This window comes from Esox lucius, chromosome 15 (genome assembly GCF_011004845.1).
Source record: "Esox lucius isolate fEsoLuc1 chromosome 15, fEsoLuc1.pri, whole genome shotgun sequence".
Lineage (NCBI taxonomy): Eukaryota > Metazoa > Chordata > Actinopteri > Esociformes > Esocidae > Esox > Esox lucius.
The window spans coordinates 29,232,084-29,344,225 of NC_047583.1; the positions used below are offsets into that span (position 1 = coordinate 29,232,084).

Genomic DNA, 112,142 nt, shown 5'->3' on the forward strand with positions numbered 1-112,142 from the left:
AGAAGACCTTCGCATCACTAACGAGTGCCGCGGTGCTGCTGAAGGAGCTGGGCGTCGATGTGCGCTGTGGGGAGAGGGAGCGCATCGAGGAGGAGCTGAAGGATGGATGGAGGAGCCAAGAGAGGAGAAAGAAGGGAAAGTTTCTGTCACCAGCTGATCTCAGGGCCCTCCAGCTGATCTCAGGGGACTAAAGGGAATCTACCACTAAGATGGATAAAAAGTTTGTTTCAACGAAACCACTGGTAAGGTTATATAAATAACAGACCTATAGGAATACCATAAGCCCCACTAACCTATATATAAATAACGTAAATTGTTGTCACATCATAAGGTTATGTGTTAGAGAGTCCAGAAGGAGGATATGCTGGAGTACATGAGTGGTATACACTCACCCAGACCTTTTTTACATATTAGTGTAATATTGGTCGCACTTGCACCGTGTCTGCTTTTTCCCACAGAGAAGGTAGGTCACACCTCTCTGCCCCAATACCACCGGGGACCTGGTGCAGCCACAGTTCACCCACTGCGTCAGGTTGATGAGGTGGAAGTTCAGTTCTGTGTTATATATAGTGTTTTTTGTTTTCTGTTTTTCCTGACACGTTACAGGCATTGTTTTGTTAATGATTAGATTCTCTTTGACATCCAAGTGTGAACAGGTAGGGAGAAATATCGTAAGATTATATGAAGTCCATGGCTGAGCTAAATTTTATAATTTATAATATAAGAGGTATTAATAATCCAATCAAAAGGAAAAAGATTTTGGGACAATTAAATAGGTTTCACTGCTCTGTTGCTTTAATTCAGGAAACACACCTGTCTGAGACTCCATCCATCTTCTTCCGCTTCATCCGGGGCCGGGTCGCGGGGGCAGCAGTCTAAGCAGATATGCCTAGACTTCCCTCTCCCCAGACACTTCCTCCAGCTCTTCCGGGGGGACACCGAGGTGTTCTCAGGCCAGCCGGGAGACATAGTCCCTCCAGCGTGTCCTAGGTCTTCCCCGGGGTCTCCTCCCGGTGGGACGGGACCGGAACACCTTCCCAGGAAGGCGTTCCGGAGGCATCCGAAACAGATGCCCAAGCCACCTCAGCTGACCCCTCTCGATGTGGAGGAGCAGCGGCTCTACTCTGAGCTCCTCCCGGGTGACCAAGCTTCTCACCCTATCTCTAAGGGATCGCCCAGCCACTCTGCGGAGAAAGCTCATTTCAGCCGCCTGGATCCGGGATCTTGTCCTTTCGGTCATGACCCAAAGCTCATGACCATAGGTGAGAGTAGGAACGTAGATTGACCTGTAAATCGAGAGCTTCGCCTTGCGGCTCAGCTCTTTCTTCACCACGACAGACCGATACATCGACCGCATTTCTGCAGAAGCTGCACCGATCCGTCTGTCAATCTCCTGTTCCATCCTTCCCTCACTCGTGAACAAGACCCCTAGATACTTAAACTCCTCCACTTGAGGCAGGCACTCTCCACCAACCTGAAGTGGGCACGCCACCCTTTTCCGACTGCGTACTGTCTGAGACTGAGCACTTAAAACTGAAGAGAGAGTGGGTGGATCATGTTTATAGTGCATCATAAGGGAGGAAAAAGAAGAGAGGGGTTGCTATACTATTTAATAAATCAGTGTACTACAACAATGAGCAAACCTTTCAAGACGATGAAGGCCGGTATGTTATGGTGATAGGCACAATTGGGGGAATAAGGATAACCATACTTAATGTACACTCACCTGAAGGATTATTAGGAACACCTGTTAAATTTCTCATGAATGCAATTATCTAATCAACCAATCACATGGCAGTTGCTTCAATGCATTTAGGGCTGTGGTCCTGGTCATGACAATCTCCTGAACTCCAAACTGAATGTCAGAATGGGAAAGAAAGGTGATTTAAGCAATTTTGAGCGTGACATGGTTGTTGGTGCCAGAACGGCCGGTCTGAGTATTTCACAATCTGCTCAGTTACTGGGACTTTCACACACAACCATTTCTAGGGTGTACAAAGAATGGTGTGAAAAGGGAAAAACATCCAGTATGCGGCAGTCCTGTGGGCGAAAATGCCTTGTTGATGCTAGAGGTCAGAGGAGAATGGGCCGACTGATTCAAGCTGATAGAAGAGCAACTTTGACTGAAATAACCACTTGTTACAACCGAGGAATGCAGCAAAGCATTTGTGAAGCCACAACACGCACAACCTTGAGGCAGATGGGCTACAACAGCAGAAGACCCCAGCGGGTACCACTCATCTCCACTACAAATAGGATTAAAAGGTTACAATTTGCACAAGCTCACCAAAATTGGACAGTTGAAGACTGGAAGAATGCTGCCTGGTCTGATGAGTCTCAATTTCTGTTGAGATTTTCAGATGGTAGAGTCAGAATTTGGTGTAAACAGAATGAGAACATGGATCCATCATGCCTTGTTACCACTGTGCAGGCTGGTGGTGGTGGTGTAATGGTGTGGAGGATGTTTTCTTGGCACACTTTAGGCCCCTTAGTGCCAATTGGGCATCGTTTAAATGCCACGGCCTACCTGATCATTGTTTCTGACCATGTCCATCCCTTTATGACCACCATGTACCCATCCTCTGATGGCTACTTCCAGCAGGATAATGCACCATGTCACAAAGCTTGAATAATTTCAAATTGGTTTCTTGAACATGACAATGAGTTCACTGTACTGAAATGGCCCCCACAGTCACCAGATTTCAATCCAATAGAGCATCTTTGGGATGTGGTGGAACGGGAGCTTCGTGCCCTGGATGTGCATCCCACAAATCTCCATCAACGGCAAGATGCTATCCTATCAATATGGGCCAACATTTCTAAAGAATGCTTTCAGCACCTTGTTGAATCAATGCCACATAGGATTAAGGCAGTTCTGAAGGCAAAAGGGGGTCAAACACAGTATTAGTATGGTGTTCCTAATAATCCTTTAGGTGAGTGTATATAAAAGGTTAACGGCTGGCACTTCGCAAAACACGGACTACATTAAGGAAAAATGTTAACTGGAATTGAATGTTATAATTGAAGATTCTCCATGGATGGACATATGGACAAATTGTCATATGGGAATTAGTAGCCAACTGTGGAAAGAATTTGACTGGTGTGACGTCCTCCGCCGGCGTAGACCCGCTTCCACGCTCCACCTCTCACGAACGCACCCCTAACTCCACGGCACACGAACGCACCCCAGTCATCAGATCCCAATCACCCTCATTCTGAGCACCTGTGAGTAGTTAGTGTAGGGTATATTGTGTCAGAATGGTGATTTATGGCCCTGGGGGGCGGGGCTTCCATATAGATGTGACAGGTGGGCGGGACATCCGGATTGCAGGGTGGGACTTCCGGTATGACGTATGTTAGGGTGGGACTTCCTGTATGACGTATGTTAGGGTGGGACTTCCGGTATGACGTATGTTAGGGTGGGACTTCCGGTATGACATATGTTAGGGTGGGACTTCCTGTATGATGTATGTTAGGGTGGGACTTCAGGTATGACGTATGTTAGGGTGGGACTTCAGGAGTGACGTATGCATGTCCGGTGACTTTGTTATTTATGATTACATTGATGTGTCAGTGTTTGATGTTTTACAACGCTTGATGAGCAAACCAGACTGGTGTTATAACAAGTGGGTTATGTTTGATGATTAACAAATGGGGCTTAGGGTTCCGGAATGTTAAATTCCCAGGCAGTAAATAAGTGTTGTGTAAGCGGCAAGTTGTTTGGTGTACAGGAAATGGTGTTCGACAAATATAAAACCCTGGTGTTTTATCTTCTGACAAGTGTTGCAACAGCTGGCATACAAACGGTGTTTGTTAACCTTTCATGTTTTATGGGTTGACTGGCGTGGTATATGTATTTAAACCACGCCGACATCGGGGTTGGTCATTCAGTCTTGCCTGAGCGAACTTACCTACACATTACATAACATGGAGGATTGTGCTGCTATCAATGTTTTGGGTGAAACACCGGTGAAAGCTAACAGCTTAAACGCAGCTCAGCGATTTGGTAAGAAATTGCAAATGGACCGCAGAGATGCAATCAACATGCCAGCCCCGAAGAAACCGATGCAGAGTTTACCCGAATCCATCAATTACACCCGGATATGGTGGCACAGGAGTGGAAATTGGACGATGGTCGGATCGGGGGATACATCTTCAACCCAGAGCAACCGGAGGTTGCATTTTATGAATTACCCGAAGGCCAAGTGTTTAAGGCTGGTGTGACTGATCAAATGGTTTTTAATGCCAGTTTATGGGGCACCTTTCGAAAAGTGTTTTATTTGGGGCCAAAACAAGGCCCACATAATACAGTAGATGTACTGTTTAAAGTTGTAGAGGGGCTGAAAGAGTATGACTCTGTCAGATTGGAGTTATTTCCGTAAAATATCAGCGTGTTAGTTTGTGACTGCGGACTGATCGACTGACCTAAGACCCCGAAGCCCCGCCTTAAGCCAACACCTTCATCAGCACAGCATAAAAACCGACAGACAGCCGGTGACATTCAAGCAGTCGGAAGAATTTACGAAACATGTCTCAAGATTACAACCAAGCGGTGATTGAAGGACCCAAGGCTGAGGACTGGCTGTGTGATGCCTGGGATGACAACGCTGAAGCCTTCTACGGAACCCCTGACCCAGACAGCTCGATTCCACCGGCATACCCAACAAGAAACTACCATTGGATTGACAGGGTTGGTGATCAACTAGGTCCTCTTAACCTGTCATACCTTTCAAATGCTAACAAGAGTTATCACAAAATGGACAAACAACTTGCACCAAAAATTTTAAAGATCATCAAAGCAACAATGGGTATGATTCTGGAAAACGTTGTTGGGGCTATTCTACACAAAGCATGCATCGGATGCGAAGTGGACCACCCGAGCCAGACAAGACATTCATGTCTCGAACCGCCTGAGTATTTTTTTGAGGCCCATTATGATGACATTGTGGCGACAGTTTTAACACCGCGACTGAAACATGTGTTGGTCAAGGCTTTGAACGCATCTGGTTTTCACACACCGATGACTGATGTTCACGAGGCCGCTGAGAACTTTCTGCACGAGCTCAAGTTGGAGCCGAACATCACACAGAGACTGAGTGAGAACAGGGATGAGTACATGGACAAATTTAATGAGGATGTTGTATGCGACGCAGCGGGGTCATGGTGTGATGAAAGCAAAGAGTCTGTTGTCTAAGGCCAGGGTAGCTTCAGTTCTCATGTTAACATGTATATAAACAAAGACTATGAGAAATCTGAATGTTTGTGTAACTTTTCTGAATATATTGGTTGTGTAATTTCGAAAACTCAAATAAAACATTGTTAAACATGTATTAATTCTCATTATTGCTTGAACAATCTACGATGTCTGAACAGGTTATGAAAAGTATTTACTATGACCCGGCAAACCCTGGTGCTTATGTGGGTAGAGAGGGTTTGAAAAGAGCATACTTGGAAAAAACCGGGGAGATCCTCAAAAATGGTGAGGCCGATGACTGGCTGCTCGCCCAGGATACATACACGCTACACAGGCCTGTAGCTATACATTTTAAAAGAAATAGAGTTATTGTTCATGATATAAATTCACAATTTCAGCTGGATTTGGTTGACATGAGTGCTTACAGTGTGGAAAATGATAACATGAAATTGATGTTAACATGTATAGATGTATTAAGCAAATACGCATGGATTCGCGTGCTGAGAAATAAAAGCGCTATAGAGGTAAAGCGAGCATTTGAAGACATATTAAAAGAAGGAAGAACACCACAAAAAGTCCAAACGGACAAGGGGAAGGAGTTTTTTAATTCACATTTTGAAATGTTGATGAAGAAGTACAACATAAAACATTTTGCTACAGGAAATGATGTCAAAGCGAGTATCGTTGAGAGGTTTAATAAAACAATTAAATCACGAATGTGGAGGTATCTGACAGCAGCCAACACTCACCGCTATGTTGAGGTTATTCAAGATTTAGTTCGTGGGTACAACCATAGCTACCATCGGTCTATTAAGATGAAGCCTGCTGACGTTTGTGAAGAAAATGTTAGATTAGTTCTCAAGAACCTGTATGGCACAACATTAACGAGAAATGGTAATCAAAGCTACAAGTTCCAGGTTGGGGATACTGTGAGACTCTCAAAGCTGAGAGGTGCGTTTACAAAAGGCTATGAAAAAGGGTACACAGATGAATATTTTACAATAACACAATGCATTCCTCGGGTACCTCCTGTATATAGAATAAAAGATTACGATGGCGATGTGATAGTTGGGACCTTTTATGAACAGGAATTGCTGAAAATAATCGTGGCTAAGGATAAAACTTTTAAAGTGGAAGCAGTTTTGAATGAGAATGTACAGAAAGGGAGGAAAATGTGTCTTGTGAAGTGGCTTGGTTGGCCTGAGAAATTCAACAGCTGGATACCATCGGAACAAGTGGTTGACCTAGAAACTGGATAAAACTCCAGGATTTACAGGATCACGTCATTTACATTGACTGCGATCAGCATGGGTGACGGTGGCTTCTACATAACGCTGCCCAGTAACTCATCGAGACATGTCTATCCAAGCAACACGAGTTCGTGCTATACCACTTTTGCCAAAGGTATAGATTTGAAAGGCGATTGGGAAGTATCTTTGATAGAGTTCCAATACCCGCATACGTGCAAAATTACACTTCAGACCCGTCAAACAATCTTTTAGAGTTTAAGATGCAGCCGCAGAAGCTCTATGATGATCCTCAAAGGTATGTTGAATACTACACAACACAGGCCGGTAACGGTTTACCAGGGTATCATGGTAGCTCAGCAATGTATGGGGCCGGTCCAGGGGGCCTTTTCCGAGGGCTTTTCCGGATGGCAATACCTTTGTTGAATCGCGGGTTCTCCATAGCAAAACCACATCTGAAGAGTGCGGCTAGGAATATAGTCGGCGATGTTGTCAACAGTGTTATGTCACGACAAACAAAACAGCAGGATGGTTCTGGATTAATGGTTATGTCTCGAGGTGTTAGAAAGAGACCACCTGGTAGGCGGAGCCTACCCAAGAGTAAAAAACGCAAGAATGAGACAAAAACAAGAGCCAAGGTTAAAGAGGACATACACCCCGGAGGACGCTCAAAGGGAACACGACAAATCTGATTAAGAATATATTTTAGAGAGATGGCACTCCTACACCGTATGTCTGGCGAATGTATGAAGACAGAGTTGGATTTATTCACAGTTCCATTCACACAGACATTTATTGAGAAAAATACATACATTGAAATACCGACCCTATCAGCAATATCAGACGCAGCCCCTCTGGAGTTCTTTATTGCCGGGAATGGCGAAGACTACGTTGATCTAAACAATACTTTGCTGTACCTACGTGTAAAAATCACTAAACCAGACGGAACTAATATTGATGCCGGAGCACGTGTTGGGGTTATCAACTATCCGATAGCCACCCTATTTTCACAAGTGGATGTCTCCTTGGGTGATCGTTTAATTAGCCAGAGTAGCAACACATACCCCTACAGAGCCGTTATGGAGAGCATTCTGAATTATGGATGTGATACATTAAAGATACAGTTTTCAGCTGGGTTGTTTTACAAGGATGCCGCAGGTCACATGGATGTTACGGACCCTGCAGGCGAGAACGATGGACTTACGAAAAGGGCAGCCTATTCGGCGGATAGCACAACATTTGAAATGATCGGCCCTGTTCATAGCGATATCTTCTTTCAAGAGAAACTTATGTTAAACGGCGTTGACATAAAGGTTAGGATGGTGCGCGGTAAAGATGAGTTCTGCCTTATGGGGGTCGGGGATGTGCGTTATCGTTTGCATATACTATCAGCATCACTATTTGTCAAGAAAGTGTCTGTTTCGCCAGCCGTGAAACTTGGACACGCTCAAGCGCTACTCTCAACCAATGCCAAGTACCCAATTGAAAGAGTGTGTATAAAGACATTTAGTTTACCGGCTGGGGGTCGTGTTTGTAACCAGGAAAACCTATTTTTAGGACCTCTGCCAAAATGTATTGTAATCGGATTGGTGGACAATGACAGTTTTACCGGAAGTTACACAAAGAATCCATTTAATTTCAAACATTATAATTTGGAGTTTATGGCTATGTATGTAGATGGTCAGCAATTTCCTAGCAAACCATTCCAACCAAATTACACAACAGGGTCAGCAGTACGTGAATTTTACCAATTGGCCTTAGCTTCAGGAAAACACCTAAAGGACCAAGCCTTGGCTATTGACAGGTCAGACTTCTTACACGGCTATGCCCTTTATGCATTCAACTGCGCGCCAGACGAGGAATGTGGTCAGCACATATCCTTGATCAAGTCAGGGAATGTACGACTTGAGATGAGGTTCAGACAACCACTACCCCACACAATTAATTTAGTTGTTTATTCAATCTTTGACTCCATTATCGAAGTGTCAAACCGGCGACAAGTCATGGTTGACTACTATTAGGAGAACGGTGTGGAAATGAATACCGCAGAGTTGACCAGTGTGGTGAACCAATTTTCATCTAGGACCCATTTCTATGGTGTGCTGGCAAGTGACCAACTACCTAGGGTGCCTGTCCGAGATGTTGCATCAATGATGATTGTTAATACACACCCAAGCAATCAACCTGGGGAGCACTGGCTGGCTGTTTACATAACGGATGATGGCATTGGAAGGTTTTATGACAGTTTTGGAAACCCCCCGGATTTTACATATTTTCCCAAGTCAATCAAGGCCTTTCTGAAAACCTGTGAGAATGTGGAATACAGTTCAAAACAAGTACAGGACCTGGTTTCAACCACGTGTGGACAGCATTGTTTGTTCTTTCTCTTTCTAATGACAAAAGGTCTGAGTTATAAAGATTTTGTCTTTTTATGCTGATGATTTACGAGAAAATGATGCCCTAGTCTCAAAGTTTGTAGCTAAGATGTACCAGAGTAAGCGTGATAAGCAAATGTTTAAATGCATACAACATGCTCAATCTTGTGAAACGTTTAATTTGTGCCATGGTTGTTGAAGAAATAGAAAAGCCAATCACGTGTATGTCAACTTTATTATTAAAAAATAAAAACATTTGTAAAACCACATCAATGTTTACATATTATTTTTCATACAACATTTATTCAAGATAAAACAAACATACAATGTATCACAAATCAAATAAAAACATTAAAATGGAAGCCATTTTGCGGGGTCCGTGGTATGAGGTTCAAAGAAAGCTTTGGTTGTTTGAAAACCAGTTGCTGGTGGTGTGGCTAAATCATCCATTGTGTCACCAGACTTTTGTTTATACAAATTGATTTTACGTCTTACATGCGCATTTGGAATAGTTGTAAAAAACACACCCCACCCCAACGGTCTTCCATCGTCAGCAATTGTATTGGTAGCTGTCACACTTTTAACAAGATCCAATAGGTGCGAGCCCTTGATTATCTCTCCTTTGAAAACAAATTCACCATTTGAATTCCATGAAGTCAAATCTTTAGACCTGTGCATTCTATTAAGAATATATTCAACATTCTTTCTACGCTTCTGTTGTGGAAATTTCTATGCACAATGTATTCTAACTGATTAAAGAACTAAGTCCCACTGTTAAGATAGGTACAGGAATGTGTGGGACCTGGTATTTGCATAGGGGACATCTATTGTCTGTCCAGATGGAGATCAATGGGTTTTAGGACAGGATAGGAGAAGATACAACAGGGGGCAGTAAGGTCAGTTGGCCCCTTTGGGTAAACACTACAGTAAACATTATGGCAGGAAGGATAAGTTGGGGGAAGATAGCATTTGATAGAACAAAGGGAAGGTGTTTGATTGACATGAAACAGATGGCAGCATCTTACCACACCCCTTTTTCCTATGTGATATATACGGTTGAATGAGCTATATTAGTTAGAGGCTCCTCAGACGATTATGTTTGCGTAAGCGGTTGACGCGTCTCTCATAATAGTCTCTGTGCATAATAATTAATAAAACGGTTATGATGTACAAAGAGAACTTTGTCTCTGTGTCCCTTACTCCGAGTGTCGATACATGGAATTACCATCACAATTTGGGGGCTCGTCCTCGGTTACTGATCCTGTGGTCTCCTACTTTTTGGGATTCCTCAGTACAGGTACCCGGACTTAAATTTCGAACTCGGGAGGTAAGGACACTTTCTTTTTGCGTTAGGGCGCGTGTATACTTGGGGTTAGGGCTCCTTTTTGCGTTAGGGCGCGAGTATACTTGGGGTTAGGGCTCCTTTTTGCGTTAGGCGCGTGTATACTTGGGGTTAGGGCTCCTTTTTGCGTTAGGGCGCGAGTATACTTGGGGTTAGGGCTCCTTTTTGCGTTAGGGCGCAAGTGTATGTGTTAGGGCACATTTGAATTCTGCAGACAAGGTTAGGGCCTTGAACATCTCACTTACGGGCCGACGGGTCTATCGACGATGTTAGGGCACGTTGATTGAGATGACAGCGTTAGGGCGCTGGTATTTGTGTTGGACACATTAGGTTTGGATGGTTATGGGATTTGTTAATAGAATAGAGTTTGTTTCGCTGCGTTTGTTTTTGTTTTTTTTTGCTGCTTTTGATGTTGGGTAAGCGTTGTGGTAAGTTTTCGGCGACGGTGTTTCTGTTTATGGTGTTTGGACATGTGGACAATTGTTCTTTGAGTGTTATTAGGTTTTTCGCAACTGGCTTTTTCGTTCGGTGATGGATGCGCGGCCTGTCGGGCTGCTTGGAGGTGGATGGACGTGGTAAAGTATGGGAGTTGCAGGTGGAAGGCGTAGGCTACGGTGTGTAGACAGTGTGGAGTGATGGAAAGCTTTGGGAAAGTTTGTGTGGAGTTTATTGATCTGTGTTGTAGTTTTTCTTTTGCTCAGGTTCGATGGCTCGATCCCCTCTGATCGCCCGTCACCCCCCCGCTAGGCCTCCTTGGAGGTTTGCGTAGTCCCGACGTTTCCCTGCAATCGTAGCCAACCCCGCTGGAGACTATGCTCTATGGCCCTTTTCGTTGTTTGAGTCCAGAAAAGTTCCAAAAGTGGGGAGTTGTACACACCAGGTGTACACACCCGTAATATCCGGTGTTTGCGGCTGAGACCAAAGAAGACTACAGACCCGGGGTTGAGGAAGAAACTTTGCTAACCGCTACGTTTAAAGTTATGAAGCTACCACTGGACATTCGACTGGACATTGGATTTGGGAAGATGAATGTGCGAATCAAGACAACGGCTCTACAGACGTATTGTTCCCTCAAGAATTGAGACAGTTTCGGTTTCTCTTTGGCCTTGCCATGAGCGATCCAACGGGAACGCTGAACCGCCTGAGGGAGGGGTGCGGACGGTCAGACAGGGGACCAGAGGGAGCATCAACCGGTGAGATTGTTCCTTAATACAGTTTTCATATGCTTTAGTAAATGTGGTTGTTTTTGTAAGTCAGATTTGATGGTTTTGTGGAAGTTGATAGATGGATTTGAGAAAGTATGGTGACTAGAAGTTATATTTTGGAGTATTGCAGTCAGGGCGGCTGTAGTTAGAAACATGTCGTTTTTGTTCCGTGTCCTGACACCCATTCCCGTGCAGCAGTTGGACTGCGTGATGGAGTATAGCGTGCTCCTGTATATAATGGTTTTGGATGTTGAAGTGTGGTGTTTTGGTTAATAGCGACTGTAGTTAGGCCTGACAACCATTCCTATGCAGCTAACCTATTGCGTTGCGATTAGTGCTGGATTATAAGCGGTTGGACTGCTTGAACATCTGCAATTTAGGTTGGACTTAAATATGCAATTGAGATTGGATCTCATACTTTCAGTGCCTGTAGAAGGCTCCTGTAAATTGCCGCAATTGTTGGTCAGCTTATGGTTTGGATCAGTATGCTACAGAAGTTGTATATGCACGCGCCACTTGTGTTTGTTGTGTATGTGGTTATGGCCCGAGTCAAGGTCATTTGTCATTATCTGTTTGTGGTCATCATTTAGTAAATGCATTTGTCCATTTTGGAAATCCCTGTGCACGGGGGTTCCGATTGGCTGCATTGTATGTTCCTTGGTGGGATATGTGTATTTGTTCAAGGTTGTTGTTACCTTGGAAGTTTTGAAATCGCAAGGTTTTGCTTTGTTTGGTGTCCACTGGGGTGTATGCGAAAGTACTGTCTTAAATTTAATAAATGGGATAGATTGGTAATTGGTATAATGCTGCTTCTCTAATATGGTCCACTATGGGAACGACAGTAGTCTCAAGATGGGGTCTCTGGAATCATGGACGATACTAGACACTGAGGTGTGCTTTCATAATCATTGATTTTCTTAAATGTTTATTTCCTAAAATGTATCGTGCCTAACCATTAAATGAAGCTGGAACTTATCAAGGAAACCTGATCACCTTCCTCGGTAATAGCCAAGCTTATTTAATATGTAGTTTGAGAAGCACTTGAATGTTATATAGCATGTTTTAATAGGCATTCGAAATAGCCTGGTTTGTTCTGTCATGCTTGACCATGTTTTAATAGGTATTCAGGAAATAACCTGTTTTGTTGTGCTTTGTCATGTGTACGTTTGTAATTTTGAGTCAAACGTATTTATTGCGTTGATGATAATGTTTAAAACCGTAAGGCCTCAAGGGGGGTCTGACCACGATGTAGGTAAGCCTTAAGGAAGGTGGTAGCCGACTGTTGTGTGCTGAGCTGTTCGCTAGCACGAGTGGGTAGTCTGAAACCTAGTGATGAATTAGAATTGGGTACAGTGATTTTCTAATCTGGTAAAATAGTTTCATGGTTGTCTTACGAAAGGTTATCATATTGTGTTTTCGCTCTCCTTATATATTGTATAAGTGGTAGAATGAAGAATCCACCTGGTGATAGACTTGAACGTTAAGGAGACACGCTGTGTTCCATGAGGGCCGCATATGAATCCAATATAGTCATGGCCTATGAAGGTACACAGCCAAAGCAAGTTTACTCCCCACAAAATTAGATGACCTATTTTTTTAAATGCTAAATTGAGTTTGGTTAAATAATGGAGTTCTCTTGAGTGTTTTCTAACGATAACTGGGATAATACTTGTGTTTTTAAAACCATTGCATGATACTCGTTCATGGAATTTGAATTCTGGAATGGTACATTAGTGAACAAATAGGGTATTGATGTAAAGGTGTTTAAGGCTACATTGAGTTTCCTTTGGATTACTTATTGTGCCTTGATTATAGTGACGTCATAAATCTGTATAGATAATGATAAGCACATTTTTACAAACTGCGAAAATATTAGATAGGTTGGACACTAAATCTAGAATCTTCAGTTAACGAACGATGTAGGCTAAATTGAGAGGATGGTCTGGGGACCATAAACGAACATTTGGCCTTGCTAATGGCTCACCATATATGTGTGGAGCTCAGAGCTTCAGGAAGGGTGGGCAGGTCCACTGGGATGGCTTCCGCCACCCTTAACATTATATCAAGGTAGCATATTACTAAGGGTTAAATTTGAGTGTTCAGCCTGTTCTCACACGTGGTAATTTTACCAACACATGTTCAGTTTTGGGATGATAAAACATTAAGTGAAAGCTGAATAAGTTTTCCTTTTGGTTGCTTTAATGTTTACATTTATGATTTCGAATCAAATTGTAGTAAGGGTGGAGACCTTGAGTCATCCAACATTGTTAATTGCTAGAACAAATTTGATGTCTTTGCATGAGATATGCATGGAAGTAGCGATTTTGGCTGACTGCCACTATTTTGAATGACGTAGACTTACATCTAAAATTGAGAAAATTCCCTAGAGTTTAGGAGGTAAATTGAGTCATGATGTTTGTTGGTCTCAAATTAGTTTGGCCGTTGCCTGTGTAAATGCAAATTTTGATATGCTAATTTGGGAGTTCCTTCACACGAGCGACCGTGTGTGTGGTACAGTTTTTATTTCCTTTGTTTTTCTTATTTTCGGTTGTTTGGTTGGATATTCAGTTTGCGACGTTTACTGAATGCATGTTAGAATTTTCTTTTTTTAATTTCGGTCCTATAATGGTTCTGCTTTCAAGCTTGAAGTCATTTTCTGTCTTGAAAGCAGGGGGGGATTGTATGAAATGATTATCTATAGTGGAAAAGAGTTGAACTTAGAGTTCAAATGAAAAAGAGTTGAACTTAGAGTTCAAAGCAAATTAAATAGGTACTTAAAGAAGTTACATGAATAATCTAGTTTGTCAAATTGGGTTTTTGAAATGTATGTTTTATGTGAAATCTAACATGGTTATGGTTGAGTGGAATACATCTTGCCATTTTGAAATGGTTTAGGTAAGCAATAACTAATTTGATGGGTGTGTTACTTTTCAGTTAGTTTAATATTTGATTAGAAGTAATCATATTAATCTCATGCATTATGGAATAAGTGGGTAAAAACATGCAGGGAGCACATTTTGTTATTCCTTACATGTTATTCCTTACATGTTTACAAAATTTTGCCATGGTTTAATTGATATTGAGAAAATAATTCTGCATGAAGTTATATTTCGGGAAAACCAAGTTGAGAAGTCTTACATAGTCAAAATTGTAAAGAGAGGTACAGACCCACTGGAGCACTCCACTCACTGACACAAAAAACAGTTTGAGATGGATTTTAACTTGTTTGGACTCTTTAGAAGAGAAACAGACATTATCAAAATTGGGTATTCTAATTCTAATTTAAGTTCTGTCCTAGTAGGCAATCATTGGAAAGTTAATGGTTAACAGAGGTTTCTTTGAGGTGAATGAAGAGAAAAAAGGTTGTTTTACTATTGTCAATGCCTGGGGTTTTTCAAGATAACAACAGTGTCTCTTAGTGATAAGGTGACAATCCTCCAAGACCAGGGTCTGTTATCCTTAGGTTAGTAAACCACCCCCCACTCCAGGGAGAGCCCTGTGGTGATAAAGGAGTAAAAAGGGGGGGGGGTCATGATTTATGACAGGATTTCAGAGTGTCTTTGATGTGCTAGGATAATAAGAAGAGACTTGGAGAAGTTCACACTAAGTTTCATCTTGTAGAGAAATTAGGCTAAATAACAGTTATGTTAGCTGATCTTCAAGATGGTGTGAAATGTTTGATTTGGAATAAGGTATTTGATCCTTTATGTGAAACAATGGTGGATTTGATTGTAGTTCCAATACAACACAATCAGATGTAAATTATATAGGTGAACTGAGAATTGTTCATGGACTGCTCTTAGAGAGTGGTACTTCAATGTAAGCAAACTATCTTAACTGATGAGTTTTTAGAACAGTAATGAGAAATGTGAAATTGTGTTCTTCTGTTCTTTGTGTTGGTTGTTACACCAACTATAGAAAAGAGTGGAATTGTTATTTTGCTACACTAGCAGAACAGAAGCACCAGAGATGTTAATGTTTTAACGATACTGTTATTGATTTCAACTGTTCTAATCTATTTGGAGAAAAGAAGTAGAGAAATATTGGAAATATAGGGTTTGAGTGTTTGATAGTATGTGGTTCTAATGTATCAGCGAGATGCAACAAGCTAACGTAATGGACATATGTGATGATGTACTGTGCAGTTGGAACTAATCTTCTCAAGGATAATTCACACATTCAGATACAGAACACTTGAAAGCGATTCAACAATAGAGGACTTGCTGGAGCCCAGAGAGAGACTGAGCTTGGCTTGAAAGGACAACTGTGAGGTGGCTGAGGACAGACAGACTGTCCTACTACTCTGGAGCGCTGCACGTCTAGGTGCCGCACGTCTACAGGATGCTGAGTTCCTGTGAGCTGAACTGATTTGAGTCCTGCTGGTTCTGCAATGTGATGGAGAAGGCAACCTCCGACCGAGAGGATGGAGGCGTAGGAAAGATCTACTGCACAACATCATGCTACGCTGATTGGGTCCATACCAGGTACATCTCATCTGCTGTCCAGGTAGCTGAGAGAGGAACCTGGGGTCGACGACACGCTACACGAGGATTGCAGTGTTTGAAGGTTAGACACAGTGAATTGAAGTCACTGAGGGAAAAGTGAATTTTCGGGTGCTAGTAACCAGTCACTTTCTACATGGCCTTTAGCTCTAGAACCTTTGGCTAAAACTGGTCATCTTGGAATTCACAAAGGAGAACACACAGATTCTCCTGGCCTGGCTGATAAAGCAGATAGAATGGAGACAACAAGAGCTGTGTCTGGATTTGAGCTGTGAAGGACAACACCTTGGAATATACGTCTGACTTTTTCGTTCTGTTACACCGACCTGTCAAAGAAATGGTTGGAACCATGGAGAGGACTTTTCAGTGAATCGAGCAGTTGGCATGAGAGGACTTTGTAACAGTGATGAATTGAAGGATGCATTCAGTGATAGGTGTTTATGATGATTTTAACAAAAGGTTTGCTGTACTATGTTATGATTCTGTATGATGACAATGTGTGATCTTGGATTTTGTACGGAAGGTAATGATCTAGAAGAATGTAAATGAGGATTCAGACATTTCAGATTTGTTCCGTTCTATAATCATTGAGGATAATAATATTGACTGGGTCATGTTGTTAAAGAGTACTGTTTTGTTGCAGTCTACATCCTAATGAGTGAACTGTTTAAGGTTTGATACCAAGGTTTGACATGGTATCAAGAGGATGGATTGTTGTGGAAATTTCTATGCACAATGTATTCTAACTGATTAAAGAACTAAGTCCCACTGTTAAGATAGGTACAGGAATGTGTGGGACCTGGTATTTGCATAGGGGACATCTATTGTCTGTCCAGATGGAGATCAATGGGTTTTAGGACAGGATAGGAGAAGATACAACAGGGGGCAGTAAGGTCAGTTGGCCCCTTTGGGTAAACACTACAGTAAACATTATGGCAGGAAGGATAAGTTGGGGGAAGATAGCATTTGATAGAACAAAGGGAAGGTGTTTGATTGACATGAAACAGATGGCAGCATCTTACCACACCCCTTTTTCCTATGTGATATATACGGTTGAATGAGCTATATTAGTTAGAGGCTCCTCAGACGATTATGTTTGCGTAAGCGGTTGACGCGTCTCTCATAATAGTCTCTGTGCATAATAATTAATAAAACGGTTATGATGTACAAAGAGAACTTTGTCTCTGTGTCCCTTACTCCGAGTGTCGATACATGGAATTACCATCACACTTCACAGGCACATTATCCAAAATTTCATCAACAAGGTCAACATTTCGGTCAACAGTTTGCTTATTCTCAGTCACGTTTACTACAGCAGACCCGGTCTCAGACCCAGGTAGACTTAAAGTCAGGGTGTTTGTATCAAGCTCCCCCTGGCGCACAACAGTCAAAAATCTTTGTAAAATGGCAGAGTATCTTTTAGCTTTCTCATGTAAATCCATATCAGGCTTCAACAGTATATTGCGAATCGATGAGTCCAAATCATTCTCAACAGATTGTCTTACATCGGTGCTAGTCGTTTTGGATTCTCGCAGTTTTTCCAACTGATGTTGTGGCACCAGAAACATTTTCTGAGCATGCTCCATGTTGTTTAACCCTGTCTCGATGCAATTAGACTGGTTAAGAATGGAACTGCAACGCTTAGTAACGGCAGTAGAAAACCTCCAGATTGGTTGATGGTTTTTCTTTTCTGTGCAACTGAAGTGTTCTTTCTAGACATGTATATAATTTTGGCTTTTTGTCTCTTTACTTTTCGGAGCTGCGACTCGGTTAAGGGTATATTACCGCGCCTTAGATTAAGCGCTATTTCACAGAGTGATAGAATGAGGTCGGTGGATGCTGATTCTAAAATAACTTCGTTGACTTGCTGGTGCCTTAAATATCATTTTCAAAAGTGGTAAATTTCTACGAATGCGTTTAGACATGATCAAACTTTCTTAGGAACGTACACGACAGGCCAATCCCCTGAAAATAACCCTGTTCTCAGACGGTAGTCTTCTGGTGTTGTAGCTTTAAAGTCAATAAGTAAATAACCAAAAGGCGGATGTGTTGCATCTTTAAAACTCTCCATGAAGAATCGAGAAAGACCGGGGTATATCTGTCTGCCTAAAATACTAATCTGCTGATTGTCGCGGGGGTTTTTAAAGATGAGGTAGTTTGTGTTCAAGTTAATAGTTCTACTAGATTTGCCTTTAACAAACATGTTTTGGACGAGGTAAATTGCACTCAGGTTACGGTGGTGTGAATATTGTGTGAAAACTCGCTCCATCTCCAAACTCTCTGATGCACTTTTCATTAAATCGTCAATAATTAAAAGGTTGTTTTTCTGAATCGGTAGCAGATTGTCATCACACAGCGATGTTGGTAGACCTTCTATGAAATGTATCTCCCTTACTTTCAACAGTTCGTCATACAGCGGTTGCCAACATGAATAAATCCAGACGATATTTTGAATTTCTTTGGAGAATACAACCTCTGCATTATCCAACAACATCTTCACAAAATATGTTTTACCAGAGTTACTGGGGCCACTAATGACACAGCTGAACGGGTGTTGTAGTCGCGGGTCAAAACCGCTATCCATCCTAGACTGTGGCTTAGTACCCATAAGGCCTTGTGCTGTAATCAGGGAGCAGTACACGCTTGTTGTACACAACTCTGAAACGCTTAGACACTACTCGGTTTTTCAACGTGAATGTTCTTTTATCTCTAGCAATTGTGTCTGCATTAGCAAGGACATGATCATCATCACCGCCCTCACCCCGTACAAAGTTGTCAACCAGTCGTGTCAGCGTCTCCAAATTAACAATGGTTGTGTTGTAGCTGTTGAGCGTAATGCCTTTTGCTTTGAGAGAGGTCAGATCTTTAACGGTTTTGTAACCATATGTCTTTGGCCCACCACTAACAAATTGTGCTATGCTGTCACCATCCGATAACTCATCGGTCAAGTCACCCAAGAACGGACCCAGTGGGGGGACCCAATCCCCATGGCGTGTGACAAAGATCACGGAATCAGTGTCTGTGTAGAGTACACGTCTATCCAACTTTTCCAAGAGTGAATACAACTCGAGTCTAGCATAAGCGGTTGTGAACGCGGCAATAAAAATGTTGCCGTTACGTGGTTTGATTGGTGTCTGTTTTGTGTAACGCCACTGTACCATCGCAACAGTGTCTGAGATGAACGAGAAATAACCAACATCTATTTCACTGGAAAAAAGGTAGTGGCTAAACTCCTCCGGATCTGTAATTAACACTGTGTTAATAAGGTTAGTCCGCTCACCCATCTTACCCCAAAGACTATTCATTGCCAATTTAGCTAAAGATCGCCTAGCACTGTTTACAACAATGTTTTCCTTGTCAAGCTGCACACCCTCCTTTTCATGATATTCACGGATATACCGGTCTTTAGCCTCATCGTCAACCACAGATGGTGGGAAGCCACTAGCTTCCTGCTTGTGCTTCAGGAATGTTCTCATGTAATATGCAAAAAGATCATCTGATGTCCTGGTGAAATCCCAGATTTCAAATATTTCCACAATGCGATAACCTTTCTCAACAGCTTTAACCAGCTCAATAGAAACCCAGGTACCGGTTAAAGATCTTTCTGAATCAGTATGTGAACAATCAGTTACCTGGTTTTCAGACTCTGCACATAATCTACACAATGGAAAGAACAGCTTACCACCAACCCTGTGTGGTAAAACGGGGTGATAAAGGCCTTTCGGTGGACACACTGTAGCCTTAACAATACCAAAGTAGGTGTCTAGGGGTTTGACATCTCGAAAGATTATGTCTGGATGCCCAATCGGATAAGTCTTTGTCTTGTTGCAGAATGGGTAAAGACTACAGACATCGTTATACTGAATAGTCTCCCCTTCTCGAGCCGTAAACTTCAGATGAATCACATTAGTACGACCACCAAAAAGAGCATCCCGAGGGTCAAGGCGCTCTGGAGAACCAAAGGTCTTCAAGAAAGCTTTGACATTTGCGGATGTGTTTTTAAGCCGGTTCCACTCACACTCCCATATGTATTGAACATGTACGTTGTGTTGTTCTTTCAAAGCCTCTAGCTTTGTCAACCATTGATGGTGCATCAACCCTTACTGAATCTTTGTCATTGGATTGATGCTGGTTGAACAATGACACTTTGGGTGACCGTGCCAGAAACAACCTAGAAATTCATAGACCGTGCTAAAACCATCACGTTCAGCATAACCATCAACGTAGTAGGGACCGATTTTCACTTCACCCCTGTTCAGGGCGTGCTGTATTGATATATTCTCATCGGAGGCCACATATTCAAGCCACTGGATTGAGCTGTTTGAGAATGTCTTCTGACAACGGTTGTAGTTGTCTGAGGGGACCAATGCAATGGTGTCCTTGGTGAGGAATCTGTTGCAAAAGACTTTCATGCAAGCCGAAGCAATCGTAATTGACCGGAATGGGTCAACACCACCACACTCCAGGAACTCGAGCCTGTAGCGCATACAACCCTCTCTCAAGATGACCACATCATTCACGCAGTAAGCCTTTATTTCATCCTGCATGACAAAGGGGTCTGCGGAAACAGTTACATACCATTGCAAAAACTCATCTTTTTCTTTAGCCATCATGGTATTCACGCCATAGTAATGCGGTTCCGGATGGGGGCCAACATAGTTCTCATTCTCCTTGATGTTAAATTTGTAAGGAAAGTAGCCTTTTTTCGAATCCTTAAAACCCATAGCACTTGGCAAGGCTGACAGCTTCATAGGTAGAAAGCAATGACTATCAATGTATCTCTGATTGAATGTGCTGTCTGTAAAAATCATGAGCTTGCTACCATTAGCAATAAGTGTCGTGCCAATACCATTGTTAGCAAGGTACTGCATCAAGATGTAACCATCGAAACCTTTAGAGTTGTGTGCTATAAATGTGTAGTCACTATATTTCGGTTGCCTAAACTTTTGAAAAAAAGCAGTGACACAACCATCTCCGGCTGAACACCACATCTTGTTATCAAAGCTTATTGCACACACAAAATTTGCAGTGTGTACACCATTCACCGGATTGGCAATTGTCTCAAAATCATAAAATATGTAGCGTTCACTGGGGTCATCGGGCTTGGAGGGTTTTATAAAACACTGATGATTAATTTCAAAAGCCAGATCCACATTACAATTGGGGCACATGTTAGCAATGCACCTGTGTGCTTTAGAGTTGGTAATACTGACATTGTAATAGCGACCACAATCGACACAGTATTTCTTCTGGTCACACCTGCTAACCCAACGATCCACACTTTTGTGGTGCTTCAAACGTTTATGCTGGCTATAACAAAAATCTGAATAACATATCCGTTTACAGTCAAGGCACTGCTTTGTGTTACGGGGTTGGGTATGACAATCTTCATGAAGACAGACACTACAGCTATGTTTACAACCATGATCACCACGTGTGTTGAAACCGGTATAGCACCAGTCACAAACATAAGACACACCCAGAAAACCCTTCAGATTCATGATACCGTAGAAATGGTTATCGTGTAAGTACATAAAGACAGTTCTAGGGTGGGTTTCCTCGCTGTTTTGAAACTTGGTAAAGTGACCATCCCGTGTTCGGTGAAAGACAACAATTTTACACCCTGTAATTTCTTCAAACCGAACAATATCTGTGAATGACACACATTCATCTAACGCTAAACCAGCCCCCTTATGTAGCTCACGACCACTAACCAGGGCCTCAGGATATGTGTACTGCGGGTTCAACATACCCATCAAACAAACAGAAAAACACGTAGAATCATTATTCACAGCCACATATAAATGTCTTCTTTTTTTATTGATAATCTGATCTATCAACAATGTTTGAGCTTTACGTCGCGGGGCACCACCCTCACGGTTTTTGACAATTTGTACCACCAGTTCTAGTGATTCATCAATCATAATCTCGGCATTACTCTGCATAACACTTTCAAGTAAATTACCAAACGTGCGTTCATTATATTCATCCGCTCTCATGGTCACATGTACAGGATCTATCAGAGATTCACCAATCAACTCAATCTGCAGACGATCACCAGGCCCTTGTACAAAGTCTGAGGCTCTAACAATCAAAGTATCCAAGCCTGCCATAATACTTGCGTAGAATGTGCCAAAATCACCAACTTCACCAGTATTTTGTAAATTTATCAACTGTCGTAATTCAACATTGTCAAATGCATTACGCTGTATAACTCTAACATCGCCATCACTGCACTGAGTTTGCATCAGAGAGCTCGAAGGCAAGGCAAGGCAGGCAAGGCAATTTTATTTATATAGCACATTTCATACACAATGGTCATTCAAAGTGCTTTACATAAAAACAATTTAAATATCCATTTGACAGAGGTACTGTTACAGAAATAAGAAAAAATAAAAACCATTAAGAATATAAAATCAAATACAGAACAGTGAAGAAATAAGAAAAATTAAAACCGTTAAGAATATAAAGTCAAATACAGTTTAGAATAAAAAATATAATAAAATAAAGGACAGTGAAAACAGTCGGACGGACAGTGGCACAGTGCTCATTCATTAAATGCAAAGTAAAATAGATGTGTTTTGAGTCTGGATTTGAATGTGACTACTGTAGGAGCACATCTGATCTCTTCTGGAAGCTGGTTCCAGCTGCGACTGGCATAATAGCTAAAAGCAGACTCTCCTTGCTTCGAGTGAACCATTGGTATTTCTAGCTGATGTGACGATTTATATACCAGTAATAATACTTTAAAATCGATCCTATATGTAACTGGCAGCCAGTGTAAAGACCTGAGGACTGGTGTGATATGATGATATTTTCTGGTTCTGCTGAGAATCCTGGCCGCGGCGTTCTGTACGAGCTGCAACTGTCTTATGGTCTTTTTGGGAAGGCCAGTGAGGAGTCCATTACAATAATCCACCCTGCTGGTGATGAAAGCATGCACTATTTAGATTTCTGTTTATAATATTTGAGAAAAAAATCTGTCTAGCTTTGCCTAATTCCATGTTGAAAGCATGGATGGTGTCTTTGTAGATGTTGTAATGGACTACAAGTTTTGTCTTTCGCCACATGCGCTCTGCTTTTCTGCATTGTCTTTTCATATTTTGCACTGCTGTCGAGTTTCTCCAAGGTGCTTTTTGTCTACCATTCTTCCTGACTTTCACAGGAGCAATATCATCAATTACACTTTTAACCTTTGAGTTAAAAGAATCAAGGAGAAAATCAACAGAGTCAGCAGATATGCTTGGTGTTTAAGATATGGCCTTCATAAATAGTACACTAGTGTTCTCATTTAAGCATCTCTTCTTGACAGACACAGATCTAACTTCAATGGCAGGAGAGATCAATATATCAAAGAAAATACAGAAATGATCAGACAGTGCTACATCCTTAATAATAATTGATGAAATATTTATACCCTTGCTGATAAGTAAATCTAGAGTGTGTCCACGATAGTGTGTGGGTCCATGTACATGCTGAGTCAGATCAAAAGTTATTAAAACTGTTTTGATTTCTTTTGCCATATTGTTTTCTGCATTATCTATGTGAATGTTAAAATCTCCAGCAATAGCAAAACAGTCAAACTCTGAGGAAAGTATTGATAACAGTTCTGTAAAGTCCTCAGCAAAGGCTGGAGAGTATTTAGGAGGTCGGTAAATAGTGATAAGTAAAATGCGAGGAGCACCTTTTAACACAATACCCAGATATTCAAAAGACTGGTAGTTCCCAAATGATATTTGCTTACATTGATAGACATCTTTAAAAAGAGCAGCTACTCCCCCACCTCTCCTCATTGATCTGCAGACACTCATAAAATTAAAATTAGGAGGGGATGCTTCATTGAGAATTGTTGCCCTGCAGTTGTCTTCTAGCCAAGTTTCATTTAGAAACATAAAATCCAGGTTGTATCTAGTTATTAATTCGTTGACTAGAAGTGATTTATTTTTAAGTGAGCGGATGTTTAAAAGTGCTAACTTAACAGTCTTACTTTTTGTCCCCACAGTAATTTTAGTTTGACGTGCAATAGGCACTAGATTAGATGGGTTTGCTGTGCGGCTTTTGAAGGCCTTAGACTTTCTATCATGTAATAGAACAGCAATAGAGAAAGATACAGGCACACTGGGTTCCCGCTTGTTCTGTAAACATTTGATAAAGTTGCTGTTGTCACAGCGGGGACCCGACACATATCACTGAGAGCTGGTATCAGTTGTTTTTGGTACACCTCGAACAGAAGGAAGAGGGTGTGGGCCCTGCCGTTGTGATCGAAGAGATCTCACAGGAGGGGGAGCTGGGCCCGCCGGCTTTGGTGGTTGAGGAGCCAGCCGTTTTTTGACCGGTATCTGGGGGCTTGCAAAAGAGTGGGATAATATGGTTCCAGCACACACCAGTTTCTCCATTTTCTCTGGGAAGCATAGATGAGGAGATGCTGGAGAAAGAGATAAAGTATGTGGTGAGAGGGTCTTTTTCTCAGGTGTAATCTGAGGCTGTGCCTTTGGTGCTGAATCTTGTAGCACTTCTATTATGTCTGTGACATCTAGTAAGTTGGCAAACCTTGGTGGGCAGGGCTCAGCTGAGATTGTGTCCATGAGCAAGGGTTGTTGTGGCTGAGTGGTGTTATCATTGTCCTTGTATAATCCGTTGACCGCATGTCCATTTAGGTGCTGAAGTGAAGTCCTGTGGTCATTCATACTGTGTCCAGATGTGTGTGTGCCATTCTGGTTGTGTGGATTGGCAGAAGGATGACGGAGGAAGAAGTAGATATTGTCCTTAAGCACTCTTGACCCCAGTTTGTTTGGCTGGTGGCCATTTTGTTGAAACAGTTGCCTCTGACTCCAGAAAAGATTGAAGTTGTCAATGAAGTTCACTCCTTTTATATTGCAGGTTTTTTTCAGCCATGTATTAAGCCCAAGCAAGCGTGAAAACCCGTTTGTTCCTCTTGCTGGGAGTGGTCCACTAATGAAAGTTTGAACTGTCAGTCTTTTAAGTGTTTCAAAAAGTTCATTGAAATCCTTCTTTAGGAGTTCTGACTGCTCTTTATGAATGTCATTCTTCCCCACATGAATGACGAGTCTATTTGCAGTCTTATGTTTCATCAGAATGTTCTGAAGTTCCCTGTTTACATCAGAAGTTGTTGCTTGTGGAAGGCAGCATGTAGTTGTATCCCTGCTACTAATGTTTTTGATTATGGAGTCACCCACTATCAGAGTCCTGGGCTCAGCTGTGCTCTGAGCTGAATGCCGCTGTCTGCTCAACCTTGAGCGCCTGTTGGCTTTAGAGTTAGCTACTGGCTGATTCAGTCTATGTTCAAACACATTCTTCAAGTTTGGGGATTCCTCGTTCAATAATACATCAAATCTGTTCTCAAGATGTATAGGCGGTGATAGGAGACCAGTGTTTGCAATCCTTGTCAGAGCCGTATTTGGGGTAGAGGATGCTACTGCAGCAATATGTGACACTCGTGACAGTCTGATGTCTCGAGTGCCTTTAGGTTTCGCTCCCTGTTTATGCCATCGATGTGTAAGTCGATCGGCTTGTTTCTCTACACTCAGTATGGTCTGTTGAGGAGCATTAGATTCATGGGACTCACCGGCTGTGTGCTGAGGGTGTCCATGATGGAGCTCTGTTGTGTGTTCCGTCTGGCTCGGTGATCCCACAAATAACTTTGTTTCAAGAACTGCAATCCTTTGTAAAAGTTTGTGGCAGTTAGTACAGCAAGTCGATTCCAGAAGAGGCATTTTCTCTTATCCTTAAGAGTGTTGGCAGTTTTTTTATTATTATTTTTTTTTTCCGGAATGTAAGCTTTCTGTGGGAGACCGGTTGTATAAAAAAAATAATTCTGCTTTTTTGTAGTCACAATCCAAGCGTTTGAGCACTGTGCTGATTTGCTGAGTTTAAAATTAGGTGGTAAAAGGAAATAAAGTATAAGAATATAAAAGCGATAGAGCAAAGCACGGAGCAGTAAGCAAGAGCGTCCGAACAGTTAGGAGGTCATAGCCTAGTCGGAGTGTCAACTAGAATGTGTGAAAAATGGGGGCTACTAAGCTCGGTTAACAAGCCTTGTATCTGAGGATTATTGTGCGCATCGCTGTGTAACAAAGTAGCGGTTGGTTCATTTGTATTTTGGGGTATGGTCGATTGATTATTTGTAGAGGTTGTTGGCTGTTCCGTGTCTGGACTGTCGTTAGCATTATCTTTCGCCATTTCTCTGGTTTAACGTGTAACTAACAATCCACTTTTCAGATTTGAATATTCTAACTCAAACATACATTTACATACAGCACAGTTTTGAAGAGTTGGCTGTATTACCTTCAGCTTTCAAGCCTGAAAGAAAACAAAAACCCCCTCACGCTGTGCAGTCACAAGGAAGGGTGTCCGTAACTGACCCCATTGTGGTAATGTACTTTGTCTCATCACCCGGCTGTCCTCAATCTGTTGGAATATAGAATGTTGTACCAAGGGTCAGTATACATAGTCATAATTGTTAATAACACTTTAGAACATGACTAAAAATGTCTGTAAATAATTAAACTTACACAAAGTATCTGCTCAGGTTGTGTAAGATCACAGTCTGACCACCCAGTCCAACTGACGCAGATGCCGGTCACTTGAACTAAATACAAATAGGATTAACAAGCGTATACAGGTAATTAAAGCTGATTAACAATAATGTCAAAAGTCTACTTACCAAGATTTGGAGGTCCAAAAACGTGTTTACCAAACACGGTCGGTGTTCAAATCCGCTCAACCTAAACCGGAGATTTAAACAGGCAATATGAAAGACAGCTAAAAATGAATGGATTGCGCAATTGTAAAATTGATGTACAAATTCTTAAAAAGTTGCATCACAATTCAAATAAATTACTTCAAATAAAATAACTTGTACTTACATCAGAAACGATATACTCCACGCTTGAAACACCAGCTGTCTTTTGCGGATGCTGCGGGGTTTAATTACTGTCTTCACATCGCAGCCGGGGCTCCTCCAGCAAGTCACGCCTCTTAACTTTGTCATTGGTTACATGTCATCGTTCTTCACGTTAGATTCCAATTGTGTTAGAACTATACATGCTGCAATGATACAAATTCAGGATAAAACTTAACTATTTAGTTCTGATTTTTGTAGCCACTTGGCAACCAAATATATTGCTATATCACGTCTGGTAGAACAGCCGTTCTCGTTAATTTTCGCGGCTCAGCCGTAACACACGTCATAGAATTGTATATATTAACGATAAACTCATCTGCTTACATATAAACGCTTGCTATTGTCACCATATCGCCATTAATCAGTTCAACATTTAACAAACACAGGACCATAATACAGCAATACAAAATCAGATTTCACGAGTTGTTCATTAAGAGAATGCAGCACATCTTCACCCGGAAGTGACAGCATAACCCCATACTAACACAAATACTATAGTATTTTTTTTAACCAACGTTGCCTATTATTAAACATATCTACCAATGTGTAGAAAACAATCTTGCGTTGATCTCTGTTGTACAATTTCAAAAGACGCCTTTACGATTGTTTTAATTACCTGAAATAACCTATCCTTACCTGTCAACGATTCCCCGTTGTTCATGCAAATTTATACGCGACCTTGCTGGTAACTTTGTAACGTTTTGCCTTATAATGCAACTTAGAAGTTAATGCTGACTTAACCATTTTTATTACAAAACTCAACATTGCTCATACATACACTTGTTTTTATTTATAACAATATTTTAAAACCCCCCAACCACGACACAATCCACCTTTGCGAAATGTGTGGTTGGCCCTGGGCCAAGGATGCTCCTTTAAAATAAAAGCAGTGCTCACGCGATGTTAGCTTGCTGTAATGCTGTGTTGGACTACAAACCGTGAGACACGGGATGGTTTCTAACCTGCATATACTACAGTTTGTATTAGTGGTTATTTAGGTAACATTACTACTGGGCAGATATAACCTTGAAGCCCATCTCTTGTTAAAATGAATATTGGGCTGAAAACTATCCGAACTCGTAAGTCCCGCCCCATCCCCTTCTTTATATCTTACAGAAAAACATGTCTCTTACATGTAACTCCGTGTTTGTGGAAAAACACCACATTGCAAAACATGGAAGTTTACATCTGTACCACAAGGCATTGGAACCCTGGCCTCCTTTTGTTTAACACCAAACACCTTTACCGCTGACACAACACTTATTTACTGCCTGGGAATTTAACATTCCGGAACCCTAAGCCCCATTTGTTAATCATCAAACATAACCCACCTGTTATAACACCAGTCTGGTTTGCTCATCAAGCGTTGTAAAACATCAAACACTGACACATCAATGTAATCATAAATCACAAAGTCACCGGACATGCATACGTCACTCCTGAAGTCCCACCCTAACATACGTCATACCGGAAGTCCCACCCTAACATACGCCATACCTGAAGTCCCACCAATGCAAACCGGATGTCCCGCCCACCTGTCACATCAATATGGAAGTCCCGCCCCCCAGGGCCATAAATCACCATTCTGACACAATATACCCTACACTAACTACTCCTGTGCCTCCACCTGTGTCTAGTTTATGCCCCTATTTAGTTTGGTTCAGTTCTCCCTGCCCTTTGTGAGGTATTGTTTGTCACTCTGTCATTCATTACTGAGCCTTCTCTTTTCGTCATTGCCTAGTGTTATCCCGATATCGATTCTCGTGTTTTGGCATTCGCCTGATCTGCTCTTCAACTTTGTCTCTAGCCCTGTGATTTTGGATTGTTTCGTATCTCGTGATTCTGACCCTAGCCTGTACGACCGTCCTTCGCCTTGCCCTACTGGGAGTTCGTCTCCCTTATAAACCGCCTGCTCCGCGATTGGAACCAGCCTCTCTCCCTCTCCCTTTCCCCAGTCATTACAACTGGTACTGGTAAAGATCAGATATTTTAATACTCCCTTTATCATCCCTTCATTTGTAGAAAACCCCCAATGTGGCATTATGTTGGCAAAAATGTGGAGATATTGGAGACACCACACATGTTTTTTGGGATTGTCCGGCAATACGGGGATTTTGGGATAATGTTAAAAAGGAAATTGATACTATTTTAGAAGTAAATATCACTCCAGAACCAATGTTGTTTTTGCTGGGAGCCATACCCAAAGACCTATATAATGCAGGTCAGCGATATATACTGAGGATTCTTATATTAGTTGCAAAGAAACTGATTACAGTGCACTGGAGGGATGTAAAACCGCCAACAATAGGTCAATGGGTCCAGAGACTGAAAAATGTATACAGGATGGAGCGAATGACGGCAAGTCTGCATCTAACTATGGACATTTTTGTGCAAAGATGTTTCTGCCTGTTGTTGTTATTGTTACTACTATTATTATTATATTATTATTATTATTACTATTCTACTTTTATTTCATTTATCTTATTACTATATGTTTATTTTTATTTATTTTTATTTTATTTATTATGTAAATGTGTGTGTATGTATGTATGTGTGTGTGTGTGTATGTGTATATATATATGATTTTATTGATGTCAGGAAATGTTATGTAAAATGATTAAAATGTTTAAATAAAAAATGTGACCTGAGCACAGCTTCTTGAATCCATTAACAAAGCTTGATTATAGCATATAGCATCTTTACCTTAGCCTTACTTGTTATGATAAAGCTAAGGCTAGCTAGATTGTTAGCTCAAGCACAGGATTACCCAAAAGGGTCTGGCAGCATGAGGCACTCAATCAGGGCACTGTGGGCTCGTGGGCGGGGCTTGGGCACTGTGGACATAATTGAGTTAACGTGTCACAGACGTATTACAGTACTGGCTAGCTTTGCTTTACAGTACTAGATTTGGGAAACAATAACAACGTGAAATAAAACAGACGAAAGAATAAAGTATGTAAAAATACAAAGATACTTGAATTATGTTAGGTAAATAATTACATTGCGGAATTAATTACTATGTTAGCTAAAGAAAGATAAAAAATAAGAAATAGCGGTGGTATTATATGGTAGACTATATAGCGTAGCTCACAAGTTATTGGGTTGAGTCCATTCTATTTAAGACTGAGTTTACTACAAAAAACAGTATTTGTATAAGCTAGGCATTTTTTAAAATCTGCTGATGTAAATAGGGCTTATTCATAAACCTTAATAAAGTAAACATTTCTTTTAACACACACAAGTGATATAATATTTGGTCCCGTTCTTATTGAACAGATGCACCAGTCAATAAGAATCAGTTATCAAGATGTTCATCAATTGTAAGTTGTATCACTGCCCACTCTGTCAAACCCATCACATTTAGACTAACACAGATGTTCTACAACTACAAAAGTAATTACTAATTTGAAGATATTTTTTACAATGGTGCAACATATTTAGCAAATAAAAAAACGTATGTCGCTGTTTTACCTTCATAATTTTAATATATATTAGAATTTATCCTAACACTTTTAGCTTCCTTAAATGTGAAGAGTATGACTTGCTGTAATGTTTGGACCACTAGATTTTTACAGTTTGACTTGTACTGTTTTGACATTGTCAATTTTTTGTCTACTGTACTTTCACAGGCTTTGCCTATTTGGCTGAAAGAACTCTAGGCTGAAGAGAAGTTGCAGTTTGCTGGGGCAACTGAGGACATGATGTCTGATATGGAGACTGACCCCTGTGGATTTTTGGCTTCCTCTCCAAGCTGGTGCTCTGCTGAGTTTGAGTGAAGAAACCGAAAAATGTCTATTTACACACAATGCTTTTTCATAATTTATTACAGAAAAAGGGCAGAGTACAGTACAGACCATTTACCTTTCCTCCTGTCAGCATCTTCAAAGTCCGGAGTACTTTGTAAACTCTGGAGTACTTCAACATCTTTGATACTTGTACTGTAATAGTAATACTCTCTTTATACATTAAATCCATTGGTTACATTAATTCATTGACTATTTGGAATTAATCTAAAACGAGTCCAAATCCAATTCCACCATGAGTATCTGATCAAATCAGCTGACGAATGAAGGAGAGCCAATCGCTGTTATGGGGAGAAGAGGCGTCGCCAAAACGAAAACTGTTCCACTATTCCACGACCACCACAGCCCTACCCTTGACACCTGATTGCTCAGGATATTTAAAGAGAAGCTGTGGTTTACCTGGCAACTGAGGACATGATGTCTGGTGTGTATACTGGATTTTTGGTCTCCTGATCAAATTAGCTGACCTGCAAAGGTCATTTGAACTGGACTGATTTACACACACACACACACACACACACACACGTCTCAATTGCTGCTACCAGATACTCCACTTTATATCGTTTTTAATATTTTTGCTATTTGTTTTTAGCAGTTCTATTTGTGCATTGCTGTGAGGTTAGTTTTGCATAAAGGTTTTATTCACATTCACAGTTTATTTTCTAATGTAACTCTTCAAAATCTGTATATTATTACAAACATTTGGCCTCCAGGGTCCTTTGAGAACTTTCTATTGCTGTGTGGAAACCTGCAAGCAAGCATTTCCACTTTAAACTTAACTATTTGCATCTTTAAATACATTGTGGTTTTAGTAATATGTCCCTATATTTATTTGATTTGAATTAGTATACTTAACGTATTTTCTTGTTATCTTGTAACCCTGTTAAATTGTTTGTATCCAATTAAACAATAAAAACAAAAATATTGTTACCTTGTAACCCTGTCTAATTGTTTGTATACAACATTCTGTTGCTGCATCGCTGTGAGGGTACATACAAGCATTTCCTTGTCAAACTTGTTTACACTACTTTAACAATACATTGTTTATTTGTACACATTCATTGTGAAAAAACTGGGAAAAGATCGGGGGGATAATGGGGGGGTTGAAAAAGAAGAGGGGGATTACAGGGTTAAAGTCGCAAAATATCCTAATGCCTTTATAGATGGACACTCGTTAAAAATGAGGGCTGGAATCATTGCCAGTCACAATTCGATTGTGATTTTGATAAGAAATAAAAGACGTATCTTGCCCGCTCACTCATGTTTTCTTTACAAATGGTACATATCCTTCTGAGAACTGAGGACATTGTTTTCTTGCAGTTTCGTTTGTTGTGTAATTTTCTACATGTTTAGAGTAAAAAAAACTATTTCAAAATGTATTTTATTTTTTATTTTGGAGTATGTCCACTGAATAGACAACAGGACAATTTTAGAATGGAAAACGGCAAATCTAGATATTATAAAATATAAAGGATTCTCCAGTTTATAACTTATAGAATTTAGAATTGCTTGCCATTGTCCTAGTGACATCTCCAGCCAATCCCAAGTGTGAGCATCTGAGCCTGCATTATCCTTCAACTCCTTTCTTAGCTGTTTGAGTTTGTTCATAGCCTTAGTAAATAAAACATCCAGGGCAGTGTTGTTTGGGTTGAAAGTACTACACCGTTCACTGATCATCACACAAACTCCTTGTTTCTCTGCCATTCTTGCCTATTTTGACATGTGTGATGGCAAATTAATCTAAAATAACTCTTATTAAGGAAGGTAAGACAGAGATCAAACTGTTCTTAAACACAAATAACAGTTATTACATAATATTTGCAAATAGAGACAGAAAGATAACTCAAGATCAATGAGTCTGTCTAAAGAACACTTCCTTTTTGTATAGGTAAGAATGTGTTACAGCATCTCACATAATAATTTCATCAATACATGTTAATCTGGTCTAAACCAGTTAGGTTTATTCCTCTTATCAGTTTCTTTCTCCACCCAAGGTTTCACCCAAATGCAAGTTCCCCACCTGCATTTTACAAAGACCTCTTGACTTCAATTGTCCACCCATGGCTTTTCCCCCTCTTAATTACGCCACCATTAACATATCTTGCATTCTTCCTACTTGGCAAAATACAGGTTTTGACAAAATAACCTTTGATGTCAATTTATAAACAATTTACTACTATCAAAATTCGAAATATAGTCGACATCTATGATATCCTTATTCCAATAATTAGGGAATGAAAACAGGTCTGGAATACCTGGTTCTGTGTCATTGTTGGCATGTGTCTGGACCAGTACCTGCGCTGGAACCCAAGTAGCACACGTTTTTTACTAAACATTATAACATAACCAAAACATACAAGCAATATATTCATTCTTAATATGTTATTTAAAAAGAAAAATGAAATCACTCATCAGGTTTATTATTAATCAAAGTCAATATTATTGTTGTCTATTTCGTTGTTATGCTATGTTCTTGTTTACCTGGCAACAGTGGCGGCTGATGGTCTTTCAAAGAGGGGAAGCTCATTTTCGGCCTACATTATAACCCTCTGATGGTCTTCATTTGTAGTGACACTCGGGCTCTATGGGGTCTTTTGGACCCCAGACAATAACATTTAATTTTGTAACAGAACAATATGTTTTATATATTTTTTATTTTCACAAATATTATTTTACTGTTTATTAATGGCTTCTCTAAAATCAGGTCAACAATATTAGCACTGTCTGCCATCGTGCGCAGTTTCACGAGGCGTTACTGCAGAAGCTGCACCGATCCGTCTGTCAATCTCCCGTTCCATCCTTCTCTCACTCGTGAACAAGACCCCTAGATACTTAAACTCCACTTGAGCCAAGAACTCTCCACCAACCTGAAGTGGGCAAGCCACCCTTTTCCGACTGAGGACCATGGCCTCGGATTTGGAGGTACTGATTTTCATCCCAACCGCTTCACACTCGGCTGGAAACTGTCCCAGTGCATGCTGAAGGTCCTGGTTTGAAGGGGCCAACACGACAACATTATCTGCAAAGAGCAGAGACAAAATTGTGTGGTCCCCATACCTGACACCCTCCAGCCCCTGGCTGCGCCTAGAAATTCTGTCCATAAAAATTACGAACAGAACCGGCGACAAAGGTCCAACATGCACTGGGAACATGTCTGACTTACTGCCGGCAATGCAAACTGAGCTCCTGCTTCGGTCGTACAGGGACCTGACAGCCCTTAGCAAAGGACCCAGGACCCCATACTCCCGAAGCACCCTCCACAGGATGCCGCGAGGGACACAGTTGAATGCCTTCTCCAAATCCACAAAACACATGTGGATTGGTTGGGCAAACTCCCATGAACCCTCCATCACCCTCTAGAGGGTATAGAGCTGGTCTAGTGTTCCACGGCCCGGACGAAAACCACACTGTTCCTCCTGAATTCGAGGTTCTACTATCGGGCGTATTCTCCTCTCCAGTACCCTGGCATAGACTTTCCCGGGAGGCTGAGAAGTGTGATCCCGCTGTAGTTGGAACATACCCTCCGGTCCACCTTCTTAAAAAGAGGGACCACCACCCTGGTCTGCCACCCCAAAGGCACTGCCCCCGACCGCCATGCGATGCTGCAGAGGCGTGTCAACCAAGACAGCCCCATAACATCCAGAGACTTGAGGTACTCAGGGCGGATCTCATCCACCCCCGGTGCCTTGCCACCGAGGAGTTTCTTGACTACCTCAGTGACTTCAGCCCGGGTGATGGACGAGTCCACCTCTGAGCCCTCAGCCTCTGCTTCCTCAATGGAAGACGTGACGGCGGGATTGAGGAGATCTTTGAAGTGCTCCTTCCACCGCCCGACGACATCCCCAGTTGAGGTCAATAGCTGCCCACCTCTACTGTAAACAGCATTGGTAGGGCACTGTTTCCCTCTCCTGAGGCGCCGGACGGTTTGCCAGAATCTCTTCGAGGCCAGCCGATAGTCCTTCTCCATGGCCTCACCAGGCCCGAGTTTTTGCCTCCACAACCACCCGGGCTGCAGTCCGCTTGGATTGCCGGTACCCGTCAGCTGCCTCAGGAGTCCCACAAGCCAACCAGGCCTGATAGGACTCCTTCTTCAGCTTGACGGCATCCCTTACTTCCGGTGTCCACCACGGGGTTCGGAGATTGCCGCCTCGACAGGCACCGGAGACCTTACGGCCACAGCTCAGAGCGGCCGCTTCGACAATGGAGGTGGAGAACATGGTCCACTCGGACTCAATATCTCCAGCCATCCTCGGGATCCAGTCGAAGCTCTGCCAGAGGTGGGATTTAAAAATCTCTCTGACAGGAGACTCGGCCAGACGTTCCCAGCAGACCCCTTACAGTACGCTTGGGTCTGTCCAGCTTCCTCCCCCGCCATGGGATCCAACTCACCACCAGGTGGTGATCAGTTGACAGCTCTGCCCCTCCGTCCAAGACATACGGCCGCAGGTCAGATGAAACAACAACAAAGTCGATCATCGACCTACGGCCTAGGGTGTCCTGGTGCCACTTGCACTGATGGACACCCTTATGCTTGAACATGGTGTTCGTTATGGACAAACTGTGACTAGCACAGAAGTCCAATAACTGAACACCGCTCAAGTTCAGATCAGGAGGGCCGTGCCTCCAGGTGTCACTGTCGTTGCCCACGTGGGCGTTGAAGTCCCCCAGTAGAACGATGGAGTCCCCAGTCGGAGCACTTTCCAGCACCCCTCCCAGAGACTCCAAGATGGTTGGGTACTCTGCACTGCCGTTAGGCCTGTAGGCACAAACAACAGTGAGAGACCTATCCCCGACCCGTAGGCGCAGGGAAACGACCCTCTCGTTCACCGGGGTAAACTCCAACACATGGTGGCAGAGCTGGGGGGCTATAAGCAAATCCACACCAGCCCGCCGCCTCTCACAAGTTTCATGGCCATTTGATACAAAATCCAGTGATCTACTTAGTCATTTTGAAAGCAAGGCCAAAGTGTCCTTTACAGATTGGCCACTTTGTGCCAAATTGGACACTTTGGACACATTGTGAATTTTCAAGTTCATACCTACATAGAACATACACTCACCTAAAGGATTATTAGGAACACCATACTAATACTGTGTTTGACCATCTTTCGCCTTCAGAACTGCCTTAATTCTACGTGGCATTGTGCTGAAAGTATTCTTTAGAAATGTTGGCCCAAATTGATAGGATAGCATCTTGCAGTTGATGGAGATTTGTGGGATGCACATCCAGGGCACTAAGCTCCCATTCCACCACATCCCAAAGATGCTCTATTGGGTTGAGATCTGGTGACTGTGGGGGCCATTTCAGTACAGCGAACTCATTGTCATGTTCAAGAAACCCATTTGAAATGATTCAAGCTTTGTGACATGGTGCTTTATCCTGCTGAAAGTAGCCATCAGAGGATGGGTACATGGTGGTCATAAAGGGATGGACATGGTCAGAAACAATGCTCAGGTAGGCCGTGGCATTTAAACGATGCCCAATTGGCACTAAGGGGCCTAAAGTGTCCCAAGAAAACATCCCCCACACCATTACACCACCACCAGCCTGCACAGTGGGAACAAGGCATGATGGATCCATGTTCTCATTCTGTTTATGCCAAATTCTGACTCTACCATCTGAATATCTCAACAGAAATCGAGACTCATCAGACCAGGCAACATTCTTCCAGTCTTCAACTGTCCAATTTTGGTGAGCTTGTGCAAATTGTAGCCTCTTTTTCCTAGTTTGTATTGGAGATGAGTGGTACCCGGTGGGGTCTTCTGCTGTTGTAGCCCATCCGCCTCAAGGTTGTGTGTGTTGTGGCTTCACAAATGCTTTGCTGCATACCTTGGTTGTAACAAGTGGTTATTTCAGTCAAAGTTGCTCTTCTATCAGCTTGAATCAGTCGGCCCATTCTCCTCTGACCTCTAGCATCAACAAGGCATTTTCGCCCACAGGACTGCCGCATACTGGATGTTTTTCCCTTTTCACACCATTCTTTGTAAACCCTAGAAATGGTTGTGTGTGAAAATCCCAGTAACTGAGCAGATTGTGAAATACTCACCATGCCACGCTCAAAATTGCTTAAATCACCTTTCTTTCCCATTCTGACATTCAGTTTGGAGTTCAGGAGATTGTCTTGACTAGGACCACACCCCTAAATGCATTGAAGCAACTGCCATGTAATTGGTTGATTAGATAATTGCATTAATGACAAATTGAACAGGTGTTCCTAATAATCCTTTAGGTGAGTGTACAACAGTGCAAAAGTGATTAAAATATGGGTTACACACTCCCAGGAATGTTATACATGATGGAACATTTGCTTCCCTTCATAAAGGTACTAACAGGAGGCGCCACAAGGAGGCGGATCCTATGTAAGATCACAACATACAGTGAGGAGAACAAGTATTTGATACACTGCCGATTTTGCAGGTTTTCCTACTTACAAAGCATGTAGAGGGCTTTATATTTTTCTCATTGGTACACTTCTGTGTGAGACGGAATCTAAAACAAAAATCCAGAAAATCCCACTGTATAATTTTTAAATATTTAAATTTGCATTTTATTGCATGACGTAAATATTTGATCACCTACCAACCAGTAGGAATTCCGGCTCTCACAGACCCGTTAGTTCTTCTATAAGAAGCCCTCCTGTTCTCCACTCATTACCTGTATTAACTGGACCTGTTTGAACTCGTTACCTGTATAAAAGACACCTGTCCACACATTCAATCAAACAGACTCCAACCTCTCTAGAATGGCCAAGACCAGAGAGCTGTGTAAGGATATCAGGGATAAAATTGTGGACCTGCACAAGGCTGGGATGGGCCACAGAACAATAGGCAAGCAGCTTGGTGAGAAGGCAACAACTGTTGGCGCAATTATTAGAATATGGAAGAAGTTCAAGATGACGGTCAGACTCCCTCGGTCTGGGGCTCCATGCAAGATCTCACCTCGTGGGGCATCAGTGATCATGAGGAAGGGATGAGCCCAGAACTACACTGCAGGACCTGGTCTATGACCTGAAGAGAGCTGGGACCACAGTCTCAAAGAAAACCATTAGTAACACACTATGCCGTCATGGATTAAAATCCTGCAGGGTACGCAAGATCCCCCTGCTCAAGCCAGCGCATGTCCAGGCCCATCTGAAGTTTGCCAATGACCATCTGGATGAACCAGAAGAGGAATGGAAGAAGGTCATTTGGTCTGATGAGACAAAAATGTAGCTTTTTGGTATAAACTCCACTCGCCGTGTTTGGAGGAAGAAGAAGGATGAGTATAACCCCAAGAATCTTTGGAGGGAGTGTGACTGCAATTTCTAAAGTCCAAATTATTTACGAAAATGGTAGGTAAGACAGAGGAAAACTCAAATGCACAATAAACAGTTTATTCTTGCAAGGAGAGAATACACAGGTTACAAAGTAACAATGAATAATCTCTAAATTAGTACAGGAAAATCATCAGTATATAAGGAGGGAAAAAGGGGTGTGGTAAGATGCTATCCATTTGTCCCATATCAAGAAAACACATGCCCTTTGTTCTATCACATGTCCTGGGCTTGACACAAGGGACATGTTGTCTTCCCCCATCTGGTTAACTTTCTCAACCCTTAAGGGGGAATTAAAGCATCTAGGCAACCTACTGATAGGTAGATGATTAACCTTATAATCTACTGTGACCAATCAAGAATGCCCCCTAGGACAAAACCCAGATCCCCTCTCCCACACTCCTCTATGTATCTAAACATTGGGACTCAGTCCTTTACTCAGACAGAATTTATCAGGTTTCAGAAATTTCCCTGACAGGAGCTGAAAGTCCGTATTGCCCAGCGACAACCCCGAAACCTGAAGGATCTGGAGAAGGTCTGTATTGAGGAGTGGGCCAAATCCCTGCTGCAGTGTGTGCAAACCTGGTCAAGAACTACAGGAAACGTATGATCTCTGTAATTGCAAACAAAGGTTTCTGTACCAAATATTAAGTTCTGCTTTTCTGATTTATCAAATACTTATGTCATGCAATAAAATGCTAACTAATTACTTAAAAATCATACAATGTGATTTTCTGGATTTTTCTGGTTTTAGATTCCGTCACTCACAGTTGAAGAGTACCTATGATAAAAATTACAGACTTCTACATGCTTTGTATGTGGGAAAACCTGCAAAATCGTCATTGTATCAATTACTTTTTCTCCCCACTGTACATACATACATACATACAAGGGTTTTCCTGGCTCAAAATTAGGCAAAGATGGTACCCCACTCTACCGGACACCCCTCTGTGAAATACTTTATATAATGTGGCTACACACTTGAAAAAGACAACTATTATAGTGTTAAATCTGCCCTGTTTTCCATGTCCACTTGAGCAGCTAATGCACACTACAATGTCCTCCCTAATATCAACCAAAATATGCAAGCAATATATTTATTCTTAACATAACCTAGAACTATTAACATGTTATTTAAAAAAAGATATGAAATCACTCATCAGCTTTATAATTAATTGCAGTCAATATTATTGTTGTCTATTTTTGTTATACTATGTTCTTGTTAATATAAACTTGCATAAAAAAAACGAAACAGAGCTGTATATATTAAAGCTTTGTCAGGTAATTTTTTCCCCATCTTTGCATTAACGCCACATCGTTAATCTCCCTCGACTTCCTTCAGCTGTACTAGGCTCTGCTGCGGTTGCTGATCCAGCGTCTTCATGTTCATTTATTTATATTTGTTTGTGACTTAAATATGTTCATTATATATTTTTTTACTTTATATATTGCATATATAGCCAAATGTTTTTGGTGATAGCACATACCCTAATCTGATGGTCTTTTCACCAGTCATCTTCGTTTGTCTCGTGATCTCTCTTTAAAAACAAATCTGTAGTTCTAGGGCAGAGGTGTCAAACCGGTTCCACGGAGGGCCGAGTGTCTGCAGGTTTTTGCTTTCTCCTTGTACTTGATTGGTTAATTAGGTCACTGATTGGTTAGTTTCTACCCTCACCTGGTTGTGTAGGTATGAACTAGGAACCAATTTATAGGAAAAACCAAAGACCTGCAGACACTCGGCCCTTTGTGGAACCGGTTTGACACCTGTGTTCTAGGGTACTAGAAGTCCCCTGAAAAGTTTTAAAAAATGTAATGCAGAATAGATGTAGTTTGAGGTTATTATGTTCAAATTGAATATTTTGACATGCTTGGGTGTAAAAGAAAACTAGGATCTAGGATTTTTCTGACTTTACTCATCTCCGCGATGTCTGGACCCGTGTGGTCCGGTATGCAAGATTGCCAGATTTCATTGACCGTAAACTGTATTCTGCCACAGACTCGACCCGCAAAAGCCCATTAAAAATTGCCCAATTGAGCAGGAAACACACTCCACCTTGCAACACTCAGTGTGGAACAACTTTCCTCCTACCGTCATTTTAGCTGCAGTGTTTTGCTGGTATTTTATTTATGAGTGAAAAACCATGTTTTACCAACACACAGAGTAGATTTTGGGAAGGCTGTTGCCTTTGAGCATTGAATGCAGGAAAAACCCTGTGTATACATATATAGAATGCCACCCGCCAAAGTGGCTAGTAGGAGTGACTGCGTTTCACACCATAGACAAATTCTACCCGCATTTGGCGGGTGGGTGGGTTGCAGTTTCAAGCCCTGCATCTGAAGCTATATTATAAATTGCTTGATTTCATCATAGGCCAGATTAATCGCAGCTACTGTGTGGACAGGACGGGGACCCTGCCCAGCGACGTCCCAGCAGTGAAGGACTGGTTTCATTGAGCAGAGGAAGTGTAGTCTGCCACCCATTTCCGCCTGCAGAGGGCGGCAGCACGACAAAAGAATCATCGACGGCAGACTAATGCACCGGACTACTGCCTAGGGGACCGGGTGTGGCTGTGGACGCGGGTGGAGAGGGGTCCTGCATACATGGTGGAAGCCATTCTGAACTCCCGGCGGTGGTCCGAAACAGCTCCAGTACCTGGTGGACTGGCGACGTCAACAGCCTCGCTCTTGGATGTCTGAGTGTGGCAGTGCCAACTTCTGTGGCAGTGCCAACCTGTGCTCCTCCTCGCCAGTGTACTAACCACCAACATGGGAATGATGGCAGCAACACCCCTTCCCCACACCCGTGTCTCGTTGTGTTGATTGCCAGTGCTTTAAGTTGCCTTATTTTCCGTTCACCCCTTGTGGGTTATTGTGCTGTGTGTGTTGTGTTTAGTAGTGTGCTGTTTCTATAAACGGTCTTGTTGTTACTTTATTTCTGCGCCTGGTGCTTTGCCTCCTGTGTAATGCACATAACAGTATGTAGAGGGTTGGAAAAGCATAGCAATTTTATTACTGAACTAGACAGAAAAGACATGTACAATTCCATGTTGGTGGTACATTCCTTTGAAATGTACTTTACTTTACTCTACTCCTGAACACTGAATATGCTTTTAAATAACACTCCTGACAATATCCCAATGGTTTATGTTATTTAATTTATTGACTGTATGATTTAGGAACTTTGCGATTCTTGCAGTGTAATGGTTAGCAATTAGCTAGTTTCTGTTAGCTGCTGGTTAGCTTCTGTTAGCTGGCTTTGGTTGGTAATTAGCTGGCTCCAGTTAGCTGTACACTGACTTCAGTCAAGTGTTTGTTAGTAATAGAAGATGGTTAGCTTGCTCAGCCATGTCCTATTCATGTAAACATAGGTAATATGCAATCGTCTCATCCTTTTACAAAATTTTAGTACTGAACATGACAGTATTTTACACATAGGTACAAATAAGGAGGTAATGGCGTAATACAATATTTAAAGTTTTACATGCTGAACATGATTTATGATCTCCTATGTGCACTAGGATCAGTAATAAAGATAATTGCAAGAACTCTTTAAGAAAATGCCATGTTTTCTGCCTCATTATTTATCCTGTTTTCCAGGAACTATTATCTACTACACCAGTCCCAATACCTTAGACCTGTAGCCTAACATAGCCCAAACTCATAACAGCTGTATAAGCGCTGTGAAAACTTCCACAAAGGACATTAATCTTTTCCTTCATAATGTCCATGGGTCCAGAGTGGTTGTTTTACAAATTGTATTTATACACTTTTAGTTCATCTGGTCATCCGTGACATGAGGATTATCTGTTATCACAAGTATTCTAGTAATACAGCATTAATCCCACAACACCAAATCATTAGTATACTTTTTTTGGCCCGCTGAGTAACCACTGAGGTGGAATAACGCATAATAGCATAATATCATGTAATTCTTTTGAAAAGTGGGTTGTCCAATGCAATTAAAGTGATTAATTTTCCAACCTTCACAATGACAAACTAATGTCCCATTGGTACAGTAGTTATTAACCAATAATAACTGATACTTTACTATTAGTTTATTTTTAGTGTCCCACTATGTAAAGTGATGAATTATCCTATATTAACAATGTCTATCTAATGACCCATTGGTACAGTAGCTATTAACCATTTAGAACTGATACTTCACCATTAGTTCATATAAATTAATGATGTTAAACTATCATTATCTAGCCTACCTCATTAATAATGTATTCAAAAATGTGATTATCTTATGAATAGTTTATATTATGTAAACATAGGGTGAGAAGCTCGGTCACCCGGGAGGAGCTCGGAGTAGAGCCGCTGCTCCTCCACATCGAGAGGGGTCAGCTGAGGTGGCTTGGGCATCTTTTTCGGATGCCTCCGGAACGCCTTCCTGGGAAGGTGTTCCGGTCCCGTTCCACCGGGAGGAGTCCCCGGGGAAGACCTAGGACACGCTGGAGGGACTATGTCTCCCGGCTGGCCTGGGAACGCCTCTTTGTCCCCCCGGAAGAGCTAGAGGAAGTGTCTGGGGAGAGGGAAGTCTGGGCATCCCTGCTTAGACTGCTGCCCCCGCGACCCGGCCCCGGATAAGCGGAAGAAGATGGATGGATGGATAGTTTATATTACTTAGCCTTGATCAAACAAACAATCCATGAATGGATGTCCTTTATCAACATAAAAAGAATTACAGTACACATTGTTAGAAAATGCATTTGTAAATCATTAATTATGCTTATTATTTGTTTGTCCTTATTCACCAATCCTACTGTATTCGTATACACAAATGCAAGTTCATGAACACTTAACGGAAAGTGTTACCATGAATTTTAACAGGAACACCTTAATGCTACCTACAACACAAGTGGAGTGACAGATGCAAAGCTTTATTTCACCATGTCACCTGCAGTGTCCCACGATGTGGGTCCGCTTTGAGAGGGTAGATGCGATTAACAGCTTGAGCGCGGATCAGAGCTCATGTCAAAATTAGAGCCTTAAGAAAAAGCAGGACGAATTAAATTAACCCAAACCAAGAGGTCGAGTTAACTAATTCGTAGAGTTTACTTATTAATATTACATATACAGAACAGCACATGTGATAAAAACAAAAAATAGAAGAAAATATATTTGTCACTTTTTCCAGAATGTTTGTCCTAGTGATTAACGTACAAAGTACACGAGATTGAACTCTTATTCTGAACTATTACAAAAACCCGGAAGTATTTAATAAATCGTTATTCTTGTCTCCTCTTCGATCTGTTCCTATCCCGTGACTTCTATCTATCGCAACAGTTTAAGTGGGGTGGTCTGTTTGATTACAGCTGAAGGAATCAAGACTGGACAGCAATCTTAACACAATGTCAGAGGGACTTATTACGAGCAGGTAGGATTAAGTAAACGTCGTAGCTATTATACTTTTTTGTTTCAGTATTTCTGATTTTTATAAAAGACCATTTGTGAAACACCAATATCTTGTTACGTGCACAAGCAAAGCCCGTCTTTGCACTTCCCTTTTCCGGCCTAAAGGTCTCATTCAGCTGCTATTTATTATGTAGCATTCAGCCTTGTGTCTGCCTCTTATTCAACAATTGTTCACATTAATTTTCATTCATATGAATAATAAAGGAAAAAGCAGACCATTTTTGCCAGTTCTTTTTTTCTGTTTACATTGTGGATTTTTATGCATGATGCACACCACAGTTATTTTCCTGTAGAAATCATGCTCTAATCATACAATTATTTTTGGTCAGTGAATGTCAATGTTTTCCATCCCAGGCTGTTGCAGAATGAAGTGACGGGCATAGATATGCATGTTCCCCTTTACAAGGAGATCCGTGGGACCATGATGACAGGTCATGTGGAATATCAAATAATTGTGGTTACTTGTCTGGCAGCCTTCAAATCTACAAAACACAAACCTGAGGACATTGTACAGCTGGTGGTAAGTAATCCCCTATCCTATACATTTGGTGTGAACACAATACATCACATTGCATTCTGCTACTAATAATCTCAAAGTACAAAGTCTTTAAAATAAGATTTGCAGTATTTCTTTTGTATTTCTCTGGTGTATTCATAACCAAACAAGACCAGAACTAGTCACAAAAACAAGTAAACTAATTTCAGTTGATGGAAAATGGATTTGGATGTCTCAGTGGGCACCGGACATTACTGATGCTGTGCAATGAGCTCAATGCTAGAAACATACATTTCACTTGACTTTTCCAATTAATATGTGAAAGCATGAACAGTGGTCCTGGAAATGTAACATTCATGTAAATATTTTGCTTTGTAAATATGACATTAATAATAACATCACTGTCATCAAAATATAAATATGTCTTATACTCAGCTTGCCATTTTATCAAGATGTTTGCCCTTAGTCATGGTTCTTGTCTGAAAACCAAAATTAACTCCAGTGGCAGTTTTATAATTGCATTTAGGCATTAACATGTGCTTGATTTTAACATGTGTATGATATCCATAATCTAAAACACATGTCTCTCTCATTAAGCTAGGTATCTCTTCCCTGGCATCTCCCACATCTGATTGTAAGAGTAGGTGAGATGTCTCACTTAGTGGCTATTGCACCTAGTGATGACCTGAGACCTCTCAGAGGTGGAAGGGGTTGGAAAGAGATATTGAGTATTATTTATTAATCAGATGCCTACATCTCTTCCTTGCATGATGCTTGCGAGGTATTGTGGACAGGGATTGGGAATTGAAACTAAGTGTTTCAGGCAAGTGTTACTTTAATGATGAACCACTGCAGACAATTTAAAATGTCCTTCACAACTTTGATGGGAAACCAAGAAGTACTTTGGGGCTTTTACAAAAATTACTTTCTTTTTTCTTGACACAATTTTTTAATACAATGAGTAGCGACATCTGCTGGTCAGGAATACATATCATGTTAGTTGTTAATATCGACTATTTTCCACCTTGTTTAAAATGTTGTGGCTCAAAAGATTTAACATATTTGACCCCCCCCCACCAATTTTTTTTTAATAATATACATATATATATATATGAAGTCTTAAATGTTATTGGCAGGTTTCGAAGAAATACAGTGAAATTGATGAGTTCTACCACAGACTCGTTGCTCAATATCCGAAGATCATCTTACCAGCCATGCCTCGCAAGGCCCTGTTTGTTGGTGAGACAGACATCCGGGAGCGTAGGGTGGCCTTTGATGAACTGGTCAAGTTCATCTCAAAGAATTCTCAACTTGCTACTTGTCCAGAGGTGTTGGAGTTCTTAGGTAACATTATGCAATGCACTACAGTAAACAGTCTTTCCCTACATATTTCAGAATTTTTAATAAGTAAGGAATATTTCTTGACCCGTCCTTTCTACAAAATATGCCACTATGCAGTTTTGGTCAATAAATAACTTGTTTGATTTGCTTGTATCTAACCAAAACTTGCACTTACTAGGGTATTTTGTGAATTTTGCCTATTTTAATGACACCTGTTAATACAACATGGTTGATTCATGTCAGAAAACATTCACATTAGGAAAAAAACTTCTAAATCTACAGCACCAAATTATAAAACCACTTTCAAAGCCATTACTGTGGCTTTAGATACTGTTGACATGGGTCTCTGATGTCCTGTGAAATTATGAAAAATCTAGATGTTAAATCTAGACATTTAAACAGTAAATCAAGAGGTTTTTTTATCCAGATTCCATCTGCATGTTTACCATGGTAGTTCATTTTGAAAGGTATATATCATTTTGTTCGATTATTTACCTATATTACTACTGGTACTAATAATAACCAAATAATACTTTTCAAGACAATAAAATTAGTAAAACAAGAACATTTTGAAATTTTGTATGCAGACGTTGCTTTATTTTATCAATAATTAAATAAAAAGAATAAAAATGGGAAAATATCCATAATGTTATTTATCAGATATTTAATATTTTCGATTTGGACAATTTAGCAATATTTTATGATTTTGACAATCTTGCAATATTATTTGTTGTGTTGGTTTTCTTTAACTGCAGTAAAACAGAACAAAAAGATTGTATTATTATTACTTTGTTATCATGAGCTAATCTTTTTACACTTATTTCCATGACTGATCAAAACTCATTCCCTCAATTGCTGTCCCTTGTCCTTCTGCAGCAGACACAGGGTGAGCAATATGCTTGGAAAATCACTATCAAATCACAAAATAGAATTTTCAGAATCGCAATACAGAATTCTACAATTGTGTCAGCAACTAATAATTGTGATTATACTGTACCGTGAGGATAAATTAAATAATGTTTGGCTCAAAGTATTTATTTTTACAGGGGCAAAATCCAGAGTAGCAGATTTGAAAACCAGAAATGCTCCAGATTGGAAGGACCAGGACAACGAAGTCTTTAATTTCTTTGAAAGGGAAGAGGCCCCAGCTGCTTCTGGTAGAGTAACAAAGCATGTTTCACCAGCAAAGCTTAATGAAGAGGAGGATGGAGATGGCAACGCTGATGAGAATTACCTTGGACCTCTAGGCAATGTAAAGTAAGACAATTTCTTAGTTTGTGTTGTATTTTCCTTTTTATGTTGCACTGACTCTATGCACATTCATGGGACTATACACAGACACCCCAAGACAGATAAATGAGGCCTGAGATATCTAGCAACAACAAAGGAAAGTTATTAAGTACAGTGCTGATTGAAAGTATGTGAACCCAGATTATTTTTAATGTTCACCATGAAATCTTTATACAACCAGAAGCAGTCTTTTTTTATTTGACATAACAAGTTTATAATTACCAATTCCATATGTTGGTTTAAAGAAAATCATGCATGTAGTAGAAAAAAACTAAATGAAAAAGGAATTAGTGCAGTTGCAAAAATAAACGAATCCCAAACATGGGATTGGTTAAATTAAGTAGGTAAGTACAGTCAGGTGGGTGAATAGTTGAACCAATCAAAGGAGGGGTCTTTGGTAAAGAATTTGGGTGGAACTCTGATAAATGGAGACAAGATATCTGGTCAGTTACCCATACTAGTTAATGCATCTCAGGTAACTGTGCATGCTTCAACATTAAGAACAGTGAATCGAAATGGCATTAATGAGACTTTGGCTAGGAAGAAGCCTCTGCTGTCAAAAAAGAGCCAAAATGCTTATCTTAACTTTGCCAGAGACTACCTGGACAGAACCGAAAGTCCATTCTCTGGACAAATGAGTCCACAATTGACCTTTTTGGTCATAATTAAAAGAGCTTTGTTGTTCGAGAACCCAAAATTGACTACCACCAAAATAAGGTTATTCCAACAGTCAAACATGGTATTGGGAATTTCAAGATCTGGGGCTGTTTTTCATCCTCTGGACTAGGTCTACTGCATATCATCAAGGGAACTATGAATTCTGAGGTATACCGGGAGATTACTGAATAGAATTAGTCTAATGTGTCTTCCAAAAAGACAACAACCCAAAATATTCAAGCAAATCTACCAAAGAATGGCTCAGGGAAAAGTAGATGTGTTTTTTGAATTGGCCAAAGTCTTGACCTTCATCAAATCGAGATGCTGTGACAGAACCTGAAGCAGGCATTATATGCCAGAAACCCCTCAAACCTCACTCAATTGTCTGAGTACTGTAAGAACTGTGCAAATATTCCTCAGAATGATGCAAGAGACCGATTAGTGGCTATACTGTAGGAGACGTTTACTCCAAGTTATTGTTTGTGAGCTTTATTTGGGATGTCTTTATAACAAATAACAGTGTAGATATGGATTGTATGAGTATAATATTTAATTCAAAACAATCACCATACATATACAATGAAGCAGCACTGTATTTCCACTAATACATAAGATATATTCTGATTGTTTCTATGTAATCAAGGTTTTAAATGTGTATAATCAAAATGTTAAATTTGGCACGTTGCCCTGCTGTTTGCTCGCTGTAGTGTCTGTTGAGTGCTGCAGGATGCTGGCATTGCAGTTCAAGTTGAAATATGCTTAAACATAGTTTATCACATTGTGATATCGTCACTACCAATTGTGACTGTCAGTTATAGATTCGGTAGGTAGATAAGGTCCCCCCAAATGTTTAATTATTACTGTCCCATTTCCCTCAACTTACTAATAATGAAGGTCTTTGAATATATTGTCTAGGGTGTTATAATGGCAAAGGCCCAGGACCGTCATGGGTCTTACATCTGTTGGGGAGTAAGACCCAGACATTTTTCTTCAGCTTTTAACTGTATCCAACCATATGTCTTAGCAGAGAAGCTTATATCTGATTTTGATGTGGATTTAAACATTGTCAGCTGGCTTACTGACTTTTTAACCAATAGAACACAGAGAGTAAGAACTGATGGTTCTTTGTCAGAGGTTCTATCCTCCTCCACAGGTTCACCTCAAGGGTGCATTCTTTCTCCCTTGATGTTTGTTCTGTACACTAATAACTGCCCAAGCAACTACAATTCTAGATAATCATTACATTTGCAGATGAATGAGTTATTGTGAGCCTTCTACAGGATGAGGCGGTGAGCCATGGCCCAGTGGTGGAGGAGTGTGTTGAATGTTGTGAACACTCCTTCTTGAAACTTAATGTCAGCAAAACCAAGGACATGACTAATTATTTCCATAGAAGCTCCCTAACACTTATGCAGTCCCAGATAGATGGTGCACCAGTGTAGATTGTTGAACAATGCAAATACAATGGTACTTTAATAAATAGTAAGCTAAGTTTTGAAGCAAACGTGAATGCCAAATGTGCCAAGGGAAGTCTGTGTCTTTTCTTCTTAAGAAAACTCTTTTTCAGAGTGGATCAGATACTGATGACTTGTTTCTATAAATCATTCATTGAATTAGTTATAACATTTTATGTGATCTGCTGCTTTTGTAACCTCAATGGGAAGCATAAGAACAGATTAAACAACATTGCTAAACAGCATAGTAAGATCACTGGTACCAACTTATCCAAACACACCAACCTGTATCAGACGTGTGCCCTTCACAATCCATTCTGACAGACCCACACCACCCCTTATTTGATGAGGTTTGTGTACTGCTCATGTCCAATGTTTGTTGTTGTTTAGTTTTTTTGTTGTATATTTATTGGCAGGGCGATAGCATTTTTTGCATGCTGCAAAACAAATTGCCCCTCTGTAAGTGCTCTACCACCTACAGTTGATAGTCCGTTATATTGTAACATTGCCAACCCAAATGTACAGTACAGGCACTGAATGATATATAACGGTACCTGTCACTCCTTCTCCCAGGTGCAACAGGCAGAAGAAAATAACGCATACAGAGCCTAAAGTGGCTATCCAACCTCTGTTTAATGAGGCTGAGAATATAGATGACGACTTGTTTCAACCTGCAGCCAAAGACAGTAAGTATAAATATCGTTATGATTCTGTCTTCCTTTTTACTGCAATAGTAATGTCAGAAGCTGTCTACAAACAATCTGTTTCAAAAATTCCAGACTCGTATCCTCTTAAATCTGGTTTAAATCATAACATATATCTTTATTGTCCAAACAGGCAAAGTTAAGCTGTTTGAGGACTCAGACTTGGCAGGAAAAGTGAAGCTTGGGGACCCTTTACTGCTTCCTACAGCATACAAGGATGTGGCATCTGCAGATTTAGGACTTGAAGAGGATACAGATGAACTTTTCAGGTTTACCATCACAGCTCTTTGTGAGACAGCGATTATTACAACATTATATTAGGACTTCAAACTTATTGTCCTTGTTTCGCATTTCAGGATAGAAGACAACCTTGACAAGCTCTTGCAGGTGAAAAGTGTCAAAGCAAAGCCAGGTGCTGCCTCCAAACCCAAAATGGCCCCTAAATCAAAGCCAGCACTGCCTGTAAAGCCATCTCCAATCTCAGGTGTTGCGGGTGTTCCACCAGTTGCTGGTGAGGTGAAGGATCAAATGGACATTCTCAAGTATATCCAACAAAACGAGTCTACAGCAAATGATGTTTTGGATCTGTTCTAATTAACTACTAAATGATAAGGACTAGAGAACACTAAGTTGTTAGCAGGCTATACAGCAAAATAATATCATATTGATTATGCCTCTGATTGTATGTTGATGTTATCCAGCATTATTTCACGAATGAGGAATTGTGGCAGTCAGTGGTGGAAATATGGTGGATCAAATTAACACTTTTTTACTTTTTATACTGAATGCATGTCTTTACAATATATATACAAAAACTTAAAGTATAGACAGCTTTCTGTTTAAAACAGTGGATCAGATGTAAAGAGCATCAGTTAAACATAGTTTCCCTTTGCTCGTTGCATATGAATAGGTTTCACAAAATTGGATCATACTAAACAAAAATTCTAATTCAACATTTACCAATTTCAAAAGATATGTCAGGTCCATGGATTATCTTGGCAAATAAAAATGCTCATAACAAGGATGTAAACCATTTGTTCACAAAATTTGAGAGAAATACATTTGCAGTTTTTCTGGGACCAACCCTACATGTTGTGTTTATGTTTTTGTTCAGTATTATCTGATTTTAAAGCTCATATGTCCTGCCTAACAATGTTTTTCATCATCACAAATGAATTGCAATGAGTTGGACAATGGAATTTTACCATTTGTTAATGTTGATGGTGATGACATCATAAAGTCAAAAAATAATAATCTTATATTTTAACTAGGGCACATCCCAAATTGTTAATTTCCTTATTTCCCTATTTGCCATTGTGTATAGAAAGAGCGAGTGCACCAAGCTGCACAAATTCTCAAATTGATCATCAACCCTGCATGAATCTATGGGCCTAATGCGGTTCCATTTCAGGAAGGAATGTTTGCGAAGTATACTAATGATAGATTGAGATAAGAAAATTGCACAAAAGACTTTAAACTGTTGTCCAAAACTACACTGTGCAGAAAATAATTAAACCATAGACCAGGGCCCTTCTCAGCATTTTGGGGGGCATTAAGCAGATGTCAAGTCCTGGCTCTATGCGCCTGGGGGTCACACCCAGGGTGCCTCTAGGCATCTCTGTGCTCCACATGCGATTGTCCCCAATTAGAGGCTGCTGTCCTGCGTTGCCTCTAATTGGGGACTCTATATGAGTTGGCTGTTTGGGCTTTTGTTTTGTGATTCATTGTTTGTATTAGTTCACGGTGTACCTCCCCTTTTGTTGTTTTTGTCAGTAAATAATAAAAGGAATGTTCTGCTCTGCACCTCATGTCCTTACCCTCGACTGTTACAGCAGAATTGGATTTGGGTGCATAGTTCCCACTCCTTAAAGGTTTATGTTATACCTGTACAATAACAACAAATTATTGAGCAAACAAAAGTAATGAGTTAAGAGGGAACCTTGTTCGAGGCAATATGATCATTTATTATAACTAGAGACTTCAACAAGTATGGAACATTATTGGATCACCTATTCAAATATAAACACTGATACATTTTAATTGGATGCACCAGTAAGACCTACCAATGCTGATGTTTGGTCATTTCTGTAGCTGTGCCCTGTGGCATAAATTACATTAAAATGTTGCTTCTGTTTCTGGTTCAACAAATGTAAATTCAATGAAACACTTAAGTTATTGTTCTATACATTTCAATAACAAAATACTCCAAAATAAGTCTGATAATAAATGGAAAATGTATAAATTACATGACGATACATTTTACATTTCTGTAATTGTACATTATACAATGTCTAGTTATACATGTAGTAAATAAGGTAGGTATGTATTTAACTCTAAAGAACTGTTTTAAAACAGAAGAAACCTTATATAAACAAGATCCAGGAATCCTGCCACCTTCTCTGGGTCCGAGCTGGTTTTAGATGGCCCAAGGTGAAGTGGAAAACTGTCCTGTGGTTGGACGAATCAAAATTAAAAATTATTTTTGGGAATCATGGTCCTCTGGACTAAAGAGGAGTGGGACCATCCGGCTTGTTATCAGCGCACAGTTCAAAAGCCAGCATACATGATGGTATGGGGGTGCATTACTGCACATGGCATGGGTGACTTGCACATCTGTGAAGGTACCATTTATGTTGAACAATATATATAGGTTTTGGAGCAACATATGCTGCCATCCAGATGGCCAGGGAAGGCCTGGCTTATTTTAGCAAGACAATGCCAAACCACATTCTGCATGTATTACATTAGCATGGCTCAGAAGTAAAACAGTCACGACCTGTCACCCATTGAAAACATTTGGCGCATTATGAAATAAAAAATATGACAAAGGAGACCCAGACTGTTCAGTAGCAGAAATCCTATATCAAGCAAGATTAGGAAAACATTTCACTTTCAACACTTCTGCAATTGGTTTCCTAAACACTTACAGAGTATTGTTAAAAGAACAGGTGATGCAACATAGTGGTTACCATGCCCCTGTCCCAACTTATTTAAAACGTGTTTCTGGCTTCAAATATTTTTCCAAAAACAATAAAATTTCTCAGTTTCAACATTTGATATGTTTGTCTTTGTACTATTTTCAATTAAATATAGGGATAAATGATTTGCACATCATTGCATTCTGATTTTATTTGCATTTAACACAGGCTCCCAACTTTTTTGGAAACGGGTTGTAACATATGTAAGTTCATTCAGTTTGACCATAATGGCTACCTTGAGATCTCTTCATCCATATCATTATGTGTGATTACATTTGGCCACATAATAAGTGTTATGCATCTAGCTAAATCTAGTGAATCCAGTATGAGCTATGATTCAATTTCACCACATGGGAGCACAATTTGACAGGAAATGTAATTTAAGCTTTATTTGGAGAATCTGCTAATAAATAGTGCGCCACACATACACTCACCTAAAGGATTATTAGGAACACATGTTCAATATCTCATTAATGCAATTATCTAATCAACCAATCACATGGCAGTTGCTTCAATGCATTTAGGGGTGTGGTCCTGGTCAAGACAATCTCCTGAACTCCAAACTGAATGTCAGAATGGGAAAGAAAGGTGATTTAAGCAATTTTGAGCGTGGCATGGTTGTTGGTGCCAGACGGGCCGGTCTGAGTATTTCACAATCTGCTCAGTTACTGGGATTTTCACACACAAACATTTCTAGGGTTTACAAAGAATGGTGTGAAAAGGGAAAAACATCCAGTATGCGGCAGTCCTGTGGGCGAAAATGCCTTGTTGATGCTAGAGGTCAGAGGAGAATGGGCCGACTGTTTCAAGCTGATAGAAGAGCAACTTTGACTGAAATAACCACTTGTTACAACCAAGGTATGCAGCAAAGCATTTGTGAAGCCACAACACGCACAACCTTGAGGCGGATGGGCTACAACAGCAGAAGACCCCACCGGGTACCACTCATCTCCACTACAAATAGGAAAAAGAGGCTACAATTTGCACGAGCTCACCAAAATTGGACAGTTGAAGACTGGAAGAATGTTGCCTGGTCTGATGAGTCTCGATTTCTGTTGAGATATTCAGATGGTAGAGTCAGAATTTGGCATAAACAGAATGAGAACATGGATCCATCATGCCTTGTTCCCACTGTGCAGGCTGGTGGTGGTGGTGTAATGGTGTGGGGGATGTTTTCTTGGCACACTTTAGGCCCCTTAGTGCCAATTGGGCATCGTTTGAATGCCACGGCCTACCTGAGCATTGTTTCTGACCATGTCCATCCCTTTATGACCACCATGTATCCATCCTCTGACGGCTACTTCCAGCAGGATAATGCACCATGTCACAAAGCTCGAATCATTTCAAATTGGTTTCTTGAACATGACAATGAGTTCACTTTACTGAAATGGCCACCACAGTCACCAGATCTCAACCCAATAGAGCATCTTTGGGATGTTGTGGAACGGGAGCTTCGTGCCCTTGATGTGCATCCCACAAATCTCCATCAACTGCAAGATGCTATCCTATCAATATGGGCCAACATTTCTAAAGAATGCTTTCAGCACCTTGTTGAATCAATGCCACGTAGTATTAAGGCAGTTCTGAAGGCGAAAGGGGGGTCAAACACAGTATCAGTATGGTGTTCCTAATAATCCTTTAGGTGAGTGTATATCTATCGCCGTTTAAGTGGTGCAATAAGGTCAGTATTAGCTTTAGGCTGAATCTCGACCAAAACTGCTTGCAACTGTAATTATTGTTATAATTATTGAACTTTTGGCGTTTTTCAGTCCTTTATGTCAATTCTAGAGAGATAAAATGGCCCAAAAAGTCCCAACTTTGCATGGTACTACGGGCAATGTCCACATCTGGTGCAGTGCAATGCAAATCGGCATCATGGTGGTGCTGTCACAAGCCTCCAAAGTTGCATTTTGTGCAAGGTCATCCATGGGACAAATGAAGTCCACTATTAAGTGTTTTTCAGCCATTAGGGATTTTTTTGACACTTTCACACCAATATGAGTGCACCAAATAACTGATTTTTACGTACCTTCATATTTGGCATCAATGGACGAGTGTCTTCAAAAGTTATATATGCCAGGCCAGTACACCAAAAATGTGTCCGCTATGGACCAATGAACATGTGGTTAAAATGTTCCACTCAACCTCCTGTAAATACCTCTGAAGTAGAGTCTGATCCTGCTTGTATGTCTCCTCCAAACCCATTGGACTGTCATGGAGAGATTAGCACTAGGACATAACAGTTGTGTAAGTCGAATCAAGTACAATGAATCAATAAACCTCTCCCATATAAGGGACTCAACCAGGCCTATTCATCAACTGATTCCGATTCTCCGTAAATGAAAACTTGCTCTTCAAAAGTTGCAGCATGGATGAAGTACTGTTGTGAAACAAGTTTATTCTCACAATGGCGACATACAGCCAGGTTATTCTTCCTCTTTTGAGCCTGTTTCCTGGAACCAAGGAATGTCCTAAACGTTTGCCTCCTTTTCTTTTAATAGAAGCCTTTGAGGTAGTAAACTATAATCAATAACTTTTTGTCATCAAATTTATTGAGATAATCGATGAATCGTGACAACCCTATTCCCTTAAGGAGAGGATTAAAAACAAGTGTTTTAGACCTCCAGCACCAGAGTTGAATAGCCTTGGGCTAAAGTTACCTTAGCCACGTTTCCACCAAAAGTACCCAGAACTTTTAGACCCAGAAACTACTTTTCAAGTAACCAAAAAGTTATTTCAGCCATTGTTGTGTGCGTTTCCACCACAGTCTAAAGACCTGTGAAGATTAGGCAAATTAGTCCACTGACATATGTTCTTACTCGGACGTATGCATCATACGCCATACAAAGCGACACCTCAACAGCACAGGAACCATGGAGGAGATTCAAGTTGTGTTGCTGTTGATCGTGATTTTTTGGATTTTACAAGCTATTGTGGAGATTGACTGTGATATTACTGAGACGGATTCACGCTATCATGTATTAAAATGTTTTGTCCTTTATCTGTTGTGATTTAATAAATATTTCAGCAGTAAGCGAGACAGTGTGGGAGTTCTTCTGTTTTCAGATTTACACAAACAGCCACTATACATTTAGTTCCACAACTATTTATTTATCTCCAAAAATGTACGTGCAAAATACAAATGTGTTAAAGACAAGTATAAATACTGTTGTGCTCAAAAGTTTGCATACCCTTGGAGATTTGGTAATAGATGTACCATTTTTAAAGAAAACATGAGTGAACAGGCAAAACACGTATTTTTTAAGAGATTCCCATTCATTTGTAGGTCATAACAGAATGGCACAATCATAAAACAAAACGTGCCAACAAACAAAGTTACTTCCACCCCTGGGGCCTCATGTATCTATCTTTCTTATGGTTCTAACTAAATTCTGGTGTATGTGGAAATCCAACGATTTGCATGCGCACTAAATTATTGGGATTTAGCAAACTGGCGTACACAACGCATACGCATGCTTCTGTTGATAGATCAGACCCAGGCTCGATCCCAATGTCCCCCCTAAACCCTAAGCCCTGAACCCTCGAAGACTAAACTGTCACCTATTAAGTGATTGAGTGCAAGAGGCTGCAAGGGCTCTAAATGCTATAAATAGGCCCAATCCAATGTCCACACTAACAGATTCACAGACTTTGAAACGCGTTCTCCTTAAGTCTGTGACGGCTTTGGGCTGTCCCACTGTCAAACCGTCAAGTCCGCGAGGGCTCTCTTGCAGACATTTTGAGCCCTTTATGCACCCTTTTCAGAAGGCCGCATTTCTGCAGACTTGGCCTGAGGGAATTGCCCACAGTTTATAGTGTTGTGACGTGAAACACGGGGGTTACAAGGGGATGCCCAGAAGTGAGAGAAAAATCCCAGCAAACCCACCTTATAAGAGAAGAAAGAAGAACAGTGAACTACACAACTACACTAGGCCTACATTAACAAGGATTTGAGATGGCACATAGATCATTTGAAATCAGAGAAATGCAATCACCTTATTACACATCTAGTTTATTCAACTATTTATTTTAGTTTTTGCTTAAAAATGCTGTTTTGATCAAAAATAGTACATTGATTAATGACAAATATAGATTATTATTAACAATTGCACTTCCACTCTGTAGGGCAAGAACCTGCATGACATATAAATCAGACATTCTGTCTATTAAGTGCCTTGGCCGCGAAGAAAGTTAAAGAATATTAGGTAAAAAGTCACAAACCCACAATAGTGTGCAACATTTTTCAGTGTCATCAAGGTAACGTGATAATGTCCAAAGTGCTCTCTCATTACTATTTATAGCATTTTGAGCCTCTTGCACTCAATCACTTAAAAGGTGACATCACTTTATTCTGCGAGGGTTCAGGGCTTAGGGTTTAAGTGGGACATTGGGATTGGGCCATAGTAATGGGACAGCACTTTTTGACTTTATTATGTTACCTTGACAACGCTGAAACATGTTGCACACTATTGGGCCCCAATGTCCACACACAGACTCACAGACTTTGAAGCACGTTCTCGCTAAGTCTGTGAGGGCTTAGGGCCAGTGTCCAAACTACAGGAGGTGGACAAACTGTGACAGATATTTTCCCCATTGACTAGCAAATCGCTGGCATCAATGGGGAGATGTGAGTGGAAAAGTCCTAAATGGGGACACGACATGTCACTGTGGGATGGTTGCAGTAAATGATCATTTGCCATTAGGCTTGTGGAATCTGGGCTACATTTCAACTTCAGATTCAAGAAACATTTCTTATAAAAGTAAATTGGTCAAACCCAGTTTAAGTCATGTGGGCCTAGGGCTTAGTTGTTATTTTCGCTATAGAACAAGTATCTGCACTGGCATGTCAGAGTGGGGTTGCGGGGCTCTGCAGCAGCGTTCCGTATGGCTTTGCGTGAGGACTGTACCAGGTCAAGACAGCCAAGGCTGTCTTGCAAACGCATGATCTGTTAAAAGAAATAGCCTAGAGAATGTTGCCAAGAAAGTATACAGTGGGGAGAACAAGTATTTGATACACTGCCGATTTTGCATGTTTACATAATAAATAAGAGGTCTGTAATTTTTTATCATAGGTACACTTCAAATGTGAAAACCAGAAAATCACATTGTATGATTTTTTAATAATTAATTTGCATTTTATTGCATGACATAAGTATTTGATCACCTACCAAACAGTAAGAATTCCGTCTCTCACAGACCCGTTAGTTTTTCTTTAAGAAGCCCTCCTGTTCTCCACTCATTACCTGTATTAACTGCACCTGTTTAAACGTGTTACCTGTATAAAAGACACCTATCCACACACTCAAACAGACTCCAACCTCTCCACAATGGCCAAGACTAGAGAGCTGTGTAAGGACATCAGGGATAAAATTGTAGACCTGCACAAGGCTGGGATGGGCTACAGGACAATAGGCAAGCAGCTTGGTTAGAAGGCAACAACTGTTGGCACAATTATTAGAAAATGGAAGAAGTTCAAGATGACGTCAATCTCCATCGGTCTGGGGCTCCATGCAAGATCTCACCTCGTGGGGCATCAATGATCATGAGGAAGGTGAGGGATCAGCCCAGAACTACACGGCAGGACCTGGTCAATGACCTGAATATGTGAATACATATGAATACAGAAAAAAAAAAAAAATCTGTATTCATGTCTTTTTTTGGAATCAGTTATTTCCTTTTGTCAAGCTGTGTAATTTTTCTTGTTGCTTAACACATGAGCAAGAATGTTCATATAAAAATCATCCCATATTGAAAAATGAAATGCACTGTCCCTTACAGTAACAATACGGGACGTGATATGTCCTGTGTTTTTGTGCACCCCCTACTCTAAGATACACCACCAGCACTTTCTTAGCCACCCACTCCATTGGCTCCAGTGCAAGACTCTATACCTTAAATTGCCTTAAAACAAAAAAACTAGACTTTGTGATGTGGAACATAGCTTTGGGGAGCAGAAAAGAACTGTCAAATGACCTGCGTAACAAGCTAATGAAACTTTATAAAGATGGAAAAGGATACAAAACAATATCAAAAGCTTTGCAAATGCCAGTCAGTACTGTTCAAACACTTATTAAGAAATGGAAAATTCGGGGATCTCTTGAATTTCAGCCAAAACTACCAGAAGAATTGTTCTGGATATAAAGAAAAACCCACAGGTAACCTCAGGAGAAATACAGGCTGCTCTGGAAAAAGACGGTGTGGTTGTTTCAAGGAGCACAATGTGAAGATACTTGAACAAAAATGAGCTGCATGGTTGACTTGCCAGAAAGAAGACTTTATTCTGCCAAAGCCACAAAAAAGCCCGGTTACAATATGCCCAACAACACCTTGACACGCTTCACAGCTTCTGGCACACTGTAATTTGGAGTGACCAAAATAGAGCTTTATGGTCACAAACATAAGTTCTATGTTTGAAGAGGGGTCAACAAGGCCTATAGTGAACAGAATACCATCCCCACTGTGAAGCATGGTGGTAGCTCACTGATGTTTTTGGGGTGTGTGAGCTCTAAAGGCACAGGGAATCTTGTGAATATTGATGGCAAGTAGGGCTGAAGTGATTAGTCGACATTGTCGACAATAAAAAATTGTCGACAAATATCTTTGTTGTCGAGTAGTCGTTTAATCTCACGTGAACAATGTATGGGCCTGCAATATCGCGTTTTGACTGCTACAACGCTATGGCGCTAGAGTGTAATGCAGCCGTTACAAATGCTTTTGCCCCAGAAGAAAAAACAGCGCGTATTACATAGGGAGTAAATAAACGGCAAATTATGGTGGAGTGTAAACGGGTCCGGACCAGTAAGGTGTGGGAAAGTTTTACAAAACTGCCAACTAAGAATGCTGTCATGTGCAATACATACAAGGCTGAGCTTGCGTTTCACGGGAGCACAACATGTATGTTGGAGCACTTAAAGAGAAAGCATCCCGGATCAAGAGGAGCCGGTGAGAGGTGAGTGTTTAATCTCCATGTGAAGCTAACTAACTAGTTGTAAATCTCTTTATTAGAGAATGCAACACTGCTATTAATAAAAGCGATAATATTAAAAATAATAATATAATTACAGTAATATGATGATTTATTTTGCATAGAATTTGCATTTATTAATGTAACACTATTGGGTAAACAGTCTTTTTACTTGCATGCATTTTATTCCATATTCATGAAGACTTACAACAGGAGATGTCAGGAAGAATATCAAGTCATTTACTTTTTCATACTGTTAATTAAATGGTGAATAAAAATGTATTTGTCAGCACAAAAATGTCATGGAAAAAAAAGACTGCCATTTTATACTTATAATATTTTTTTGCAAATTCATTTTTTAAAAAAAACTGAATGGCCTGAATTTAATGTTCCTTTTTCTGTTTCAGTTCTAAGAAAAGCAGTGGGCTTAATATTGATGACTTTTTCCTGAGGAGGAATTAAAGTACTCCTCAACAAGCCACTGCTCTTACAGAGTCAATTTTAAACATGATTGTTAAAGACATGAGACCTCTTTCCCTGCTGGAAGGAGAAGGCTTTCGTGAAATGGTTTCTACATTCCATCCTGGATATATCCTTCCTTCAAGAACCTACTTTACCAGATTAATGGAGCAAAAATATGAAAAAACCTGTCAAAAAGTAAATATACACCTACAGTAATGCAGAATCGCAAATACATGTTTCAGGAACAATCTATGAGAACAATTTACAATAAGGTCCATTAAATAATGTTGGTTAACTATATAAATGAACATGAACTAATAATGAACTGTACTTCTGCAGTATTTACACATTTAATGTTTGTTAATAACTTCAACATTTACTAATACATTAATATAAATACAATGAAATAAACTGAACAAAACAGCTGTATTTTTATTTACGTTAACAAAAATGAATAATGTTATAAATGTGCTGCTCATATTAGTTCATGTTAGTAAATACATTAATGTTTACAAATTAAACCGTTACCTTAGTGTGAATTGCTTTTAGATTTCAAACTAAACATCCAGTAAAGATGATGACTAAAACAACAGTTTAACCACTAAGAGAGTTAAAAATAAAATGTTCAACTAAAATATTCTGATGTTTTTTTAAAGGTTAAGGAATCTATTCAGGAAGAAAGACCACTGAAATCTGGACTAGCCTCGCAACAGAAGCATACCTTGGTGTCACATGCCACTTTATAACTGAAGACTGGAACATGAACAGTCTCACTCTTGCAACCATGCCTCTTGAGGAACGACATACTGGTGTCAGCATAGCCACATGGCTGGAAGAGGTTGTCATAAAATTCAACATTTCCCGAGACAGCATTAAAGCGGTTGTTCATGACAATTGATCAAATGTTGTGGCTGCACTGAAATTGCTTGCTGAGAAACATAATTGGGTCTCCGTCCGCTGTACTGGACACACACTTCAGCTTGTCGTGAACCATTCCCTCAAAGAGACCAGCATTAGCAAAGCTTTGGGAGCTGCAAGGACCTTGGTTGAACATTTTAGAAGAAGTGAACTGGCCAATACTAAGCTGAAAGAAAAGCAGCAGCAGATGAACACACCAGAGCATAAGCTGATACAAGATGTCGAAACCCGGTGGAATAGCACCTACTTTATGCTGGAGAGACTGCTGGAGCAGCGCTGGCCTGTTACTGCCACACTTTCGGATCCTGAAGTAACACCAAGGGGCAAACATTACTTTGATTTGAAGCCTAATCAGTGGTCATTACTTGAAGAGCTAACCCAGGGCCTGCTGCCTTTTCAATGTGCCACTGAGTTTCTTAGTGGCCAAGAGTACACAACACTGTCGTGCCTTCCTCAGCTTGCAAAAGGGCTACAGAGGTCTGTGCAACAATCCCTGATCTTCAAAACTACTCCTGGAAAAGCTTTTTTAGCCAAAGCTTCTAAAGAGTTAGAAGAAAGATGGGGGGATATCAGCACTTTCCTCAAGGAGAAAGATAACACCATTCTTCTGTCAGTAGCCATAGATCCAAGATTTAGAAAACTCAAGTTTATGCCTGCTGAACAGAGGATAGAGGTTAAAAGTACTGTTGAGGTCCTTGCTATTAAAGCAGAAAAAGAGTTCTGGAAATCTACATAAGAAGGGCAGCTTCAGTGTCACAGTGTCACTGTTCCTAGGAGAGAGGAAGAGTCAGTGTTAGAAACCCTCCTCCAGTCTGACACCGACAGCCTCAGTGAAGAGGAGGAGTCACATGAGGAACAAAAGATTCAGATGGTGAGAAAGAAAGTACAAATGTACTTCTCAGAACCGTAAATAGCGAAACAAGAAGATCCTTTAGGTTGGTGGAAGGAAAATGAGGGACGCTTCCCTAACCTATCAAAGCTGGCAAGATCATTTCTTTGCATTCCTGCCACATCCACTCCAGCAGAACGGATCTTCTCAGCTGCAGGAAACATTTGCTCACAAAAAAGAGCAAACTTGTCACGTGAACATGTTGATATGCTGACCTTCCTTCATTTTAATTCAGCACTTATTTGAAAATCAAAAAAAGGCCAGTGCAGAAATTAGTGGTCTTCAAATAATGAAGCTCTTAACACTGCTGCCAAGAAATGTTTACATTTAAAAAAAAATATGTTTGTCTGCAATGCAGCAGATTCTTTTGTTGTTGACCTGTTTAGTAGGAGATTCATTTAAGGTTCATTAAAACATACTTTGAAAAGCTGAAGTGATTATTTTGTTTTATTATTTAAGATTATAATATGTATAACTGAATGTTTTAACTTATTGAAAAGGCTGAATAATCGTTCCAAACTTACTGATTAGTTGGTGAAATAATCAATGATTAGTCGATTAATCGTCACAATAATCGTTAGATTAATCGATTATCAAAATAATCGTTTGTTGCAGCCCTAATGGCAAGATGAATGCAGCATGTTATTAGAAAATACTAGCAGACAATTTGCATTCTTCTGCATGAAAGTTGTGCATGGGACACTCTTGGACTTTCCAGCACAACAATGACCCTGAGCACAAAGCCAAGTTGACCTTCCAGTGGTTACAGCAGAAAAAGGTGAAGGTTCTGGAGAGGCCATCACAGTCTCCTGACCTTAATATCATCGAGCCACTCTGGGGAGATCTCAAATATGCGGTTCATTCCAGACAAGACTTTGCATGACCTGGAGGCATTTTGCCAAGTCGAATGGGCAGCAATACCAACTGCAGGAATTCGCGGCCTCATAGACAACTATTACAAAAGACTGCATGTTGTTATTAATGCTAAAGGGGGACTTTTGGGCAGGGGTCAGTATTTTTTTAAATTTGTTGTGTAGATGTATTGATTGTATGAGTTAGTGAACTGTTGTAAGCTGTTGTAACCAATGTAGATGTATTGATTGTATAAGTTAGTGAACTGTTGTAAGCTGTTGTAACCAATGAAACAAAATATTAATTGTTTGTAATATGAGCTGAAACTGAAGGAGCAAGTAGGAGAATAGGAAACCCTGTTCAAGCGGTTCCCGGGGAGAGAAAGATTTAGTATGTCTGTCTTGTCAGAAACAGGTCACAGGTCAGAGACACACACACATAGTCGGACAGACAACACAGAAACCACAAGGGGGCAAGGGGATACTTGCAGTTATCCTATAAGGAATAGAACTGGGATTGGACCAATAGCACACTTGCTTTGTAACTTAACGCCTCAATCTTTTGGGCGTAGTGGAAGTATAAAATTATGTTTGACTGTTGATCCTTAGACATTGTGCGGCGACCCTTGTCTCCAAAAGCTTTTGTAATAAACGAAATATGCGGTATGATAATTGACATGACTCCTGGTGTTTTATTCTCCTTTCCAACAAACCAACTCGGGGAAGTGTTAGACTTCAACAGTTGCCATATTCTTTTATGATTGTACCATTCTGTTAAAACTTACAGTTGAATATGAATCCCATAAGAAATAAAAGACATGTGTTTTGTCTGCTCACTCATGTTTTCTTTACAAATGCCCCTTTTTCTTTCCTTTCCAAAAAAGTTGAGTGGAAAGTTTTGAGTAAGGAACAGAAGCGTTCAATTTGCAATGGTTAACATTCCTGTTCCTCACTCAAAACCTACCTTTTCCACTTTTTTAGAAAGGAAAGAAAAATGTCCAGTGGTCTCCGGAGCTGTATATTACCAATTCTCCAAGGGTATGTAAACTGTTGAGCAGAACTGTATAGCGTCAATTAATGTGGGCAATTAGAGGGTGTAGCTAACAGTACTTTATTAGTCACCCACTTGATTGGCTCCAGTGCAATACTCTATACCTGAATTTGGCCTATACAAATTGCCTTAAAACTAGATATTGTGAGGTGGAACATGGCATTTGAGAATTACTCACTAGGGTATAAAACATCTATTTAAACTGTCAATTCATGAGGAAAATGAAGTTAAAGCCAGCAAATGTTTCTTAGTCACCCACTCCATTGGCTCCAGTTCAATACTGGTGAGAATACTGGAAATAAAATGGTGCAGTGGTCTCTTAATATTTTCTGGAACTGTAGAATCCATAGTGTCAATTAATGGGGAAAATTTGTGGGTATAGCTAGTAGCACTTTTTTAGCTCCCCACTCCATAGGCTCCAGTTCAGTCCAGTAAGCCAAATACAGCTATGTAGATTGCCTTATAACAGAAAAACTAGACATTATGAGGTGGAACAAGGCTTTCGAGAATTACTCATAAGGGTATTAAGAATCCCCATACACCAATCAGCCATAACATTATGACCGCTGACAGGTGAAGTGAATAACACTGATACACCCATCAGCCATAACATTATGACCACTGACATGTGAAGTGAATAACACTGATACACCGATCAGCCATAACATTATGACCGCTGACAGGTGAAGTGAATAACACTGATACACCCATCAGCCTTAACATTATGACCACTGACAGGTGAAGTGAATAACACTGATAATCTCGTCATCATGGCACCTGTCATTGTGTGGGATATATTAGGCAGCAAGTGAAGATTCTGTCCTCAATGTTGACTTGTTAGAAGCAGAAAAAAGTATCAAGCGTTAGGATCTGAGCGACTTTGACCAGGGCCAAATTGTGATGGCTAGATGACTGGGTCAGAGCATCTCCAAAACTGCAGCCCTTGTGGGTGTTCCCGGTCTGCAGTGTTCAGTACCTATCAAAAGTGGTCCAAGAAAGGAAAAGCGGTGAACTGGTGACAGGGTCATAGGTCATAAGTCTCATTGATGCACGTGGGGAGCAAAGGCTGGCCCGTGTGGTCCTGTCCAACAGACGAGGTACTGCAGCTCGAATTGTTGAAAAAGTGAATGCTGGTACTAAAAGGTGTCAGAAAACACAGCCCATCGCAGTTTGTTGCGTATGGGGCTGTGTAGCCACAGACCAGTCAGGGTGCCCATGCTGACCCCTGTCCACTGCCGAAAGTGCCTGCAATCGGCATGTGAGCATCAGAGACCTTTCCATCTTATAACTGGTGATCTATTTCACTATCTTGCCATATAGGAGGATCCTGTCCCATTGTTGCTTGCAACAATATTTTGTTTTTGTTTTTGTAGGACCGATTCAGTGTGGACCCTTGGCTCACGACTTGATGTGACATTGGAGCGTGGTGCCTCCCTTTGGGTCACTGCAGGGGGAAGACTGGCCTCTCCTAGGATGACACGGGGGCTGCATCCACTGACTGCAAAATGTACTAAATGTTTAGATTGGTGATTCACATTGGTGGTGATTCAACTAATTTGGATAACTTGGGGCATTTCGTATACAAGGAAACTGTTAGTTAGTCAGACTCATGAGGTCAGTGGGTGTTATGCTTTTTGCATGTCTAAATGTGATGGTATGGTGGACTTGTTGCTTTGAAAGTGGGGCAGTGATTTCAGTGTTTTGTGATCATAAATACAGAATATTTAATTGCTACAGTGGAGCTGCTGGCCAGTTAGAAAATAACTACCAGAGAAGTAAATTCATCCACATAGTGTCAGTGAAGAGGAAGACCAGGCAGGCAGACTGAGGAGGAAGATATGGAGGAGTTTGTATATCCACGCATTCACAATAGGTGAGGCGAAACAGCAGGTGCAGGATATCGTCTCTGTAAGGCCGGCAATTGGCAGACCCTCCAGGGAGAAAACAACACAGAACACCCGAGAAGCAGCAAAAAGCCACTCCTGAATTCCGACCCAGGCCTGCAGTGAAGAGCCAGTGGGAAGGCCTGCAGTGAAGAGCCAGTGGAGGGGTGGTGTTATCTACAATTGAGTTGATCAGTAATATCCCCCATTATTTAACTGAGACCACTGCACCTTTTTCTTTCCTTTTCAAAAATTTTGAAACAGAAAGTTTTGATTAACAGAAGGTTTAAAATACATTTTCTTTTTTGGAAAAGAAAGAAATGGGTACATTTGTCTCTTCATTTTTTTCAGACTTCTGTAATGCAACCAAGGCATTGACAGGTCTTTTAATAATATTTTTTCTGAAAAGTGTAAGCGGAACCGGCTAAGAAGAGCAAATGTCTCTTACTGAGTGAGTGATTGACTGCTTGTCTGACTGCCCTTTCTTAAATAGTGTAGTGGTTAGTGAAGCAGACTTGTGAACTATAGCTCCTGAGTTTGTATATCCTCGCAGACGAAGCGATGTATGCATTATTAATTATTGTGTATAGACAAACTTCGCTGGCTAAAACATTATAGTAAGTCTGAAATAAAACTGGTGGGTTGTCGAAGTACACATCCGTGCATGCATTTTGGGTCAGGATAGACAAAAACATTTATTAGCTTAACATACAGTAGTTACGTTATAGTAAGCCTTAATTGAAACTGTGTACGGTTATATTGCGACTGTTTCTGGCATGTAAAACTTAATCTTCAGTCTCGCTAGGAATTTCTCATTTCTTATGATTATTCCTAGGAAGTAGTAAATACTAGTAAGGCTATTACTGGATGATAAACTGTTAAAACGTCCAGTGGCAAAAGTGGTAAATTTAATGAGAAACGTTAGTCAGTTTAACACAATCCTCAATGTAGTCTAGAGACTACTGAAACGTATAATGCTGTGGTATAGTGGTTAAAGACAGTGCCTCTCATGTGGAAGAACTAAGTTTTGAATCTATTGAGAGCAACAACATTTATTAATCATATCTGGTAGATTCCACGATTCTCTAGTCTTTTCACTTGATGAAAAGTTTAGTTATTGTCGCCTTTATTGATAGTTGCTGTATAAATGTAATTCACAATTGAAAGAAAAAAGTATGTTGTTTTGCCATGAAAGAAAAAAATATGTTCTTATGCCATGAAATGAAATAGCTTTGGCAGACTCACTAGCAATTGCTCAATTCTTATGACTATTTCAGTAAGTTAGTAGATACTGCTAAAGCCTATTACTGGCTAATACACTGTTAAAACGGCCAGTGGCGAACGTCATACATAGACGCTATTTGTGGTGGATGTAAACTTAGGTCGTTAGTCAGTTAATCAGTTTAACTGAATCAATGTCATTCACGAATGGCCAATTAATTATTAAAACGGCCAGTGGCAAAAGAGGATTTGTTCAGGATATACAGATGCCGGGTGTCAGTATAGTATAGGCTATACTGACGGCCAGCAAATTTGCAGCTCAGTGGTGTAGTGGTTAACAACACTGCCGGCGACTTTCTATTGTGGGCTGGCTGAACTATGCTTGCCTGGTTTCTTATTTTATATTATTTACAATATTATATTGAAGGTGAATAAAGTCATGACTTTAAATCAGCCAAGATTCACTGACTGAATTAATTTACTTTTTTACATTTCTCTTCATCAACATTCCACAGGAGGTGCAGAAGAGTTAAAGATTGAAGAGTTATATCCAAAACCCATCTTGCAAAATCGTTTTGCTTCTAATTACACAGTTTGCTCGACCCTGTTTCTCAACAGTGTGTGCCAGTAGTGAGCTTGAGCAGCTAGGAAACAATGAGAAAGGCAGTCCTCTCTGCCATTCGTGCCCCCCTCCCCCAGACATAATGCCCACACGATCCATCCAGAACCAGAGCTAAGTCCCAGGTGAGCGCTAGGTTTACAAAGCAGCGACTTGTGCCCCTCAATAACTGTACCACCAGGGAGGAGGGTGTCCCTGGTGTTCTCCTTTCAATTCTCATGTGACAACTTGAAATTGCATTCTCTTATAATTTAATGTGGAGAATGAATGGCCTGTTCAAGGAGACTTTGTAGGAAACCCCTTGCCACAGGTTCAAATCTTGCCCTGAATGCCAAACCTGCTTTTTCGCCTGAGACAGAATGTCGTCCCAAAGTGAACAACTGAAAGGGAATGCTTTGGCAATTTATAAAGGGAATTTACCTACCATCGCAATATAGAAGTTCCATGAAGTTCCATGCTTTAAAAAGGGAATTTAGTATCTAGGAGCAATATAGAATTTAAAGTTTGAATAGCTTGAATAAAAACATTTGTGCATTATTGACCCACCCCTTTTTTACTTGGAACAACTCCAATCCAATACAGGTACAAAGTTCAACGTTAAGTGGCTGCCCCTGAGTTCAGTGAGAGAGGTGATTGCTGAAATTAGTTTTTTGCATTTTCCATACATCTTGATTGATATCTCAGTGTCACATCAATTACCCCCCTCAATTTAGAAATATTAACGTTGACTTGATTCCTGTGGCAACAGTTCTGCTTAGTCTTCATACTCCAACTACTTTTTTTCTTTTCCTGTGTGCCTTACTCTATATATTGGATGACCGTAGTTAGCTACAGCCCAACTAGGTTAAGTATATATTAATTATTTACAGTACATCAGAGGTCACTAAACTGTAGATTTGTGTGTTCTCACTATATAATGAGCTTTTTAAAGGTACTGTGCATTGCGTGTGAAAAAGCATTATATTTAGTGAGTTTTATGACCAGATTTGTATCTTATTTATTGATAATCTATATTTTGGCATAGCAACTGTTAGGGAGCCCTATTGCTTTTTTATGTTGGTAGACAAAGACATTACATGCCAGAACCTGCATTACATGCCATATATATTTCTCACTACAGAGGTTAGGCCAAATTCAAACAGTGAAATGTCTCAGAATATTAAAAGTGTGGTGACCAAATCCTGCTATTTGGTTCAATGAACAAGAAAAAACTGCATTGGCAGATCGATGTTGGCTACTTCAGAGGTTGTATTCAAATTACATTGTGTTCTGAGACTCCAACATTTACAAATGTTACAAACATGACTTACGCTTTGCATCTCAGTCATGCACTAACTGGTGTGAACATTTTTCAATGTAGTGGTAGTTGTAACCCCACAGCAATCAATGAAGCATCCTTCATACACAGGATGTATGTCAGGATGTGTGGGTACAAGTACATCCATTATCTATTATATTATATCAGTCTGAAAAACAACTGATTAACAATAAGTTAGTTTTCCTTTTACCAATGCAATAATTCAATCAGTATGACTTTTCAACATTTTAATAACCTATCAAATCCCAGTGTAATATAACCTGGAACATGTCACTTTTGCTGCAGCTGATGTACAGCCGGTTGTATAGTTGTTGCAATTTACTACAGGACAACAAAACAGTTGACAATGATAATATAATCTAAAACAATTGCCAAATAATCAAATCAATACAGACAAATGTGCAATCGATGTATATTAGAATAGTTGGTAACTAGTTTCTCGATTGTCTAAACACGTTAAAGTTGTCAACCTTTGGATTGGCCATCACCTTTGCAATGTTTATCTCCCACAGCTCTCTGTTGGGCTGTCTTTGGGAGGGACCTGGCGAGATATGGGAATACATTATAAAAGCCATGTCCTGTGGTTAGTGAATCAGTAACCGTTGAGAGAGTGCTCTACCAAAAATAAGACAGAGGTTTTATTTTGTTGCTGCCTGTCATGGGGGACCCTAAGATCTGGCTATTACTGCTTCTGAGTACCATTGTCTTAGCTCGTAAGTTTGTCCATTTAATAGCTCTTTTCTTAGGATTGACTAATCTCCATTTGCACTGTATTCAGAGGGATGGGCAATAAAGGTTGAATGTGCCTGATTAATTACAAACGTATTACAGCCCCAGCTAATAAAATTGACTACAATAATTACTAATTATGATATTTTGTTTAGATAGCAATTAATTTAATCAGCTGTGTTTGTGTTTGCTGATCCCTAATTTACATATTATTACGTATTTTATTTTAATGTTAGAAAGATTATAGTATTTTATAGGATACTGTATGTTAATAACATTAAACATGCTTTTGGATATTTACAAAAATTGCTTTCAAAAACGTTATACTGAACTGCATCTCTGCCATTTACACAGATTAAATGTAGCTAGTTAAATGCAACACCATGCAACACATTTTCACTAACAAAGATGTGTTTGTTTTTTAGAGACTGGCAGTGATAATACAGATGAAAAAACATTGACATGCCCATGTAAGTCTCTAAGGAATTACTGTTCACTTTACATTCATTTTAAATGGTTTTAATAAAAAATCTAATTCAACTCAATCAACTCCATGATCTGGCCTTGTGTATTTTTCGAATTAAATGGAAAGTTACCACCCCTGCCTGTATTTGTTAGTGAGAGACATCTTTATTGGATTCATCCATTTTTCTTCTGATGGCCTCCATGTTGTAGAATAATTAAATATGCAATGAATAATTAAAAATATATAACACAACAAGTATAAAGCTGTATTTTTCACAAGTGTGGGAATACTGTATCTGATTAATATATACATATAACCTGCATTCGGTGTGAATACTAACCATAGTCATACCATTTTAGTAACAGGGCAACAGACTGAATTTAATTTGAAACATGTACATTGTGTTATTTATATTTGGGCAGCATAAGATTATTGGAAAAGATCATAAATAATTTTGAGGAGGTGGTTCTATCCTGGACTGTTCAACCAATAAAGTGAAGGTCGATTTCAGATTGAACGTTGCATTTGCTAACTTCTAAAAGCAGAAGGCTTTCACTTCACTCCATTTCCCCTAAAAAAGTTAATTTTGCATGTTCACACTACGTTAATGTAGAAACTGAAGTTTCATGGGAAACGGAAGGAAAGTTAAAAATGCTTGAATTTAACGCCTAAATCTTACTAGAAATATTCCACAAAAAAATCAACAGTAGATAACACTGGTCAATTTGCTTTGTGGAACTGTAGATAACAGAGCTGAACCAAGCTGGATCTGAAGTGCTTCACAAGTGAAGGGAATTGTGATTCAGTCAGTAAAAAGTCCAGAGTGCAAGGGGTGATGTGGGCAATAGAATTGTACCATTTCTGAGAAAGCTGAAATTCACAAACACATACTTGCTAGCATTTGAAAGAAAATAAAAAACACCCCAGAAGCACTGTTTTGAACATTGAAGCAAAATCTCATTGTCTCATGTCATTTTGACATTTTAATCTGAATGCGTTGATCAATCAGTGCCAAACTACCAACTCTGCCATTTGACCATAATCCAAACTGGATGCCGGACAACTGGCCATGTTTTGGATAGTTGTCAAAACTCTGCTGTGCAAAGCAATTCTAGTAGAGTAGTGATAGAGGGTTCATGACCCCCACAAGCAGATTAGTAATGTATAGTGACTCAGTACTCTCCTACACTTTTTGCTTTAGAAACAAGCATGAAGGACAGAAGACATGACTCTAGTGCAAGGCAAAAACATTCATAAATACAGTGATATGAAGAGCAGTAAAATGCAATTTTGTTACTGTAAAGTTATGCAATGATCAATAAGTTGGCTATGAACAGGAGTTAATATCACCTCATATGTTGAGGGATATGAGGTAATTTAGATGTATGTACATATAGGTAGTGTAACAGCAGTAATGTATATTATGTGTGTATTAACATGACATCCTGGTTACTATGCATGTGGATACCAGAAATCCCCTGGTAGGTTATGGTTCAGGTTAGGTTATGGTTGGCGGTTAAAGGGATAGCCAGACCTAGATTAATATTTAGGTGAAATTCCATTTAGTTTATCACATCAAGCTATTATTCACCTCTGTCCCAGCCTGGAATCATTATTTGCACTGTCCGTGATTCAAGATGTTCGTCACAAAAGCTGCACTGTGTGTGTATGTAGTCAATTATGCATATACAGTTGTGGGATAGTGCAAGGTGGAAATAAATGTGAATAGTTCATAATTTGGCAATCTTGTTCAACCCTTGTATAGCTTATGACCATTTTTAATACGTAATAATACTAGTACATGCAGTAATATAATTAATATTGATTTGCTCATTTTTTGTGATCACCAGTGTCAGCAAGATTTAGGACCTTTAAGAAATATGTGTATCATTACACAACAGAGAGCAAGAATGGCGTGACTGGTAAATCCAACCTCAGCAATGGCCCCAAGGTCACATGTCAGGTAAGCCTAAGACAGTTTGTGTGTCCATTCTTTCCTGCTCCTCCTGGTGAAGGGGGGATTGTTATCTTCCTGACCCTTCATTTAGCTGTTTAACTGACCCTTCCTCTCTCTTATCATCCTTCTTCAGGTGGAACTCGAAGTCCCACAAGAATGCAGCTTTGTCCTTCACACTGTGGACTGTGCCCTCAGTGAGGTGTCACTCATCGACACCCAGGAAGGTGTTGTGTATAGACAAGCTGCAGGAGCTGAAGCCTTCAAAGCTGCCATGGAGAAGTCAGTTCAAACTAACATCGAGAACATGTTTTCATTGTCAATTCATTTGATAATGCTCTGTTCTCCATCACCTTCCTTCCTCTTTTCCAATTTCAGTCATTTTCACTTGTGAAATGTGTGTCAGTATTTATTACCATGAAAGTACAGATCATTTATGGTGTGTTTAACAATGTACAGTGAGGGGAAAAAAGTATTTGACACCCTTGTGATTTTGTACGTTTTCCCACTGACCAAGAAATTATCAGTCTATAATTTTAATGGTAGGTTTATTTGAACAGTGAGAGACAGAATAACAACAAAAACATCCAGAAAAAGGGATGTCAAAAATGTTGTAAATTGATTTGAATTTTAATGAGTGAAATAAGTATTTGACCCCTCGTCAAAACATGACTTAGTCCTTGGTGGCAAAACCCTTGTTAGCAATCACAGAAGTCAGATGTTTCTTGTAGTTGGCCACTAGGTTTGCACACATCTCAGAAGGGAATTTGTCCCACTCCTCTTTACAGATCTTCTCCAAGTCATTAAGGTTTCGAGGCTGACGTTTGACAACTCGAACCTTCAGCTCCCTCCACAGAGTGGCTAGGCCACTCCAGGACCTTAATGTGCTTCTTCTTGAGCCATTCCTTTGTTGTCTTGGCCGTGTGTTTTGGGTCATTGTCATGCTGGAATACCCATCCATGACCCATTTTCAATGCCCTGCTGAGGAAAGGAGGTTCTCACCCAAGATTTGACGGTACATGGCCCTGTCCATTGTCCCTTTCCTTTGGTGAAGTTGTCCTGTCCCCTTAGCAGAAAAACACCCCCAAAGCATTATGTTTCCACCTCCAAGTTTGACAGTGGGGATGGTGTTCTTGGGGTCATAGGCAACATTCCACCTCCTCCAAACACAGAGGAGGTGTTTCTTCCATTTACGAATAATCGCACCAACTGTTGTCACCTTCTCACCAAGCTGCTTGGCGATGGTCTTGTAGCCCATTCTAGACTTGTGTAGGTCTACAATCTTGTCCCTGACATCCTTGGACAGAAATTTGGTATTGGCCATGGTAGAGATTTTGGAATCTGATTGATTGATTGCTTCTGTGGACAGGTGTCTTTTATACAGGTAACAAACTGAGATTAGGAGCACTCCCTTTGGATAGTTGTCAAAACTCTGCTGTGCAAAGCAATTCTAGTAGAGTAGTGATAGGCTGAAGCATGAGGGTTCATGACCCCACAAGCAGATTAGTAATTTGTAGCGACTCATTACTCTCCTACACTTTAAGCTTTAGAAACAAGCATGAAGGACAGAAGACATTACTCTAGTGCAAGGAAAATCACATTTTATTAGTCAGGGTTAGGGTTCTTTAACAACAGGTTGTGAATAACAGTGAAATGCTTATTTATGGGCACTAAAAATCTAATAAATCATTCCTAAATAGAAAATAGTAAAGATTTATAAATACAGTGATAAGAAGAGCAGTAAAATGCTATTTTGTTACTGTAAAGTTATACAACGATCAATAAGTTGGCTATTTACAGGAGTTCCAGAACCAAGTTGATGTTGAGGTATATGAGGTAATTTTCAGACGGGCCTGTACATATGCTTTCTTGAGCAGGGGGATCTTGTGGGCGCTGCAGGATTTCAGTCCTTCATGGTGAAGTGTGTTACCAATTGTTTTCTTGGTGACTTTGGTCCCAGCTGCCTTGAGATCATTGACCAGATCCTCCCATAATGTTCTGGGCTTATTCCTCACAGTTCTCATGATCATTGTAACTCCACAAGGTGAGCTCTTGCATGGAGCTCCAGACCGAGGGAGATTGACAGTTCTTTTGTGTTTCTTCCATTTGCGAATAATCACACCAACTGTTGTCACCTTTTCACCAAGCTGCCTGGCGATGGTTTTGTAGCCCATTCCAGCCTTGTGTAGGTCTACAATCTTGTCCCAGACATCCTTGGACAGCTCTTTGGTCTTGACCATGGTGGAGATCTTGGAATCTGATTGATTGATTGCTTCTGTGGACAGGTGTCTTTTATTCAGGTAACAAACTGAGATTAGAAGGATTCCCTTTAAGAGTGTGCTCCTAATCTCAGCTCGTTACCTGTATAAAAGACACCTGGGTGCCAGAAATCTTTCTGATTGAGAAGGGGTTGAATACTTATTTCACTCATTAAAATGCAAATCAATTTATCAAATTTTTGACATGGTTTTTCTGGATTTTGTTGTTGTCATTCTGTCTCTCACTGTTCAAATAAACCTACTATTAAAATTATAGACTGATCATTTCTTTGTCAGTGGGCAAACATACAAAATCAGCAGGGGATCAAATACCTTTTTCCCTCACTGTAGACTTGTTCTCTCCCGTACTGTGTGTATCCAGGAACCCTCTAAAAATCACATGGGATCCAGTGACCGGGATTCGCCTGTACCCTGAACTTGATGAGCCTGTCAACATCCTGAACATCAAGAGAGGTATCATCTCAGCACTCAATGTCCCAGTCATGGAGGAGGAGAGAAACAGCCTAATGGTAGGTTAGGTCTCATAGAATTACATTTTTGTTTTCTAAGGTACCGAGAGGTGAGGTAAATACTGATTCATGTTTTAAGCCTCAGTGTCACTTGAATTCTCCTCCATTTCCTCATCCTTGATTCAGGACACTGTGCATGGCCTGTGTAAGACTGACTACATGGTCAACACGAGGAAGGACACTGATACACAATTGACCCTTACAAGAGATCTGTCTCAGTGTGATCAGTTTCGCAGTATGAAGCTTCCTAGCAGTCCGCTGACCCTGCTCCCAAGTCTGGTGAGACCTTCCTTCCAGAACAATGATGCTGAAATCTATGGTGGAATTCACTCTGTTACCTCCTATACGTTAATGTGTCAAAACGGGCCAATGCATTATGATAGGATAATATGTTACACATACAAACCAGTAGGCTTTGCTTTGAAAGTGGATACAATTTCAGTAGCCATGATAGTGTAGGGAAGATCTGCAATTTAAAACTTTTGATCAGGTTTGTGTCTGGTATTATGACTTCATACCAGGGGGGATGCTCCACGGGAATAGAAAATGCAATAATGTAATCCTATGGCTGCCTCTGTATCCAGCATGGACCTTTGTCTAAACTAATCAGAAGTACCCAGGACTGCATCTATCAGTTTGATAACAAGAGAAAGCATATGACTAATGCAGTGTGCACCGAAATGCATATCTTCCTGCCCTTCTCACATAAGTAAGTCACCCACAAATATGTATGTACAGAATGTGTCTGTGTGAAACTGTGTTTTATAAAAACATTTGCAATGCTTTCATCCATTTTGTTCCCCCTACAGTAATAGTGGAATTTTCTCTGTGGTGACACAGAATCTAATCTTGCAAGATTCAGCAAAGATCAACAATAAAGTCTTTGGTAAGGCTTGTGCTGCATTTACACTATATTTGTGAGTACTGTATTCTCTGCAACATGTGAATGCTCTTCCTAAAGTGTTGCACATAACATTGTGTTCAATGACATACTGATAGTTTATGAAAGTATGTTGAGGATAATTAAAATTGTGACATCGGCCATTTGGTTATTTATGTGAAACACATGATTTGAAGAGGCTTCATCCATTATTTTCCTAACCTGCTCTGGTTCTGCATGTTTGTTGACATAGAAGCTGAAGTCAGCCATATTAAACCCCTCCACATGGAGTACCCAGAGGACAAGGCTTCGGCTCAGACGAAAGATGCTCTGCTCAGAACACTACGAGACCTCAATGCTCTGTCCAGCACTGGGCAGGGTCAAAGGAGGCCTGGCCTCTTCCAAAAGCTGGTCTCTGAGCTCCGTAGTCTGAAGAACAAAACATTGAGCCTAGCCATGGAGGAGATGATGGGGGAGTCTAGTGCTCTGACCTGGCAGGCCCTCACCCAGTGCGGAACACCAGAATGCACTAGCGCCATCCTCCAGGTTATCAAGACAATGGATAGCTCTGCTGTGGTGAGGGATGCCATTGTGTATGCATTGAGCCTTCAGCCCAGCCCTGACGCTCACCGGGTCAGAGATATGCTGAGTTTGGCCCAGCACAAACAGAGCAAATCCATTATGTATGCTCTGGCAAACACAGTCAGGAAGTAAGTGAAATTCCCAAAAAATAATTAACCTGGAAACTTTTAAATGTATTTGACTGTTACCAACTGCTTACCAAAATAAATTAATTGATACATTTCACCACCAGAGGGCATCACAAAACAACTCAGACCTATTGTGTGTTAACACTAATTTGCAGGTTTCACCCAGGACATCAGACCCCCGAGGTTAAGGAGGTGTCAAAGTTTGTGCATACCTTGTTGGGAGACTGCTCAGGGGATGAGGACATGACTTTTCTGACACTAAGGGTATATAGACACAAAAGTAATTTAAGGTTAAAGATACATTGAGTCAATATTGCACCTTGTAACATTGTGGTCAATATTTTGAATAACCTTCAAAAGTGAGAATTTGCTAATTAATCCAAATTAATTTCCTAGATTGTAGGTGTTATGGGTAAAGCAATGCAATCTACCTGGGATGTAAGTAAGGGTATGAAGGAAGCCCTCATAAACTGTGTGAAGAAGGGAACTTCTCTATCTGTCCAGAAGGCAGCAATGCAGGCCTTCAGACTGATGGATATGGACCAGGAGGTAATTCAATTCCCACCACCCCATGCTCAACATTCTTTCTCAGATCTTTCAGGTGTAGCTTATGCTTTTTTAACTAGCACACTTCTCATTCTGTAATAAATAAAAACCTGGACTAATAAGCTAAAATGTTTTGGCTGATAGGTCAGAGAAACTCTCTTGGAGGAATACCAGGATGCTGAGGGCCCTGTCCAGAAACGTGTGGCAGCTTACCTAATGCTTTTTAAGACTCCTGACCGTGCTCTGCTAAGCAATGTCATTACCACGCTGAAAGGCGAGCAAGACCCACAGTTCAAGAGCTTTGTGGTCTCACACCTTGACAACATCCGCCACTCTGATGATCCCAAAATGCAACAGTATGTGACTGTTTTCTGTATTAAATAGTGTCTTCTGTAATTATTGGGACCATAAGCATATTTTATTTTCCATTACAAGCCTGTACCAGAATAGGACAACGTGGTGAGAAAATGTTACTAACAGCACTGCAGATATCCAGAGTTAACAGTTTGAATATGGCTACAGTACAGGCCTGGCAGAGCATCACCACAGAAGATTAAATTTGGGAATATTTTATAAGTTACTATTGGAAATTGTGTCATTTAGAGCTACTTCTCAGATGGTCTCATAGATTCTATGATCCTGCTGATCACCCATAGGTTATGTAGGTTGCTTTTGTATTTAAATTGTTTATTCTACAAAACCTTTTTGCATGCCCCTGTCAATCAGACAGTCGCCTGGACTTTATCAAGTTCCTTACTTGATGCTTTGAAGTGTGCTTTCACGCTTTGCCATCAACTGAATATGGCAATGTCACACACAAAGAATATTGAAAATGTGAATATTGGATGTTATTAACTTATGTAGGATATTATATCATTATATAACCTCTCACACTAGTCCCAATTTTAAGTAATGTAAATATCGAGATAACCCTTTTTTTTAAAGTTTATCTAGTTATTTCGAGATACAATCTTGTAAGAACAAGATTAACTTAAAGATACAGCAAGCAAGAAAGCTAGTTTATTTATACAGCACAATTCATACATAGAAGCAGTTCAATGTGCTTTACAAAGAAAAAGAAAAATATAAAAATACAATAGCATAAAAACAAATACCCAAATGAAAACATCAAAACAACATCATAATAATAAGTCATAGAATAATAAAATAGAAATAGAATAAAAATGGGATAAAATATAGGAAGCTATAAGAGCTATTAGGCTAAACAATCTTTTCTCTAACTGACTGGAAGCCAGTGCAAAGATTTAAGAACCTGAGTGATGTGCTCTGTTCTCTTGGTCCTGGTTAACATTCTAGCAGCAGCATTCTGAATGACATGCAGCTGTTTTACAGTCTTTTTGGGGAGTCCATTTAAGAGGCCATTACAGTACCATACTAGAGACAAAAGCATGGATATGCTTCTCTTGGTCTTTTTGAGACACCAAGCCTTTGATTCTGGCTATATTTTTTAGATGACAGAAGGCTGTTTTAGTGACCGCTTTGATATAACCGTTAAATGTGAGTTCTATCAGAAAACCAAGATTACGCACATGGTCCCTGGTTTTTAGGGCCAGAGAATCCAGCTCTTTACTAATACTAGTTATTTTATTTTTGTTGCCAAACACAGTTCTCTGTTTTTGGTTCATCCAGGTATTTATGTGCTCTATACAGTGACACAGTAAGTCTATAGAGCTGTTGTCATATGGTTCGACAGCCATATATATTTGAGTATCATCTGCATAGCTATGGTGGTTAATGTTTTTGTTCTGTAGAATTTGACCCAGAGGTAGCATATAGAGATTGAACAGAAGCGGTCTGAGAACTGATCCCTGGGTAACTCTGCATGTTATAGCCACCCAATCAGATTCATGATTACCAAAAGTAACTTCGGCTCTCTAGATAAGATCTGAGAGTCCTACCCAATTTTCCAGGCTATCTAGAAGTGTTCTATGATCTACAGTTACAAATGTCGCACTGATATCTAATAGAACCAGAACTGTTATTTTATCCAAATTAGTATTCAGCCTTATATAATTAAAAACTTTTATCAGGGCCGTTTCAGTACTGTGGTGAGGTTGGAAGCCTAACTGAAATGTGTCTAAGAGAATGCTTGAGATCACAAACTTGCTGAGTTGATTGAAGACAACCTTCTCAATGATCTTGGCTATAAAAGGGAGATTTCATACAAGCCTACAGTGTTCAGTATAGAAGCATCCAGTGTTGTTTTTTTTAATAGGGGCTTAATGGCAGCTGTATTTAGAGACGTTGGGAAAATGCCTGATTGCAGAGAGCTATTAACTATTTGCTGTAGGTCCATTGAGTTAAAAAAATATATATGTAAATGTCTGAGGGCAGTGTTTCGAGACAACATGCCATAGCTTTAAGATGTCGAACTGTTGCTTTTAGGGATTTTTGATCAATTGTATAAAATTGTGACATAATAACCAAGTTATGTCTTGGTGGTCGTGGTGACTGTACAGAGTCCTTGTTAGATTGTCTAATACTTATAATTTTTTTCACTAAAGAAACAAGCATATACATTACATTTCACAGTGGACATGAGTTGACTGTATTAACAAGGCTTTAGTTTTTCTGCAATTACGTTCTGCTTTCCTACACTCTCTTTTCAGGGTGATTACCATCATGGTGGTTCTCCATGGTGTTTTCTCTATTAACTAGGATCATACTAGATAATCTGTAAATAGGGCCAATGTTAAAAAAAAAATATTTAATCTATATTTGTCAAAGAGAGAGTTTTTTATCGATATAGTTTAGGGGTTGTAGCAGAGTAAAGTTAGAAAATAGTTTCCTCATATTCTGGGTTTTTTACGTTAATGTGCTTCTGAATGCAAACTCATTATCTCTGAATGACCTATTGAAAATTATTGTCTACGTGGTTTCAGTGTTAAATGTATTTCTCATGTTTGGTGTGAACATGTTATATTGTTTTGTTGATGTAGGCTGTATGTTGAAACAAACAAACACTAATTCAAGCATTAGTTTTACATATGGAAAGTATTAGCTGCAGAACATCCTTGAGAGTTACAGTATCAGCTGTAGGGAACATTGTCGAGAGTCACAGTAACAGCAAAGTCCACTTTGCGAGGCCAAGTCAAAATAGCCTATCAATTTAATATAATTCAAGGCTCCATTTGTTAATGTGTTCTTCTGTTTATTTTCTGAATACAACCATTCACTTTCTCGAAATTATGAGAAACTTTAGATTTAGAAGCATGTACCAGAATGATGGCAAAAAGAAAATGTGGGTGAGAAAATATTAAATGTTTTCACCTTCCGGTTCAGGGCTTCTGTGCCATCATAACACCCTTTAATTTTGACAGTTACATTTTGTGTTGTAAGGTTTACTCTCTTTCTTCCTCAAGAATCAAACTGTATATTAAGGAGGCATTGCAAGACTATTGGCATCCTGCCAACCAGTTCAGCACAATGTCCCGCAACTACAAAATGGACACTGCCATGGGCTCCATTAAGGGTAACATAATTTTTGATTCCACTGATATTCTGCCAAAAGAAGTTCTGTTTGAAACCACCCTCAATGCCTTTGGGTACAATACTGACATGATAGAGGTAAGGAAACATTTGAAACTTATTTGGAAAATGGTTTATATCTAAGAAATGAAACATATTATTAACCGAATATTAGATCTATATTGTTCTTTCTACATCTTATATCACTCTTTAAACTTTTCTCGCATCCATTTCAAGTTTGGCATTGAAGGTAATGGATTTAATCCAACGCTTGAGGCCCTTTTTGGGGAGCAAGGTTTCTTCCCTGACTCTGTCTCCAAGGCCATGTTCTGGGCTGGTGACAAGATGCCAGATGTGGTTCAACGGGTGCTAGAGAAATGGATTGCCCCCTTGAGGAGTGAGAGAAGGAAAAGACAGGTAAATGTTTATGCTTTTATATATTGATGTTCAAGGAATTGTCTTTTGGTTGGACTTTTCAGTGTTAGCTAAGGTATTTGAAGACATGTTTATTCCTCCATATCTTACAGGCGCCACAGGAACTAATAAGAAATATCGGACACAACTTCCAAAAGCTTGTCAGGGAACTTCACTCTCAAGACTCCCCTGAGGCAATGGCATACCTAAGGATTCTTGGAGATGAAGTTGGTTACATCAAGTCCAGTGAGATAGAGAATATGGCCCAAGCAGTAGCCATGTACTCTGATGTGTTATTCAAGATCATCCCTTTGAAAGTATGGAAAAGAATACAAATCCCATTTACAAATGTTATTAGTGTTTTCTGTGTGCAAATTAGATAATTAAACAAACCAGGACATTACAAACAATGTAAAACGTGAAATAATCTATTTAAATTTCCTTTATTTTCTCAAATTTTGCAAAGGCCATGCAGTCTCTAATATCCAACACCGACAACAAGCTTTATGCCCACTATATCTTCCTGGATGAGAGATTTTCTCTGCCCTCTATGTCTGGCTTACCCCTAAAATTCTCCTTGTCTGGTGTCTTTTCCCCTGGAGCTAAGGGAGGTCTGAACTTATCCCCTGGGATGGTAAGCTGTCTGGTCTTTGTTTCTATTAAACTAAATGGATATTATGGAACATTTTGAATGGATTCTGTCTGTATTTAGACAAATCCTTTTATTTATTCAGTGTCGTAGGTGCTACGTTTGAATTATGTCTTTCTTACCTGTAGCAGCAACTTTCTTTCATTGCCATCTGTTGGTGTAGAGTTTATTACTCAAATGGGCATCCACATACCTGAGTTTGTGGTGGCAGGCATTGAAATGCGCACCAACATGTACCATGAGAGTTCCCTGAACACCAAAGTCACCATTAGCAGGAACAAGATCAAACTCTCCATCCCTGCCCCCAAAGAAACAACTGAGCTGTTCAGCATCAGGTGAGAATTACTCTTAAAAAAACAAATTAATTATGTGAAATAAAAAATACAGGTCACATAGGAGTTCTTGTAAACTCAACTGCTGCTGTAAATGGGAGTTAATGTTTGAGTACATATTTTCACCACAAACTTAACATGAAATAGTGTCAACTTGCATCAGCCTTACTTTATGATGTAAGAACGTATATTACAAACATGTATAGTGCATATATGAAGGATATATTTTAAATTATATTTTCTGCACCTCTTCTAAATCCAGCAACAAGCTGATGTCAGTGTCCTCCACCCAGACTAAGTTGGTGCCGTCATTTGGGGAGGGCACGACAGACAGCATTGAATGCAAGCCCCTGTTCACTGGTATGAATATCTGCACCACAATGCATTACGCCAGTGCAAGCTCAACAGACGAAGCTCCCTACTATCCCCTCACAGGCGAGAGCAGGTGCGCTGCTTCCGTCGCTTCCCAACATTTTTCATTCTATGTTTTAAAATGATAATCTTTGAGAGACACATGTTTATCCAACCATTAGGCTTGCTGTGGAGATCCAGCCAATAGGTCAGGTAACAGAATACACTGCTGCCATTACTTCTGAAACTCTCCGAGAGGGAAAGGAGGGGCGCCAAAAAATTGACTCTCTGAAGCTAACCCTTAGGGCAGAAGGTATGTTTCCAAATAAAATAAAATGGAGACTGATAAATTATGTCCAATTAAAAAATAAATAGTATAATTTGTGTGGATAAATGGAAAATGTAGCAATAAGGCAGCACAATTTGAAAAAGGTTAAATATTTTATACAGGCACTGTATATATTGTAATGGCATCTACATGAAATATAGTGTCTCTATCTGTTCTCTGTATATTAGGTGATGAGCCTATGGAGGCAACCGCAACAGTGAAGTACAACCGGAACAAGAACACTCTGACCACTGAAGTCCAGATCCCTGATTATGACATTGAGGCAGGGATAACACTGGCGGTCACAGACAGTAATATCAAGGGGAAGAAGATGCGTGGCATCCTCTTAGATGTCACTAACCACAATATTCCACAGCTGTCCCTAGTAGGTCGTGCCAGGTAAAAGAAACCCAACATTGTATGTCTTGCCATTTGGACAGGGTTGGTTGTACGTGAAGTGACTAAATTGCTTTGAATGTTTGTCCACTTTAGACTTGAGTCGATGAAAAATGGCATGCTTCAAATCCAGATTTCCTTCCCAGCACTAAGTTCAGATGTCTCTGCTTCTGCAACTTTGAAGAAAAGTGATGGTCTAGTCATGCAATTAGAGACAGCAGTCAATATTCCAGTGATGTCTTCTGTCCAAAAAGTCATTGTGAGATACGGTAAGAATCTACTGTGTATGATGAAAATTCCAATTACAAAATTAAACTTCAGACAGTAGTTATTTAGTCTAAAATGTATTTTCCATACAGATGAAAACAAGTTTGAGGTGGAGATGAAGTCCGACCTGGACTCCGAGATCCAAAAATTCATACCAAACTTAAAATATTACCAGAAGCATCTACAAAATCTAATTGACGAGTTATTAGATCAGAAGGTGGCTAAGACTGATATGAAAGTGCGACACATTGTTACTAAAGCCATTGAGGTGAGAAATATTCCCACAGTGTGTTTCAACATGAGAAAAAAATTCTCACGTTACGTTGCACATTATCAGAGTTAATTAATTAAAAGCCAAAGCACTGTTTTGTGGGAAAGAGACCTCCGGGTCTGCATCATCAAGGCTGGCATTATTATTTGTCTTTAGTTCTCATTCTTCCGATCAACTAGTACCCAGAGGCCAGTAGTCAGCCTATACCACTGAAGGTCAGCCATAAAGACAGTATATTAATTTTACATGGCTGTAACTTTCCTAATAATCAATACTAATGCATACATATCTCTGATTGTCTCTAATTATACATTAGCTTTTACATTTCATGTGTATTGTGCAAACAGTCCATCCATTGGTGACATCACAGGAAGTTCCTAACTTGAGAAATGTATTCTAACACTCTAAAGCAATTACCAATCTAAAAAAAGTACTTGTCCTTTTAGGCAAGTAACATTTGGCTGGACAAGGTTGCTGGAAGAAACAAGAGGAGCCTTTCTGAACTCACTCTGCCCACTGTGCCTGAGAAACTATTCATTAAATCGTAAGTATCTCACAATTCACTTAATAAATTGGATTGTGGTTATTTTCTTTGTAAATCCATTCAAACTTTTTAAATGAAATCCAAATTTAAAGGGCCATTCCGTCACTTTTCAACCTCATATATTCATTACCTCCAGAACCATGCCAGTGTTTATGTGAAAACTCTCCCTTAACACTAGAACCACCAGGCCTTTTTACCCCCTATAACCACCAGAGCCGAACGCCGTTTGGCATCATTAGCATACAAATCGTTCCTATTAGCATGGACATTCTCCTCCGTAGCATCACCATCCAGCCAGAACATCAGTTAATCTACTGGGTCGTCATAAAACTATATAGAATATTCTAAGAAAAATAATGAAATAAAGAATTTGTTTGTTTTAAATGGTTAATGAATTTGAAAAATACAAGAAGGCCTCATCATACTAAAAAATGACTAAAAAAAGAATACATAGAAAAAGAAGAGGTCAGAAATGAATAGGCTGTGAATGGCGCGTCATTGCAGATCTCTACCGTGGGTTGTAGTGGGGCTGTCGAGTTGATTTAAATGCCAAAGCATAGCTCTAGTCTTAAAGATTACTGACATATAAGATCTTTCTATAGGTGACATGAATAAGGTATCAAAAAACGAGAGGAGTTATTAGAAGAACATAGAAACGAGATATCGTTGGAATTTCTTTTTGTGAATAATTATTTAGCCTAATACATTTGTAAAATACACTGAACAAAATTATAAACACAACACTTGTTTTTGCCACCATTTATCATGAGCTGAACTCAAAGATCTAAGACTTTCTCTATGTACACAAAAGGCCTATTACTCTCAAATATTGTTCACAAATCTGTCTAAATCTGTCTTAATCTGTGTTAGTGAGCACTTCTACTTTGCCAAGATAATCCATCCACCTCACAGGTGTGGCATATCAAGATGCTGATTAGACAGCATGATTATTGCACAGGTGTGCCTTAGGCTGGCCACAATAAAAGGCCACTCTAAAATGTGCAGTTCCATCACACAGCACAATGGCACAGATTACAAACGTTTTGAGGAGCGTGCAACTGCATGCTGACTGCAGGAATGTCCACCAGAGCTGTTGCCTGTGAATTGAATGTTAATTTCTCTACCATAAGCTGTCTCCAAAGGCGTTTCAAAGATTTTGGCAGTACATTCAACCGGCCTCACAACCACAGGCCACGTGTAACCACACCAGCCCAGGACCTCCACATCCAGCATCTTCACCTCCAAGATCATCTGAGACCATCCACACATTTTAGAGTGGCCTTTTATTGTGGCCAGCCTAAGGCACACCTGTGAATTTTTTCATGCATTGGCAAATGGTGACTCAAAAGTTGTTTAGAGCAAACTGTACAACCATTCATAGCAACTAATCCCAATACTAAGCTAGTTATTTAATTTATTTAACACATAGGAATTTTCATAAACAGCAATGGCCTTGGAGCAATTAGAGTTAACTGCATTTTTCAGGGATGGAACTGCTAATTGAGATAAAAACACAGACGCAGCAAAGGGCATCATCAAGCAAACCCTTGGCTGCCAGATAGATTCTCAGCCTCCCTTAGTATTATGCACCTGTAGAGATAATTACAATGACATATTCGAGGATTGGAATTGCCTTTTAATAATGGTTAAAGTGTCTGGAAATGTTTTATTAATTAATGACTTTAAATTTTCTTTCAACTTTTTACAAAAGTGACAGTTTATTTAGATACCAATTCAACACGGAAAAAATTGCCATCTCCCTTCCTGTGCCATTGGGAGGAAAATCTTCTGAAGAGCTAAAATTTCCCACAACCCTGTCTATCCCTGCCATTACTATTCCAAAAATGAATTGGATGATTCCTCCTATGGATATAAAAATCCCAACTTTCACAATCCCTCGCTCTTTGGACTTCATGCTGCCCTTGCTTGGCCTTGCTGAGATGACCTCCAAAGTAAACAGCAACTTCTACAACTGGGAGGCATCCATTTCCGGGGGCAACAACACTGTTGATGTTCCTAGCTATATTGCTCAATATAAAGTAATTGCTCAGTGCCCTGTCAGCCCACTGTCCTACAGACTTGAAGGTAAAAGACTCCTATATTTGCATTTTTTTATTTCATTTATTTTCCACCCTGTCGGAATAGATTTAAGACTGTGGAATATTGCCTCATCACAACTGTTTGTCAACAATGGTTTAATCTAATTTATCTTCTTGAAGGCACAGGCATGATCTCAGGAACAATGGAAGATAATCTGAAGTATGTAGTCAATGGATCCCTGAGCCACAGCTTCATCGATGCCAGCTTCAGTATCTTTAAAACCTTGAGTGTGAAAGACAAACTGAACATCAGGGCCAGTTACAAGATTGAAGCCTCCAGTCCTCTGGGCCTGCAGACCTCTATGTACTATTCTGCAAAGTCAGAGTCATCTTCTAAAGAAGTCAAAGGGGATGGTAACTTGGATGCAAGCATCCGAGTGGGCTCATTGACAGCAGATTCCACCTGCAGTCATAACTACGCTATTCGCCCTCTTCATAGAGAAGGAAGAGGAGAGTTCAACCTGCGGGTGAACTCCCCACTTATCCAGGCACAAAACGTGATCAAAGGAAACTATGCCAATAATGAGTTGTCTATTGTTTCCAAAACCAATGTGCAGGATAATGCTCTCAAACATGTGGCAGAGCTCATGTACAAAGATGCCCAACTATCCCTGAAGTGTGACACTGTTTACAATGTTCTGGGCAGTATACTAAATAACAATGCTGAGCTTGGAATCTCCAGTAATATAATCATTCTAAGAGTTGAGTCCCAGGCTGATGATTTAACAAACCAAGCTTACTCCCTTCTCACAGGAACACTGAACTCTGATGGTCTTGAAGTCAACTCTGAAGGCTTGTTAACCTTTAAAGATGGCCGTGGATTGCATAAGGCCACTGTGACATTAGACATAAATGGCCTAGTTACCAGTGGAATCAATAGCCTACAGTGTAGTCCCTTGACATTTGAGAACATATACAATGGTGGCATAGACAGTAGGGGAGCATCCGTGACCTCCACAACAAAAGGTATGGTGGAAGATGGCAGAGCTGAGCTAAGCTTAGAGGGAAGAATATCAAGTTCTGAGGCTTTTCTACACAGTGGCTTCAAAGTCAACATCTACGATTCAAACGCAAGAAGTACAATTAACCTGGCATTGAACAGGAGGGGTTTGACCTTCTCAAACCACATGAAGGGATTTCTGCAGAAGATTAAGACAGAAAACACACATAGTCTGACTGTCACATTATGGACCCTGGTCTTCCGCTCTAAGACTGAAAACTTTATCTGTGAGGATGCCTACTACAAGCATGATTTAAAGGTTAATGTAAAGCCTTTTGTTACATCTGTTGACATGAATAATGATTTGAAGTTATTTGACATCCATATGAGCAACGAAGGCCAGGTGAAAATGGAGCCTACCAAGGTGGACCTGACTGGAAGTGCAAGAGGAGCCTATGGGAATGAACATGAGCTGAGACACACCTACGAAGTCAACTTTGCTGACCTAGCAGGCAATCTGAAATATAGCACAACAGGAAAGATAATGGAATCGCAGATTAGTCATAACTGTAAAATTGAGATAGCAGGATTTACCTCCAAGACTATCTGTGAGGCAAAGTTAAACTCTGAATCAGTACGTTTTGACAGCAGTATTCGCACTTTGGCACTGCCATTCAGTTTCACTGTCAATGCAATAATTGACAGCGATGGTGAGGTGGACCTTTTTGGAAAGCATACTGGTCAGCTCTACAGCAAGCTTCTTGTAAAAGCAGAACCTCTTGCACTTGCTTACTCACACGACTGCCGGAGTTCAACCACACACGTGTTGAAGAGAGTGAAATCATTTGCTAACCTGAATAACAAGTTTGAAGTTCTACTAACACCTAGTGAGCAGTCAATGACATTAAAAACCATTTCTAAGTTTAACAACCATGCTTATAATCAAGACTTCAGCACTTACAACACTGCTGAGAAGCTTGGAATTGAGTTTGCAGGATTATTATCCACAAAACTTTTAATCTCATCCAGAGGGGATAGAGATAAAAGGGCAGACAAAGGAAACCAAGAATTCGGAGTCTCTGGTTCCCTGAAGTATGACAAGAACAGTGACTCACATATCATTGAGCTTCCCTTCATTAAAAACCTTCCTACTGCTTTAGAGCTTTTAAGGACTACTATTGTTAATTCTCTGGAGGCCATTCAACAATACATAATCAGCTTAGACTTTAACCAGTTAATTGTTTCACTAAGACTTCATTTGGACAATCTGCCACAGCAAGTAAGTGACTTCATGACAAAGATTGATTTAGAGAACAAAGTAAAGGAGGTGAAAGAGAAAATTGTTCTTCTGACTGAAGAGTATGCAGTGACAGTGGAAGACTTGGAAGCCTCTGTAGAGAATTTAAAGGTGAACTTTGAAAAAACCTTGATTGATATTGCATCCAAAGTCGATGACCTGATTAAAAAAATTAGGGGCAGCATTAAGAGTGGAGACATGTCAGCAGCCATTTCAAATGTTCTCTCACAAACTTTAAATCAGCTAAAGGACTTTGATCATCAATTTAAAATAAGAGAGACAATTATCAGAGTCATTGATGCAATCGAGGATGTCATCAGACAGATTGATCTACAGAAGCTAGAAGACAGCAATGTTGCCTGGTTGGGCTATATTGATGGTAGATTTGGAGTAAAAGAAAAACTTCACAAAAAAATAAGTGAATTGAAAAAGGTTATTGAAACCTTTGATATCACAATATTCTTCCAGGATCTGAGGGATTTCATCCTCTCAATCAACTTTGCTAAATATGTGGAGAACCTAACTGCTCAAATTCCTACAGAGAAGATGGCCAGTGTCCTTGAATCTATGAAGGATGTAATTGTCAACTGGATTGAAGAATATGAAATCCCAGACAAAATCAATGTTGTCTATTCTTACATCAGAGATCTGCTCCTCAGATATGAGTTTGACCAGAGAATTGAAATCTTTATTGATGAGACTGTAGTACTCATCAATGAATTCAGAATCCAAGAAACTGTGCAATCACTGGTTGATGCTTTGAGATCTATAAACTTTGAAGTAATGCATGACAAATGTATGCAACAACTGGATGGGGCAGTAAGTCAATTAAAAACAATTGACTTCAAGCAAAGTATTAATGAGCTAAATGAATACATTTCTTCAGTCATAAAGACCATGAAGGAATTTAACTACAATGTTTTTGTTGACGATGCTAACCAGAAGATAAGTGAACTAACAAATTATGCTAATAATCAGATTGAAGCATATGGAATGGTACAAAAAATAGAGGCCTCCAGAGAATTTGTTAGAAATGTTCAGGCTTCTATGTTAAAATACTTGGAACAGTTGAAAGAGACAAAAATGTCAGAAGTTGTTAGGATGATGAAGGATGTGATTGATACTACAGCCTTAAATGATATGAAGATCATTATGCAGCAAGCCCTTCAAGACATGAGAGACAGAGTTGATGATATGAACATAAGACAGGAGATACTCATCTATCTGCAACGGGCAAGTGAATCATACACCAATATGGTTGCCTACATTTCTGTTCAGTTCAACAAACTGATTGAGGAAATCCGCAAGGGTACCAAGAACCAAAATGTATTGAATCAGTTCAGTCATGCTGTTAATAATTTTCTGGATGCACTGAAGACCCTGGAGGTTGATATTCCATCTTTTGTAGTGCCTCTGACTGACCTTGTCATTCCAACTGCCCAAATCAACCTGAACAGGCTGCAGGACATAAGCATTCCATCAAAAATCACAGTCCCTAAGTTCACCATTCTGAGCTCTTACACTGTCCCAGCAATTACCATAGATTTTGAGAAAATCAAAGAAAAGATTATTGCATTCATTGACCAGGTTAGAGAGTATGACATTCCAATTCCTTCACCTGAGGCCGTCTTGGGAGACTTGAGAGCACTTTACCTAATCAACATCCCTGACCTGACCTTCCCAGAAATAACTATTTTAGAGATCAAGCTTCCAAGCACCAATCTCCCAAAGTTGAATCTGGACAACTTTGAAATCACAATCCTTCCAATCCCTGAGTTCAAATTCCCTCAGGTTCCCACTGAATTTCAAATCCCTGCCTTTGGCAAGCTCTATGGTGAGTTTAGAGTGAACTCTCCCCATTACACTCTTGTGACAGCAGTTACATTAGAGAACTCAACAACAATTAATATTAATAGGAAGAAGAGAGGGGCACTAGAGAGATCCAAGTTCTCAGCCATACTAACTTCTCAGGCTAAATCAACTTTAGATTTTCTTGACTACTCCTTGGATGCCATTGCTCTTCTAGAAGCTTCTCAGATGGAAACAATGGTCTTCACCGAGACTGTGAAGGTCACTCACAAGGCCTTCTCTATAGATCACGAGGGATCTCTGACTTTCAGTGCCCCATCTGCAGAAGCAATTGCAAAGACCACTGCCAAGGCCACAACTGAAATGTACACAGCTGATCTCCAGAACAACATTGCACTGTCCCTTAAGAGTGGAATTTCTGCATCAATAGGCAGTATTTACAACCACAATGTCAACATTGCAGCTATTGGAATGTCAAGCCAACTCACCATGTCCCAGACTGCAGCAGCCACTCTTGAATCTGGTATTATTTCTTTAACAGCTAAAACTGAAGGAGGTGGAAAGTGGTCCATCCAAGACTATTCAGATGAAGGCACACACAAAAGCAATGTGGAGTTGAATATCAATGTTAGTACTGCCAAATTAACCTTTTTTGGAGAAACGGACAGCAAGATCTTGAAAATAAAAAATACCATTAATGCTGAATCCGTAATTTTCAGCCACTTCACTGTTGATGCCAGAACTGAGACAGAGCTTCCCTTCATAAAGAGCAGTGTTTTGATTTTGAATGGAAATGCCCACATAGGAGATGTGAAGATTGTACTGACAGCCTCACACAATGCAGAGCTCATGGGAAGAATGAGTGGAACCATATCAAACACTTTGGAATTTTTGGCCCGTCCATTTGAAATTGTATTTGATTGCAAAAACAATGGCAATGGTAAGGTTGTCTTCCCACTGAAACTTACAGGAAGATTTGACCTCGAAAATGATTTTGGTGTGATTTTTAACTCTGAAATACAGAATGTCAACTGGGCTAGCTTAGCTCGATTCAATCAGTACACGTATTATACAAATTTTACGATGGTCAACCATCAGAAAGACATTGCCATCTATGCGGCAATGAATGGTGAAGCAAATCTAGACTTTCTGACCATTCCACTCACCATCCCAGAGATGACAGTGCCTTATCTAAATATGAAAACACCTCACATTAAAGAACTTTCTTTGTGGACGCACGTTGGCCTCAAGGAACTGCTGACTACCCCTCAACAGTCATTTGACATGAACCTTAAGCTTCAGTATCAGAAGAACCCAGACATGCACACGGTTCATTACGACCTACAAAACTTCTACAATGCAATCAGTAATTTAGACACTCTTAGGCATCACTTTGAATTGTGGAGGGACAAACTAGTAACCATTCTGGCAAACTCTTATAATGAAGCCAAGATACATTTTGACAAATTTAAGATTGACAACTCTGACCAACCTCCCAAGTATGTCACAATCCCTGGATACAAAATCCCGGTCCTGAATATTAAGGTCTCAAGTTTCAGAGCAGAGTTACCTGCATTTGGATTTATCATCCCCAAGGAGGTCAGTACATCAGGTTTTAAAATTCCAACAATGGGGTTTTCTGTACCATCTTATACCCTGGTGCTGCCTTCTCTGGAGCTGCCAATCCTACATATTCCTGAAACACTGAGAGAACTGACCCTCCCATTAATTACACTCCCAGCAATTCAAAACAATATCATGATTCCAGCAATGGGCAACATGACGTTCAATTTCTCTTTCAAGTCCACTGTGATTACCCTGACTGCTAATGCAGGCCTCTATAATCAGTCAGATATTATTGTCCGATTCGGATCTACTTCAACTTCAGTGTTTAATATTCTAAAAGGTAAAATTGATGGGTCAACCAGCCTGACAAGATCAAGGGGTTTAAAACTTGCCACTGCTTTTTCCTGGGAGCACCAGAACATAGAAGGCAGCCACAACTGTACTGTTAATCTCTCTAAAAGGAGCATGGAAACTTCTCTGGTAACTATAGCAAAAGTCAACCTTCCATTTACGAGCCTGGAATTAATTCAGGATTATCATGGAAATACTAAGACCAAACCAAATGTAGCCTCCAAGATGTCATTAAAATACATGTTTAATATACCACTGATTGAGGCTGAAGGTATGGGGAACATTGATCAAAACTTAGCATTGGAAGGGCTTACATCTTCTTTTGTCTCACTGGAAACATCTACAAAAGGAAAGACTGACATAAAAGTTGGAAGGATCAATTACAATGGAGCTGTTGATAACGACGCCACCGTTTACCTAAATGCAAAAGGTCTGCAATCAACAGTGAAGATGGACATAGCCTCTAAACTTATTTATGATAAATCTACCATTTTCAGTCTGGACATCAATGAGAACCTAGACCTTCAGGCATCTCTCAGGGGTGTGTATGCAACTTTGAATCATAACTGCAACATTATGCTTAAAATCGTATGGGGAGTGTTTGATACAAATGGAAAGCACAATGTTAAAGCAACCCTAGACCTTGATCCTCTAACAAGGCTGACAGCTCTGATGGACGTTGATGCAACCCAGCAATTTGACTACATGGGTCATCGCAGTGAGGCAGAAATTCTTCAGAAATTCAGTCTTTCCATCACTGCAGATAAGCAGACATTCAGCTGGAATGGCAGAGAGCAACTTGCCTTTGCAATACATGCCTCTGAATTTCTTCTGTCAAATGATAAATCTGAAGTGAAGATAGATATTAGTGAATCAATAGAAGGACCTCTTGATTTCCTGAAGTCAATTAAGTTCCCTGTCTACCAGAAGACAATCTGGGATGTACTTAAGCTTGATCAAACCACCAGTATGGATACGATGCAATTCCTCAATGTGTCTGCTACAGTAGTTTACACAAAGAACAAAGAGGGATTTGTTTTCACTTTACCATCCACATTACTTGAGAACGGGGTCACCTTCAATATCCCAGAATTTACACTAACAGTGCCTAACTGGGTGAAAAAGATCCCAAAAATTGTAAGGACAATTGACAGGCGATACAAAGATAGTGACCTCCCAGATCAGGTCTCAGTGCCACCTGCCATTGATGTTCCAGCTTTCAATGTACCCTTCACCACTCTTCAAGTGTCAGCCTTTACAATTGATGTGAAAAACTTAAAAATCCCAAAGATGATACGTACCACTGGCTTTGACATCATGATGCCTGGTTTGCCCAAAATAAAAATTCCCAGTTTTGATATTGACACAGAGTATCTACAGAAAAAAATATCTGTTCTATCAGTGAAGTTGACACAGTCTGAAATAATTATCTCATCATTCACCATCCCCAAGTCCTTTGCCATTGGTGAGCACAGCATTCATTTGGATAAGATTACAACTTGGATTTCTAACGTTCAACTGCCAACCATTACTATTCCAGAACAGAAGATTGAAATTCCAGAAATGTCACTAAACTTCCCTGCAAGTGTGTTTATCCCAAACTTTGGTGCCCTCTCCACCACTGTGAAAGTGTCATCCCCAATTTACAATGTGACATCAACCGCAACCCTGGAAAACAAGCAGCCCAATGTTTTCACTTCATTAAAGTCTAACTGCAGCTCTACTATTATCTTCCTGGAATATGACCTAGATGGTAAGAACATTTTCTGTCAAATTTATTAGGATTACCTTTAAGTACATTGAGATTTATATTTATTGTCATATATTTGTCCCTGCAGCATCAGGCACTCTTCGTTTTGAAAACGGAGCAATTAGCCTGAATGGGAAATGCAATTTGGTTCATAGTGATGTAAACGTTGACTGGCAGCATATCTTCTCACAAAATCTGAGGTAAAATATTGTTTTGATAGGAAGACTGACTTTTTTTTATGTACAACGTCTACCAAATAATAAGATAATGTACCTTTTGGAAATCTGATCACTTTTCTTAGGATTAAACGGCTAGTCTCTCCTGATGCTATGTAAGTACCACAAGACATTTTAATGCTAACATCCCGTAAATGTTTACATTTGAGCCCGGATTTCCAACAAAGTCAGAATTCCCCCAAAAAAGAAAGTCAATGTCCTTTATCTTTCAGTGTATCTCGTCATACTTTGAATGTGGATATCACCAGCCCAACCTTCATTGATGTAAGCTTCCGGTATGCTTCCCGCAAGGATGGCATCAGCATCTCTGTGGCTTCCCCATCAGTTGGTTTTCTTGGATTGCTCATAACAAGGAGGTCATCATCACAGGTGTATGGAAAATTGTTTAGTCGCTACCTGGTAAGACAGACCTGAATTGCTGGCACTTTTATAAACTACACACATTTGCGTACAATTGTGTCAGACTGAAAGCATGACAGTTTTCATGCTTAATTTATATTGGGCACAATACATAGCACATTTCTTTGTCATTATTATTGTTACTACTGAAAATGTGAAAGTCTGATCCCCTCTTACTTCTTCCTTATCCAGTCTACCCCTGACAAAGATACAGACATTGTGAGTGTCAAAGCAGCTCTGAAGAATTCTGAGAATTTGAGTTTCCAGGTTGTCTGGAACATGGATGCCATGCATTCCTCCACTGAAGGGCTCAAAGAGCGGATACCTGCAATAACAGATGCACTACTCAAGTTCATCAACAAGTATCACACAGCTCACTTTGGCTTTAATATAAACCGTGCTAACATAAAACTTAAAAACTCTGTCTCCAAGGTCATTGAGAGAGCTCATAATGACATCTCAAAGGTTCTTGATACACTACAGAATACTTTACGAGTGATGTTCACAAACGCAGCTGACAGCATACCGTCTATCAACATAACTGAACTAAGTGACACATTTGTTTCTGTTCTTATGTTCTTGCATGAGACCAATTTCACTCTGCCGTGGATAGAGGAGAGACTTTCTGGACAGGAGATCTATGAGAAGGCCAGTCGTTCTGTATCTGCAGCAACTAAGGGTGCTGTCCAAAGGTTCTCAAATCTCATGGATGCTATTACTGACATTATTGAAAGATACATTAAAGGCATTCAGTTCACAATGCCTAGTAGCAATGTAGTTATTAATGGAAACCAGATTGTTGCCAACCTGAGGTCTGCTTTGAGTGTCGTCAAGGGTCAGATAACAGAGGCAACAAGAATCTTGGAGGATGTGAGTCTGGAGGAGCTGATCCAGAAAGTGAACAGCCTCCTGCAGTTAAATTTACAAAGGGCAAGAGATTTCCTTGCCTCTCTGAAGACATTGGACATGGAGGAAATGTTGAATTCTCTTGAGCGTTACATGCATGTGGCAAGATCTCAAGCTAGTAAGTACAATGATTATGCCAAGGTTAAGATTCAGGAAATCTACAACAAGGTAACTATGGAGCAAATGAACAATGACCTCACAGAGCTTGTTAATATTTTGCAGTCTTACTATTTTAGAGCACTTAATGGATTTATTGACCTAATGAGGCAGGCATCACAAAGTGCGGCTCCATACATTAAAATAACCACAAAAAAGTTGGACGTTGATATTCCCCTTCCCTTTTTCTGGAGGTCTTTCAATGAGTGGCCAGCGCTGATACGGCAGTGAGTGAGCTGTGACTTAATCAAACCCCTCAAACACTGCCCAATGCTGACACAAACCTAATGGTTAAGCTATTATTGTACACCTCTGGGTTTAATTATTATATTGTTTTGAAATATTATATAATGCATATAACATGTTGCTTCTTTTTGATGACCATGATGTTAGAAACAATAAAATGAATTTTTACAATGCAACTGTATTCTTTATTATTCCAAGGGAATATCAGTGATGTATTTAAGTTATTTCAAGGGGGATTCTTACAAACCAAAAAAGGAATATGGTTCATAAAAACTACATTCGACAGAACTTAGTTCAAGTTCAAAGTTAAAATAGCTTGGCCTTTAGGTGGCAGAGTAGTCCATGCCATTTGAATACTTAAAATTTAAAATTCCAGCCATCTACAACATAGGAGATAAAAAACTGTTTGCTAGGTTATTCAACCTTCACCCTGCCTTTTTTGTCTCTTGCCCCCCCACCTTCTTTTTCACTCCCGATATCCCGTACAGCCCTCTTGCCTTCTTTCATACTGTGTGCCACATTCCCCTTGCTTATTTCCCCTGGTTACCTGGTTGGACACTTAATGCCCCCCACTGCTATTTCATATGCTCTCCCAAAGAGGGGTCTGTAACAAATGTTGCTAAGCATGATGGCTGTCACTTGTCTGGAATTCAGGGCTGTGGTGGTCACCAGAGCGTGCTGCTTTTCCCATAGTTGTCTGTCAAAAACTATTTTCTTTAAGCTTTGCTCAAAAAACAAAATGTATGAACGTTAAATATATATTCAATGTGTATATACACCACCGTTTAAATGTTTGGGGTCGCTTAGAAATGTCCTTTTCAAAAGAAAAGCAATGGTTTTGTCCATTAATAACATAAAATTTATCGGAAAAAGTGTAGACATTAATGTTTTAAATTACTACTGTAGCTGGAAACAGCTGTTTGTAATGGAATATCTACATAGGTGTACAGAGACACATTACCAGCAACCATCAGTCCTGTGTTTCAATGTCTCATTGTGTTTGCTATTCCAAGATCATCATTTTAAAAGGCTAAATTATCATAAAAAAACTTTTGCAATTATGTTAGCACTACTGAAAACTGTTGATTCTGAAAGTCGTCAGGTTGATTTTGTCCTGAGATTCTTTGACGAAAGCATAGTTTCAGGAATTGAACATATTTGTAGATGTATATGGAGACAAACGTTTTTTTTAACTCTCCCCAAAACAAAAGCACCCATTCCTTTCCATTTACCAAATTTCTTAGTACATTGTCATAACAACATGATCATACACAGTAGGCGGGAATTGCAAAAGAAGTCCCCAAGTCCAACATCAGTCAAAAGACCTATTAGTGACAAGAAAATCAGAATTGGACTTCTTTTGTAGCCATACTGGCCTATTTTTGTTCATCAGACATGATCAGAGTTTTAGGTGTTTACCATGGTACCTTTGCTCAACTCTAAGTTAAAATAGCATAAAGTGGCTCACCTATTAACAAGACGTTCCTATTGCAACAAATCCTTCAAAACAAATCTGCATTGGGGCGTGCTAAATCAGGACTGATTCTATTTATTATCAATGAAATCATTATGGAGCAGTATAACAGTTGGATCTTTAATTTCAACAATGTTTTTGTAAAAAGATTTTTGTAGATGCTCTCAAATGTATAGAAAGTTTTATGTAAACTGACCTTCTATGCTATTGTAATGTTTTGTAGACCAAATAAGTGGATTTGTCATGAAGCAATGTGTGAGATATTAAGCACCATTAGTACTATTACAAATCCTAAATTCGCAGGTTTTAGCATCTTTCAAATTTCAGAAGAAGAGGGGTTTAGATTTGGCCCATAGACTTGCTTGTAATTTTGAGAAAGACAGTACAGTTTGTCACGGTTCCAATCTCATCTATAAATCAACAACTTGAGCAGATTCACAAACTCCAATTTAGGGAAGGTAACTTAATTCAACACTTTTTTCGTTGCCTAATTAGGCCTTGGCCAATTAAAAAGTCTGTTGGAAATACGGGAGAATCGTGTAGCCAGCGAAGTGTTTGTCTATCCCGAACAAATCCTGAGACATAATTCAAAAATCCACCAGAAATAGTCGCAACATAGTAAACAGTTTCATTTTAGGCTTCCCATAACGACTCTACTCAAGGTTGTAGCCATCAAGGTTTTTGTCTATCCTGAACAAATCCTCTTTTGCCACTGACTGTTTTAACAGCTAATTAGCCATTTGTGAATGACGTAGATACAGTATTTATCAATATAGGTGACGATAACTAGTGATGGCCATTCGAGGTTTAATTTGCGTTATTTTAGCAGCAGGATATTATGCTGGCAGCACTAACATTTTCTTTTTCACAATAAAAGCTTTAATTGAAATGTATAAGGAAATATAGTTAACAATATTGTCTGTGAAAAGGAACAGACAAGAATAACATTGGAAAGGACATTAAACATAAAATGTACAGACAAGATTTTTAACTATATTAACTTATATATTTCAATGATGGCTTTTATTTTGAAAAAGGAAATCTGAGTTAGCATAATATCCTGCTGCTGGAAGAACGGTAATGAAGCCTCGAATGGCCGTCACTAACGATAACTGACTTTTTTGTCAAGTGAAGTGAAGAATCGTGAAGCATTTGTCCACACAGCCTTGAATCAAACCTAAGCTTTTCAAAGTACTGTCCTTTAACTGATCTTTAGGCTAAATGTGGTTTGAATGAGGCTCAGGTGACAGGCCTGAACACAGTAGCTTTCCTGATGGATGGCCTCAACTAAATAATTGTCTTTTTGAAATTATTCTCAAATTAATTGAATGGGGGACCAAATGCATAAAGTAGGCTACTTGAATAATAGGCGAAGGCATAATTTAGGCAAGATGGCTAGAGATATCTATCTACAGAATATGTACCAGTAATCTGCAAAAAGTTGCCATACCACGCTCCAGGCAGCGCCAGCTTGAGTCAAGCACCGACTCGATTGTTATTTGGGTCAAAAATGAAACCTGTTAACTGTGACAAAATATTTTAAATGAAAGGAATGCAATAACGTTAATAGTCCTATATTTATATATTATTGATGCATAATCAATAACAATTAGCCCTTAACATAACTCCTTTCTGTAGGCTGTTCAGCTGTAGGCTGAACATGATGTAAAGCTAACTGCTGAGCACATCCCCTTGAGGGGCTCAAGTGTTAAGAGTCAGAGAGGAGGAAGTGTTGTTACCATTCATCAAAGTCTAAGGTTTTCCAGTCAGAAAGTTCAGTATTTAGTTGAACTGGGTGGTTTCCATACCCAGTGCTGAGCTTGTTGAAGGTTTTGGATGGAATAATGGGGTTGAATGCTGAACAGTAGTTAATGAACTATTCACATGTTCCTCTTCTGTGTTTGTGCTGTGGCCATATGAATAGTGATGGAAGTGGCATTGTCCATGGATCTGTTGTGACGGTAGACAAATTGAAGTGGTACAGGGATCCTAATAAATTGCCTTAGATCTGGTCAATGACAAGCCGTTCAAAGCACTTCATGATTACAAGGGTAAGTGCAACTTGGACATAGTTATTAGGGCATGTTACCTTGTTTTTTGGGGGCACCGGGATGATTGTAGTCTCCTTGAATAAGTGGTAACTACAGTTTTTAGTGTCCTTTATGTCAGCCTCGGAGACGAAGAGCACCTGGTCATCTGGCGCTGCACAAGCTTTCTGGTTTGCAGTGCTGTCTGTCTTGAGGCTGATGGATGTGCTGAGCTTGCCTGCACAATGCATAAGGATTCGCCTTTGTGGTCTGTGGTGGCATGTATAGATTGGAAGACCATTCATTTTCTAGTCTTGTATGAGTTATAACCACTGAGTTATTGGGGTGCTAATGGTGACATTTAATGCCATAATATATGCCTGCAGCAGGATCTTTGTTTTATAGTTCATCTGATCACCTGGTCTGGCCTGTGACCACCAACACCAATAACTGTAGCAACATCATGTTTATTAACAAGGATATCGATTTTACCAATGTCAATGCCAACTTTATTTATAAAGCACATTTAAAACAACTGTCGTTGACCATAGTGCTGTACAGGACAAAATCAAAATATACAAAATATATGAAATTTACAGATAAAAATTACATAGGTACACATAACAGGAAACAGACAAAATAACAACTCAGACATTTGATGCCAACTCAGCTAGGATTAAAAGCCAGAGTAAAAAGGTGTGCCTTTAGCAATGACATGAAAGTGTATATAGTCTGGGCGTTTCGAATATGCAGTGGTAGGCTATTCCAGAGGATGGGCCCACCCACTGCGAATGCTCGATCCCGTCTTGTTTTTTGCCTGGCTTTTTGGGACAACTAGAAGTAACTGGTTAGCTGACCTCAGTCCTCGGGCTGGAGAATGACGATGTAAAAGTTCAGACAGATATAAAGGGGCCAATCCATTTAAAACTTTATAGACAAGCATTCAAATCTCAAAGTCAATCCTGAAACAAACAGGAAACCAATGGAGGGAGGCCAAAATTGGTTTATGTGCTCTTTAAAAGTCGAGCGGCTGCATTTTATACTAGCTGTAGCCGATTTAGGGTTTTCTGATCTACCCCCAAGTACAAGGAATTACAGTAATGTATGCCAGGCAATTTTGCCACAAAACCTTCAGGCGTCCATTAGAAAGCTGAAGATGAAGACGAAGTTCACCTTTCAGCATGAAAACAACTCAAAGCACACATCCAAATCCACAAAAGCATGGTTTCACCAGAAGAAGATTAACATTTTGGAATGGCCCAGCCAGAGCCCAGACCTGAATCCAATTGAATATCTGTGGGGTGATCTGAACAGGGCTGTGCATAGGAGATGTCATCGCAGTCTGACAGATTTGGAGCTCTTTTGCAAAGAAAAGTAAGCAAATATTGCCATGTCAAGATGTGCCATGCTAATAGACTCCTACCTTAAAAGACTGAGTGCTGTAATAAAATCCAAAGGTGCTTCAACAAAGTATTAGTTTAAGGGTGTGCACACTTATGCAAACATGTTTATTGTGAGTTTTTTATTTTTCATTTTACATAATTTATTTCATTCATTTTTTCATTTTACATAATTTATCTTTGTCTCATTCTTTTAAATCACAATAACCTGGCATTTTAAAAGGGGCGTGTAGACTTTTTATATCCACTGTATATCTAGATCACCAGTTGCTGTTTGGAACAATGATGTGGCATCTTTTTTAGTTTTTGTGGATCTCAAGATTCAACCAAATTCTTTGATTCTTCAACTATGATATTTGGATAGGTTTTTACCTCTCAAACAATTCTTCACACACGTCATGGCGGCAGAATAGCCTGGGGTATTCTTATGGTTCAACATAGGTTGATTCAAATGTTGACAGTTGATTTAAGGGCAGTTCTGTAGTAAGATCTGAGCATAAAAAAATAGTTTCCAATAAATTACTTTAAATAGCACACATTTGTGCCAATTTCTTGGTTCTTTCCTGACGACAACATACATATTATTCGGAAATGTGGTTAAAATCTTTGATAAGTAATTTCTGTTTCTTTCAGCTGTTGCTTAAAATTTCACATCCTAATTTAATGCTGGAACTACTCAGAAAATACTTAATTGCCCAAATAGTGGAGTTAGACCTAGATCTTTGCTTATTTTACATGTTTAAAGTTTGGTTTTCTCCAAATGTAGAAACAGCCGGATGTAGGAAATAAAGTAAAAGATGATTAATCAAATCATATAACTTTTTCCTTTACTCTGGATAATAATTATTTTTTTGCTCCTTACATCAAGTTATACATCTTTTTGCATATGCCTTGGAAACAAGAAGTTTCTGAATGGCAGCCCTGCCAAATATTTTAGCTTTGTGAAGCTCACAATGTTCAGTTTTTGTTGAGACTGGGTCACAGTAGTGTAATGTTAGAGGCTTTACTTTAGGGACATTGAGCATATCCTGTTTTATGTCCTTCTGTACCTGTCGGTCAGTTTAGTCCTTCTCGGTCACTGTTTCTCTTTGCCAATGCAGTTTGTCCACGTTAGGTGTATGCTGTCAAGACTTTTGAGTCTGTCATGATTTTTTAGACAGTTTTTGTGACCGATCCCACCTGAAATTGTGAATCATTTAACTCAAAGTTAAAGTCCTTTTGATGTTTTTCCATTATTTTGTCCTCTGTACATTGGCCTTTATAAATGTGTTAATTAAAAAAAGCCTTTATAATATTCCCACTCTATCTCTGTACCCTGTTGTCCTTCACCACTAGCAGTTAACAGACACAATATACGAAGTGGTTGCTACTTGAAGTCCCCCGGAGCTATTATTAACGTAAGAATGCCTCTTCCAGAGGCATTCATACCCAACAACATAACTTTGGGAAGTAGTGGTGCAGCAGCCTCACCATAGCCTTAGCATCCCTGACGAGATTGTGAAAGTCTCTTATTGTTTTATTATCTTTTACTACCAAGTTGCAGTTCAGAAACAAGCATGGTACATTATTGCTGCCACCTTCTCCCCTACACAAACTCACACAATAAAAACAACTTCCTGCAACTATGCTTGAATGTGAATACTATTAAAACAAACTGTTAAACCAATAACTGCAATGCACTATGATGACTTTGTATGTAATGTTCCCACATTTTATACTGGATAGCTAACGTGGTTCAGCAATAGCATTATTCAGACAATAAAATAGTATCCAACTTTTCCAATCCTGGGCAAGCAATGAAGACTCATCACAATAGCAGCCTAAAGCTTGAAGGAGTAATGTCACGGTACGGTGAGCAGCAGCACCACCGTTCCGTGCACTCTCACTTCCCAACACTTATGAACACATCCCAAACTTGTTTTGTGTCACATATCTTTAACCATGTACACCAGGTCCCTATCACATCATTTGTAAGTGTTTAAATGTTTTCCCTCTGCTCCCCACATTTGTTGATCATTGTTGTTCCATGTCTTCTTGTGTACTGCATGTGGTGAATTCTGTGTTGCTGCATTGCCAGCCCTTTTGTTTCAGTTTCATGCATTAAGTGCTCTGTGTTTCTTTTGAGTAAAGTTTGAACATCGACTGCCATACTGCCTGCAATTGGTTCCTTACTTCACCACACACACTTGTGACAAGTAAGTTGCTAACATCCCCAATCCCAGCTAAACCACATGCATTTTAGCCCACCGGCACCAAAAGAAACATGCCACACCGGCACCCACTGAGATCCTGCATTCCAACCAAAGGAAATCGCATTCCCTGGCAGGTGATTTGGAACTGAGAACGTCTCCCATTTCTTTAAACGGGTTGGTTTGAAAAATTTGGCTACATTACTTTTAGGAAGAGGATAGAGTGATTTGCTTGTCTTTTGTCAAAGCGATCGAGGGAAAGCTCATTAATGAAGAACATGGTAAGACTTGATAGCATATCTGTTTGGGAGGAGGGTTCAAAAAGGTGATTTTGATTCCAATCCAATAGGGAGTTCACTTCTTCAGAGAACACAGCTTGTGGTGGTGTACTTTGTTTAAATGAAAAGGCACCCATGTAATCTTTCAAAGAAACAGGAATGGTTTCTGAGAAGGGACAACTGAATTTCAGACATACTAAATGAAATCATACAACTGGCTCACGAGATCCTGTCATTCAAATTGGTGTGTCTCTTCTATGGACTGACTGTTGATGGCACCACTGACATTAGCATCTTGGAACAGTTCTCTTGCAGTTTACATCCAAAACAAAGATAATAAACTAGAGGCAAAAAGTGTATTTGTTTATGATGCCCCAATAAACATATTTTTTCAATGAAGTATGTTTATTGCATAGGATTTACATTTTATTTAGAAAAACATCTGAGGAATACAAACAGAAGAACATAAATGTAAGTAAATTATCGGTCTTTACATAATTAATACTTTGCACCACCTCAAAAGGAAATACTTGGTTTATCAAGTCAGTGACTTACAAGTGCAGTCAAAGAAAACAAATACATCAAACAAATACAATGTAAACCGTTAAAAGGAAGGTCAATATTATTCATTAATGTACACTTTGATGGGTGAGAGAAGCTAATTGTGCTGCTCTGGCCTCCTAAACCTAATTGATTTGCTTGAAATATAAAGGTTTTGTGTGAAGGATTTATTTTGCTTTAAAAACATTCCATTGGAATGGATCTACTGGTTTGATGGGGAAAACCTTATTTCAGGCTGATTTTCAGGTGCCCAGGCTTAATTGAAAGAAGTCTGTCTGGGGTTCACGAACGTATGTGCACTTTAGTAACAATTCACAGGATCTGGTTTTGCTAGAAGCTACTCATGAGCTGAGCCTTGTAGTTGAAATTTGTGCAGGGTATGGAAGCAGTCAAGGGAATCACACCAGCTCAAACAGTAACTCTTTTGTGTGGAAAATGTAGTGACCAACAACCTAGTGTGTTCAACTAGGTTGTGTGGATGAAAAATGCCACTCTGCTATGAAAATAGCGCACTCCTCTTGATACTTGACATTCAGAAGGATGACAGAGTGCCAAGGGGGAAATCATGTCCAAAATTGGGGGACTCCACAGGAAAAACCTACATCTTGTGTTGTGAAACACTGTTCAGGCCCAGTGAAGAAAAGGCCCTGACCCCACAGAGCAGCAAGGTGAGTGCAGTTGGTGTCCACAGTTACTGACCACTGCAGCCTGGGAACATCCCACAAGGGCTGCAGTTTTGGAGATCTAGCCATTACAATTTGGCCCTTGTCAAAGTTGCTCAGATCCTTACGCTTGCCTATTTCTCCTGCTTCTAACACATCATCTTTGAGGACAATGTTCACTTGCTGCCGAATATATCCCACCCACTGACAGGTGCCATGATAACCAGATTATCCGTGTTATTCACTTCACCTGTCAGTGGTCATGTTATCAATCAATCAATCAAAATTTATTTATAAAGCGCTTTTTACAACAGCAGTTGTCACAAAGTGCTTTACAGAGACACCCGGCCTTAAACCCCAAGGAGCAAACAACAGTAGTGTTGAATTTCAGTGGCTAGGAAAAACTCCCTAAGAAGGTCGAATTTTAGGAAGAAACCTAGAGAGGACCCAGGCTCAGAGGGGTGAGCAGTCCTCTTCTGGCTGTGCCGGGTGAGATATTAAGAGTCCAATTGGAATAATAAATAAATTTCTCTTGGCTAAATCCAGAGTATATTTGATTTTAGACTAGGTCAGAAGTATGACCAGGTGGACAAGGACAGGAACAGCAACGGTCCCCCCAAACCAGGTAATCCGCAGGTGTGGACCAGGACCTCATCTCCTTCTAAAATTTAAAATTGGAGGAAACTGAGAAAAGTTAGTAGTACATCCCTCATGTCCCCCAGCACAATAATATAGCAGCGTAACACCTTGGAAACTGAGACGGGGGGGTCCGGTGACACTGTGGCCCTACCCGGGGGAGGCCCCGGACAGGGCCCAACAGGCAGGAAATCAATCCAACCACATTGCCAGGCATCAACCAAAGGGACACCCACCAACCGCAACCCCCCTGAATGAGGGCCGAGTATTGCTAGTAGCGTACAGCCCAACTGCACAAGTGCGCAACAGAGAATCAACAACAAGCCAGTGACTCTTCCCCCGAAGGGCATTGGAGGGAGGGCATCCCAGTGGCGACGAGAGCCCACCTGGCAAGACAGCAAGGGTGGACAGTATCAAGCCTACTGGTCACCTTTACGCCCCCGGGCCAGGCTACACCTAATTATAAACCGTGCTGTAGAGATGAGTTTTTAGTAGACACTTGAAAGTTTGCACTGAGTTTGCATTTCTAACCTTAATTGGCAGATCATTCCACAGGAGTGGAGCTCTATGAGAAAAGGCCCTGCCGCCAATTGTTTGTTTAGAAATTCTAGGTACAATTAAAAGGCCTGCGTCTTGCGATCTAAGGTTACGTGTAGGTATATATGGCTGGATCATTTCAGCAAGGTAAGTAGGAGCAAGTCCATGTATTGATTTATAGGTTAAGAGTAAAACCTTAAAATCAGCCCTAACCCTAACAGGCAGCCAATGTAAGCATGCCAGGACAGGAGTAATGTGTTCAAATTTTTTTGTTCTAGTTAGGATTCTAGCAGCTGTGTGCAGCACTAATTGAAGTTTATTTATTGATTTGTCTGGATAACCAGAGATAAGAGCATTGCAGTAATCTAATCTAGAAGTAACGAAAGCATGGATTAATTTTTCTGCATCAGTTTTTGATAGGAAGTTTCTAATTTTTGCGATGTTTCGAAGATGAAAATAAGCAACTCTTGAGACATATTTTATATGTTCTTCAAAGGAGAGGTCAGGGTCAAGGGTAACGCCAAGGTTTTTTACAGTTTTTTGGGATACGACCATGCAGCCGTCGAGGTTCACAGTGAGATCTGCTAACAACGCTATTTGTTTTTTGGGTCCTAAAAGGAGCATTTCTGTTTTATTTGAGTTTAAGAGCAAGAAATTCTCTGTCATCCACTTCCTAATATCTGAAACGCATGCTTCCAAAATAGCTAATTTAGGGGCTTCTCCATGCTTCATTGAAATATATAACTGTGTGTCATCAGCATAACAGTGAAAGTTAATATTGTGATTTCGGATTACATCGCCCAGAGGGAGCATGTATAGTGAGAAAAGTAATGGGCCCAGAACCGAGCCTTGAGGAACTCCAAAGCATACCTTTGACTTGTCAGAGGATATGCCATCCACACTAACGAACTGATATCTTTCAGATAAATAAGATTTAAACCAGGCTAGAACATGTCCACATAGCCCAATATTGGTTTCCAGTCTCTCTAAGAGAAGGGAGTGATCAATAGTGTCAAAAGCAGCACTAAGATCAAGAAGCAACAGGACGGATGCGGAACCTTTGTCTGAGGCCATTAGAAGGTCATTTGTTACCTTCACGAGTGCAGTCTCAGTACTATGATGGGATCTAAAACCAGACTGGAATATTTCATAAATGTTTTTTGTCTTTAGGAAGGCATTCAGTTGTTGGGAAACACATTTTTCTAAGATTTTTGAGAGGAACGGGAGGTTCGATATTGGCCTATAATTGTTTAATATGTCGGGATCTAGATTAGATTTTTTTAGAAGAGGCTTAATTTCCGCAATTTTTAGTGAGTTTGGTACGCATCCGGAGGAAAGGGAGCAATTTATTATGTTCAGCATTGGCTGACCTAGCACAGGAAATAACTCCTTAAGTAATTTTGTAGGAATCGGGTCTAGCTGAGAGTTTGTGGGTTTAGAACTCATTACAAATTTTGTAAATGTGTCGAGCGATACGGTATCAAAAAACTCAAGTGTCCCCATTGACACCTGATCAGGGAGGCTCCGGAAATTTTCCGGACAACCGAGATTTTTAGGACCATAATTATTTAGGGATTCAGTTATTTGTTTTCTAATGGTGACGATCTATTCATCAAAGTAGTTCATGTATTCATTACAACTAAAGTGAAGACCCACTTCACATGCTAAGCTTTGCTTTTTTGTTAACTTTGCAACTGTATCAAAGAGAAATTTTGGATTGTTTTTGTTCGCCTCAATCAGGTTGGAGAAATAAGCTGATCGAGCAGACGTGAGTGATTTTCGGTATTGTACTGTACTGTCTATCCAGGCTAGTCTAAATACTTCCAACTTGGTGGAGCGCCACTTTCGCTCCAATTTTCTGGAGGCTTGCTTAAGTGCTCTAGTATTGTCGGTGTACCAAGGAGCAAGTTTCTTGTTGCGTATTTCTTTAGTTTTTAGTGGTGCAACTATGTCTAATGTATTTCGCAGTATTGAGTTTAGATCCTCGATTTGATCGTTTACAGATTTATTTACTCTGTCATTTAAGAGCGAACTAGTAAGAATATCAAGGAATTTATTTGTAATCCGAGAATTTATAGTACGGCTTTTGAAACTCATTGTTTGGGGGGCAAGTGAATTTCTTGTTTTAACGGTAAATGTAATAAGACAGTGATCCGATAATCCAGGATTTTGGGGGTAAATTATTAGATCTACAATATCTATTTCTCGTGACAGGACTAAATCTAAGGTATGATTGTGGCAATGTGTTGGACCTGAGACATGTTGGATGAAACCCATTGAGTCGATTATGGCTTGAAAGGCTTTTTGAAGAGGATCATGGGGGTTTTCCATATGGATATTGAAATCGCCCAAAATTAGAATACTATCTGCCATGACTACAAGGTTAGACAAGAATTCTGGAAACTCATTGAGGAACAATGTGTATGGCCCGGGGGGCCTATAAATAGTAGCTATGTAAAATGATTTATCGGCCTGGTTAACTTTCATGAGTAAAACTTCGAAAGAATGAAACTCTGTGATATGTTTGAGAGTAAGTTTATATTTACTGTCATAAATATTTGCGACACCCCCTCCTTTTCGGGATGCACGAGGGATATGATCACTAGTATAGCCAGGAGGAGAGGCCTCATTTAAGGCAGTGAATTCTTTAGGCTTTAGCCACGTTTCACATAAACCAATAGCATCTAGTTTATGATCAGAGATTAATTCATTTACCGCAACTGCCTTTGGAGCAAGAGATCTAATATTTAGGAGTCCCATTTTGAGATGCGAAGTGATACAATTATTTTTATTTTTGACCGAGGTGGAGGAAGGCTTTATCTTAATAAGGTTGTTTTTGTTAGCACTACCTTGTTTAACTTTTCTCAGCCTGGAACGAGTCACAGTGGCAATAGGTAAAGCTGTACTAACTACTCTGGCTATGCTATTGACAGACTCCACTATGCTAGCAGGCTGGCTAACAGCCTGCAGCCTGACCTGCACCCTATCTCATGTTAAAGCTATAGGAGTGAGACTCCTGTCAATGTTCCTAGACAAAAGAAGAGCACCACTCCAGCTAGGATGGAGTCCGTCGATCCTCAGCAGATCAGGCCTGGCCCTATTTCTGGGAGAGTCCCAAAAAGAAGGCCAGTTATCTACAAACTGTACCTCCTGCGACGGGCAGAACTCCGTTTTCAGCCAGCGATTGAGTTGCGCAAGTCTGCTGTAGAGCTCGTCACCACCCCTAGCTGGGAGGGGGCCAGAGACAATTACTCGATGCCGACACATCTTTCTAGCTAATTTACACGCTGATGCTATGTTCTGCTTCGTAACCTCTGACTGTTTCATCCTAACATCGTTGGTGCCAACGTGGATAACAATATCTCTGTACTCTCTATACTTGCCAGTTTTAGACTTCGCTAGCACCAACCCCAGATTTGCGGCTACGTCGGTGGCTCTGCCCCCCGGTAAACAATGTACGATCGCCGGCTGATTCTTTAGTCTAATACTGCGTGTGATGGAATCGCCAATGACTAAAGTTTTCAGTTTTTCAAGTCCACCGGTAGAACATGCCTGCCTACCATTCCCCTCCGAAGACGGCTCGGGTCTTGACTCCGACTCCAGTGGGGAAAACCTGTTCAAAGTCTCAGTTGGTTTTAGCAACGATTCAGGTTTAACTGGTCGACGGCATTTCTTCCCAGTGACCAAGAGAAAGTTATTGCCCGGCTGCAGGAGCTGTGCCGGGGGGCTAACAAAACTATCGTTTCTACCTGGTGGCACTGACGCAGATTTTTCTATTTCTACACTAGCATAATCCTTGCCTGGCATTTGCGTCAGAAGCCGAGCCTCTAACTCTGCTATCTTTAACTTAAGACGAACATTCTCCTCCGTGTTGTTGCTACAACAATTACAGTGAAAAGGCATTGTAATGATACTTAGCCTCGGGTTTTCAGGGGTGAGTAGTTCTGTTAATTATGTCCAAAAAGAGTCCCGGTGTAGAAAAGTTGGGTAAGAGGTCAACAGATAAATATTGCGTTGGTAAAACTCTAAAATAGAATTTTGACCAATTAGTTTATATCGAGTAAATTCGAAAAAGTTTGGCAGGTAGCCAGGTAGGTAACAGCAGGCAGGGTACAGCACGTCAACAATCCCACAAGTTATGGCTTATCGGTGTATTGCCTGTATATTTATATAATATACTTAAAATATTATCAATGATTCCATATTTAGATTATAATTAAGGTCATGATAAGGTCATGTGCAACCCAAATTCGGCCTCAAGTGGCCCACAAAAACCCTTCAGAGTGAGCAGAAACCCATCCTGCTATCATTCCACAGTAGAGACAGAAGTGGTAGCACCTGATATAGGAGAACTTTGGTGAAGACACATTCTTGTGTGGTGGATCTGATGCAATCTGAAGTCAAGGGAATATTTGATCAGGAAGGTCTGGGGATAACAGCAACATGAGAGGAAGCCATAATTAATGCAGCAACTCAAATTGATGCAAAGTTGTTTGACTCCCTTCACCTCCCCAAGCAGCTAGCCATAGCCATCTTCTGATCCAACTCCAAATATTGGGAGACTTCACAAATACTTGAGCACTGTTTCAGAGGTTGTTTCAACTTTGGCCAAACTTCACCTACCCTCATCACTGAAGTACAGTAGAAGGCCTAGTGAAATTGTTCCTCTGTCTTCGAATCTCTGTCATGCCCTCTGAAAGAAGATTCACATCTCTTCACAATGAGCCAGAAAATACAGTTTTGCATGTTCCCAGCAATTCCGGGCATATTGGGCATACATGCCCAGGTGAGGGCCTTCATTAGCATCACTTCAGAGGGAAAGGCCGCTTTTGGTGCTTCATGACTGACTTCAGCATGACATTAGACCTGCTTTAAGCTGCTGCCATGCAGTTAATTATTTTTATTCAATACAATATGAGGGTGTATTCGATTTTATGTAATTGTTATTGCAATGTGTCTGCTTTAATGTAACATTTGATTTGAGTAAGGACTTTACAGTACTCTCTTAATGACTATTAAATTCTCTGTTTTTTGTAGACAAGGCAAGTGTATTTGTATAGCACAATTCAGAGTGCATTTACATTAAAAATAATATTTTGTATATAGTAATTATTTGATTATTTTGCAGTTTGAAGATTGTAAAAAAAAGTTCATGGAAACAATATCATATTAGGAAGAAGGCCTTGACAATGTTTACATTATTGCTCCATCTGAGTGGGGCGCCTTTTGGTTTGCTATCCACTGCCACAAACTCAGAAGCCCTTTCTTCGGCTATGCCCTACAATCTATGCTTCTGGATCCTCAAACTTAATTCTGGACCTCAAACCCAGGCCTAAAATGGTCTTTCCTGGTGAAATAGAGAGAATAATAATTCTGAAAAGTATTATTAATTTCAAGTGATTTACTCAATTCTGTCCTTCATGTTAAGGTTAACCTCATGTTAAGATTATATGTAGTAAAAACATTTCTTTTCATTTACAATTCAAAATTAAATTTTATTATCATTATTTTACATTGAACATCTAAAAGCGAAATCAAAGTGGCAAAGTAGATGAGTTGTTGGTTCATATCTTTTAGGCAATTTTCTTGAAGTTTGAGGTAGAAAACTGAGAATTTTCCTGTTGCAAACAAGTTACATTCCCCCTGTCACAAGATACATGGCTGATTTCAGATAAAATCTGTTATGTTTAACCCTGTGACTTTAGTCAATTATTTAAACTGTTCATATGAGAATATTTTTTTATTAATTAAAACACATTATTTTAATTTTATAAGGTACAAAATGCATCAACGTAAGGTTCTGTTTTGTTTTTGCTGTTGTCCCTGACTGTAGCCTGCTGTGTTTTGTTTTCTCCTTTGTTCTTAAACGTAGCCTTTCCTTTTTGTTCTGATTGTTTTCAACTGTTTGTGGTACCTTATATAGTTTGCCCAATTCGGTCAACCCTCTGAGTCATTGAATCTTTTTGTGTGTGTTTTTGCCTGCCTTGTTCCTGCCTTTTTTTTTTCGCCTCAGATTCCTTATTAAACACTTTTGTTGTCCTTCAGATTTGTGCCTGGTGTCCTGCTTAAACCAATACCTGACAATTAAATTGGTAGAATGACTTGTATATCATTAATCATCCAGATTCTAGCTAAAGTGAATGCAGATTTAATAAGAGATCCTATTATTGAATACCCCTGAAATGGATTACTGCAAGTCATGAGTGATTACTTTTCTGTAAAGAAATAACAATGTTGTAGAAGGAAAATATGTGATTCACAGAGTGCGTAAAAGACAATAAATTATCCACTGTAACACCCCCACCCCTATCCTAATACTCCTCCTGCCAGCTGTGTGTTGAACTGGACAGTGATACCAATCATATGAATTACTAGAATTATCGCAGTCTTTGACTTAAAGAGCACATGCAGCCATGCTCTTGAGTGACCTTTGAATTTGGGTGTCATTCGAACTTTGCATGTGGATTGTAACATGATGAATGTTATTAGTTATAGGATAGTTTCCTTTCCTTTAGGGAATGCTTAAGCCTACGTGAATACACACTAGCTTTTTAGAGGGGCCATATGTAAGATGTACTGTACTGCTAGCATAAATACCAGACAGGTCTCACAATGGAAAGGTAAGATATTGTACATCTAAACTAAATCACCAGCATATAAACTAAATCACCAGCATTTTAATAAATATTCACTTTGAAAGTCAATAAAATGTAAAGCCATTTAAAATGAGTCCTTTTTATGTACATATAATGATGTCTTGAAAGTTAGAATCGTCGCTAGCTTATGCTATTCTTCTTTTGTTGGTTAAGGTAAGAGTAGGAGGGACTAAATGTGTTACTGTTTAAATTCCATCTCATAAACAGTGGAGGCAGGATTCTATACATTGCCCCTTTTTAAAGACACAAAAACTAATAAACTCTCCTCCCTTACCAGCTGACATTGATCACTCCTTAATATTCAGGTTCTCTCTCTTCTCTGAGCTGACTTAATATAAGCTTTAAAATAATTTATGTTTATATTCAATTTATTTTATTTTTAGGTTTATAAAATAAATTGTAAATAATTTACAGGAACTGAAATTGAACTGTGT

The 112,142-nt window shown here is 39.9% G+C and overlaps 3 protein-coding genes across 5 annotated transcripts; 2 read left to right on the forward strand and 1 right to left on the reverse strand.

Annotated features, from left to right (window-relative positions):
- Positions 1-22,824: 22,824 nt before the first annotated feature.
- Positions 22,825-25,845, reverse strand: LOC117595593. Its single transcript, XM_034297286.1, has 2 exons — positions 24,416-25,845; positions 22,825-24,290 (listed from the first exon to the last, which is right to left on the reverse strand). Exons 1-2 carry the CDS (start codon positions 25,597-25,599, stop codon positions 24,068-24,070), a joined length of 1,407 nt encoding a protein of 468 aa, XP_034153177.1. The 5' UTR covers positions 25,600-25,845; the 3' UTR covers positions 22,825-24,067.
- A 17,327-nt stretch (positions 25,846-43,172) lies between these two features.
- hs1bp3 (HCLS1 binding protein 3) lies at positions 43,173-51,397 on the forward strand. Of its 3 annotated transcripts, none has more exons than XM_010868908.3 (7): positions 43,173-43,285; positions 43,678-43,843; positions 44,956-45,163; positions 46,207-46,417; positions 49,135-49,247; positions 49,390-49,534; positions 49,622-51,397. In XM_010868908.3, the coding sequence occupies exons 1-7, from the start codon at positions 43,260-43,262 to the stop codon at positions 49,857-49,859; spliced, it is 1,107 nt and encodes a 368-aa protein (XP_010867210.2). In that variant the 5' UTR covers positions 43,173-43,259; the 3' UTR covers positions 49,860-51,397. The 3 variants fall into 3 exon arrangements, with proteins under 3 accessions (XP_010867210.2, XP_010867211.2, XP_010867212.2); XM_010868909.3 differs by having other exon boundaries at positions 49,399-49,534; XM_010868910.3 differs by lacking the exon at positions 44,956-45,163 and adding an exon at positions 46,037-46,046.
- Positions 51,398-69,032: 17,635 nt separating this feature from the next.
- Positions 69,033-95,431, forward strand: apoba (apolipoprotein Ba). The gene is given in 30 exon segments (XM_020053793.2): positions 69,033-69,132; positions 69,574-69,618; positions 71,465-71,577; positions 71,705-71,850; positions 74,209-74,356; positions 74,483-74,635; positions 74,941-75,065; positions 75,166-75,242; positions 75,490-75,946; positions 76,102-76,210; positions 76,343-76,495; positions 76,637-76,848; positions 79,876-80,080; positions 80,219-80,398; positions 80,509-80,712; positions 80,862-81,029; positions 81,173-81,187; positions 81,189-81,379; positions 81,639-81,821; positions 81,910-82,040; positions 82,244-82,454; positions 82,548-82,720; positions 82,811-82,986; positions 83,436-83,533; positions 85,245-85,618; positions 85,753-93,348; positions 93,434-93,545; positions 93,647-93,676; positions 93,794-93,980; positions 94,173-95,431. Coding segments are annotated over 30 exon segments (13,128 nt in total). The 5' UTR covers positions 69,033-69,077; the 3' UTR covers positions 95,274-95,431.
- The last annotated feature ends 16,711 nt before the right edge of the window (positions 95,432-112,142 follow it).

Coding starts and splice junctions, on each gene's coding strand:
- hs1bp3 (XM_010868908.3), top strand. CDS start 43,260: ATGTCAGAGGGACTTATTACGAGCAG. Junction 43,844..44,955: donor AGGACATTGTACAGCTGGTG/GTAAGTAATCCC, acceptor TGTTATTGGCAG/GTTTCGAAGAAATACAGTGA. Junction 49,248..49,389: donor TCAACCTGCAGCCAAAGACA/GTAAGTATAAAT, acceptor ATATCTTTATTG/TCCAAACAGGCAAAGTTAAG.
- LOC117595593 (XM_034297286.1), bottom strand. CDS start 25,599: ATGCCTCTTCTGGAATCGACTTGCTGTACTAACTGCCACAAACTTTTA. Junction 24,291..24,415: donor GCTGAGCCCTGCCCACCAAG/GTTTGCCAACTT, acceptor CTCTTTCTCCAG/CATCTCCTCATCTATGCTTC.